This window comes from Bacillus rossius, chromosome 1, assembly GCF_032445375.1.
Source record: "Bacillus rossius redtenbacheri isolate Brsri chromosome 1, Brsri_v3, whole genome shotgun sequence".
Lineage (NCBI taxonomy): Eukaryota > Metazoa > Arthropoda > Insecta > Phasmatodea > Bacillidae > Bacillus > Bacillus rossius.
In genome coordinates, this window is record NC_086330.1 from 193,354,170 (window position 1) to 193,498,348 (window position 144,179).

At 38.8% G+C, this 144,179-nt stretch overlaps 2 long non-coding RNA genes across 3 annotated transcripts; one reads left to right on the forward strand and one right to left on the reverse strand.

Annotated features, from left to right (window-relative positions):
* Positions 1 to 19,354: 19,354 nt before the first annotated feature.
* Positions 19,355 to 23,519, reverse strand: LOC134529729 (uncharacterized). Its single transcript, XR_010074685.1, has 2 exons — positions 23,450 to 23,519; positions 19,355 to 19,614 (listed from the first exon to the last, which is right to left on the reverse strand). It is a non-coding gene; the product is annotated as an uncharacterized LOC134529729 (long non-coding RNA).
* A 16,717-nt stretch (positions 23,520 to 40,236) lies between these two features.
* LOC134529736 (uncharacterized) lies at positions 40,237 to 116,323 on the forward strand. Of its 2 annotated transcripts, none has more exons than XR_010074688.1 (2): positions 40,237 to 40,325; positions 115,898 to 116,323. It is a non-coding gene; the product is annotated as an uncharacterized LOC134529736 (long non-coding RNA). The 2 variants fall into 2 exon arrangements; XR_010074690.1 differs by lacking the exon at positions 40,237 to 40,325 and adding an exon at positions 45,056 to 45,132.
* Positions 116,324 to 144,179: the final 27,856 nt, after the last annotated feature.

The window sequence follows — 144,179 nt, forward strand, 5'->3', positions numbered from 1 at the left end:
CAAGATGGCAGACATGACGACATACTAGCTGGTGATATTGAAAGCCTTGCGACGCCTACACAAGTCGGGTCCTGGACATGGCTCTCAACTTCTAGGACGAAATACCAAGCTGTATTCTAGTATACAGTGGACAGTGGAAGGGTGTGAATAAAAACTATAAAACTGAAAATCATATTTTACAAAGCGTGGATGGCTTTAATAAAGTGAGACCCACAAAGGACGTTAACAAAAATAAATCATCGAAATTTTATAAAAAACTGTCAAACAATGCATAAGTTAAATGATTAACTGCTTATAGCTTAACATAATTTAAGATTATAAGAGTTCGTCCCATTATACAATAACAAAAATTACCAAAAGGCCTAACACCTAATTTGCATCAAATATGTAGTATAATTGAAATATACAATCATAATAAAATGGGTTGCACGTGCACAAGCATTTAGATTATACATTTAAAGATACATATATATACCTATATATAACTTACTAACATGATTAAACTATCTTGTATAATGAGTTGCTAAGGTAAGAAGACCAAGGAATAGCTTGCAGTGGAAAAACACGCAGCGTATAAAGCTCTATTTATATTCATCGACTGGGGCTCGGCCCAAGGCTACGCAGATTACAAATGATGTACATTAAGATTCATACCAAAACCCTTTAATTAAAATGAAAAATAATGATAAACAGTGAAATTATCATCCAAGCCTACGGGGAACTCTGAATTTAGCATGAAACAAAATTGTCAAAAAAAAAAAAAAAAACAGTGATCGCGGACGCGCCAACCTCGCGGGACAGAACTACAAAGTTAAACTCCTACCTCAAACTACAAACACAATAATCCCCAAGACCGGGAAAATCGAGTCTTACCGCGGGAGGGGAGGGCGAGAACTGAGCGAACGACACATCAAGCGGGTGGAAGAGGGGTTGGAGGGGGGAGGGAGGACGTTAACGTTGCCGCCCCGGCGCGTGGTTCAAATCTTGCGGGACCTGATTGCTGCAATATATACCTTGATATTAGTGGTGGGATATCAGTCTTATGGCGGCTTCCATGGAGGAAGGATCCATCACCATTTTTTAAATATTTTTCATTCATCGGGTTCGAACCAAGGACACCATAATGTGTGTGTTTTATTAGAATTTTATAAAAATTTGTTTTATTAACTTTTTAAAAATTTAAAAATTTTTTTCCAAAATTTTTCTGATAAAAATTACGGATTTTCAAGATGGCGGCCGTAACGAAAATTGCAGGGTTATAGGATCCAATATGACGGCCGTTAGTAAACGTGCAACGACGATGTCATACATATTTAAGATTGCGGGCGTAAAAAACTTGCAATGTTTTTAGAATCCAAGACGATGGCCATAACTATATGACCAACAGTGATTTCTTAATTCGAGATTGCGGAATTTTTTATTTAAATTTTATTAAATTTTTTTATAAATTTTAAAATTCTTCCCAATTATCTAGCATAAAAATTACGGATTTTCAAGTTGGCAGCAGTAACGAAAATTGCAACGGTAACATCATAATTAAAAATGGAGGAAAGTTCTATAAAACAAAATGGTGGAAAGTTCTAGAAAACCAAATGACATATTTAAGATGTCCTCCGGAGTCAAGGTAAAGGCCGAAGGTCAAAATAATCCAGAATAGCCACAGTGACGTCGAAATCCAACTTGGTGGACACCGTCACCTCATGAGAATCTCTGCGCTCTGAGGAACTTTGATAATCCCAATCCACAGCCAGAAACCAGTCCTCGGAGTTACTATTATATTCTTCTAATAGTCCATTTTTTTAATTTTATTCATCACACAGAATGCTTATTTTTTTCTAATATTGGATTCAAAAATATGCATCCCTAGGTTGAAAATTATGCATTGACAAAAACAGTGAAAAATACTTTTCATTAGTGACATGTATAAGATAGTTATTTTTTGACCAAATAGTGATGCTGTTCCAAAAAAGCCCACACATTCCATAATCGCTTATTACATGATTGAAAATTTTGGAGAAATACGACTTAAAATATTTTAATATGTCTAGTGTGGAGAGTTTACTTTTTTATACCAGATAAAAAGGTCCTGAAACCGGTGTTAGGCAAAGTTACTTCCATGGCTTATGTAAAACCATGTGCTATGAGTTCTTTCATAAGGTTAACATGACTTGTCCACGTTTGAACGGCATTGTTTGAGTTTAAAATCGGTAATGCTATGAAATATGGGAATTCTTAAGTAATTTTTTAATACAATTTTTTTTACCATGCTCTATCCATCAATGAAGTTTATTTTCCGGTCACTGTGAAGTGTTATCTTGGTCTGACTACTATAAAATATTCTAAATTTTTGTACTTTAAATTTTTTTTGTGATTTCGCAGAACATTTTACGGAAATGTACCATAATTCGAGGAAAAATGGTCTCTGCGGTCATTACACTGTTCTGATTTCTATAATTATGTAATAATAACTTTTCGTATTTCCTTTCGTGCATTGATTTTGTAGTATAAAATGTGGCAGAAACAAACTAAATAGAAGAACACACATAAAGACCCTATAAACAGTTTAAATTTTCATAACAGCCAACTTTTCACATTACTCTACTCGCGAGAATCCTAGGATAAATGTTTGGTAGACTTACTCGTAACTACCTTTTTGGGGTCACAATAACGAAAATAAAACTAAAATCTATTTACTTATTTTTTAACCACAATAACACACAACAGTTAATAAACCTGAAATGAATGCACCGCCTTCGCTTCAAGACGCTGCGGCCTGGTCGTCACCTTCCTCCCCCTTCCACTTCTTGACAAACGTGTCATCATCCCCTCCCCTATCCAGCTTCTGACCTCTCTCCTGGGCTCATGCGCATGCGCAGAGCGCTCTAGGCGCTAGTATGTAAGCCTCGTAGAGCCCCACCTCTTATGATTGGGGTCATTTCATTTACTTCAGTTCTTGAGTCACGATATTGTCTGGTCCTTAAATGTAGATTCAAGCAATTGGGACTTAGTGTTGGTGCGACGTGAAGGCCCGGCGAGACATGGCAATAAGTTTGAATTTCTGCTATTTTATTTGGCGACAGACGGTGGCTCTGTCTCGTAATGTAAAGTAAATTGATTTCATTCCCGTTTATTATAAATAAATGTTTTCTGGTGCCACCACTTAAATTTATGTTTCGAACAACTAATTTTTCTTGGTACATTGCTGTTGTGTAGCACCGTCTTTCTCCCTTGTGTAGAGTGCCACGCCCCAGCGAGGCGGGTCACGTTCGCAGGTGTGCCCTGATTTCTGGGCCTCCACATTTCTTTGAAGGAGATGTTTGGCTCTGAATCTGTGCCATATTTGCCTGAAGTGTGTGCAGGTTGCCTTCGACTGTACCGCCTGCCGTGCTCGGCCTCGCGGGGCTTGCATTGCCTGTAATCTAGTCAAATATTTAGTATGTGTCAGTTGTGTAAGTCCCTGGGATTTCATATCCGTGTAATCGTTTTGTGTAATCTTTTGATATTAGTCTTATATTTATATTGCTAGACGTTACGCGTGAACGCGCTCTTCCCTTAAGTTCGTGCTAATTACATTTGTTGTTGTACTCATTGTACCCTGTCTTTTTGCATACGTATATATTGTTTCTTTGGTATATTGAAATTTTGTAACTGCAGATTAATGTCTAGGATGTACCGTCGTTATTTTGTATGAGACTTTAGATGGTCTCCAAGAATACGCCTCTAATAATCGTAATTCTATTTAAAGTTTACACGCTTGCTACCACGTACCTATGTTATTTGCACACGTAATCTTATGGTTAAAAATGAAATTTTGATCTGGGATCTTATGAATATATATATATATTTTTTTACCCTGTTTGATGACGTGGTAATCGTGACGTTAATTATTTGCTCTTGTAAATCTACCACTTGTGAAAGCATAATAATGAAATACAATAAAATAATTGTATTTTTCCTGTTATAAAAATTTTCTTAACTTTATTTTTGCAATTTATCGAGGTAGTCAGGAGTCAGTTCAATATGTTTTCATTTTTAAGAAACACGCCCAACAGACTGTCTCCATAACACCATAAAGGAAATTGCGCCTGTTTGATAACTATATTGTGTACTTGAGTGCTGCACTGGAGGTTGTTTGCGGGGGTTAGAACTCGGCACCCTTCAAACTAATTACCATAATGTTCCTGGAATTATTTTTTTTTTCATTTTAAAAGTTACATAAGTATTTTTACAATATTTGTTCCCATATTATTTTTCAGAATTTTTTTTCTAACGGAGTGTGCTGATTTCAAATATTTGAGTTAGAGCCTTTAACTTCGTGCATTGATTTCTGATGGGAAGGGTTCAGCTACGCTCGCCTACTCTGGGTCCTCGGTGGCGGTAATCGGTGACGCGCAGCGCTCGAGTGGCAAAGGTCGTGTGTTGGATTCCAACTCCCCGGTATGACCCATGTCTATGCACCAATTTTGTAATCTAGTGGTTTGAAGTCCATTAGAACCTATAAGGTTGTAGTCCACTTGTGACGCCTGCAGATATGCAACCAGTCGCTCCATCTTTTCCTTAGTTGCCTGAGAGTCGGCAACCCGCGATGCAGCTCATCTCAGCGCATTGTCTACAATGCGCCCTGGTAGCATCTCCAACGGCGACTACGAAAGCCGTGGATAGACATGACACTCAGGTCGTGCCAAGGAGCTAAAGGCCTCGGGGTTACCTCGGTACCTCCCCCGACTACTGAACTGGGAGCAACGTGTCGAACCCAGTCGAGCAGTTTACAGCCCTTTGTTAAGTCCGGGCGCTCCCGCACACGCCGGCATCATTCTCGGTCCTAACCATTACCATAGGCCTAAACCTCATTCACTATGAGAGGCCCTTGGGACAAGACACCGAGGCTCGGCAGTCGAACTTCTCAGAATGGTTTCAATCGCATCTGCTGTTGCCCGCAGATTCAGCCAATTCACCATTTCTGGTCCCATACATGCAATTGAGGATGCACTGCGGCAGGGTTATACCCGGCATTGTCCTCTTCAGTTAAGGCGAGGCTATGACCAGAGGCTGAGGAAACCCGTCCCAGCTTAGTCACCACCATTCGCCCCCAGCAGCGGTGCCACGCGGAGGCAGAGAATTGCCATTTGGTGCGGAGAGGCTATGTATTCGTATCCTTGCACTCATTCCGTGAACCTGTTGGATCATGTTTCGGATACTAGAGCCGGCAACAGCTCCGACACTTCAGGCGGCGATCACCTCAGGTCCACTCCCGCCCGCCCTGGTGGCAGATGCATTCCGACCTTGTGGCCGGCGTTCTCACGTTCCCCTTCCAATATGCGCCCTTAAAGGGTAGTGTGGGAGTATCTTCCAGTTCTCTTTTAAAGCATTCCAGAGCTTTTTAATATACATAACTGTTGGGGATAGCTCCCTATTGTTGATTGGGAGGGTATTAGAGCTTCGGAGACGACCAGGGGCTGGGCCACCAACCCAGCATAGTCGTCTCCTCAGCCCCTCTACCACACTCAGCTACCAGACAGTTGGCTGTGTCCTGTGCCCTAAGACTTTATCAGCACTGCTGGTGCCTTACCCAATCTCCCACAGTGGGCTGCGATCAACTGCCGTCAACTGCGATCGTAAATTAGAGCTGTGTCGATTACCGGTATCGAACCCGCCATATGAGCGGCCGCTGAGCATACAGGCTGTTTATTCTTACTCTCTGTGTTATGGACAACTCTGTGCTCGCCTGACGTGGTTTGTGAAACAATGAGAACGTGTTCAAAGCTTCAATATACAAAGCACTTTATTAAAATTGTAATAAACATGCTTTTTTATCAATTATTATTACTCAAAAAACGGTATAGTGTGGTTTGAAATAACTTAGGTGGCTAAAAGGTCCAAATCTAAGCGTATATTCACTTGCAGTGTTTTGCTTGGTATTTTATTTTTCTCTCAAGAAGCACGAATATTTTCCACCAGAATCATTCGTTAGCATATTTATCATCCAAAGCTCGTTCAAAGTTAATTCAATGTATACTTCATGCAAAACATTGCCAAAATTGCATTCTAAATTACTAACGATAATAGTAGTATACAAATGGGGCTCCGGGGACTGGGTTCTGGGTGTGGAGCCGGAGCCGGTGTCCACCATGTTGAATTCTGAAGTCACGGCGGCCATCTTGGATGAGCGTAACGGGATACAGCGTAACGGGACAAGTAGGACATTGACCTTTGACCCTCAAAATCCGCCAAAATTGGGCAAAATTTGCCCAAAATTCCTCAAAAATCGCCAAAATTTCAATTTTTTGAAAAAAAAATTCCGCCAAAAATTCTCAAAAAATTACACAAACCAAAAATTTCTCTTTTCGAGGGAAACATTTCCCGTTTCGAGGGAAAATTTCCCGTTTTATTCCTTAAAAATACCAGCAGCTAGAAATGTCCATATGTAGGCTTAAGACGATTGGTGCATGGAAAATATTACGACAAAACTAATTTAACTGTACATATTTATTTTTGATGCTTCTTTTTAAGACATAATATACCTAGGATATTTTTAATAAACTTTTTTTTACTGAGTTATGTCATTTTAAATGCATTAATTTTTATTCCAAGCCAGAATTATTTAGAAAACACATAATTATGTTAAACTTAAGTATAGTTGAAGAAACGAGTGTACGAATAGGTTTCTGCACATATAAAAGTAAGAAGAAAAAATTTTCATCGTCAAAATTACAGTTTAATATTGACAATTTCCATTGATCACTGCTGGACTACTTCAGGAGCGATTTAAAGAATAAATTCAAATGAAAATGAAAACATAATTGGCAGAACACTATTGAGTTATGTATATATTTTCATATCATTTTGTTTTTGATACGATCCGACTCAAAACATGCCCTCTGGAGTGCCAGTTCTAGTGCTGCGTGTAAAACTCTCGCCGCCGGGAAGAATGTCCCCGCGACGTGGCGCTGAGGGCGGCGCTTGTCGGAACCAGGTAGTCCGGCGGAGCTCTGGCCGGCGGGCCGCAGCCTGCGGGTGGGGAGGGGGAAGAATGGGGTGTAGAGGGATGACGAGAGAGGAGGCTCTGTCAAGGTCGCGCTCATGGAGCTAATATACAGTAATACATCTGGAGAGCACAAGGGAAGACCAGCAGAGGATGCAAGGTGAAGCCGGGTATCGGCTTCCTACGCTGAAAGAAAATGAAAAAGATCCAAACTCGCCTCGCGCGGCCGAGAATCCTCCAAACTAAACTCGCAACAGCTCCGAAACTATCAAAACAATCAAACTGAAAATTTTACTGGAGTATCTATAAACATTTTTCCCCACATCGCTTTAATATTTTTTTCGAAACATGAATGCTTTCATTTTTAAAAATTAAATACTTATTTACTGCCAACATTTTTTGTGATTACGCAGAGTAAATTACAACATCGAGGAAAATTTTTTGTTTGCAATTGTAAAAGGGGGACACTAGCGTATGAAATAAGGAAGAAGCCTCAAATTTTATTTATATACCCCTTTTGACGCATTCAACCCCATACTTTTATTTTTACAGAGAGTTGAAGTGGGAATAATGTTTCAGTGGGTAACACTACCGACATATGTCTTTGGAACGCACTTCTTTTTGTTATTATACATCTCAAAATTTATAATTTCATACACATCGTTTATAAAAACGAATTCTTACTTACCTCATTTAATCTATTACAAACCTCTTGTAATATACGTGTATTAGTAGAAGAACCAACCTAACATGCAAACCTTAGATAAACACTAGTAGAGAATTGTTTGGAATAACTGTAATGCTATGCATATACTGACAATGTAAGAAACTTCCAATTTTATTAATTGTTTGCATAAGAATTAATAATTTAAAAAAAAATCATAGAATAGGCCTTTATAGACTGAAAACATTTCACGTAGTTTCAAGTCGCGTACATAAAAGTTTTTTAATATATATAATTACCAAATATTGTTGAATATATTTAACATTTTTATACATGTTACAACACACATATAATAACAAACCTATATAGTATATAAAAAGACAAACGCCAAATTTTAGCATTTTGTATTTCTTTTCTCTGTGTGAATAAAATAACAGTTCTTAACGTAGTTGCTAATACTGTACTATATTTCTAAAAAAAAATTACGAAAACCCCTGACATCGTCACCATAACAATGATAAATTTGCAAAATAATTAAGGCACATTTTTTAATGCTACGAAGCACACTCTTAAGAGAAATGTTTTAAACTTATGTTGGGATGTAACTTATATCTTAAAAGCATTCTGAAACCGTTACTTTGAGGAAAACCTTAATATACCGAACCCAATACCATCCTTTAATCGAGTACGATTTTCGCTTCTTAAGACCCATTTGTCTTCAAAATGCACTGTACTGTGTAAGTAATAAATCAGTCTTAAAATCAGTTAATTATTTTATCTTCCTATTTTGTATTCTAATTGAGATAAATATCAGATAAGCATGTGTTACTTGTATCACGACATCAAGGTATTATTTATCAGTAATTAATATTTCATTTTATTTTTTTGTTAACTAATGTGCATAGGGCAGTGCACTAGACATCACTACCTGTGTGTAGTGTTGCGTTACACTTTTTAACGCATTAGAGTTTACATAAAATGATAAATCCAAAATTTCGTTTAAAAGTATAAATATCAGCTATCAATTTAATTAATGTCCAGTATAACTCAGTCAGTAAAACATTCGGAAATATGTATAGGACCTGTTAACCTAAATATTTGTTAACAGTTAAACTCAACTAAGATGTGTTAGAGTGGTTTTTTCTCTGTCCGTATATTAGAGGTATGGAACATCAATAAATATAGTTTAAAAAACTAAAGAAACATGCTTTTAAAGATTATCAAACTAAAAAGTTAAAAATAGTTTTAAAATTAAATTTATGACAATAGTATATAAGCAATACTAGTATAAATGAGAAAAAAAGCTTGAGGCGCTTTGTACCATATTTTTTGTATATTAAGCGCCCCATGCTTTTTTCTCATTTATACTAGTATTGCTTATATACTATTGTCATAAATTAAATTTTAAAATTTTATTTAACTTTTTAGTTTGATAATCTTTAAAAGCACGTTTCTTTAGTTTTTTAAACTATATTTATTTTTAACTTTTTAGTTTGATATTCCTTAAAAGCATGTTTTTTTAGTTTTTTAAACTATATTTATGTATAATTATCATAGGTAAATGAGTTACCGACCCTACCTATTTCCATCTGAGATAACTATTTGGAGTTGCAACGTCACAAAGAAATGGTAAAGTCTCTCCGAATCATTTACAGTTAGATGTATGGATATAATCTTAGAATTTACCAGAAAAAAAAAAATTTTTTTTCCGGCGTGGCCGGGAGTAGAACCCACAATCGCTAATTCCGACGTCTCAGATGTCGCGCGCCTTAGACCGCTCGGCTAACGAACATGATGAAATGGATGGGACATTTTACAGTGATAAGCCACTCACACTTAGTCGAAAGAGTTACAGACGGACAGACAAACAAACATACAGGTGAAGCTAATATAAAGCATGTAATAAAATACGCATCTGCCGCCCATTTACTTTAAATACAGAATTATAAACTACATATTGTGGAAACATTCTGCAGCAGTTTTTGCTGAACGGAAAAACACGGATGAGAAGACAGACGAAATGTGTTTCGTAAGTGATTTTTCGTCAAATGAAATGGAACAGGACAGTGCTTATCAGAATGAAATTACAGAACTACTTTTGTGATCTTGCTGACATGGAAGAAATAGACTTAGATTTAGAGGCCAGGCCCCTTTCAAATGACGAAATTTCTCTTGAAGGGCTGAAATATGTTTCTGGCTATATAGCTCACCGTTTCAGAAATAAATATCCTGACCTTGGCACTACGGATTTCAATTCGGAGGACGATAGCTGGATACATGTACAATCAAAGGGTAACTTAAAATGTCCCACTAACGAATTTTTTTAATTAATAAAGATCGCTGAAATGTGTTTTGATAATATTCATGGCATTAATTTGTGCAAAAAAGAGCGGATTTTTGAATCACTGACTAAAATTATTTGCGGAACTACTGAAAATAAATATACAGAAGCAGTTATATACTTTTTTGTCAGGACAAGAACGTATATGCGTATCAAGTATTTGAACATGAAATATTTTAACGAACAAGACCAAAAACGCAAAGAAAGAAATAAGATGAGGAAAACTACCCTCTAAGATTTTTCAGTGTGATAGTGTCCACTTTCCTTCACCATTATATGTATGTTCATAAATTATTTACGATGTTTTTAATTACTATATTTAAGAAAAGCATTTATTGTGAATATCACAGCAATTATGTAGGGCTTAAGGTATTTATTGTATTCCAAATATTGAGTATGTCATTTTTATTGCCTTTATTAAAAATAATATATATATATTAACAATGTAACAAAATTGCGATATTTTTGTATTGCTATTGCAATTTCGTTTCTTGTAAACATTATTGTAGACTTTTTCATATTGAAATTATATTTGCTATAGGGTTGTTTGTATTTTAATTTTACAGTTATAAGATTTTTTATATGTTGTTTACTGTTTACAAACATTTGAAAAATATTTCCTTAACCATATTTCAATTTCCATGGCAATAGTCTTGTTAGCTTTTCGGGTAAGTCTTCTACATGGATGATAAGATGGTGCGACATCTAAAACATATCACACCACCTTTACATAACTATAAAACTAAGAGGTGTTTTCTTTACATAATATTAAAGCACAATGTTTCCTTGTGGCGTAGGTGATTTAGAATTTCCATTTATCTAGAAAAATGGGCTTTCAGAATGTTTTTTAACACACAGTGTTTGGGAAGGTTTTTGAAGAAAAAAAATTGACTACGCGTTTTATTTTTTTGCAGCTGAATTCGGGCACTTGCATGAAATATAATTAATCCGTAGGAAGCGCAATGGTTTAAAGTATTGATGTTGAAGATTTGAAAAGATTTATTGAAATAGTGTGAGAGAATGAGCGAGTTGAGTGAGAAGAGTGCGGGAGTGGCCACATGACGTCTGCGCAGTTGCGGACAAATAATCCATTCTGCCTCCCCATGGCGAAGGATGAGTGAAACAGAACCCTGATAAACCTTTCCCTCCTCCGGGCACAATAGAACCTTATCGGCTGTGTGTTAGAGGGAGAGCGAGATACAACCTTCGAGGTTTTGTTAGTTCCCGCTAGATGGCAGGCCGCAGAGCGACCACCAGCGACACCCTTCCCGTATGAAGGCCATCTCGCCACTGACGAGATGGAACTAAGCTCCTGACCTCCCTACATAGTAACGGTCACCCACATAGGCATGTAGACTCTTTAGTGGTCATATGATACAAAATTCATTGTTTTCGGGCCTGTGACCGTTTTTTACCGTGCACCAATCGCCTTAAGCATCCATGTCTACAGCCTCCGATAAGCCTCTGACGTCATCAGGGATTATGACGTCACCGTTGAAATTTCCGTTACGACCGACACCTTTAATATCTTTATTATCCGATTTTAATTGGAAAAAAATTAAAATTTATAAAAAAATTCACTTAATATAATTTTAATAAAACTATTTTAAAAACATACTTTTAAGACACGGAGCTCGGAGTCGTCGGTTCGAACCCGACGAGGGCAAAAAAAATAAAAATGACGACCGATCCTTCCCCCCGTGGTGGCTGCTGGCATAATGACTCCCACCACTTATGTCAATGTATATATATCTTCACCTAGTAAGACGTCATGTCAGCCATCTTGAAAATCCGTAATTTTAATGCTAGGGATTCGGGAAAAAATTTAATAATCATTAAAAAAAGTAACTAATCAAATTAAATAATAAGAAAATCCTTAAATCACCATTTCACTTTTCGTGACGGCCGCCATCTTGAAATCACCCGCTGGAGATCACCATCTGGTTTTCGTCTGCTAGAGTGTGCTGATACCATGTTAGTATAATTATCTGGTCACCACACCTTTGACCTTGACCTTGAAATTTGACCTTGACTATGAAATTTGATATTGACCTTGAAATTTGACCTTGGCCTTGAAATTAGACCTTGACCTTGAAATTTGACTTTGTCCTTGAAATTTTCTTTGTCCTTGTCGTCCATCATGGATCCGACATTTTATGTTCAGTATATGCTACCAGGATGGCGGTCTGAGACCAAAACGATGGAAACGATGTAATAAAATAAATTATTCTGATCAAGTTTGTGATGCTGACATGATTGAAGACTGTGGTGACACATCAGAAGTTGGCATGAACGAAGACTGTAATGGTGGTTTGAGACCAAAACGATGGAAACGTCGTAATAAAATAAATTATCCTGATAAAGCTTGTGATAATCACTGGCACGATGACGAAAGTGACCTTGTGGTTGGTGTTAAAACGATAGACACCAGATATTAATAATATTTATTATAAACATGCAAGGATGATGAACGCAGCAGAAGAAATTAATTATACCTCATGGGAAGATCCTAACATATTGGTTGACAGGCTACGACTACTACATGGATCGCTTTGTGCAGGAAACTATTCGAACATTAAAGAAATATCCTTCATACTCAAAGAACTGAGGGAAGCTGGCTACATACAATAGTGGCTTAAATTAAATGTATGTTTATAAACTTGAAGATAAATTAATATATTTTATTTCCAAATGGTATCTACCATTTATCGAAATCTGATTTCTAAATAAAACTTATAACTTAAAGGTGCAAAATACGTTACCACTGCCAGTCAAAATGTATACTAATAAAGACATGTTAGTAATCATGCCAAGTTCGATAAGAAAAGTAATTGGAATCAGTTGGAACGAATTGAAGATTTATCTGTTGGAGCAATTGGAGCCTTTTGAAGAATATGGAGCCTTTTGGAGCTGTTGGATCCATTTGGAGCATTTGGAGCCTTTGTAGCATTTGGAGCCTTTTGGAAAATTTGGAGCTGTTGGAGCCATTTGGAGCATTTGGAGCTGTCTTAAGCATTTTGAGGCTGTTGGAGCATTGGAGGCTGTTGTAGCATTTGGAGCCTTTTGAAGCATTTGGAGCAGTGTTAAGCATTTGGATCCTTTTGAAGCATTTGGAGCCTTTTGGAGCATTTGGAGGCTGCTGTAGCATTTGGAGCCTTTTGTAGCATTTGGAGCCTTTTGTAGCATCTGGAGCTGTGTTAAGCATTTGGAGCCTTTTGCAGCATTTTGAGGCTGTTGTAGCATTTGGAGCCTTTTGTAGCATTTAAAGCCTTTTGTAGCATTTGGAGCTGTTGGAGAAATTTGGAGCATTTGGAGCTGTTGGAGCCATTTAGAGTATTTGGAGCATTTGGAGCCATTTGGTGCTGTTGGAGCCATTTTGAGGCCGTTTGGAGCATTTGGTGCCATTTGGAGCTGTTGGAGCCATTTGGAGCATTTGGAGCTGTTGGAGCTAAGAAGTAGTCGTTGCAAGTCTATGCAGGGCTAAATGTTTATAAGATTGCTGGCTTTCGCAAGTGATTCTGCGTTGGATAGAAATTGTGTTATAAATATTATGTTTGTAAAAGACTCTGTGGTGTTTTATTTCTCGAACCTTACTCTTTTCTAGTACTTTTTTTATAATTAAAGTGGTTTTGTATCGGCCAGGGATCGAACCAAGGACCTTAGTCGATCTAATCAATCAGTATATAGATTACAAATTTATTTAATGAATTTTGAACTTTTCCCCCGAATCTCTAGATTTACAATTACGAATTTCCAATATGGTGGTCTTGATGTCTGATAGGATGATGGTAGTAGAGGATTAATGTCTCTTTAAGAATTTTGAACATGGTTTATTAAATTTTTTTTTTTCCATAAAATTAAATATTATTGCATCGATCGAGTATCGAACCAAGGACTGGAGCGGATCGATTCAATCAGTATATTTATTGCCAATTTATTTAATGAATTTTGGATTTTTTCCCGCTTTTCTAGCTACATTATTACATGATTTCAAGATGGCGGCCGAATTTCAAGATGGCGGGGGCACCTCGGTAATAAATTATTACTGAACTGTAGCTGGTTAGAATAAAATTATCCAGATGGAAATGTACTCTATAAAACGAGTACACACACAAGATGGTGTACTCCAGCAGGTGGTAGCTCCTGGTAGCATGTACTGAACATAAAATGTCGCATCCATGATGGTCGACAAGGACAAAGTCAAATTTCAAGGACAAAGTCAAATTTCAAGGTCAAGGTCAAATTTCAAGGTCAAGGTTTAATTTCTAGGTCAAGGTAAAATTGCAAGGTCAAGGTCAAATTTAAAGGTCAAGGTAAAATTCCATAGTCAAGGTCAAAGTTCAAGGTCAAGGTCAAATATCAAAGGTCAAGGTCAAATTTCAAGGTCAAGGTCAAATTTCAAGGTAAGGTCAAAGGTGTGGTGACCAGATAATTATACTAACATGGTATCAGCACACTCTAGCAGACGAAAACAAGATGGTGATCTCCAGCGGGTGATTTCAAGATGGCGGCCGTCACGAAAAGTGCATCGGTGGTTTTAAGGATTTTTTTATTATTTATTTAGATTAGTTACATTTTTTAATGAGTTTTAAATTTTTTCCCGAATCCCTAGCATTAAAATTACGGATTTTCAAGATGGCGGACATGACGTCATACTTGGTGAAGATATATATACTTTGACATAAGTGGTGGGAGTCAGTATGTCAGCAGCCACCACGGGAGGAAGGATCGGTCGTCTTTTTTTTTTTTTTGCTGTCGTCAGGTTTGAACAGAGGACTCTGAGCTCCGTGTCGTAAATGTATGGTTTTAAAATAGTTTTATTAAAATTATATTAAGTGAATTTTTTTATTAATTTTTAATTTTTTTTTTCCATTAAAATCGGATAATAAAGATTTTAAAGATGTGCGGTTGTAACGGAAATTGCAACGGTGACGTCATAATCCATGATGACGTCAGAGGATTATCGGTGGCTGTAGACATGGATGCTTAAGCCTACATATGGACATTTCTAGCTGCTGGTATTTTTAAGGAATAAAACGGGAAACTTTCCCTCGAAACGGGAAATGTTTCCCTCGAAAAGAGAAATTTTTAGTTTGTGGAATTTTTTGAGAATTTTTGGCGGAATTTTTTTTTCAAAAAAATTGAAATTTTGGCGATTTTTGAGGAATTTTGGGCAAATTTTGCCCAATTTTGGCGGATTTTGAGGGTCAAAGGGCAATGTCCTACTTTTCCCGTTGCGCTGTGTCCCGTTACGCTCATCCAAGATGGCCGCCGTGACTTCAGAATTCAACATTGCGGACACCTGCTCCGGCTCCACACCCAGAACCCAGTCCCCGGAGCCCCATTTGTATACTACTGATAATTTTAATAAAATGCACTATATAAATGATCTTTCCACACAAATTAATTCCAAATGTATAAATATCAGCAAAATCCTACTGTTAGCTATGTGGGCTCTGATACATTTATTAATTATTGGCTTAGATTTTAAATTGGTGATATATTTTTTCTGGGATAATTTCATTACAATAATAGTCAGATGTTGTTGGATATTAACCTTATATTGACTCCATATGTGTAAAAATAGAAAACTCTATTTTTGAGACAAGTAACTGTTAAGCAGGCTCCAAAATTATTTATCTTAGAAACATTACGAAAGTTTTTATGGCTATATCAAATACACACACATATAGCAAGAAATAGTACTTATTTTGGATACTGGTCAGATAACAATCTTACGGGGACGCGCCAGTACAGGCTGCATGCGGACAGAGTGTAGGAGACGCGCGAGTCGCGGCCGGCATAGCCTCTGAACGGCGACGCGGGGAAATCACTCAGGCGCTGAGTTCCCACGGACAGCCTAAGATTCACCCGGTTAGATCGACATGCCCGAACAGTTCCGAAGTACGTCGCTCGATCAGGTAACTTGGTAATAGAAAAGCGCGGGCTATAGCTACAGCTTTTGAACGTGAACAATGACATCGTTTTTTGAGCTAGCAAGAGATAAATTGCAAAATTGTACCATAAGTGATAAAGATAACACTATTCCGGGATATGTAGACAGTGAAACCGGTTATAACAATTTATTTGATGCCTTAAAAAGTGCAGGTTACTCGTTCTCAGAAGTAGTGCAGCACAGGAGCAATTCAAAATATTAGATTTAATTTTCTATAAAAGACGAAGCAGGCAACATTAAAATGTTTATCTTGCTTGGTTCAAATCCTCAACCCTTATATCTGTCAATGAAGGAAATGAATTGAGCTTTCAGCTTGGTGATCGCTAGATCATTACAAAAAAATGAAGGGCTATAAAATGCTAATGATATAATGACAGAATGTATGGATGAAGTAACGTAAAAACTCTGAGAAAACCAACTAACCACTGCAATGTTTGCTATGTTCCCCACATCAAAAGATCCATTAATGACCCTGCTGAGAATCAAACCAAGATCACTTTGGTGACAGAAAAGTGAGCACTTAAACACAGAGACCTAATGTTTGCCTCTAATGATCACATTTATAAGACCACAAACCAAATGCTTTTTACCTTTTCCCCCATTAATTCAATTACCTTACCTTTACAGATCGTGAGTAGCAGGTAATGACTAGTATACTGAATGAAGTCTTTGAGATGAAGGGCTTCTTATGTGTAGGAATGTTTGCAATTTTTTAAACAGCCCTTTTCGGAATTTTATTATTCTACTACTGTTAAAAGTCTCTTCTCTACAAATTTGCTTTGTTCTCTGTTACTAATTATTATTAATGTAGGGCATCCTCCATTCATTGCATATCTTTAGTGAACATATTATATTTTATTATATTTTTATTCCCCTCACTGTTTCTGTATGTTCAACTACAGCTGATTCAGTTGTGTCTTTATATTTTTAATTATTTATTTGTTTATTTATTTCCATAGTTTTCCATGGCAAACAATGCAAAACTCCAATGGTGTTTATCCAAAAATTGGAAGTAAATCATATTTTGAAGGTTTGCTATGTAACAAATTAATTATTTAAAAATTTATTGTAATGTTTAAATTCAAGAAAAGATTTCTGATGTATGTTCTGAGAAAAAGAAACATTTACGGAAGCTTACTGTAACACCAAAAATGAAGTATGATGTTACTGATATCATTTGTGTTTGATATAATTATTAGTGTTAAATGTGCATTTGCAGTGCTTATATCTGATCCCGTTCACTACAAGCATAAGTGTGATAACTAAAATGAAGTATGACGATTTAAGAGTTAAATTTTATGTTTAATCTCTTTCCCTAACTGTTTGATGAATATTTTAAGTGCAAATGTACAGTTTGTAGTTCTTATGTTAGATCTAATTCATATTATACAGGCTAATGTGTATTATTTTATTAAGAATAGTGTTGTAACAAACTGTCAGATTAAATTGTTTTGTTCCAAAATAGAGCAATGCTCTTTGGAACATTGCAGAAAATAAAATTTTAAGTATTACAAAGTCTACCACAAATATTAATGTAAATAAGCTCCAAGACTTAGTTGTAAATGTGAAATTAGGCCTATGTGATTACAATCTTCTAGCATTAAAGTTCTAGTAAGGCTACCTACATTTGTATGTTAAATAATCCAAGTTCATGAACATTTAAACAAATTGCTGCGAATATTTGAGTTCAATGAACTGATTCAAATAATAAATTATAGGTTGAAAGATAATCTAGTAATAAAGCCAAAAGTATTATTAATTAAAATCTTGTCTGTAATCTCAGAAGTAAGAGAAGTTGAACCCTCATGCAAAACCCAGAGCTGGTTGGCAATAATTTTTTTTATTTATTAATCATTTTTGGGATTTTTTTTATCAATGATTGATTAATTTACATTTATTGATACCAAACATATACAAGAACTTCAGAATACAGATTTTCCTTCATATCGAAATATTGTTATTTTAAAAAAAATATTTTCTTTTGTTGATAATACACTTTACGTCGTCCGGGCCTGCGGCCCCCTTTCGAATCTGATATGCCACCGCCCAAACACCTCCATCCTCTGTTCATATTCAAACCTCCCGCCAACGAGTGCGTGCGTGTGTTGGTAGCCCGGCAAGAGGGCGCTGTAGAGCCAGTGCGCCGCACCCCTATTTATAATTAATATTATTGTAACCTTTTCTTTTCACCCCTAAAATAGTGTCACGACGATTCAGTAAGTGAGTGCCTTTTGTTTTATTAATATGCTATATTTTTGTAATAAAGTACGTGCAAGCACGGCCACGAACGCTCCCTAGCGGACGATGACGGAACCAACACATAACTTTATTTAAACTATATTTTATCACATAAGTAATTATTACAGACGGTCTGATCATGGATGTGTATCTGGTAATTTTATAAAGAGTGCCATGTTTCCTGCCGTAAGCCCTTGTCTCACCCCAGTCTCCTTCTACAGCCGGCCGAGAGCGGACGTCTCTGCAGACACCCCGACGACATCACCGTTGTCTCACCGATAAGTAGATCTGTTCAGTTAGTTAATTCAAATTGTTTTCTCTTCACCCTCGGGGTCTCTCTCGGTCGGTGGGGCTGTTTAATTAGTGATTTATATACTCTCCGGAGTTTTTAACCACCCGTGTTCTAAGTAAAGGTTTGAGGTGACCACAAGTGTGGTTCGTCTCCTCAACTAAACCGATTCGTGCCTCGGGCGTTTTTTTAACAGTATCACGGAAGGATTGTATGAGGGCGTGTAACGTGCAAGTAAATAAAACCAACTTAATTGAATCACGTGTCTTTGTGTTCGGAGGGGGCCACGTGGGTCCTTAACCCAGTCAGCGGCGTGTGGGACGCCCTAAGAGCCCACTGCGGTTAAGTATAAGCGTGCCCGACGCTGAGAGCGGGCTCGGGTAGGGACAGGTGCTGAATTAGGTATCAGGAGGGCTAATATCTCGCCGCACACGGGCCACGTAACGCCCTGAGCAAGAGTATCAAGCCGGGTCCACGTGCCCACTCACATGGTGGCGCCCACTATTTCCACCAATAATTCAAATTGTTAACACCGGTACGCCCTCACACTTATTGGAATTGGCTCTAGAATATAATAGTGAATAATCTGTACTTGTCTATGATTTTTTTAATGTAAGTCTATATAGTAGTGTTTTTTTTAATGGTTGTTGGCTAGTGTTATGTATGTATGTGCACTATATGCAAATGGTAGTTCTGATAGTATATGTTCATAATAACTAATATACTGATATCAGAATAGCTCAAAATTGGTCTATATTGTACATATATGAATACTTTATAAGATATGTATTGAAATATTATTTGAGTTAGAGAAAATTGTTACTGTAGAGTGTAGATGATTGATAGATTATTAAAAAAAAAAAATTCCTAGTGACAACCATTAATAATTTTTACTGCTTTTTATTAATCCTTCATAAAAATTCACAAGTCACCATGGTTACCATCTTCCAGCCACAAAACAAATATTATCAGCGATTTTAAAATACACCAATAAATATTATCAGTGATTTTAAAATACACCAATAAATATTATCAGTGATTTTAAAATACATCAAATAAACTCTCTCGCTGCATTCATGATATCATTGCTTATTTACATTGGCCAGCCAAAGAGTAGATAAAAAAAAAGCTGTTCTCCACAAGCCTGAAACAAAAAATAAATCAAAGTTAAATTATTTATATTGTACTAAGAGAAATGAAACTGATAAATAAATGTATCAAAGAAAAAAGTTATGCGTACCAGAATGATAAATTACCTTCAAAACCATTTTAGAATTTTGATACATTCACAAATACTTTTGGTAAATTCTTATTTATGTACTACAATTAACATTTTTCTTTGTCCTTTCAAACAGATATTTTTTTCCAAATACTTTTTGACAAAAACTCATTTATGTGGAAAAAAAATTATATGCAAAACATAATTCTATTTGATGCTTCAGCAACATTTAGTTGTAAAATTAAGCTCTTGTGCCCATTATCGCAGAAAAACTAGGTATTTAACAATCCAAGTAACTACACAATTTTAGAAGTATGTTTCTCAGGGCCTCGAGTGATGTATTTGCTTGTTATCAGCTTAAGCAAATCTAGGCTTTGATTCAAGCAAAATGTTTACAAGTTGAATTCATTTCATGTAATGCATGTCACATAAGCAGTTCTTTTTTTTTTTAAGTATCTAATCAAAGTCTTCGGGGAGAGTATTAGTAGGTAGGTTACCAAAATTTGTAAGATTCTATATGTATCCTATATGCTCATATTTTAGTCGTATCAACAAAATGCCTACACGAGAATAGATGTCAGCATGTTATTTTGCAGCAGTCGATGGCATTACTTCATAGTACAGTTGTGAAATCACTACAAAATGTGTCGGATGTATATTGCAATGTTTTACAATTATTATCGATAATCGCATAACTGCAGAGTTCAGAGGGAGTTAGAAAATTAAAATATACCACACATTGTATTTTTTGTTTCTAATAATATTAGTTAATATTCATACAAAGATGGATTCAGAAATTTCCTAGAGTAACAACTTTTCCACACAAACCAAATTTGATAAATAGAAATTCTTAGTACTACGTACTTCGCCAAATAAATTATTTTTAAAGTCTAGTTAAACTTACCTAAAGAATTGCTTACACCATTTTACAGTAGTTATGAAGAAGTTACCTCTCCCTAACCATTTTCGTGATTTAACAGCACTTATGTAACTAACCTAACCAAGTATTGCAACTGTGAACTACAGTATAACCCTGTAATATTATCAAGTGAGCATGAGGAAAAAACATAAGCAGTCGATGGAAATTGAGCCTATCCAGTGTTTTAACGTTTTACCAATGGACTCAAGTAAATATAATGTTAAAAACCATTTATCAGTACCCTTGATGATTGAATTTGCTTAACCAATCCAACAATTATACAACTTCGTTGCGCATCAATAAAGTAAATCAATCATCAATACAGTAAACGTCTTCGATTACACTGCGCTAATTCTCAAAGATATTTAAAAAAATTAAATAAATGGTTTAACAGTAGTTTAATGTTCAAGCAGGTAAGTATAAACAATACAAAATTTGTAAAATCATGTGAATTGTTGGTTAGCTAAATTTAACAAAAGGTAATTTTCTATTGTTGCTGCTTATCCATAAATTAAATTATAAAATTCTGAAAATACCTTTTCAGACACTAAAAACCTTCCTCTATTAAAACTGTAAACAGCTTTTCTTAATTCCTAGTGGTTTTCAAGAAATCACATTTTGCAGGTCACACTAGATATCCTATGCAGTGAAGCAGCTGTCGCCATTTTCTCCTCTAATTGCATTGCCAATCTTGTGGTTTTCCATATATATAAGAATGTATATACTTTTTATTTGAATATTATAACCCAATGAAACGTAAATAATAGTTTTCAAAAAGTTACGAGTCCCTAATGTGTATCCAAACACAAACGCCAACCCTTGACAGGGATTTTTTTATAGCAGTATGGAGGCGCAAAGCGCAGATTAGTTACCTGCAATAGCACGTAACCTGACGTAGGTATAAAAGGAATAATTTGTTACATAATGAAAATTTATTTTATGTCAGGTTATGTGTTGTCTCACGTAAAAAATCAGAATTTTGCACCTATAAACTGCTAAAAAAATATCGCTCGTTTGGAATGCACAATAAGGAGTCACATAACTTTTTTAATGTTATAATTTACGTTACTGCATTGCATTATCCAAATAAAAAATATACAATTTGTGTATGAAAAACAACAGGATCTGCAACTCAATTAAAGAACAACATGGTGACAGGCCCTTTACAGCACAGGTAATGTAATGTAACCTATAAACAGTGATTTCTCAAAAACCAGTCTGAATTTAGAAAAACTTTGTTCAGAGTAAATACAGGTACATATTAAGAGATTAAAAAAAATAATAAGAGTCCAAAGTTTATTTTGCATACAAAACGCAGCAACGTGAGATAATAACCTAAAAAATTACTGTAAAATGTATATTGATTGGTTAAATTAGGTTAGTAACATCCAACCGTTCAATTGATTTTACAGAATTTTTAATTGGCGCTATCCTAAGCTAACCAAATGTAAATTCCACTGTACTTAGAATCACTGTACGTATATTGTTACTAACCTAACAAATTTCACTGTATTTTTAATCCAGCTAACCCAAGGGCAGTATCTCAATATTACAGATTTGTAATAAATAATCCGAACCAATCCACATGTTAAACATGATAAACTACTTGCAGTATCAAACAACCCTCAAAGAGAATAATAATTTTAAACATGTCAGGAAGTAAAAAACGTTTTAGGAATTTATAATTTTTCCTGCAATACCCCAAATGATAAATTTGTAGTTGAGCGGTATTTGCGAAAATAAAATGTTAAAATTCCGAAAATACCTTTATTATATACTCTTCAACTTCCTCTTTTCATTAAAAGCGGCGGAGATAAGAAATTCCAAATACTTTAGGAGATATCGCCGTTCTTATTTTGCTATACAAGACCTGTGTCATCATTCGACCGTCTCAATTTTTTATTGCCATGAGTTTGTGAATGCCTAATTAATGAAAATGGTTGATTATGTCAGGTGAGTTACATTATAAATACTTTGAAACAAAGCGTACATTAAAAATAATATAAATTAATTTCAATGGTTCTTTAGTTTTAAAGTATTTATAGTGTAACTGACCTGACCTAACAAACCGGGTCAAAGGATGAACAGTTACAACTCAAGTAAAATTTTTTTGTTACTTATTACTTGCGCAACAATATCCAAATAAAAAATAAGACTTTAAAATTAGAAACGTCAAAAACTCACCTAAGTTGGAGGCGGTAATTAAACACCGTTTTAAACAATAAATGAACTAAATAATCACGTATTGGTTCATTTGAACTCTGGCCTATCACGAACAAGCACGTGACATCATTATCCAATAAAAAAATAGATGCTCGTAAACAAGAAACTATGGTCATCGCCACATGAATGCACTGGTATTGTAATGAAATTTAAAAATTCGATATCTCCTAAAGTATTTGGAATTTCTTATCTCCGCCGGGTTTAATGAAAATAGGAAGTTAAAGAGCATATAATAAAAACATTTTCGGATTTTTAACATTTTTTTTTCGCAAATACCGCCCAACTACATATTTACCCCCCAAATTATATTAAGTGCACTCACCTGAATGTAATTCAGCTCTGGTAACAATTTTTTCAAAATATTTTTACTTAAATGTGGTTAACTGCTACACACCACCAGAAAACATTTCTTATGATTTTATATGTTGTGCGCTCATGAACAAATAAGATGAAATCTCCACACACTACCTAAAATTTAAAAAAAAAAAATAAGCCTATAGTGTACAAACATTTGTATAAGAAATGATTACTTGCCAAGAATAACACAAGCAATGTTAACTTGTAAACGGACAAAACTAATCTCCTAACAAATCAAACAGAAATAGCTCAATAACTTACCTGAAAATCTCATAATTAGTAACAAGGCAATATTGGTGTACATGTGTTTTACTCTTTAAAAAAATAAAATAACATTAGTCTTCAATTCTTTGATCAATAATGCAATGTTTGTTTTGAACGTACAGATAAAAAAAATAAAAACAAACCCGAACATGTACGAACCAGCCCGAAGGTCATGTCGATCTAAGGGGGTGAATCTTCGGTTGTCCAGTTCCCACGCGCCCGCCGCCGCCAGCGCTTCGGGCGGCGCTCGAGATGACCAGCGGTGTCGGCGGGACGAAGAGACCCGGGTGTGACCGGAGCTCGAGAGCAGTCGACTGTGACGGGCCGTTCCCCACGGCGGGGCCCCGCCCGGTCGTGAGCTGACAGTGGCTCTGGCAGCGTGGTTCTGGTGCGTGGGCTGGAGTCCTGTCGGGGCTGCCGCCTGGCCAGTTCGTCCCTGATGGCATGAAGGTGCGACTCAGCTGGGGCCAGTCTGGCTGAGGCATGTTCCACTTGGCTCACCCTCTATACTGCGTCCTCGTGGCCTAAATGTGGTGACCAAACACACTGCGTTTTATTTTCATAATTTCCATTGTATATTTTTTCTACTCCAATGTTTTCAAAACATCAAATACACAAAAACCAAATTATCATCACATTTTTTTTAACCTCGAATGAGTGCTGAATACACGTATTAATAAATTTATTGGTACTGATAAATGAATAATGACGTGATAACAATAAAAGTTTTAGAATCCGATGTAAAAATATTTAATTTTTTTATATATTTAATTTTTAGTAGGTGTTACCAATTCAGTAATTTATGAAAATGTTAGTATGAAACTTGGTTTTTATCGTGAACTTGATCTGTGGCCTACTTCTCGGTCAGCAGGGCAACATGCTAACATGCGTCGTACGAAGCGTGCCAAACGGAAGCTCAACAGAATGAAGAACGGATTGACAACACTATTGTAACACTTACTACCGTTCTCTGACGGCTAGGCTGTTCGAGAACTGTCACAAAAAATGATGGCAGTGATCACTGAAAAAAACATTTTTTCTAGTCGTCCAACATGATTTTGTCAACATGAATGTGTAATCACAGATAAAAAACATTTATTAGTGACGTTAGAAATTTGGTATAACAAATGAACCACTTTGTAGGACACTAAAGAATTATTATGATGTCAAAGTAAAATATTTAGAAGAGTCTAAGTCAACCAAAAATTTAACGGTGTCTAAAGAACTTTTATCTTCAGCAACGCCTCCTACCGAGAAGACATGGGATCCATTCCAGGAATTTCCGTGAGAAGGATCAGGCATGCGCCGATTGAGTTTGTACCCGCCCGTCTCTCTGTCACTAGAGGCGATATGTCGCCAGGAACCCCGGTGCGGACGGCACGTCGACTCCCCGAGGCGAGGTCAGGCGCCCCCACCGCGGACCGGTTCAGACCCAGTGACCCGCGCGCCCACCGTAACGGTATTGGATGCCGGAGTGGCCAGTGCGAAGTGTGTGCCTCCCGCGCGTGGCCGGCGGCCCTGTGCGAGTCACGACCTGCCAGCAGCTACAAGGCGGGACCTTGTGGCCACCTGGCTCGGTCTCCCAATGGCGTGCAGAGATCCACCACTTACACCAGAGACAATATTAAAAAAGATTAATCAGATATACAATATTACTTGAAGTTGCTTTCGTTGTAGCAAACGTTTACGCGAAGAGTGAGCTTAAAAAGACATGACAGAACTTCTAACGCCAAGCCTACTTGCAAGCTAGAGGACAACGATGGAGCTACTTTTCTAAAGAAGAATGTTCTGAATTACGTCAATAATTTTCTTGTCTAAAACGAAATTATGTTCATAGCTCTTCTGGTCTCGACAAAGATTTGAAATTGAAGGACGTTGATGATTTATGGAATAATGAAGACAATGGAAGTATCCTTAATATGGAAAGTGAGAATACATTCAAGCCGAATTCAGATAGATCCTCTATACTTTGTATAAATGATGGACTCTTAATAACGAAACTTGAAGACGACGAAGAAGCTTCGACGTCAACGATTAAGAATTATTACAGTAATCTGGGTGAAGTCACTTACTTCTCCGATGATGGCGACATTGCCACTGATGCTGGTGACAAAACCAAAGACTGTGTTGAAGCACCTAAATCTGGCGAGATCGAAAGCTGAAGCACTGAGACCGGAACGATGGAAAGGTGTGAAAAAATTAATTATTCTGATCAAGCTTACGATGAACACTGGGAGAGTAGTGATCTTAAAATATTAATAAAAACATTCCAGGAATATAAGATAGCAGAAGAGATTGATTATATGTCATAGAAAAATTTTAACATATTGGTTGATCGCCGGAGACTTTTGGTGGCATCAGTTCGTGGAAGAAACTACTCGCACATCGTCGGTACCCTCCATACATACTTAAAGAACTGAGGGAAACTGGCTATATACAATAATCACATGTTTAACTTGCATGTGTATAATATTGAAAAATAAATGAATTATTTAGATATCAAAAATAAATTGTTTTATTTCTTGTAATCTGATATTTAACTAAGACTGATTTTTAACGTAATACAGCTTCCTTTTTCTGATTGAGCTTCCAATAATTGTGCTTCCTTTTCGTTGATTGTGCTTCCAAATACTCTTCTTTTTAAGTTATTTTGGATCGTAAAGTCTTATATAAACGCCTGGTATTGGACTTGGCCTGCTAAAAAATAGTTTTTCGAGTATCATCGAAAAATACCTTTTGGTTTGGATATTCTTGGTATATACACCTAACATTGTACAATACCTGGTTGGAAGGTATTCCAAGTATCGAAAAATTAGTCTTCCATGGTACACATCGCGACAACGTATTCATTTCGTTGGACAGGTATCGTGTTTATAGTAGTTTTTCGTAGAGAGAATTATTAATAAACTCCACAAAAGGTAATAGGATACAGAATTTAAAATTTATTTTAAGTTTTAGTTACTCGTACCACTGACTGTGTATGTAACCAAGTTCGGGTATCGTTCGAGAGAATCATTACTTTAATAATTAGTTTTTTGTGGGTTTTTGGAATTTTTCTTATATTTCTAGGTTAATTATTACGAATTTTCAAGATGGTGGTCAATATGTCATCATCAGCTTATTGGAGACTGGTAGTAGAATAATTTAAGCCTCCTTTATGACTTTTTACGATATTTTATCAAATAAGAGGTTTTTGACAATATTATAATTTTTGGGATGGAGCAAGGATCGAACCAAGCTTTGTAATCGATCGAATCAATCAATTAATTATTTTCTGATTTTTTTTATGAATTTTGTACTTTTCCCGAATTTATAGCCTAACAATTACGAATTTCCAAGATGGCGTCAAATGTAAATATGGCAGGCGTCACAGTAATAAATTATTACAACACTCCATCGGGTGAAAATTAATCTCATATGGCGGCAGCGCACTCTAGTAGACGAAAATCGTATGTCAGATTCAAGATGGCGATCTCCAGCAGACGAAAACAAGATGGCGGATGTAATTACATACTATAATGTGCTATATATACCTTTGGCATTAGTGGTGGTAGGTCAGTTTGTCTGTGACTTTCGTAGTGAAAGGATCTGTCATAATTTTTATTTTGTCCTCATCACGTTCTAACTGAAGACTCCATGACATAAGTGCGTTTTTTAATTAAAATTTTATTAAAATTTGAAATATATTTTTTTAATTTTTCAAATATTTCTGATAATATTTATGGATTTTTAATATGTCGGCCGTGACATCATAATACAAGATGGCAGAATGTTTTTATTGAAATTTTTATTAAATTAATATTTTATAAATTTTCAACTGTTTCCCGATTTTTAGCATAAAAAATACGGATGGTGGCCGTAACGAAAATTGCAACAGTTACATAACATTTCAAAATATTGGCCATGGAATCCTTATTGTCAAGGTCATGACCTCTTAGGCTTAGGGAGGCTTGTAGATGAGGACTTTATGCCTCTTTGCAGAGATTTCAAGCCACTGCATTTTTAAGGATTTTAACCGAAACATTTTCCCTCAAAACAGGAATTTTTTTCCTCGAAATAAAGAAATGATTTATTTTTCAAATTTTTCGAGATTGTTTTCCAAAAAAACTGTAAATTTTGTTGAATTTTGGAAAATGTTTACAACATTTTAGTCGTTTTTGGCAGATTTTGTCAAAATTTGAAGGTCAAGTTCAAAGCTCTAGGTCAAAGTCATCCAAGATGACCGCCGTGACGTCATAATCCAAGATGGTGGTCGGCTTCTCCGGCTTCTTACTGGCGATGTCTGTCCTCGGAACGGCCATTATATACTACTCTCTATTTATGATTTCTAAATAAGATGGAGTTCTCGCAACTGTGTGTTCAATTTGTGCATTGTGTGTTCGTTGTGTTACCTGTGTGTGTAATGTGTTTTCATTGCAAATGTAATATAAGTAGTATAGGAATGTATTTTCTGGCACAGGGTCCAGGGTCCGGAGCTGTGTGTCCGATCCGCCATCTTGGATTGTGACGTCACGGCGACCATCTTGGAGGAGTGTAACGGGACATAGCGTAACGGGACAAATTTGACCTTGACCTTTGACCCTCAAAATTCGCCAAAATTGGGCAAAAATTGCCCAAAATTCCACAAAATTCGTCAAAATTTACATTTCTGTGAAAAAAATTCCGCCAAAAATTCTCAAAAAATTCCACAATTTAAAAATCAGGATTTCGAAAATCCTCAAAAGTCGTTTTGTCCTAGAAAGAACCCAAATTCCTAAAAGCGGCTTAAAACTCCTAAGAGCTAGCCGCTCTAAGCCGCAGAGGTCATGACCTTGAAAATTAGGATGTCATGACAGCCATTTTGAGTGATGACGTCACCGTTGCATTTTTCGTTACGACCGCCATCTTTAAAATCTTGATTTATTATCCGATTTTAATGAAATTTTTTTTTAAATTTATAAAAAAATTCAATTAATAAAAATTTAATAAAAAATATTTAAAAATCATACATTAACGACACGGAACTCGGAGTCCTCAGTTCGAACCCGACGAGCGAAAAAAAAATAAAAACGGCGACCGATCCTTCCCCCCGTGGTGACTTTTGGCAGACTGACTCCCACCACTTTTTTTCAAAGCATATATATCGTCACCTAGTATGACATCATGTCCGCCATCTTGTCTTCGATGCTGGAGACCACCATCTTGTTTTCGGCCGCTAGAGTGCACCGACGCCATGTTAGTTTAGTTCTTATCCGCTAGAGTGCAGTAATCATTTATTACTGTGACACCCGCCATCTTGAAATTTGGCCGCCATCTTGAAAATCCGTAATTATTTAGCTAGAAATTCGGGAAAAGTTCCAAAATTCATTAAATAAATCACTCATTAACTTACATATCGATTCGATCCGCTCCTGTCCTTGGTTCGATACCCGATCGATACAAAACAACTTTAATTAAAAAAATACTAAAAAAAGTGTAAGGTTTGAGATAATAAAAACACAGCAAGTTCTTTTAAAAAATACTTTTATTACATACATACTACACTACTACAAGTACATAAAAAACACAGACAAATTACCAAAGCCTTTTGGATTCCTCGATTCAAACAGTCTTCTTATTGTACGGACTAAGCCTTTTACATGACTTTAAATGTCTATCCGATCCGTTCATCACCACAGCCAGAGACGGACTGAAATTCATAGCACTTATATATAGTCTTATTAGCCGGTACAACACATGAGTCCAATCAATAACCATGTTCATTATACGTCTCGGAGCATTTTTTATAATGACGATGTAAACTATCGAGACGTGAAATTAGTTTTTTGCACTTTGCACTGAAATTGTATTCTTTGAACATTATTAGAACAACCGCTTCTTTCATGTCTGCGAGCATTTGAGGTGATAGTAAATGATGCACCACAGTTTTTGCACTGATGCGAAGTACGCTCTTCATTAATTGAAGTATTCAATGCTGATGTAACTTCAGCTGATGGTGGAACAGCACATATCGAAGTCTCCTCCAGTGTTGTCAGAGGCGCTGCCAACGGGATCTGCTCCAACATCGTCGGCGCCGAGGTCATGATTCCCGTAGTCGATGGTACATCCTCCATCGAGTACGACGTTAAAGACGGTAAAGATGCCATCGAAGTCTCAAGAACAGGCAATTACGCGACTTATGCACCAGAAGAAACAAACTAGGTGATCCGTACACCGTCGACGACAGTAACAAACTGAGCGTCCTGCTGTCTAGGACTCGCTTATATACATGCACCGTATGGAATAATACGCTAGTCAAATCAAGAACCATTTACAATAATACTAAAGTCAAATCTACAAATTAAAAAAGAGGACCATTTGATCGAAAAAAATATCGATCTCTCCAATATACGCCAGGCTCCAAGAGCTACAATTCACGTCATCAGATCCATCTACATTTTGCTCCTATGCTTCAATTGACCATTAGCTGCAAGTGCTCCAACAGCTCCATCAGCTTCAACACGTAATGTACGCAATGTACGCGCAATACATGCAATTTACACGCAATAAATGTAATGATTACACAGTACACACAGGAAACGGAACGTACACACAGTACACACAGGAAACGGAACGTACACACAATACACACAGGAAACGGAACGTACACACAGTACACACAGGAAACGGAACGTACACACAGTACACACAGGAAACGGAACGTACACACAATACACACAGGAAACGGAACGTACACACAGTACACACAGGAAACGGAACGTACACACAGTACACACACAGGAAACGGAACGTACACACAGTACACACAGGAAACGGAACGTACACACAGTACACACACAGTAAACGGAACGTACACACAGTACACACAGGAAACGGAACATACACACAGTACACACAGGAAACTGAACGTACACACAGGAAACTAAACGTACACACAGTACACACAAGAAACTAAACGTACACACAGTACACACAGGAAACGGAACGTACACACAGTACACACAGTAAACGGAACGTACACACAGTACACACAGAAAACGGAACGTACACACAGTGCACACAGAAAACGGAACGTACACACAGTGCACACAGGAAACTGAACGTACACACAGTACACACAGGAAACTGAACGTACACACAGTACACACAGGAAACGGAACGTACACACAGTACACACAGGAAACGGAACGTACACACAGTACACACAGGAAAACGAAATGTACACTCATACAGAAGCGGAAACACACACAGGCTTAGTTGGAAAGCAGAATACAAGAAATAAAAACATTAAATTTTTACTTTCAATATTTTATTACTTCTCAACATTACACAAATACAAGTAAAAGAAGCCATTATTGTATGTAGCCAGCTTTCCTCAGTTCTTTGAGTATGAAGGATATTTCTTTGATGCACGGATAGTTTCCTGCACAAAGCGAGCCATGTAGAAGTCTTAGCCGGTCAACCAATATGTTTGGATCTTTCCATGATGTGTAATCAATCTCTTCTACCACCATCTTACTTGCTTGTTTATTATAAATACTTTTAATATCACAATCATCCCAGTGATCATAATAAGCATTATCAGATTTATTTATTATAACACGACGTTTCCATCGTTTCGGTCTCAGGACATCGCCACATTCTTCGATCTTGTCAGCTCTAGGTGCTTCATCACAGTCTATGCCTTTGTCAACAGCCTCAGAGTCACTGTAACAATCACTGTAGAAGACATCCTCTTCACCCAGATTACCGTATGAATTCGCTATCGATGATGTCGAAGTGTCTTCATCGTCTTCATGCTTCCTTTTTAGGAGTCCATCATTTTTACAAAGAATGGAGGATCTACTGAATATAGGCTTTAATGTATTCTCACTTTTCACGGTGTTGATACTTCCATTAGTTTCAGTCTTCCCGAAGCCATTAACATCCTTCAATTTATGTTCTTCCTCACGATCGGGTGAGCTAATACCATCACGCTCAGGACAAGGAAAATTATTGTCATAATGCAGATCACTCTTTTTTAGTCTAGTGGATCCATCGGTGTCCTCTATGCCGTAAGTAGTCTTGACTTTACATGTTCTACCATGTCTTTTTAAGCTGTCAATTCGTGTTAACAACCTGCTACAACGATTACAGCTTAACATGTTGCGTAGTGGGTTTCTAGCACAATCATTCTTCTCATGACGTCTAGCATTCCTTCTCATGACAAAATCCTTGCCACAGTATCTACAGCGGCTTCCTTCCGATTCAGCTATAGATAAAAAACCACGATCCATGGTAGCTTCTGTGACTAATGTTAGATACAAACTGTCAGTTTTCTCCAATTGGAACCATTTCTTAAATAGAGTTTTTGAAATATTTCATCAGCGAGAGTTAAGTTATCTAATGCAAAGAAAATTGATGCAAGTAGTTCCGGCTGTCGTCAACAGATGGCGCCACGTGTTGCTTGCAGGTAAATAATATATATATTTCATTAATGTGGGATGTGGAACGCTCACTATCGATCGCAAAGGGAGGTTGGCTTCGATAGTATCCAAGGAGAAAAAGTTCGTCCTTCCTGCTAGTGCTTCTCAGATTTCTCACGGTCCGCAATCTTGGATTGTGACGTCACGGCGGCCATCTTGGATGGTTGTGACCTTGACCTTTGACCTTGACCTTTGACCGAAACCGCAGGAATGATCGCAAGCACACGGATTAACCATCAAAATATTAATAAGAATAATCAGGAGCACACAGAGAAAACCATCAAAATATTGATAAGAATAATCAGGAGCACACGGAGAAAACCGTCACAAGTTTTCTTTGATATCATTAAAATACAAAAAAATAAAAATTAATAAAAAATAAAAAAAAAAAAATAAAAATTTCAAACATTCTGCTAGCTTGTGAACTTCTCATTGTTGAGCAAAGATAGAGTTCTGGTACAAGCCAGAATGTTTGAATTTTTTTTGTTTTTTTTTTATTTTTTATTAATTTTTATTTTTTTGTATTTTAATGATATCAAAGAAAACTTGTGACGGTTTTCTCCGTGTGCTCCTGATTATTCTTATCAATATTTTGATGGTTTTCTCTGTGTGCTCCTGATTATTCTTATTAATATTTTGATGGTTAATCCGTGTGCTTGCGATCATTCCTGCGGTTTCGGTCAAAGGTCAAGGTCAAAGGTCAAGGTCACAACCATCCAAGATGGCCGCCGTGACGTCACAATCCAAGATTGCGGACCGTGAGAAATCTGAGAAGCACTAGCAGGAAGGACGAACTTTTTTCTCCTTGGATACTATCGAAGCCAACCTCCCTTTGCGATCGATAGTGAGCGTTCCGCATCCCACATTAATGAAATATATATATTATTTACCTGCAAGCAACACGTGGCGCCATCTGTTGACGACAGCCGGAACTACTTGCATCAATTTTCTTTGCATTAGATAACTTAACTCTCGCTGATGAAATATTTCAAAAACTCTATTTAAGAAATGGTTCCAATTGGAGAAAACTGACAGTTTGTATCTAACATTAGTCACAGAAGCTACCATGGATCGTGGTTTTTTATCTATAGCTGAATCGGAAGGAAGCCGCTGTAGATACTGTGGCAAGGATTTTGTCATGAGAAGGAATGCTAGACGTCATGAGAAGAATGATTGTGCTAGAAACCCACTACGCAACATGTTAAGCTGTAATCGTTGTAGCAGGTTGTTAACACGAATTGACAGCTTAAAAAGACATGGTAGAACATGTAAAGTCAAGACTACTTACGGCATAGAGGACACCGATGGATCCACTAGACTAAAAAAGAGTGATCTGCATTATGACAATAATTTTCCTTGTCCTGAGCGTGATGGTATTAGCTCACCCGATCGTGAGGAAGAACATAAATTGAAGGATGTTAATGGCTTCGGGAAGACTGAAACTAATGGAAGTATCAACACCGTGAAAAGTGAGAATACATTCAAGCCTATATTCAGTAGATCCTCCATTCTTTGTAAAAATGATGGACTCCTAAAAAGGAAGCATGAAGACGATGAAGACACTTCGACATCATCGATAGCGAATTCATACGGTAATCTGGGTGAAGAGGATGTCTTCTACAGTGATTGTTACAGTGACTCTGAGGCTGTTGACAAAGGCATAGACTGTGATGAAGCACCTAGAGCTGACAAGATCGAAGAATGTGGCGATGTCCTGAGACCGAAACGATGGAAACGTCGTGTTATAATAAATAAATCTGATAATGCTTATTATGATCACTGGGATGATTGTGATATTAAAAGTATTTATAATAAACAAGCAAGTAAGATGGTGGTAGAAGAGATTGATTACACATCATGGAAAGATCCAAACATATTGGTTGACCGGCTAAGACTTCTACATGGCCCGCTTTGTGCAGGAAACTATCCGTGCATCAAAGAAATATCCTTCATACTCAAAGAACTGAGGAAAGCTGGCTACATACAATAATGGCTTCTTTTACTTGTATTTGTGTAATGTTGAGAAGTAATAAAATATTGAAAGTAAAAATTTAATGTTTTTATTTCTTGTATTCTGCTTTCCAACTAAGCCTGTGTGTGTTTCCGCTACTGTTTGAGTGTACATTTCGTTTTCCTGTGTGTACTGTGTGTACGTTCCGTTTCCTGTGTGTACTGTGTGTACGTTCCGTTTCCTGTGTGTACTGTGTGTACGTTCAGTTTCCTGTGTGTACTGTGTGTACGTTCAGTTTCCTGTGTGCACTGTGTGTACGTTCCGTTTTCTGTGTGCACTGTGTGTACGTTCCGTTTTCTGTGTGTACTGTGTGTACGTTCCGTTTACTGTGTGTACTGTGTGTACGTTCCGTTTCCTGTGTGTACTGTGTGTACGTTTAGTTTCTTGTGTGTACTGTGTGTACGTTTAGTTTCCTGTGTGTACGTTCAGTTTCCTGTGTGTACTGTGTGTATGTTCCGTTTCCTGTGTGTACTGTGTGTACGTTCCGTTTACTGTGTGTGTACTGTGTGTACGTTCCGTTTCCTGTGTGTACTGTGTGTACGTTCCGTTTCCTGTGTGTGTACTGTGTGTACGTTCCGTTTCCTGTGTGTACTGTGTGTACGTTTAGTTTCTTGTGTGTACTGTGTGTACGTTTAGTTTCCTGTGTGTACGTTCAGTTTCCTGTGTGTACTGTGTGTATGTTCCGTTTCCTGTGTGTACTGTGTGTACGTTCCGTTTACTGTGTGTGTACTGTGTGTACGTTCCGTTTCCTGTGTGTACTGTGTGTACGTTCCGTTTCCTGTGTGTGTACTGTGTGTACGTTCCGTTTCCTGTGTGTACTGTGTGTACGTTCCGTTTCCTGTGTGTACTGTGTGTACGTTCCGTTTCCTGTGTGTACTGTGTGTACGTTCCGTTTCCTGTGTGTACTGTGTAATCATTACATTTATTGCGTGTAAATTGCATGTATTGCGCGTACATTGCGTACATTACGTGTTGAAGCTGATGGAGCTGTTGGAGCACTTGCAGCTAATGGTCAATTGAAGCATAGGAGCAAAATGTAGATGGATCTGATGACGTGAATTGTAGCTCTTGGAGCCTGGCGTATATTGGAGAGATCGATATTTTTTTCGATCAAATGGTCCTCTTTTTTAATTTGTAGATTTGACTTTAGTATTATTGTAAATGGTTCTTGATTTGACTAGCGTATTATTCCATACGGTGCATGTATATAAGCGAGTCCTAGACAGCAGGACGCTCAGTTTGTTACTGTCGTCGACGGTGTACGGATCACCTAGTTTGTTTCTTCTGGTGCATAAGTCGCGTAATTGCCTGTTCTTGAGACTTCGATGGCATCTTTACCGTCTTTAACGTCGTACTCGATGGAGGATGTACCATCGACTACGGGAATCATGACCTCGGCGCCGACGATGTTGGAGCAGATCCCGTTGGCAACGCCTCTGACAACACTGGAGGAGACTTCGATATGTGCTGTTCCACCATCAGCTGAAGTTACATCAGCATTGAATACTTCAATTAATGAAGAGCGTACTTCGCATCAGTGCAAATACTGTGGTGCATCATTTACTATCACCTCAAATGCTCACAGACATGAAAGAAGCGGTTGTTCTAATAATGTTCAAAGAATACAATTTCAGTGCAAAGTGCAAAAAACTAATTTCACGTCTCGATAGTTTACATCGTCATTATAAAAAATGCTCCGAGACGTATAATGAACATGGTTATTGATTGGACTCATGTGTTGTACCGGCTAATAAGACTATATATAAGTGCTATGAATTTCAGTCCGTCTCTGGCTGTGGTGATGAACGGATCGGATAGACATTTAAAGTCATGTAAAAGGCTTAGTCCTTACAATAAGAAGACTGTTTGAATCGAGGAATCCAAAAGGCTTTGGTAATTTGTCTGTGTTTTTTATGTACTTGTAGTAGTGTAGTATGTATGTAATAAAAGTATTTTTTAAAAGAACTTGCTGTGTTTTTATTATCTCAAACCTTACACTTTTTTTAGTATTTTTTTAATTAAAGTTGTTTTGTATCGATCGGGTATCGAACCAAGGACAGGAGCGGATCGAATCGATATGTAAGTTAATGAGTGATTTATTTAATGAATTTTGGAACTTTTCCCGAATTTCTAGCTAAATAATTACGGATTTTCAAGATGGCGGCCAAATTTCAAGATGGCGGGTGTCACAGTAATAAATGATTACTGCACTCTAGCGGATAAGAACTAAACTAACATGGCGTCGGTGCACTCTAGCGGCCGAAAACAAGATGGTGGTCTCCAGCATCGAAGACAAGATGGTGGTCTCCAGCATCGAAGACAAGATGGCGGACATGATGTCATACTAGGTGACGATATATATGCTTTGAAAAAAAGTGGTGGGAGTCAGTCTGCCAAAAGTCACCACGGGGGGAAGGATCGGTCGCCATTTTTATTTTTTTTTGCGCTCGTCGGGTTCGAACTGAGGACTCCGAGTTCCGTGTCGTTAATGTATGATTTTTAAATATTTTTTATTAAATTTTTATTAATTGAATTTTTTTATAAATTTTAAAAAAAATTTCATTAAAATCGGATAATAAATCAAGATTTTAAAGATGGCGGCCGTAACTAAAAATGCAACGGTGACGTCATCACTCAAAATGGCTGTCATGACATCCTAATTTTGAAGGTCATGACCTCTGCGGCTTAGAGCGGCTAGCTCTTAGGAGTTTTAAGCCGCTTTTAGGAATTTGGGTTCTTTCTAGGACAAAACGACTTTTGAGGATTTTCGAAATCCTGATTTTTAAATTGTGGAATTTTTTGAGAATTTTTGGCGGAATTTTTTTCACAGAAATGTAAATTTTGACGAATTTTGTGGAATTTTGGGCAATTTTTGCCCAATTTTGGCGAATTTTGAGGGTCAAAGGTCAAGGTCAAACTTGTCCCGTTACGCTATGTCCCGTTACACTCCTCCAAGATGGTCGCCGTGACGTCACAATCCAAGATGGCGGATCGGACACACAGCTCCGGACCCTGGACCCTGTGCCAGAAAATACATTCCTATACTACTAATATATGTGTCCATTGTGTTTACTTTGTGTGTACTGTGCGTTCATTGCTTATGTACTGTGTATGAATTGTGCGTACTATGTGTGTGCTGTGTGTCCTGTGTGTGTACTGTGTGTTCATTTCGCATGTACTGTATGTTCATTGAGATTCATTGCGTGTTCATTGCGTTTTCATTGCGTGTATTGCGTGTCAAGTGTGTGTATTGCGTGTTACTTGCGTGTTCATTGATGTATTGTGTGTTCTTTTCTTTTGTTGAATGTGAGTCATTTCGTTAAATGTTGTGGTCAATACTGCAGTCAGGTCAAGAATGACTTCGTGGTTCGCTGATGCCTAGTCTATACGCCTGATATTGAACATTAACTGTTGAAAATGTTAGTCTATTATTATTGAAATACCTCTTGGTTAGGAAACACTTGATCTATACGTATAGCATTGTACATGAATTGTTTGGAAGGTATTTCATGCATCGAAAAATTAGACTTCCATGGTAGGCACAGCGCAAAAAAAAATATTTTATCGGCCAAGTATCTTGTACAAAGTCGTTTTACATACCTAAATATAATTATTAATAAATTCCACAAAAGATAATGGAAACAAAATTTAAAAATTTATTTTACGCTGTAGTTACTCTTATTACTAGTCAAGAATCAAACCAAGGACGGATATCGATCGAATCAATCATTATTTAAATAAGCTTTTTGATGGCTTTTGGAGTGTTTAACAAATTTATAGTTCAATAAATACGAACTTTCAAGATGCTGGCCATATCGACTTATTGAAGGCTGGTAGATTAGGAACTTAAACCATTTTAGGATTTTTCGTTATAATTTATTCAATAAATTACCTGTTTTACATCGACCAGGGATCGAAATAATGACAAGTATCAATTTAATCAATCAGTATGTTAATAGGCAATTTTTTTTATGAATTTTGGAGTTTTATCGGAATTTCAAGCTTAATAATTACAGATTTCAAGCATGGTGCTAAAATATCAAGATGTCGGATACCGTGACAGTTGTCTGTCCTGCACTCTAACAGGCAAAAAAAAGAAACTAATATGGCGGCAGCGCACTCTGGCTGACTTTGTGTATGCTTGTTCTCCTGGTATAGATTACTAAAAACAATATGGCGGAAGGGCTCTCTAGCAGTTAATAAGTGTTAACTAGCGCTCCTGGTAGAATTTATTTAAAATAAACATGGCGTCAACATCCTTTAGAAGGAGATGATATTATACCTTCAAATTAAAAATTACAAGTTTGAATATGAGTGTTTTTATGTACCTTATTTAATTCTCGGTCTGATGACAGCAAAAACCGGAAGAACAATCAAAAAAGGAAGTACAAATAGAAGGAAAATAGGCAAAAATGAAGCACAATCGTAAGCATAATCAAAACAGGAAGAAAATTTGGAAGCACATTAAGCAGTGGCGTCTCGTCAGGGCAAGCAAGGCAAGCAGTGCTTGCCCAGGCAGTTTCCAGACATTGTATTTTTTAAATCAATATTTTATTCAGAATAGTATTTTACTTTGGCTCGTGCAGTTAGGTGTATGTATTTTTTACACTATCTTCTTGGGACCCAATACTGTGCGCTATAAAAAAAGAACTCGTTGACAAAAAAACATGCTGTTTTAAAAGCGTTGCTAGGTTTAGAAGCGCTGGTAGGATCGCTTTCAGCAGGAAGGCTGCCGCAGTAGTTTCCTTTCGGAAGGGGGGTGGCATGGTACAAAGGTTCAGGGAGCGGATTGGCTGGAAAAATACGTGGTAGAAGCTACGAAGGTAACGCTTTCTTGCCGAACTGGAGCGAACATGGCCGAAGCAGACGGTGGAATTCTTCCGCCGACTGCTTCGGCTATGTCCGGTACAGTTCGGCACGGCAGGTGGCGATGTCGCGTTTCAGTCGGCGGTCGTCTCTCGGGGCGCGCGCATCTCTCCCGCGGGCTGTTGGCTGGCAGTGCGTGGGGGATTTGTGGGCGTACGATGATACTACACTCCCACTTAGTATATAAGTAATGTAGAGTAGGTATTTTACTATCAGAATAATGTAAGTCAATCATTATTTTTCAAAAATAATGTATTTAAAAAAATGTCAATTTTTCTACCTGTGGAATAGCCAATGTTCAGTTAAGAAAACTACTTAAATAGCACCATTTTGTACCTTGAAATCCATATTTTCCCGGCGGAGGGCCCCCAGACCCCTCCCCCCCCCCCCCCCAACCACATCATGTTTTGGTGTGAACGGAGTTATTGCTTCCCCTCATGTAAACCTCACGCCTCGCCACTGACATTAAGTAAAAGGAAGCACATATGTAATCACATTCAGAAAAAGGAAGTACATTTTTAAGCACATTATTAAATAAAAGGAGTTGTATTAAAAGAAATCTGTCTTAGTTAGAAGAAGAAGTCGAGGAATAAAACAACATTTTGAAAGTTAAAATATAATTTTTATTTATTTTTTATAAAATGTAGGTTAAACAAGTCATTATTGTTTGTAACCAGCTTCTTTCAGTTTTTTGAGTATGAAGGCTACTTCTTTGAGGTGCGAGCAGTTCCTTGCCCTAAGCGAAAACGTCAGTAGTCTCAGACGATTACCATTTTAGGATCACGTGCAATCAATCACTTATGATGCTGTCATCTTCCTGAAGTGTATGTTATTAATATTTTAATATCACTATCGTCTCAGTGATCATCGTATGCTTCATCAGAATAATAATAATTGTATCGCATCGTTTCCATCGTTTTGGTCTCAGGGCGTCATCACAGTCTTCGATCTTGACAGCTTTAGGTGCTTCATCACAGTGTTTGATCTTGTTACCAGCCTCAAAGTCACTCTCCCCATAATCGAAGTCAGCGTCTTCACACTGTTAGAAATTACAGTAAATTTACGGACATTCCAACGAAGAAACACCCGTAAATAAATGGAACGCTCTTCGTATTTCTGTAAAACGGAAACTCCGTAAAATTACGGTGGAATTAGAGAGAGAGAGATAGCTGTGCTATCGCCCCTCTCTCTCATTCACGGTTTAGTACCCTCTACGCATGCGCGTAATTTACTTCGGCGTTTTTCGGCCTGCTTCGTGAACTATCGTTTTTTTTTTTTTTTCATGCATTCCGTGTTTTGTTTTGTTGCTGTTTCGCAATTCGCATATATATGGAATTGTTCAAGAGATATTCCTAGTGATTTTATATTAATTATTGTTGAAATGAAGTTTACTGCTTCTAAGATTGATAAAATACCTGCTATTTGTAATGAAAAAATAGTTGAGTCTAGAAGTTGACCGACGTCAGCGGTCAGCCATGTGTGGAAGAAGTGAGAAAGCAAGGAAGTTTTCGAAGTTATAAAATCGGAAGAATTTTGTGAGTCCATGCGCAAGGTAAGTTCAATTAGAATATTTGTTTTTATTTAAATAAATTATATTATATATATAAGTTTTTTTATCCCAATAATAAAATAAATAGGTTAAGCGCATGGTGTTCAGACACGCCGCAAGTTTGTAAATATTTAGTGTGTGGACGGTTGTTTAGGAAAGTTTAGCTACATTGGTATAATAATGAAAAATAAGGGCACTTAGTTATGCTTAATTAGCCACCTTTAACTTGGTAATTCCTAACCAATCATTGAAATGTTTTTATAGAAATGTTTTTATAGTTTTTTTTATCGTAGCTAACCTAACCAAACACTAACTGCACAATTGTGATGTAACATCAAATTAATGATATTTAGTTGAATAAAACACAAAAATGCAACTTTTATTCAACTTACAATCTTTATTTATTGTTCTACCTGAAGTTTCAATTATGTTCAGGATCGAATGATATACTTAACTGGGTCAAAATGTACAGTTTAATGCCATCAAGATAAAGGGCTCAACTTAGATACGCGATACGGAACTTTTACCATTAAAATTGAACAACTTGAAGTATCAAATGTCAGCTTAGAAAATAATTTGAATACATATCAGGAAGTTAAAAAAAATATATATAGCTATTTGAAAGTTTTTTTCTTAGTAAAGTATTCTTCAGTATTATCTAAGCATGTCTTCTTTGCTTTAATTTATTATGCTTACACATATTCAAAACATTGTCAGTACCGGTATGCAATGAACATTAACAATGTACTTTCCGATGAACAAAATTTGTTTCTGGATTTATTAATGTAATTTTTATGTACTAATGGATTTTATTTTGGGACTATGAACTTTTTTTTATGCATGCACTTAAAAGCTTTTTTTCGTACTAATTTACCCAACCAAAATTGACAAATGGGGTTAAAATAATGTTTATTGTTTCCTGGCTACCCGCTGTACTCTGATGGCAATGTGCTAAAGCAGGTGCTCTTCAGAAAGTATAAAACTATAAATTTGAGATTTCTACTTTTGTGTTACTCTCATTATGTTTAGCATTATTAAAAATTGCAATTAAAAAGATGCTGTTGTAATTGGTATAGTGCATTCATAAGGCAAAAAGTTCATCATTCACTCATAAGAAAAATGTTCATCGTTCCAGAATAAAATCTAAAACACGTAAGTCACGAAAATAAATGCAGAAAAAGATTTGTCTTTCTTAAAGTATGTTGAAATGTTCATCACATTCTTTTAATTTTTTTGAAATGTTAATAAAATAAATTAAAGAAATAAATTGTATATCAGTAATTCTGAAGGAGAGATGCTTTCATTCCTGAAAACAAAAGTTTTAAAACTGCGTTTTTTTTAATTCTCGTGTTTTCGAAACAATTTCTACGAGGGTGAGGAATAGGTTATGTAAGCTACAATAAAAGTGGCTGTAAATTGGTGTGAATAGGGGTCACGTTAGTTTGTGAAAAACATTAAAAATAATTAACTGTGTTTTTCTGCACCTTCTTACCGGTAACCCTGCTGAGATCTGATTTTAAGGGGAAAGTGTTAATAATTCACTTTAATAGATTTTTTCGTTTAGGTCAGCTACATTATTAATGTAACCGAATGAACATAACCAACTTTTCATCCAAGATAATTTTTGCCTGGTTTCCCAAAATTCACTATACTTCATAATTACCTTGTTGTAAGAATTAATGTACAGCAATTTAAATATCTCAATCAATATTTGTTTCAATGTAATATATCAGAACTAGCCATTACCCTCGACTTCAAAGCCCTTAAAATTTAACAAGTTTTCAGAAATCAGGGAATAAAAAGGTAGCTCTTTTATAATAATTTTAATATTTACAATTTTACAGATTTAAAGTATGGCTGATTACATAAGAAACCTTTCACTTTTGATTTTGATTCCTAGACCTGTACACTGAGCATCAGTGCATCTAGTCCTCTCAAAAACACTTAACTTCCTCCAGAAAAAACAGTACTTTTACTGGAAAAACCTTTGCAATATTAAAACCATAACCAAATAGGACAGGGGTGCCTAGCACCCGAAGATAATTAAAATTAGGGCTGGTTCCCTACCTCAAAATGTGGGAGGTTAAAACTAAGTTTAAAGTCCCCACAAGTCAATGACTTACTACAGCTAAGTGAATTTAAGTGAGAAGTCAGATCTAGTCTGCCTGTACATCAAATTAATACAAAAAACTTTGAAGTGGATAGACTATGTTTTCAGGGAGCCTAGCTCCCTGCGGTCCTTAAATAAATTCAAACTCAACCTATGCACTTAAACTATAATTCGGTGAACCTGGGAAGTAGCCCCTTCCTAACTTTACTTAAATAATAATAATTTTTATAGGCAGGTTGCCTGTTCCGAAGATAACCCAGTCATAGCTGCCCTCCACCTGCTACTTTAAGGGCCTCAGAACTGCATCCGTAACAAAGCTATTAGGGTGAGCACATTTGACCAGCCTCGGAGAGACCAACTAAGCATGGACACCAGGATGTATTGAAGTTCCTACAAGCCCCAGACAGGGTACAGTCATGTACGCCGCGACCCCCTTCCCCCCAGCCAACTCCAGGAAGTGGTACGACAGGGGCGGGAGCATATTAGTTAACCTGACTGTTAAATCTTTCTGAATGCTGTCCTACAGTTAATGCACAAACCCTGTTGTATGCAGGGCTGAACCGGGTAGGGGTGTCTTTCCCACTCCTCATTTGGTTTTTAAATAATTAGGGGAGTGAAGTTAATTATTATGTTCAATTTGCCATTTTGGCCAGGCATTATTTCAAAAAGCAAACACCAGATAAAATTAAGATAAAAAAGGTGGCAGCCTTTGAGGGCACTAAAAGTCTGCTCATGGCAGACCCTACCACCCAGACACCTCAGGTCAGTCCAGTACACAAACCAAGTGATGCTAGATGTTAATTTGGCAGAGTAAACATGCCAAAGCAAGGAAAAATCTTGTGTACAAGCATTCAGTTATTGCAATGGAGAAATTGGAGTTAAAAGTTGAGAGCAGACAATGGCACTGGCCTTATCTTTTTGCAAATCTAAGCATGCCTTAAGTATCTCATGTAATACTTTGGAAAGAAAAATAAATCTAGTACATAGAACACTTGCCAAATATACATAAGGTCTAACCCTCACAAACTTAAAAAAATCCAGACCTGCAAAAGAAAAAACAAACAAAAAACAGAGCAAATAAAAACTTTGAAAAAAGAAAAGTATTGGTTTGCTTGAAGAGCTTGCATGATGCTTAAAGAATGGTGTATAATACCCTCAAAGCTTCAGATATTTCAAGTACAGATAGAAAATTTGGCCAATAGCTGATGGTTAAAATCATGAACAGCTAAACATTGTAAAACTAATTGATGGTAAACAAAGTGTCTAACACCCACAAGACTTTACCTCAGATTGAGGGGGCAAGCTACTTAATAATAAAGAAAATAAAACAATGAAAAAGGTGAAGTTGATTGCAATTATTATTTTATTTTATTTTAAGATGTCGTGGGGGGGGGGACACAAGTTTGGTTGGAATTGTGTAGGTTTTATTTTAACTGGGTGGAGTGTGGTTGGATTAAAATTTTGTGGTCATGTAGTTATTGTCTAGTTTTTATGAGCAGAAGGTAGCATGGGGTGTAAAAACTTTAGAATTTAACAGAAACAAAACATAAGGAAAGCACAAGAGTTAAAACAAAAGTAAAGCAAATTTAGGTAAATAATAATAATGCTGATTGGTCAGACTATTTAGTTGGGAGACTATAGCAGAACAGCAGGTAATCTTATATATTTATGTAGGTGGAACTGAATCATGGGTGGGGGAGAGGTAAAGTAATGGCTACGACGGGTGAAACTGGCAATTTTTTCTAATAACATTGGCAGGGTTGTTAAGGATTAAATTTACTATAAAATAAGGTTTGTGAAAAAAGTCTGCTTGTAAAAAAAAGCAATGATAAGGTTGAAAACAAAAATAAATTAAAAAGTTATGGGATGAACAAATCAGGTTGTTGTATATTATTTAACTCGGTTGTTATGGTTATGAAGATTATAATAAGTGGGAGGCAGCAGGGAAGGATAAAACAGTAGAATTTAGCAGAAACAGGAAGCAAATTCAACATAATTGGAAAAACAAATTATAGGAAAACAAAAAAAAAAATGTAAGTTGTTCAGGCCTCTTTAGTTGGCAGAAATTAACAAAGCTGCAGGTATTCAGTAAAGTTTATTTAGTTTAAAGTTAGGCTATCAGTGGAAAGTTATTCTAAGCCAGGGGTAGGTATTTTATGTTGTTAGAACTGGATCATGGGTGGGGGATGTAAAGTTATGACTACAATGGGTGAAACTGGAATTTTTTTAATAACATGGGCAGTGTTGTTTAGATGCAAATTTATTATAAAATAAAGTAAATGGGAAGGGCTTGAATGAATATAAGTAAAACAAAAGAAATAAAAATACAACAAAATGTAAAAAGAAGAGAAAAAATATTTGTTTATAATTATAAAATAAATAAACAAATAATGGGATAGGTAAATCAGTGATATTATATATAATTAAACTTGGTTGGTATGGTCAAGTATAGTGTTATGTAGGCCTATTATAGTTAAAGTTACTTTGAGTACATGATGTTTAGGGATCAGAATGTTTGTGGAGGTAAGTTACATTTTTTTATAAAGTAATGCCAAAATTTCAATGTATCTTTTCATTTGTAGGTTTTTTTTGTGTGTGTAGCCTACATACATACACAACTCACCACTTATTAATATATATACCTCATGTCTGAAGTCAAGATTTCATGGTTCAGTCTTTGAATGGTTACAGCATTGATGGGTAAGATTGATTAAAGATTTTTTTGGACATAAACCATAGCTGTATGACTGTATGTCTTAAGAAACCTGAAAATAACCGAGAAAACTTAAAATACAAAAAAATTGAATGTGCAAACACACAGAAAACAAAATAAAAGCAGGTAGAGCCAAGAAAACATCAACAGCACAAATATACAGTAGAATTCTGTGCTTTTTTTTACATTGGCTGATTTTAGCTTGTTTTCTGTGTTTGCATGTTTATCTTTTATTGCAAATGAATGTTTTTGTACAAATTTAAGGTTTCTTATGTACAGCAATGGGGTATGTCCCAAATTGTATCATGATTTCATGGTGATATTTTAAGAAAAATTATGGTGTTAAGAAAGCAGAATTTTGTGGCCTTAGTTTACTTGAAATACCCATAGCGAAATTGTCACAGTTACTATACACCTAGAAAACATTTTTTATAATTTTTGTTTCAATATTACAATTTCAAAATTGGTTTAATTTTTATTAGCTGTTACTTTATGAAGATGGTGAAGTATTAAATTTATAAGAATAACATGTTCTTAACTACTAGTTACAATAAACTTGATATAGTTAAACATATATGTTGGTACATATGAGACACACACCATTTGACCGATCATCATGTAAGTTTGCATATCAAAGTGTTTTTTCATGGAGAGGGTTTTTTATGCTATCCATTTTAGTAACTCTTCACCAGACAGCGCTGTAGCACATAAACTTCTTGACTTTTCAACCATCACCATGTGTGAATTCATTTTTATAACAGAAAATCATAGATCATAGACATACAAACAGTAATTGTATGTCATTTCTCAGTGTCCACCACACTTGTCATATAGCGCTATCCATTTTCATGTAACTCATGGATAATATATCACCCTCTTTTTGGGGTTACCCAGATACTGCAGCTAATTAATTTATATTATAGAAGTTGTATTTGTTTATTCCAAATAATTCTATATATTGTGTAGAACAAATTTTAAAAATGGGGGCAACCATTGATCGTAGTATGTACCTACCAGGATCAGTAATTTAATAAGTTCATGATAAAAGCATGATCAGTCAAATTAGGTAAATAATTTTTATAATCAAATTAGTGAATGTATTCAGATTGTTACCAACTACTCACAAAATCTCTGACATACATTGCATAAAAATTAAGGAATTAAATTTCAATATTATTGGTAAAGTTTTCTTAAAATATTATTTTATTTAAGTAATTGACTTGTATTTTTAAATCAAATGATGTATTGGCTCCACGTTGTGTTATGTTTAATTGCAATTCATCATATAACCTTGTTCCTTTGCATGCATACTTTTTGTTTTCTATTATTTCTATTTTGTTTCAATACAGCTTGTGTTCGCTTATAGTATTTTTTGGGACATGAGGCGAAATGCTTATTTTTCAGGAATGTGTGCTTAGTTTATACTTATTGCTACTAATTCTCAGTGAGATATTAAACTAGGTTTATTTTTCCTCTTATTCCAAGTCTCCTGCACAGATTTAGATAATAAATAATCAGCTTTTGGGGTTTTTAACATTGCTGAACTGTATACGAAATGGAAATTTAACAAACCATAAAATCATTTGAAGCCATTTAATTGAGGAAAAAGGCATGGCAGTAAATATATTACCTATGTTACAAAATACTATAGGTACACTGACGTCAGCCGGGGCTACGCCCCATGAGCCTAGTCAGTCTCCGTTTCCTCAACATTCCTCTCCCCTTCCCCGGCATTTGTACCGCCATGTACGTAGTCGTGTGTTTGAATTGCGCGCCACGAACTACCACAAGAGGGCGCTTAGAAGCAGTGCGGCGATCCCTAAAATTGCTATGTTAATATTAATTGTAAGCCTTTTTGTTGTTTTCATCCATCTTCGCCCCAGTGCTGTGTAGTTTACTTGTGTTTCTTTAATTTAAATAAGTTACCTTAAATAACTATAGACGTTGCCCGGGCGGACCCGAACAGGCACGGACTTGGACGAGGATAGGAATGCTTTTATATGAATTATCATTAAATAAGTAAATAGTAACAAACTTTCCATTGTCAGTAATTTTTATATATTTTTAATGTTTATCTGTAATTTACTCAACTTTCGCCGGGGCACGGAGTCGTAGAATACAGTAACGGTAATTGTGTTGGCGCGAAGGGCGCCATGTTGCCACCTGCGAGCGATGAGCTCAGCCCAGTCCATCTTCATCACTGACCGAGAGCAGACGCGCCAGCACCCCGGGGACCTCAACCTTTGTTCATCACTGACCAAGTAATTTCTGTATCGTTAATTCTTTTTAAATCGCTTTCGTTCATCATCCTCGGGGCAGCTCTCGGTCAGCGGGCTGTTTAATTAATTAATTGTCTCAGTCGAGTTTTTCATCACCGTGTAATAAGTATACTTTGCAGTATGGCCACGTGTGTGGACCATGCCCTCACCTAAACCGATTCGTGCCTCAGGCTTTTTAACCGTGTAATGTGTAACGTGTAACGGGCGTGTAGAGAGACGTGTTAGTGAAATTAAATCTGGAGAATAAATATAAAGTGAGTACTTATTTAATCACGTGGTGAGTGAGTCTAGGAGTGTGGCGTGCCCGACGCCTAGAGCGGGCCAGGTCTGGGTAGCTAGGATAGAAAGGGCTGGTAACTCGTCCCCACTTGGGCTACGTCACGCCCTGAGTGAGAGACTCCGCCGGGTCCACGTGCCCTTCCACGTGGTGGCGCCCATAGTTAACATCTCGAAATCACCGGCAATGCGCGATCAGCCCTCAAATGGCGCCCAAGAGCGTGGGGCGAGTTACATCTTCCGCGAAAACCAGACCTGTACGAGCGTGTGAGATAGGCGGTTGTTACGCGGAGCGCGCGGAACTAAAGTTCGCGCTGGAACTATTGTTCGCGCGGAGCGCATAGCGGGACTCTGGCGCGCCGGCCACGTGACCAGCCGGGCGCGCGCTTCCAGGAATTCGCTGCGAGCAGCCAGGTGGCCGCATTCCTCGCGACAACAGCAGCCGGGCCAGGTCAGTGTGTGTGTGTACCGCCATCCGCGTCGCGTCGCGTAGCGAAGGGAAGAGGGGCAATCGACCGGCCTCACCACCACACGACCATGTCGGACAACCACGGACTTGACAAAAATCCGGGCGCGATTAAGGCAAGTGAGTTGTTTCAAAAGAATAGCTTATATTGTGTTATGTGCGCGCGACCGCGCCAGGTGAGCGGGACGGCGATTTCTTCGTGGACGGACACGTGCGTGTGCGTAGGACAGTATGAAGCGCAGCCGAACCACGAGCAGGCAGAACGGGCGGATCAGTTTGAGGCGGGACACGGGAAGTGCACGGATGCGGAGTGTGAGGGCAAGACGCGGGAGGGAGGCTGGTGCCGGAACTGTCGCGCGTTCAAGCACACGGCGTGTCTCGCGAAGTCCGAAATAATCTCCTTTCAAGACGGGTGGTACACGTGCCAGTGGTGCCACCACGTGAGAATAGCGGGCCCGTCAGGCCGCAGCCCGGTGAGAGACGCCGCCGACACACCACGGAGCAGGGTACCTCTCATAGGACACGTGGAGCTACCGGAATTTGCGGGCAGAACCAGCGACGATCCGCGGAGATTTGTACACGCGTGTCGGGAACGCCTGAATCGCTACGGAGTGCCGGAGTGTGAGTGGGCGAACAGGGTGAGCACCGCGCTCAAAGGCGACGCCAAGACGTGGTGGCAGATCGTCCAGGAGTATGACATGCCGTGGACCGAGTTCGCGAGATTGTTCGAGGCCAGATTCGCGGACGTGAAGACAGAGATGAGAGTGCGGACGGAGCTGTATTGTCTCGAGCAAGGCGCGACGGAGGCGGCGGAGGCGTTTATCATGAAAAAAATACGTCTGTACAAGCGGCTGTTTCCCGGAGAAGAACCTACCGGAGTGCTGGAGCGGGTAGTTGAGCTGATGCGCCCGGAATTTCGCCCGTATTTACGCCCGATGACGCGGCGTCCGGCAGAGGAGTTCGTCCAACAGGCGCGCGTCTTAGAGCAGGACCTACGAGCTGTCAGACCGACCAGGATCCACGCCACCCTGAGCACCAAGCAGGAAGACACGACGCCCGCCGACACCAAGGCGCTGGTGCCCTACACGGCGCCCACCCGAGACCAAGCTAGGCGCGACGAACCCGGACCGAGCGGCCACGCGCAGCTGACATGGCGGAGACGGACTACCGGCGGCAGCCCACCACCTCAGTGCCACACGTGTCCACCAGGCACGTTCCATTGGCACGAGAACTGCCCGGTGAGGAACAAGTTCCGGCCTGACTTCGCGGCGCAGCAGCCGTCGGGAAACGGACGGCAGGGGGCGGCGCGCTAAGACAGCCCACCTCCCCCGCCTCACCTAACAACAACAGACCTACGGCGGCGGGGCCTCTCCTGGGTCACGTGGGAGCGGCGGAGGCCGACCTGTTGCGCATTCCGGTGGTTGTCAACGGGCGCGCAGTCCACGCGCTTGTTGACACCGCCGCCAGCCACAACTGTGTGGCGGCACGCGTGATTGGCCGTGACAACTTCGAGTACCACCCGGGCCAACTCCAGCTGGCTACCACGGGGGACGCCTGCTACACCCAGGGCGTCGCGACGCTGGAGGTGGACGTGCGGGACCAACGGTCCGTCACGACGGCGCTGGTGGTGGAGCAGTTACGTGATGACGTCATTCTGGGGCTACCCTGGCTCTACGAGCAGCACGCAGCCATCGACATCCGGGCCGGCTGCGTCCACGTCGGCACCCAGGGGCGGCGGACCATCCACGGGCTGGGTAAGCCTACTCCACCAGCAGTAAACCAGGTCAGTCTCGACGAGTTCCAGCACGGAGTTCCCCCCGAGTTTCGTGCTACCATCCAGCAGGTCCTCGATCATCAGTGTAATGTGTTTGCGTCCGCGGACCCGCTGAAACGTACCACCATAGCTGAGCATGCCATCCCGACCCATCCTCACGAGCCAATGTTTATCCCACCCGGTAGCTACGGCCACGTTGGTAAACAGACCATCCTAGACCAGGTTCAGGACATGTTGCATGACGGGATAATTGAGCCTAGCGAAAGTCCGTATAATTTCCAGGTCGTGTTGGCAGAAAAAAAAGACGGGAAACTACGCTTCTGTGTCAATTTCAAACCTATCAATAGAGTGACAATTAATGCCCCACCCCCCCTGCTGAACATGGCCGACACACTTTCAGGCCTGGGTAACGCCAAGATATTTTCTTCCCTCGACCTAAAATCTGGGTATTGGCAGGTGCCGATACGTCCGGCGGACCGACCCAAGACGGCGTTCACAGCCCCAGACGGGCGGAGATTTCAGTTTTGCGCGATGCCATTCGGCCTACAGGACGCCCCCGCTACCTTCCAAGGGATGATGACACGGGTCTTAGACAACTACTCGGGCAAGTTTGCGGCCGCGTATCTGGACGACATAATTGTTTGGTCTCAGACGTGGGAAGAACATGCGCATCATTTAGCATTAGTCTTGGAACGCCTGGCGAGCCATGGTCTGACATGCAATCGCGAAAAATGCCACCTGGGGACCACAGAACTAGATTTCCTGGGCTTAGTGGTTAACGCGGACGGAAACCGACCCACGGAAAAACAGCTGAGTGTAATTATCAACAAGGAGCCCCCACGCACGCGCAAGCAACTGCAAAAGTTCTTGGGGCTAGCTAACTGGCTGCGAGCCTTCGTCCCAGAGTTCTCGGTAGTAGCGGCGCCGATGACAGAACAGCTGTCACCCAAACGTCCGTTCAGGTGGACCGTGGAAGCCCAGAACGCTTTTGACGAGCTAAAACGCAGATTTCAACAGTGCCACTTACTCGCGCGGCTGGACCCAGGCAGACCCCTGATCGTACAAACAGACGCGAGCGAGAAGGGCATCGGGGCCATCCTGTTACAACTCGGCGACGACGGCGAGCCTCGGGTGATTGAATATGCAAGCGCCAAGTTCGGCGACGTCGAGCAGCGGTATAGCGTGAACGAGCGTGAGTGTCTAGGCGTAGTTTGGGCCCTCAGACGCTACCGCCCACACCTGGAGGGGCAGAAATTCGTACTGAGAACTGACAGCCAATGTCTCAAATGGCTGGCCACGATGCAGGGGCGACGTTCGAAGCTGACGCGTTGGGCCATGCTTCTACAGGCCTTAGATTTCGAAGTCGAGCATGTACCGGGAAAACAGAACGAACTAGCGGACGAGCTGTCGCGAGATCCGGACGTCACCGTCACAGCCTGTGACGATGCGGAGTGGGAGGAGCTTTTGCCACCACCCAGCGGGCGCATACCCAGGACCCCGCGCACCCCGACAACCCAAGCCGCATTGTGTGCCCTAAACCTTAACGTCACACCGACATTACCGCCAGGCACGGAGCTTGATGACTTAGACGCCTACGTGCGAGCGGCCCAACTCACGGACACAGACACACAGGAGATCGTGCGCCGTTGCGGGAGCGGAGAATGTGAAGGCTACCGTGTATTGGACGGGACACTGCAGGCGCGACCTAAGGGGACAGCTGGCCAATGGCGGACGTTCGCGCCAGCCGCCACCCGCCGGGAGGTGTTTGACATGTATCACGTGAACAGGCTAGCCGGACACCCCGGCGCAGACCAGACGCGACGCGATCTGCGGGAACAGTTCTACTGGCCAGGGGTAAACAAGTTTGTACGGGACTGCGTGAGGAGATGTAAACATTGCCAGAGGCACAAGGCGCGCCGCACCGACGGGACAGCCCAGCAGGTACCCAGGCAGCCCACCGAGCCATTCCATACAGTCGCCATAGACCTAATGGGACCATATCCCCGCACGCCCCGAGGGAAAAGATTTTTGTTGGTGGTGACAGACTGCTACACGCGTTGGGTGGAGGCCTACCCCCTGGCGAACATCCGCGCCGGCACCATTGCACGCAGCCTGGAAACGGAGTTTTTTCCTAGGTGGGGGTACCCCCGGGTCCTGTTGTCGGACAATGCCACCCAATTTGTCGGGCGCCGGTGGGCGCAGCTGGGGAGAAAATGGCGGGTAATCCTACACACCACCCCCGTGTACCACCCCCGCGCGAACCCCACGGAACGACGCAACCAAGAGGTGAAGGTTCAACTGCGGTTGAGGCTCGCGGATGACCACGCCCAATGGGACACGCACATCCCGGACGTTCTGTACTGCATCCGGCGACGGGTGAACGCGGCAACCGGCGAAACACCAGCCACCATGGTCCAGGGGCGGAACCTCACCCTCCCCGGGGAGTATCACGTGCGGCAACAACAAACGGACCCGGACGTAGAGAGCCCCGAAGGACGCCTGAGGCGATTGGCCGAGACGCACGATAGGGCGCGACGTAACCAGGCAGCTTACCAAGCACAACGCACACCCGAGACGACCCGCCCGCCCCCTGAACTGAAACCAGGCCAGCTGGTTTACGCGAGGCTCCACCCCCTCTCCTCCGGCCGACGCAACTTCTGCGCCGGCCTGGCGCCAAAGTGGTTTGGCCCGGTGGCGGTGGTCAAGGCGGGGCCCACGGCGGTCGTGATAAAGTTACCCTCAGGCCGGGCCGCGAAATATCACCGGGACGATGTGCGCTTGGCACAGGAAGAGACGGAGGCGGCGGACGAGGCGGAGACGGGGCAGGAAGAGACGGAGGCGGCGGACGAGGCGGAGACGGGGCAGGAAGAGACGGAGGCGGCGGACGGGGCGGAAGAGACGGAAACGAGACGTGACGGAGCAGGGACGCGGCAGGAAGAGACGGAGGCGGCGGACGAGGCGGAGACGGGGCAGGAAGAGACGGAGGCGGCGGGCGGGGCGGAAGAGACGGGAACGAGACGTGACGGAGCAGGGACGCGGCAGAGAGAGACGGAGGCGGCGGACGAGACAGACGGGAGGGCGGCCGCACAGCTGGTCACGTCCACCCCAACAGACGGGGACGGGTTCAGAGGCTTCCCGGACCTGGGGGCGGGACAGGCGACGCCCCTCGCAGTCACAGATGTCCGGCCGAGGCGGCTGTTCGAAGACTCGGGGAGTGACGTCTCGCCTTTCAGGGGATTTCTCAGGGACACGCCCGGAGTGACGGAGGGCCAGTCGACATCCCAACCACTGATAAGGTGGCCGGAGGAAGTAGAGAGTAGGCCGGGTTCGCCGGACGAGCCATTATGGCCGCTGCATTACTCGTTGGCAGACTCCACGTTCAGGGTGACAGTAACCGAACCGCAGGAAGACGAAACACCGCGGGAAGAGAGGGGAGACCGGGCGTCACAAGACCCAGTTCCGGCTCCGCGATACACGCTACGACCCCGAGGGATCGCGAGGAAGCACAGCTGTTGTTGATAAGGGGGCGACCACGCCCACAGGCGACCCAGCGGAAACGTCGACATGACCGGCTATTCGAGGGGGGGGGCAATTGACGTCAGCCGGGGCTACGCCCCATGAGCCTAGTCAGTCTCCGTTTCCTCAACATTCCTCTCCCCTTCCCCGGCATTTGTACCGCCATGTACGTAGTCGTGTGTTTGAATTGCGCGCCACGAACTACCACAAGAGGGCGCTTAGAAGCAGTGCGGCGATCCCTAAAATTGCTATGTTAATATTAATTGTAAGCCTTTTTGTTGTTTTCATCCATCTTCGCCCCAGTGCTGTGTAGTTTACTTGTGTTTCTTTAATTTAAATAAGTTACCTTAAATAACTATAGACGTTGCCCGGGCGGACCCGAACAGGCACGGACTTGGACGAGGATAGGAATGCTTTTATATGAATTATCATTAAATAAGTAAATAGTAACAAACTTTCCATTGTCAGTAATTTTTATATATTTTTAATGTTTATCTGTAATTTACTCAACTTTCGCCGGGGCACGGAGTCGTAGAATACAGTAACGGTAATTGTGTTGGCGCGAAGGGCGCCATGTTGCCACCTGCGAGCGATGAGCTCAGCCCAGTCCATCTTCATCACTGACCGAGAGCAGACGCGCCAGCACCCCGGGGACCTCAACCTTTGTTCATCACTGACCAAGTAATTTCTGTATCGTTAATTCTTTTTAAATCGCTTTCGTTCGTCATCCTCGGGGCAGCTCTCGGTCAGCGGGCTGTTTAATTAATTAATTGTCTCAGTCGAGTTTTTCATCACCGTGTAATAAGTATACTTTGCAGTATGGCCACGTGTGTGGACCATGCCCTCACCTAAACCGATTCGTGCCTCAGGCTTTTTAACCGTGTAATGTGTAACGTGTAACGGGCGTGTAGAGAGACGTGTTAGTGAAATTAAATCTGGAGAATAAATATAAAGTGAGTACTTATTTAATCACGTGGTGAGTGAGTCTAGGAGTGTGGCGTGCCCGACGCCTAGAGCGGGCCAGGTCTGGGTAGCTAGGATAGAAAGGGCTGGTAACTCGTCCCCACTTGGGCTACGTCACGCCCTGAGTGAGAGACTCCGCCGGGTCCACGTGCCCTTCCACGTGGTGGCGCCCATAGTTAACATCTCGAAATCACCGGCAATGCGCGATCAGCCCTCTACACATTACTGGTATTAATTAATTATAAATTTACTTTTTATTTTTCTGAATGTTAAATGATTCATTGTTAGAATATCTGATTTTATCATGCAATTGACAATGGTTAAAAAAGTTTTATTGTGTCTGAATTTCAATATAATTCTTTTGTCTTCCGGTTATCAAATTTACTTTCCTGTATGCGATGCCATTATGTTCCTCTGTGATGGAATCCATGGTGACTGTGGTCATCACTGAGAAAATTGTACTTATATGGCGAGGGTTGGGACAGAAGTGGTACCTAGTAGTTTGACTTTCATGATATGGTTGTAGCTTCCCATCGTAGCTAAGTTTATTTTTACTGCTAGACTTTTGAATTTTTTCTCCTCAATATATTTAAAGTATTTTGATCTTGTTTTCCTTGTGTGCCTTTAAGATTGCATAAATTTATATGTACTTTAAATAAGTTGCAAAAATTTTTTTTTTTAGAATTGAGATGTAAAACATTTACAAGGATTGGTGGAATACACGCATTAACTATTTGCCTAAAATGGCACTCTCTTTCGATACTCTTATTCAATGAATGTGAACTTGCCGGTTTTTTTTTGTAAGTTTTGTGGCTTTTAATGAGTTATATGGTATTATTTTTTTCCAGGGCCATCTCCCTACCTGTCTCGGAAGTTTATCTTGTTTGTGGACAAGAAAATGTCCCTAGAAACATCAGACATAATAAGTGCTGTCTGTAGTATTTGCTGCATTTTTTATTTTTAATATTCAATATCCTATTGCAGTGGCAAAAGCATTGGTATTCATTCAAAGGTACTGTATAAATACTAATTAGTATTATATTCAGGAGTTGTTTGTTAATGTGAAATATTATCACTGAAAATTTAAGAAATGATGTTACTGAGCATTAGGAAAACCAGGTATAAATTATTTATGGTTCTCAAATCTAAATACAAATTTAATTTAATTGCAGCTGGCTAATTTTAATGGATGTTGGCAATAATATTGATGAAATAAAATTATATTTTATAAACTAAAAAACATGCTTTCATTTAATATGAACTTAAAAGTAAAAATAATCTTTAAATGTTAGTTTGTTGTTTAACAGCTACAGAATTAATTGCAACGATGTATCACAAAATTTTTTAATAAGCTTAAAATAAGAATCACTAAATAAACAAAACAAAGAACTTTAATGAAAAAAAGTCTGGGTTACTCTCTTTTTATCATTTTATAAACCTTGCCGGAACGAATAAACACTAGAGGTTAACAATTTTTGACAACTGATATCAATCACCCTACGCCTTTTTTAAAATTAAAATTAATTGTTTTAGTTTATTTCTTGAATCTTATTTTTAACTTGTTTAAAAAATTTCGTAAAACAGAGTTGTAGTTCATTCTGTCGCTGTTAAACAACATAGGTACTACTTAAATTAAATTTTTTTATTAATTTTTGATTAATGTAAAAATGAAAGTGTTTCATTAATTTTTAAAACTTTAATTTTATTTGTTACTTTTAAGTTAAAATTGAATTAATTTTTTTTATAAATTCCTCGAAATGCTTACAAAAATGTTTTCAAAGTTCCGAAAATTTGGGGGGCAATCGACCCCTCACCCACCAAGGAGGTGCAATAGTGCCCGAAGGCCCCGGAAGCACATCAAAATTAATGTACTTTCATTGTCCCGACCTTAAAAAAATCGAGTTCTAATGGCATTTTCTCTGAGGGGGATATTCGATTGGGAAACTAAACACTCCGAATGGCTTGGAAACATTACAAATCAAAAAATAATCAATTTTTGTAATTTAAAATTTTTTTTGGTTTAGCCCCTCCCCCTCAACCCAATTGAGGGGGCACTCGACCTTGGACAAATTAATCTCCCACCATGCCCCGGACATATGGATATATAAAAAGCATGGTTATTTCTCATAGCACCAAAGTAGTGTTTTTGTTTGCATATATTACCTCACACTTCTGGTCATGAAAACAATTGTTGTATTGTCTTCTGAATTACATATACTTGCAAAGTTTCAAATCCATACGACAATTAGAATCAAAATTAACAACGTATCTTCATTGTCTAGACTTTTAAAAAATCGGGGGCAAATAACTTCTCTCCTGAGGGGGGGGGGGGGAGTTTGAGGACCATGAATGGCTTGGAAACACTCCAAATCGAAAGAGAATCCATTTTAAAAAATTTTGGGTTTTGACATCTCCCCCACCTTTTTTTCACAATTAAGGGGGGGGGGGGGGGCAGTTGACTTTGGATAAATTTCCCACCATGTCCCGGACTTACGGATATACAAAAAGCATGGTTATTGCCCATATAAAGAAAGTTGTTTTTTTTCCCTTGCCCCTCCCCACTTTTGATTTTTGTGTCAGTCATTAAATTATTGTATTGCCACCCAGATTACATATACTTGCAAAGTTTAAAAGTGACATTACAATTAGAAGTAGGTTGAATTCGACTTCCAAGTTTTAACTACACAGTTAGTTACAAGTGAAACTAATGTGTTAAAAAAAAACACTCTAAAGGATTGATTTTATCAAGAATATCTATTTCTTAATACATATAAATGTTGATGTGAAATTTTGGGCCAAGTATAAGTCCCCCACAGAAAAAAAATTGAAATAGCTCCTAAATATTTTATAAACTAAGCATCCCTGTTAAATTTTAAAGTTTTTAACGTATAATTAAGCACAATAAATCATCATATTTATGATTTAAAAGCTTACAATTCTCTGTACAAAATATGCACAAGATTTAATATAGTAAAAATTTAATAAACTTTTATTTACAAACTAGTCATTTAAAAATACTAGTCTAAGATCTAGTTTTCACTAACATATAGTTGCATGTATTTAATAAAGTTTTAAACACAATATTATATAAATATAAATATTAGTAATACTTTAATTCTGTTACAGTTATTGTGTTCCTATCATTGACAGTCATGCATGACACAATTAAATTGAACCAAGAAACCGTAACATATTATAATATTGTTCGATAAATTTTGATTCAAATCTGGGTAATTAAATTTAACCATTGATATATACATAATGAATGTATATTAAACTTGGAAGCTGTGATTTATAATTATAACTCTTCACTTATATGCGGTGAGTATCGTTGGGACAAACTCATACCTCGAAATGACCGACATTTGTGAGTACCAAGTTTCACTAAAGTAATCTGGAATTCATTATGAGATGGAAGATCCAGTAACGTTAAAAATATTATTTTATCATGAGATTTACCTTGCGTGCTTACATACCAAGTGTCCTTCTGTAGATAAAACACGTACATAAATTTTACCACTTTCAAATTTCAAGGTTTTACATTAAACATTTTTACAAACCTACATGACTTTCATATACTATCGTTAAGATACACAAAGTTAATAATCTAAAAATCTAAACAAAACATTATTTTCTAATGCCAATTTGTAAACAAATAAACAAGCTGAGGGCTGATCGCGCATTGCCGGTGATTTCGAGATGTTAACTATGGGCGCCACCACGTGGAAGGGCACGTGGACCCGGCGGAGTCTCTCACTCAGGGCGTGACGTAGCCCAAGTGGGGACGAGTTACCAGCCCTTTCTATCCTAGCTACCCAGACCTGGCCCGCTCTAGGCGTCGGGCACGCCACACTCCTAGACTCACTCACCACGTGATTAAATAAGTACTCACTTTATATTTATTCTCCAGATTTAATTTCACTAACACGTCTCTCTACACGCCCGTTACACGTTACACATTACACGGTTAAAAAGCCTGAGGCACGAATCGGTTTAGGTGAGGGCATGGTCCACACACGTGGCCATACTGCAAAGTATACTTATTACACGGTGATGAAAAACTCGACTGAGACAATTAATTAATTAAACAGCCCGCTGACCGAGAGCTGCCCCGAGGATGACGAACGAAAGCGATTTAAAAAGAATTAACGATACAGAAATTACTTGGTCAGTGATGAACAAAGGTTGAGGTCCCCGGGGTGCTGGCGCGTCTGCTCTCGGTCAGTGATGAAGATGGACTGGGCTGAGCTCATCGCTCGCAGGTGGCAACATGGCGCCCTTCGCGCCAACACAATTACCGTTACTGTATTCTACGACTCCGTGCCCCGGCGAAAGTTGAGTAAATTACAGATAAACATTAAAAATATATAAAAATTACTGACAATGGAAAGTTTGTTACTATTTACTTATTTAATGATAATTCATATAAAAGCATTCCTATCCTCGTCCAAGTCCGTGCCTGTTCGGGTCCGCCCGGGCAACGTCTATAGTTATTTAAGGTAACTTATTTAAATTAAAGAAACACAAGTAAACTACACAGCACTGGGGCGAAGATGGATGAAAACAACAAAAAGGCTTACAATTAATATTAACATAGCAATTTTAGGGATCGCCGCACTGCTTCTAAGCGCCCTCTTGTGGTAGTTCGTGGCGCGCAATTCAAACACACGACTACGTACATGGCGGTACAAATGCCGGGGAAGGGGAGAGGAATGTTGAGGAAACGGAGACTGACTAGGCTCATGGGGCGTAGCCCCGGCTGACGTCAATTGCCCCCCCCCTCGAATAGCCGGTCATGTCGACGTTTCCGCTGGGTCGCCTGTGGGCGTGGTCGCCCCCTTATCAACAACAGCTGTGCTTCCTCGCGATCCCTCGGGGTCGTAGCGTGTATCGCGGAGCCGGAACTGGGTCTTGTGACGCCCGGTCTCCCCTCTCTTCCCGCGGTGTTTCGTCTTCCTGCGGTTCGGTTACTGTCACCCTGAACGTGGAGTCTGCCAACGAGTAATGCAGCGGCCATAATGGCTCGTCCGGCGAACCCGGCCTACTCTCTACTTCCTCCGGCCACCTTATCAGTGGTTGGGATGTCGACTGGCCCTCCGTCACTCCGGGCGTGTCCCTGAGAAATCCCCTGAAAGGCGAGACGTCACTCCCCGAGTCTTCGAACAGCCGCCTCGGCCGGACATCTGTGACTGCGAGGGGCGTCGCCTGTCCCGCCCCCAGGTCCGGGAAGCCTCTGAACCCGTCCCCGTCTGTTGGGGTGGACGTGACCAGCTGTGCGGCCGCCCTCCCGTCTGTCTCGTCCGCCGCCTCCGTCTCTCTCTGCCGCGTCCCTGCTCCGTCACGTCTCGTTCCCGTCTCTTCCGCCCCGCCCGCCGCCTCCGTCTCTTCCTGCCCCGTCTCCGCCTCGTCCGCCGCCTCCGTCTCTTCCTGCCGCGTCCCTGCTCCGTCACGTCTCGTTTCCGTCTCTTCCGCCCCGTCCGCCGCCTCCGTCTCTTCCTGCCCCGTCTCCGCCTCGTCCGCCGCCTCCGTCTCTTCCTGCCCCGTCTCCGCCTCGTCCGCCGCCTCCGTCTCTTCCTGTGCCAAGCGCACATCGTCCCGGTGATATTTCGCGGGCCGGTCTGAGGGTAACTTTATCACGACCACCGTGGGCCCCGCCTTGACCACCGCCACCGGGCCAAACCACTTTGGCGCCAGGCCGGCGCAGAAGTTGCGTCGGCCGGAGGAGAGGGGGTGGAGCCTCGCGTAAACCAGCTGGCCTGGTTTCAGTTCAGGGGGCGGGCGGGTCGTCTCGGGTGTGCGTTGTGCTTGGTAAGCTGCCTGGTTACGTCGCGCCCTATCGTGCGTCTCGGCCAATCGCCTCAGGCGTCCTTCGGGGCTCTCTACGTCCGGGTCAGTTTGTTGTTGCCGCACGTGATACTCCCCGGGGAGGGTGAGGTTCCGCCCCTGGACCATGGTGGCTGGTGTTTCGCCGGTTGCCGCGTTCACCCGTCGCCGGATGCAGTACAGAACGTCCGGGATGTGCGTGTCCCATTGGGCGTGGTCATCCGCGAGCCTCAACCGCAGTTGAACCTTCACCTCTTGGTTGCGTCGTTCCGTGGGGTTCGCGCGGGGGTGGTACACGGGGGTGGTGTGTAGGATTACCCGCCATTTTCTCCCCAGCTGCGCCCACCGGCGCCCGACAAATTGGGTGGCATTGTCCGACAACAGGACCCGGGGGTACCCCCACCTAGGAAAAAACTCCGTTTCCAGGCTGCGTGCAATGGTGCCGGCGCGGATGTTCGCCAGGGGGTAGGCCTCCACCCAACGCGTGTAGCAGTCTGTCACCACCAACAAAAATCTTTTCCCTCGGGGCGTGCGGGGATATGGTCCCATTAGGTCTATGGCGACTGTATGGAATGGCTCGGTGGGCTGCCTGGGTACCTGCTGGGCTGTCCCGTCGGTGCGGCGCGCCTTGTGCCTCTGGCAATGTTTACATCTCCTCACGCAGTCCCGTACAAACTTGTTTACCCCTGGCCAGTAGAACTGTTCCCGCAGATCGCGTCGCGTCTGGTCTGCGCCGGGGTGTCCGGCTAGCCTGTTCACGTGATACATGTCAAACACCTCCCGGCGGGTGGCGGCTGGCGCGAACGTCCGCCATTGGCCAGCTGTCCCCTTAGGTCGCGCCTGCAGTGTCCCGTCCAATACACGGTAGCCTTCACATTCTCCGCTCCCGCAACGGCGCACGATCTCCTGTGTGTCTGTGTCCGTGAGTTGGGCCGCTCGCACGTAGGCGTCTAAGTCATCAAGCTCCGCGCCTGGCGGTAATGTCGGTGTGACGTTAAGGTTTAGGGCACACAATGCGGCTTGGGTTGTCGGGGTGCGCGGGGTCCTGGGTATGCGCCCGCTGGGTGGTGGCAAAAGCTCCTCCCACTCCGCATCGTCACAGGCTGTGACGGTGACGTCCGGATCTCGCGACAGCTCGTCCGCTAGTTCGTTCTGTTTTCCCGGTACATGCTCGACTTCGAAATCTAAGGCCTGTAGAAGCATGGCCCAACGCGTCAGCTTCGAACGTCGCCCCTGCATCGTGGCCAGCCATTTGAGACATTGGCTGTCAGTTCTCAGTACGAATTTCTGCCCCTCCAGGTGTGGGCGGTAGCGTCTGAGGGCCCAAACTACGCCTAGACACTCACGCTCGTTCACGCTATACCGCTGCTCGACGTCGCCGAACTTGGCGCTTGCATATTCAATCACCCGAGGCTCGCCGTCGTCGCCGAGTTGTAACAGGATGGCCCCGATGCCCTTCTCGCTCGCGTCTGTTTGTACGATCAGGGGTCTGCCTGGGTCCAGCCGCGCGAGTAAGTGGCACTGTTGAAATCTGCGTTTTAGCTCGTCAAAAGCGTTCTGGGCTTCCACGGTCCACCTGAACGGACGTTTGGGTGACAGCTGTTCTGTCATCGGCGCCGCTACTACCGAGAACTCTGGGACGAAGGCTCGCAGCCAGTTAGCTAGCCCCAAGAACTTTTGCAGTTGCTTGCGCGTGCGTGGGGGCTCCTTGTTGATAATTACACTCAGCTGTTTTTCCGTGGGTCGGTTTCCGTCCGCGTTAACCACTAAGCCCAGGAAATCTAGTTCTGTGGTCCCCAGGTGGCATTTTTCGCGATTGCATGTCAGACCATGGCTCGCCAGGCGTTCCAAGACTAATGCTAAATGATGCGCATGTTCTTCCCACGTCTGAGACCAAACAATTATGTCGTCCAGATACGCGGCCGCAAACTTGCCCGAGTAGTTGTCTAAGACCCGTGTCATCATCCCTTGGAAGGTAGCGGGGGCGTCCTGTAGGCCGAATGGCATCGCGCAAAACTGAAATCTCCGCCCGTCTGGGGCTGTGAACGCCGTCTTGGGTCGGTCCGCCGGACGTATCGGCACCTGCCAATACCCAGATTTTAGGTCGAGGGAAGAAAATATCTTGGCGTTACCCAGGCCTGAAAGTGTGTCGGCCATGTTCAGCAGGGGGGGTGGGGCATTAATTGTCACTCTATTGATAGGTTTGAAATTGACACAGAAGCGTAGTTTCCCGTCTTTTTTTTCTGCCAACACGACCTGGAAATTATACGGACTTTCGCTAGGCTCAATTATCCCGTCATGCAACATGTCCTGAACCTGGTCTAGGATGGTCTGTTTACCAACGTGGCCGTAGCTACCGGGTGGGATAAACATTGGCTCGTGAGGATGGGTCGGGATGGCATGCTCAGCTATGGTGGTACGTTTCAGCGGGTCCGCGGACGCAAACACATTACACTGATGATCGAGGACCTGCTGGATGGTAGCACGAAACTCGGGGGGAACTCCGTGCTGGAACTCGTCGAGACTGACCTGGTTTACTGCTGGTGGAGTAGGCTTACCCAGCCCGTGGATGGTCCGCCGCCCCTGGGTGCCGACGTGGACGCAGCCGGCCCGGATGTCGATGGCTGCGTGCTGCTCGTAGAGCCAGGGTAGCCCCAGAATGACGTCATCACGTAACTGCTCCACCACCAGCGCCGTCGTGACGGACCGTTGGTCCCGCACGTCCACCTCCAGCGTCGCGACGCCCTGGGTGTAGCAGGCGTCCCCCGTGGTAGCCAGCTGGAGTTGGCCCGGGTGGTACTCGAAGTTGTCACGGCCAATCACGCGTGCCGCCACACAGTTGTGGCTGGCGGCGGTGTCAACAAGCGCGTGGACTGCGCGCCCGTTGACAACCACCGGAATGCGCAACAGGTCGGCCTCCGCCGCTCCCACGTGACCCAGGAGAGGCCCCGCCGCCGTAGGTCTGTTGTTGTTAGGTGAGGCGGGGGAGGTGGGCTGTCTTAGCGCGCCGCCCCCTGCCGTCCGTTTCCCGACGGCTGCTGCGCCGCGAAGTCAGGCCGGAACTTGTTCCTCACCGGGCAGTTCTCGTGCCAATGGAACGTGCCTGGTGGACACGTGTGGCACTGAGGTGGTGGGCTGCCGCCGGTAGTCCGTCTCCGCCATGTCAGCTGCGCGTGGCCGCTCGGTCCGGGTTCGTCGCGCCTAGCTTGGTCTCGGGTGGGCGCCGTGTAGGGCACCAGCGCCTTGGTGTCGGCGGGCGTCGTGTCTTCCTGCTTGGTGCTCAGGGTGGCGTGGATCCTGGTCGGTCTGACAGCTCGTAGGTCCTGCTCTAAGACGCGCGCCTGTTGGACGAACTCCTCTGCCGGACGCCGCGTCATCGGGCGTAAATACGGGCGAAATTCCGGGCGCATCAGCTCAACTACCCGCTCCAGCACTCCGGTAGGTTCTTCTCCGGGAAACAGCCGCTTGTACAGACGTATTTTTTTCATGATAAACGCCTCCGCCGCCTCCGTCGCGCCTTGCTCGAGACAATACAGCTCCGTCCGCACTCTCATCTCTGTCTTCACGTCCGCGAATCTGGCCTCGAACAATCTCGCGAACTCGGTCCACGGCATGTCATACTCCTGGACGATCTGCCACCACGTCTTGGCGTCGCCTTTGAGCGCGGTGCTCACCCTGTTCGCCCACTCACACTCCGGCACTCCGTAGCGATTCAGGCGTTCCCGACACGCGTGTACAAATCTCCGCGGATCGTCGCTGGTTCTGCCCGCAAATTCCGGTAGCTCCACGTGTCCTATGAGAGGTACCCTGCTCCGTGGTGTGTCGGCGGCGTCTCTCACCGGGCTGCGGCCTGACGGGCCCGCTATTCTCACGTGGTGGCACCACTGGCACGTGTACCACCCGTCTTGAAAGGAGATTATTTCGGACTTCGCGAGACACGCCGTGTGCTTGAACGCGCGACAGTTCCGGCACCAGCCTCCCTCCCGCGTCTTGCCCTCACACTCCGCATCCGTGCACTTCCCGTGTCCCGCCTCAAACTGATCCGCCCGTTCTGCCTGCTCGTGGTTCGGCTGCGCTTCATACTGTCCTACGCACACGCACGTGTCCGTCCACGAAGAAATCGCCGTCCCGCTCACCTGGCGCGGTCGCGCGCACATAACACAATATAAGCTATTCTTTTGAAACAACTCACTTGCCTTAATCGCGCCCGGATTTTTGTCAAGTCCGTGGTTGTCCGACATGGTCGTGTGGTGGTGAGGCCGGTCGATTGCCCCTCTTCCCTTCGCTACGCGACGCGACGCGGATGGCGGTACACACACACACTGACCTGGCCCGGCTGCTGTTGTCGCGAGGAATGCGGCCACCTGGCTGCTCGCAGCGAATTCCTGGAAGCGCGCGCCCGGCTGGTCACGTGGCCGGCGCGCCAGAGTCCCGCTATGCGCTCCGCGCGAACAATAGTTCCAGCGCGAACTTTAGTTCCGCGCGCTCCGCGTAACAACCGCCTATCTCACACGCTCGTACAGGTCTGGTTTTCGCGGAAGATGTAACTCGCCCCACGCTCTTGGGCGCCATTTGAGGGCTGATCGCGCATTGCCGGTGATTTCGAGATGTTAACTATGGGCGCCACCACGTGGAAGGGCACGTGGACCCGGCGGAGTCTCTCACTCAGGGCGTGACGTAGCCCAAGTGGGGACGAGTTACCAGCCCTTTCTATCCTAGCTACCCAGACCTGGCCCGCTCTAGGCGTCGGGCACGCCACACTCCTAGACTCACTCACCACGTGATTAAATAAGTACTCACTTTATATTTATTCTCCAGATTTAATTTCACTAACACGTCTCTCTACACGCCCGTTACACGTTACACATTACACGGTTAAAAAGCCTGAGGCACGAATCGGTTTAGGTGAGGGCATGGTCCACACACGTGGCCATACTGCAAAGTATACTTATTACACGGTGATGAAAAACTCGACTGAGACAATTAATTAATTAAACAGCCCGCTGACCGAGAGCTGCCCCGAGGATGACGAACGAAAGCGATTTAAAAAGAATTAACGATACAGAAATTACTTGGTCAGTGATGAACAAAGGTTGAGGTCCCCGGGGTGCTGGCGCGTCTGCTCTCGGTCAGTGATGAAGATGGACTGGGCTGAGCTCATCGCTCGCAGGTGGCAACATGGCGCCCTTCGCGCCAACACAATTACCGTTACTGTATTCTACGACTCCGTGCCCCGGCGAAAGTTGAGTAAATTACAGATAAACATTAAAAATATATAAAAATTACTGACAATGGAAAGTTTGTTACTATTTACTTATTTAATGATAATTCATATAAAAGCATTCCTATCCTCGTCCAAGTCCGTGCCTGTTCGGGTCCGCCCGGGCAACGTCTATAGTTATTTAAGGTAACTTATTTAAATTAAAGAAACACAAGTAAACTACACAGCACTGGGGCGAAGATGGATGAAAACAACAAAAAGGCTTACAATTAATATTAACATAGCAATTTTAGGGATCGCCGCACTGCTTCTAAGCGCCCTCTTGTGGTAGTTCGTGGCGCGCAATTCAAACACACGACTACGTACATGGCGGTACAAATGCCGGGGAAGGGGAGAGGAATGTTGAGGAAACGGAGACTGACTAGGCTCATGGGGCGTAGCCCCGGCTGACGTCAAAGCTATATTTTAATAAAAATTACCCCATAAAAATTTATTAATATTACATTTTGGACATGGATTTACAAGTGAAAAACATAGTAAAGATATTTTATTTTATAACTAATGCTGATTTATTTTTAACACAGCCAGTAACACACAATTTCCATTACATTATTGTAATCAACTAAAGTTGTGTTATAATAGGCAACTTTGATATTTTTTCAGAAGGAACTAAATAGTGTAGAGTAGCAACTCACAGTACAATATTTGGTTGTTTTTTTATGATTCTGGAGGAATTGCACAAATCGTTGTATATCTCACATTGCTGATCTGGTCTCAGACAACATGCAAAATAAAGCCATACAACATTTAGCCCCAATTGCCTGTTGTATATTTCAGAGTCTGAAGATGGTGTCGTTGCAACTATCACTCGAAAGTAGTAGGTGCAATTGGATTTCTTCAAAGTAATTGTTCTGGGGAGATTGTGCAGTGCGTTTTGGAAAGGAAATGCTATGTCTGAAGGATTTTTCACAACAGAAGAATTAACAACTTCAATCACTAAATGTTGCTCAGAATCAGTGACTGTAATTGTCTTCAGGCCACCACAGTTTTCTGAACACTCTACCTCTATATCGGTTAGTAATTGATCAACATAAAATTGTCAGGTTATTTACAGAGTGGGTCTCCATAGCTATATAAATTACTGCTTTTTCAATTATTCTATTTGCCATGCATTTGGTGTTTGTTTATACAAATGTTTCAGTGAATAAAGGAAATTTTGCTAAAAGTCTAAATTGCAGTTGAAATTGAGTTAATTTCTATTAACTTTTTTGACAGAGAAGAAGATGAGCAGAGAGATTGTAAAACATGAGCTCTACATTTGTAAGACCCAGACGGGATAGTATTATGTGATAGGTTTTCAACAATGTTAACAAGAGGGATATTCTTATTTCCTGCTATGAACTCTTTAAAACGTGCACTGTCGGTGTAAGATGTAGCTAACACCTGAAGAAAAGAATCGAACGCGCATGTGTTAGTTAAAACAACTTTATTTCCATGCAGGGATATGGCTTTCAGGCTGTTGGCTCTGTTGCCATTTTTAAGTAAGCCTACTGGAAGCGCAGCATAGAATGTCGTGGACGTACCTGGCTCTGTAAATTCATTGCTAGGTTCCAAATACGAAAATCGTCGTCTCTTTTTCAGTGGAAGTGAAACCAGCCCTCTCCAATTTTCTTTTGCAGTGTCTTCGTGAATATCTATATTAGAAGTGGAGCTATTTTCTTTAGTGTATAATGAATGGACACTACCATTCTTTACACAATTCACGCATATATGTTTATCACCATACCCTTCTTCAGAACTTTTATATGGGAGTAAACATTCAGTAAATGCAACATGGACAGGAATGCCGTAGACATAACAAGTGTGAGCACCTGTTGGCAAATCACCTCTGGCACATGCAAAGCTTTTATTGGGTTCATTGATGAGCGTATCTATGTTATGCATCAATCTCCAATGTGTTTTCAGTACTTAATTTTTTTTTTATTTCCAACTATCTTTGTTTTGTTTTTCTTTACATCGGATGATAAAAGGAGTTGGTCAATATAATCATGAGATGCTTGTTTCTCTATATGCTTGAACATGTTTTTGCATGGTATATTCGCTGCGACTAACTTCATTTCACCATCAACAGATTTCAGATGTATTTCCAGAAATTAATCCCCAGTCGTTGGCACGTTCTGAAAATTACGGTGCTTAATGTCGTTGAATATGCTTTCTACTGAAGCACTTGAAGCTGTCAAAGAACCTTACCCAAAAATTGGCACCATTAAGGCAGACCACAAAGGTAGAAACTTTAACATTTTTATAATGACTGTTACAATTTCTGGTAAGAAATATAAATTGTCATGGTCACCTTCATTATTAACCTTACCATGAACTTCTGCTGCAATTTTAAGTGGCCATTTGGTGAAATAAGTGGTAATTCCTTGTGTATTTGAAACAATTAAAAAAACTGCTTTCTCTTGGTTCACTTTCGTCAAATTAAATAATTTATATTGTTGCTTGTAATGCTGGGATTGATCCTGTTAGAAATATATTTTTTAAAGCATCGTTTGCGTTTTCACTCTTTTCAAATGTGATTGCACTCGTTCCTTCTGTTTCGCTAAGTGCTACTGTAAAAATGTTCTCCAGTAAAATTTTAACATCATTAATATTCGCGCTTTGAACCATCAGGGCTGAACTTCGTATATAGAAATGTCTAACCCTTTTTGGCTTGCCGTGAAGGGGAGGTAAATTTGCTATTATTTTTCATGTGTGCGCTACATCACAACGTACGAAACAGTCAGGAATTTCATAATAGCCGGAACAAAAAATGCTGTTAAAACAGTTTTCCACGTATTTTGCAAGAGAACCAAAATGAGTGAAGCTTTTTACTAGTCCAGGCAGAAGGGCTAGTGAGTGATCACTGATAGTTTCTTTTGGAGTCGGAGCACCACTTAGTAGCCAAGTTTGTAGGAAACTCAAATTGTGATGACTTTCTGAAAGCGTGTTTGCAACTGTGTACTGCAAACCAGCTGTATAGTCATGAACTGCAACAGAATACAGGTACACTACACCTGAAACATTTCCAAACGGGCGCTGAAGTTTACTAACTAACCCCCTGTTGCATCTGTCATAATTGATGGGTTTGAACTAATTTTGCAGTACTCTTGGTAAACAAAAAGTTGTGCTGGTGTCCAGTAATAAACATGAAATGGGTCTAGACCTATTTCCACTATACTGCTGTGATACTCGGCTGAATATTTAAGTTTACCAATAGCCAATCAAAGGTTATCATCAATGCGCCTTGATGGCACTGAAGCATATGATTTCATATATTTTAAAATACTTTTGTAAACGTTTAGGTACATACTTTCTCATATATATGCATACTTTTATCTTATTTATCATAATTTCGCAACTCGTAATTCGCAACTCTAAAGCTGGGTCCGTATGTTAACATTAAAATTGTGACAGTATGTACAGACATTTCCAATTGAAGTAGGGAGAGCGTGCCGACTCTGGAACATAGTCGAGGGGGGAGCGGGGTAATCCGGGGATTATCCCATTTTTTATGGTTTTTTTACGCATTTTTTATGGTTTTTTATGCATTTTTTATGGTTTTTTATGTGCAAATCTAGTTTTTTATGCGCTAATCCAGTGGCTAATCCGGAGATCCGCAAATCCGCAAATCGCAAATTCGCAAATCCGCCATTTTGTATTTCTAGAAATTTCCACCAACTTCGAATCGTGACGTCATGATTCTGTGTCGTCTGCTGGAGGCCGCCATCTTGTTTCGTCTGCTGGAGGCCGCCATCTTGATTTTTCCTGGCCACCATCTTGTTTCGTCTGCTGGAGGCCGCCAACTTGTGTGACGTCATATAGTTCTGTTGGTCGCCACCAGGTAGCAGCAGGTATTATTTTTCCTTTAACTAAAATATTTTCAGTGCCGAGGCTGGGATTCGATCCATGGGACGTGAAAACAATGATGATGTCGAGGTTAGAAAGCAGAGACGCTAACCACAGGACCACGAGACCAGTTGGGATATAGTGGAATAAATAATCTATATATGCTACGTACTGATGTCAAGTTTATGATAAAAGGGGGGAGGGTATTTATGCCTTCCTTAATGCATACCTAAGGCACCACATTTGAAATTAAAATCATTATACAGCCGCCATCTTTAATTACAGCACAGACTACCAGATGGTGCCAAAATCAAAAATTAGTTGCCAGAGGCGCCACCATCTTGATTCTCAAGTTGGCTACCAGAGTGTCCCACCGTCGCCATCTTTTAGTTCATATAATCGATACCAGATGACGCCACCGTCGCCATCTTTATTTCATATTTCAGCTGCCAGGGTGCAGCACCATTCGATAGGTCGAATGCTAATCGATATATTTAGTAACAAGTGTTGCTACCAGAGGGCGCGATATTTAAATTAAAAAAATATTACAACCTTTAAACAATTCTCCGCCATCTTGGATTCAACAGCCCCACCATCTTGGAAGCACATGATACACCCAAGGACTCGTTCCAATACATGCACAGAGTGCACCGAAAAGATTGTTCCCTTACATGCACAGAGTGCACCATATTGATTGATCATGATATGTGTTCCTTTATATGCATCAGAAGCAGGCATAAGAAATTTTTTCTTATAGGCATACTTTAGTGTTAGCTTTCCTGTAATGCATTTAATAATAGTGTAAGCTCATTATTATTATTTAGTGATAGTGAATTTATAACTATGATGTGTAGTCTCATTCTCTTCGTCTCGACGTGGCGGAAGATTCTCTGGAGTGTAAGCTGAAAATAAAAAAAAAATAAAAAACTTGTGTTTGAATTTATAGTGGTATGCTGCTTTCCACATCACCTTAGAGACTATGTCTCAGGAGGCACAGCATTAGATGCGTGAGGCGTTTGCCACGCCTCCATTAACTTTACTTTTATTATTTGTTTGTTTTAACGTCCTTTTAATTTGGTAATTAATTATATAATATGTTATGATAGATTGTTTGGCACTTCATTTTCGTCCTGAAGATTGATTAAAACAAAAGCATTACGGACATTCGCGGCGCTGCGCTTGTGTGTGTTTTCGCGATCCAACACCGCGCGGCGCGCTGAGCCTTATGACGTCATGGTGACGCGTTAACCTGCGACGGTCTGCGGCTGGCGAGGGGAGAGACGGTGCTGGCGGCTGGTGGAGTCGACTTCGGCTCGCGGGTGCAGGCGTGTTGCGCCGCTGCTAAAATGGAAAGGCTGTTCCATTCACCTACGCATCGACGAGTGCCCAGCCCGGGTTATCGTCCACCATGCTGCGCAACTAAAAGTAAGCCTCGACGCAACCGCTATTAACAGCCGGACACCGGGTTGGTTTTTCAAGGAAAAACAATGAGCAGAGAGACGTGACTGATCATAAACTCAAATTCATTATCTTGCTAGTTTCTTGAATCGTAATGTGGCGAAATAAACTCTACTTCTCCTTTTTACGCTACGTGAGAATTTACGTAAACTGCAAGCCAGACTTAACACATTGCTGTGGTGCGGGATGTGAGACTCGCATAATTACGTCGAAACGAGAGTCCGGTTTGACCAAAACATTGGGAATTGTGCCTAAACAACAGTTATAGACAATTACGTCATCCAGGATTGTAATCAACGGACCTGTTAGGGAAAAACTAATGCTTTCTAAATATTTGTATAATTACCCGTAATATAGTGTTTATAATATGTGATTACTTTAGATGTCCTTTTCTTTAATGCGAGATCTAGATCTTCTGCAGATTTGTGTAAATGGTTCTGTATTTCAATGTACCAAGCCGATGCCAAGCGGAAATATTAAATAGTAAACAGGCAGTGATGTTTTCAATTATTATCCAGGTCATTCTTTTTTGCCTAGGGACCGTACTTCTCACTGCATTTAGTTGGTACTCCCTTCTGCGATCTCCGACTTTAAACTCGAGCGCCTTAAGTAAGGCCTCATGCGTTAACTCCTTTTTTTTATACATGGTGAGTTTCCCCGAGAGGCCTATTTTCCATGTTTAACAAGGGCGCAAGCATTATGCTTCAACGTCACTCTCTCCGAAGCCGCTGTCCACTCCATCATCTGGCTCCACTTGCTCTTGAGCCTCCATTACAGCTTCAAGGCATGCTATAATACCGTTGTAAAGGTATGTTAGAAACTCGTATTCCTCTGGAAATGCAGCGAACAAATTGATCGTGGAGACCTCTAGATGGTGTACTATGGCATCTATATTCATGCCGATGCAAGCATGAAGCGCATATTCAATGCAATGGCGAATTTCCTCAAAAGCAGCCATGTTCATTATGGAATTGTCAGAGACAGAATGAAGACTATAGTTGCCCGGGTCTTGACGGAAAGATGACAACAACCCCGATGTCGCGCTACACATTCCAATGAGGCGCCCAGCGCGGGCTGACGTCACAGCTTGTTGATCCCAAGCTGCAGAGTGCTGGGTCGTGTTCAGGAAGTAGTCCACACATTATAAATACATTGCAGGAATAGAATCTCAACAACAGCCCACACAAACGATTCCATAGAATATGCTTCGATTGAGAACAAGCAATAAGGTAAAATAAAATGTGTATATGTAATCTTAAACTCCCATATCGTTTCTCTTTACCCATGTCCTCACGGTATCGGGAAACCCCTTCCAAGACACCTGGAATCTTTCACCATGCTTTCGATGAATTTTATTTACCAAGTATGTATCGGGGTATTTTGTAATTTGAATTTCTGAAGCATAAAAAACACCTTGTATTTCATTTCCATCCATATCACTCAAGTTATACACACGCGGAAAGCTGGACCTCATAGCTGTTACTTTAAACACTTCGTGAGACCAATTCGGTGTAAACCCCTTTTCAAAAACTTTCTTGTTTCGTGACACGCGTACATGATCCCCCACACGAGCCTTAGGTTTTCTAGGGTCAATTGTCTTTACATATTTGTAAACACTTTGTAGCAAAGAGTTATCCTTCACTTGATTCGGAGCCATGCCAATGGTGCGGTGGAATCTGTTATTGTAGACATGTAGAACTTGTGGTAAAATTTTAAGCCACTTATAATTTCCTTGAGCTGAAAACTCGCGAAAAAGCAGCGATTTTAGAGATCTATTTAACCGCTCTACCACACTTGCTTTAATCTCACTGTGAGTGGGATAATGATTAATATTTTTTCTTTTCATAAGAGCTCTGAAAGTTGAGTTATAAAATTCTGTTCCCGCATCACTTTGAATACTTTTAAAACTTCCTGCTTCTTTCAAAATACTTCTCATGGCAGCAGTAACCATCACACCTGTCTTTTGTTTAACTGGAACTGCATAAGCACGTTTGCTGTAGTACACATCTATGGCAGTCAGGATGTACTTGTAACCACTGTTCACTTTACTGTATGGTATCATTTCTACCAAATCAATCTGTAGTAAATCATGGAGTCCATATGTTAAAACCTTTTTGCGAGGAAATATAATACGTTTGCCTCGGTGAAGCTCGTATGCAATCCCACGCTGAGCGTCGCTCATTTTGCAATGTATCCTGATTCTTGTAACTCTTCAAGTATCGAAAGGATTTCGTTATTGTGTCCGGTGTGGCCAGAAGCCTGCGAGGCCATTAACAACCTGAGTGGATCTACTATCTCATTCGGATAATTCCAATAAATGAACTCTCGTTTACGACCTAAATCAAATGTTTTATGTAACAATCCACTTCCTCGTTGCTGCGAACCAATATGTGGAAACAGTTGCTTAATGATATCAAATTTCGCATGTGACGTGCTTTTATAGAGATTTGTTGCAGGATCATTCTTTTTAAAATAAGCATTTGTAAGCTCTAGTAGATTACCATATTGTTTAAGGGCCGATTCCGAGTACGTATGCGGCTCTCTGCGAAATAAAAGTTCAAATAAACCAGGAGCAGGTTGTATTAGTTCATCTTTAACGCGAATCATATTGTTATCGTGAAAAAATACTTCCGTGTCCCCTAAAAACCAGCGGTTATGTCGTTTAGATACACCATAGGTTCCATCACCAGAGCGAAGGCTGTAGCTCTGCAAATAAGACTGCACTCCACCTAAAGAATCATCATATGGAACACCGTGATGTTTTAAAGGAATAGCGTTCGAGTCATCACTGTCGCTTGATTCTAAACATTGTTTCACAGTAGCTTCTTCCGCAGAATCCTGCTTCACAGTATCGATAGACTGTGCGAGCGATGTAGTAGGTCCAAGTTTATCCAAACGTGAATTAACAGACTTGAATATTTCTTCATTAATTGCATCCCTCTCCAAACGAGCTCGTTTGGCAAGTAGATACTTTGCACGAACATTTTCTATGACGCGCTCCAACTTACTAGCCTCAAGAGCCATGACTGCAGAGTTAGCGATAGCATATCACCCTTTAATATACCACTAGCATCAATACGTGAGTGATCTAGGCATGTTTAGAGCTTGATGGTTTTGGAGGTGCTGGTTTTGGAGGTGCTGGTTTTGGAGGTGTTGGTTTTGGAGGTGCTGGTTTTGAAGATGCTGTTTTTGCAGGTGCTGGTTTTGGAGGTGAAGGTTTCTTAGACAACACACCGCGAGAATATTCATCAGGAGTAATCGTCAAAACACCAACACTACGATTCATTTGTGAAAGCTGTTGTACAATTCCAGCATTAATTTTCAATACCATCTCAACCATGTTAGCATTTAGTGCATCATTTAGTTCCTCTATAAATGTTTGTGCGAATAAATCTAACCTGCTCTCCAACGAGGTGCACATATCACACAACTTTGTCGACACACCTGAAAGACTTTCATTTAATTGAGCAATTAAATGCTGTTCTTTAGCCTCCATATTGCGCAAAAACTCCATAATCCCCACTTGCACATCTCTTGTTACAGTAAGTGATCTGTTGATATCTGTAACTTGTCGTGTCATACCATCAGTCATCGAATGCAAAGCATGTGTAAAAGCCCCGCTTACTGCGTCAACATACTTCTTATTAGCAGCATCACCATCTTGTTTAGGATCACCAACTCTCTTCAAATGTTTCCAGCTTAAGTCGCAGTCCCCTTCACGAGTAAACGTTATGCATGAGTCGTGCGATCGTTTAAGTCCACCACCACCGAACTTTGACATCATGATTCATGAACCTATCACAATAAACTGATCAAAACCACATCTGTAACGCCCTTTATGTAGAGGAAAATCTTTAGCTATCACAATGAAACCATGCTCATTAGGACTGTTCCAACAGTGACCGCAAAGAGTTTTAAATCTCTCAAAGCTCATATCTGTACCGACATGGTCGGAAAACACATGTTTTAGATTAAGATCGTCCATTTTAAACAAAATTATTAGATTACAATTATCTCGCACTAATTGCTTTCGGGTTTGGGTATAAGTTTGTACCAAGTAGAAACAGTCGATCTTGTGGTGTCGCCCCATAGAATAATACTTTTGAACAATGCTTTGTTTATCACAAGCAACATCATCGAAGATTAGCACAGAGTTGGGGAGGGCTTGACTGGGGTCTAAAACATCAGCATTTTCTCGAAATTTAAAAAATTTCACTCCCCCGACATTTTCCAGCACATGGGCTACACGTTCATATTTTGGTTGTTCTAGGGACTTGCTATATAAATACACATTCTCAAAACGTATCCCATTGGGGTGTTCTAGAAGTGAAAGAATAAGACAAGTTTTGCCAGAATTCGAAGGACCTGACACTATACACCGTATGGTATTTGGTAACAGAGATCCATGACGTTCTTCAGTTTTACTAAACACATCATCATCAATTAGTGAAATTGGTAAAGCGAGCTGTTGTTGAACAACCTCCATTCTTAATACTAAACCTAAACACTATAAAACAGTCATCCTTATAGTGAAACCACTCAGTGTCTTGATATGTCTTGTATGAGACGGAAGAGAGGTTCAGGCTTAGTTAATTCTGTTATAAATAAGCTACCATTCGAGGCACATCTTCCGGGCTACAATTTCTGTGGACCTGGCATGAGACTAGCCGAGAGACTAGCAAGAGGTGATCGTGGTGTGAATGCACTAGACGAGGCGTGTCGTCTTCACGATATTGCGTATGCGAATAGTAATAACTTGGCTGAAAGACATAAAGCGGATAAAATATTAGCTGACACGGCCAAGAAGATTAGAAAGTCTCCCGAAACTAAATTTGGACAGAGAGTATCCGCGTGGACCGTTAACAAGATTATGAGAGTGAAACGTAAGCTTGGTGCAGGTTTAAGATTTTCATCATCAAAGAAGAGAAACCGTAAATCTGTCATGAAAGCCCTGGGGAAGAAGGGTGGTCTATTACCATTTATATTTCCAGCACTCGCTGCATTAGGCAGCTTAATTGGTGGAGCTGCGGGTGTTGCTAAAACTGTTTCCGATGTCCGGAGTCAGGCACGTATGCAAGCGATAGCACGTGCAGCAAAAAACGGTTCAGGACTTTATCTACGCCCCTATCCACAGTCGGGTGGTGGGGGAAAGCGAAGAGGAAGAAGAAGAAAGAAAAATCGCGGGAGCAGGAAGCGATAATCAAAAACTTACCAAAGCGAGCTCTTACAAACCTCGAGTTAATGAAGGCGATAAAAGAATTGAAAATACCATACTTTAGACAAATATACATGCGCGATTCGATACCTAAGAAACCATTGCGTAATGAAAGTGCTATTTTGAATCTAGACTCATCCAAAGGACCGGGAACGCATTGGACTGCTTATGTCAAGACCGGTCCTAACGTTGAATATTACGATAGCTTCGGAGACTTGCCTCCACCAGTGGAACTGATACGATATTTTAACAAGTGCAACATAACCTATAATTATGACAGGCAACAAAAGTTGCATTCATGGAATTGCGGTCACTTATGCTTAAGATTTTTAGTATCAACATATAAGAAGCATTAGTGTTATCATAAGCCACGTATGCGACAGAGTGTTTATAGAGATACCACACACAACGCGAGACGCAGTGTAAACTAGACAAAATGTCAATAACATTAATTTTAACTGGGAAGAGCTCGATTATGAGAACCTACTACTTCCCTCCCTTGCAATTGGATGGAGAGTGGACAATGGCATTGATCGATCTGACAACATATAACTCGATACCGAACATTGATGAAAATAATCAAGTTTTTCGATACATCGCAAACAATGAACATCATGAAATGAAATTACCAACAGGTGCATATGAAATAAGTGACATGGAAGCTTACATAAAACAGAACCTACCTGCAGATTCAACATTTCTATTACGAGGCAACCCCAACACCTTACAGTGCATTATGTTCAGCAACAATATACATGTGGATTTTAGTGGAAAAAATACATTAGGTGAAATGCTTGGATTTTCTTCTCAAGTATACAAAGCAGGTGAGCTGCATGAATCGACAAATCCTGTAAATATATTCTCCGTGAATGTTATACGAATTACAAGAAATGCTGTGGGACACACATACTTGAATGGTAAATTAAACAATACTATTCATGAATTTTCCCCCATAGTACCTCCGGGATATAAGATAAATGAACGACCTACCACGCTCATTTATGTCCCAGTTACCGTTCAATCGATATCGGAGCTCGACATTCAAATAGTCGATCAGGAAGGATGCTTAGTTAACCTAAGAAAGGAAGAAATAACTCTAAGACTGCATTTGAAAAAACAATGGGAGTGAAATATTTTTCTAAGCATAAATGGAGCGGTTCAGGTGTGTCCTTATCCAGTAGACGACGAGACATCAAGCGGCTAACATCTGTTAACGTGAGATTCCTTAAAAAACTTGGATTTAGAGTTTATCCTCATGGAGAACACCGTTCTTGAAGTCGAGCAAGCACCACAATTTGAGGATTCTATTTCAAAAACTGAACTGCATATTTACAAACCATACTTAAATGGACCCTATGCCCCCAACTCTGAAATCCGTATAGTGATTCAAAATCATGATGCATACACAAACATCTCAAAATCCTTTTTGCGTATACGTGGAAAACTCGTAAAGGCAGACGGACGGAAACCGGACCATGCAAAGATTATAAACAATGGTGTATTACATATGATCAATCGGATAAGATTTGAACTGAACGGCGTTCTTATAGACCAGACCAGATCACTAGGAGTGGTATCTACAGTGATGAATTATCTTTCACGAACTCGTGATGAATACGCCATCAGCAAAATGGAGGGATGGTGTCTCGAGGAAAACTATAGCTTGTCTCTAACAGCCGATGGTGTTTTCGAAATCTGTGTTCCGCTAAGCCATCTCCTCGGCTTTGCTGAGGATTATCACCGTATACTTCTAAACTCCAAACAAGAGTTAATTATAGTTTTAGAAAATACGTACATTAACTCGATCGTAGATGCGAGTGCGCAGCCTCAAGCAGTTAATTTAACCATAAACTCTATCGATTGGGCCGTACCACACATCCAAGTGTCTCCAGCGGAACGCACGCGACTGCTTAAGCTTGTGGAGAAAGGCAGAAATATAGATATAGCATTTAGATCTTGGTCTGTTGAAACATATCCCAGCATGCCACAAGCACAAAATGTCAGCTGGTCAGTAAAGACAAGCTTCTCGATGGAAAAACCACGATACATAATAGTCGGCTTTCAATCGGCTAAACATAATGTAATGGCTGCCGATAAATCGAGGTTTGACCACTGCAACATAAAGAATATAAAACTATTCTTGAATTCAGAAAGTTATCCGTACACGGATTTGGACATAAACTTCGACAATGGATTTTACTTAATCGCATATGATATGAATTCAAATTTTCAAGAGTCTTACTATGGAAAGCAGAATGCACCTTTGCTTGACCCTCATCAGTTTAAGGAACTGGCTACGTTATTCATGTTTGATGTAAGCCGTCAAGCTGAGAAAATACCTTCGAATATCATAGATTGCAAGTTGGAGATCACAAGCTCAGCCAACCTACCGATCTTAACACAAGCATTTGCAATAATATTGCACGACAGACTTGTCTCCTATAATCCACGAGACAAAGCTGTTAAAATACTGAGTTAAGCATAGTAGAGGCTCAGTCGTGTCTCAGCCACCATGAAGTATGTTAATCTGCAAGGATTTTTCTCTCAGTATGGCTTTATTACCAAGGAACTTAGCATTGCTGACTCTGAGGGGAACATAATTACGCGAACATTCAAACCGCCGTTTGAGTGGAGAGACATTAGTCGTAAATACCGGAGAAGTAATGCGTGGCTCACTAAAAATTTTCATAGTTTAAAATGGGAACACGGATTGTTTCCCTACAACAGTCTTTCCACCATCTTGACAACTCACTTGAGTGGAACTGTAATAGTTGCTGGAAGCGAACAGAAAAGATGGTTGGGTAAACACTGTCTCAAACACATGCACATAGTGGATGCACAAGAGGAATATGGCTGCCCGGCTTTCAAAAAATTAGACATAATGTATGCTCAAAATCGTGACAGCATAAGACCTGTATCGTCTCGCCGTAACGTCGCATTGCTTAGGGCTTGGATGCTAGAACACAGCGATCCTGGAATGTTGGATGACGCGCTCGAAATGGAAACAACAACAAGCGAAGCAACGGTAAACATGTCTGGACTGGAGGCGCTATAAATTGAGGTCATCGTCCCGGGGTACGACAGTCAGCGTACAGTTCGCGGTCGTGCGGGCGTAGACTCACTATATATTCAAGAAAAATGACGTTCGATCCATCGGCACGCTACGCAGACGTGTCACCCGGCTTTCGTCGTGTGGCATACCTTACCGGAGATGGAGAGTTCCACCTCATAGTCTGCAACTTCAATCATCACTGGAGCACCGATTGCGATCTGGAGGCTCCGGACTTTATTGAGACGCCCTGCAATCAGGTAGATTGTGTTGTGCACTACTTGAGACCCGACAGTAAATTTCCTACTACCTTAGAAGAACTTAAGGCAGCAGCCGCTACTGAAACTATAACCTCAGAACCAGATTATTCTGCAGTAAGGTGTGATTTGAGACGCAGCACGAACCCAGAGACAGTTGTGCATTGGGAGGAGCAGTGTGACGGTTATGTTCACTACACAACTTATGAAAACAGTGTTTGCTACGAGACATGTAGTTTCCTTCAGTGTAAACTTTATCAATTCACCCCATTCGCTTTAGTTTGAGAGCTAAGACAATACCTATGTCAGTCATGTTATCACCGCGATTCCATGATATAACTCAAAGCCAAGAAGATGCCGTAATAGATGAATTGTGGGCACCGAGCATCTTAACATGGGATAAAGCGACAAGATATTTTAATTATCCTCCTGATCCACGATCTAAAGAAGTGAAGCCTTCGACTTTGTTTGACAATACCGAAAATAGATATCTTTACAAACGTGCAAGTCTGAACTGTGTTGAATTTCATGTAGAGTTCTATTAATTTTATATTGGATTGAGTAGTCTTCGATACGTTTATTTCGAACTTTGTCGCAAAAATACTCATTTCCGACTGAGGTGGCACGCTGATAGACCATACAAGTCCGTGACTCTCTTGACTGTTTTCGACTGTCAGCATAAAGACTGTGTAATAAATCTTAGTCATCCAATGGCAAAGTTTCCCTGTACTATTGATGAGCTCAAGACATCCCGTGACAGATACTATGAAAGTACTTTCTCCGAATGGTGTACCGGAATTAAACACTATCGGCATAATCCCGCTACATGCATGTGGAACCCACCTCACGACACGCCTTGCAGTACTCATTTGTGTTCCTTGTCGAGAGGTCGTTTATTACGAGAAAACAAATTCTCGGTGTCGACGCATCTAAGCAAGCAACTATGGGGATATAGATAATGGACTGTTCTACGAGATGCTCTACTCTATGGAATTTCGTAATCAATTTATTCATTCGGATGGGCAATATATTTTTTAATAGGATCGCCGCTTCCTGGGTCGACAGTCGAGCTGAAACTGTGTCGGTGTGAGGATCTGTGCCAAGCAAGATGTCTAACTTTCATTCAAGCAAGAAATACGTGAGTGTAAATCCTGGTCTAGGCAGTGTTGATTACAGCGAGTGGAGTCAAGACAATTTAAAACACATATCGGAAAGCTGTGACGGCATGTTTCACTCGAAACAAATACTCGACCCAGGACCTCAAGACATACCATTTGAATTAATTAACTGCTCGGGTTATGGACAATGTATTGTTAACATGCTTCGACACGATACAGTGCTGCCTGCCACGAGTGAAGACGTCTACGCGCACGCATTCAACCAGACAGCTACCCAATCGGTTCAGGTTATCCCTGAATGCATTCAAATCAGCCCTGATTCGCCAACATCCATCATACCTGTAGCTGAGCCAATCACCGAGGCGACACCGAAGCCCACCAGACGACAGCGAAAGCCTGCTGCCTCTCGCAAGAGTCGAACCAGAGATCTCAGTCATTTAGGACCGGTGAGTCAATATGTCGGAGTTCAAACAGAGTCTAGTGCTTCCATACAAAGAACTGACGAGATGGCCCGGGTAGCAGTGCGCTCATTACTTCTAGAATTATTAAGCAAAGTATAATTGAATTTTTGTCACTTTGTGTATGTAAATGTTTCAGCTGAATACGTAAATATAATATTCTTTGTGTGTAAGGAAATGTTCAAGTTAGCATTCAAATCTTTTTTTATCGTCACTTTAATATTCTTTGTATGTAAATGTTCAGGTTTGTATGCAAACATTATGTGTGATTTTCTTGTAATATTTCAGTTTTGCATAAAGTTTTAAAATAAATTGTTAAAAGCATAATGCATATTTTATTATCGAAACTGTTTGTAACTTAAGTAAAGAACGTGTAGGTTACTGTATTTTTTATTAATGCTCTTTTCAATTATATAATTTTCTGGTTTAGTATAATTTAAAATAAAATGTATTCAAATTATCCATCAGTCTCTGCGCCTGCACGTTCACGAAATGTATGTTGACTACAATAAAACTAATGTGTAACCTCTGATTTATTGTTATGATTTAAGTATTCCTCTGATATAAAATAAAAGCTAGCATTGAAACGTCCTGCCTTCCTGGGCCGACCAGCGGGTTGATGTGCGCGAGCCCGTGGATGAAGCTCTCTATTTTCAGAGAAAGGAATTTGTTTTTCCAGACAACTGTCGTCGCACCTAAGAGGTGTCTATATGCTGTCACAGACTTGGTTGACAGTTTCTGCAATCGTTGTAATGCATTACAACGATTGCAGAAATATGTTTTCAGTAAGCTATAATAGAAAAATTAATTAAATTTTAATTCTGAAAAAAGTGAATGGTAGAAAATCTACTTTCTAAAACAAAAAAACATATAGTTTAACTAGTTTTCCATGATCACCATATTATTAAATGATTTTACCAAATATAATCTACTCAACTTTCTTAAATTAATAATTTTCAGTTTATAACTGTCATCTAAAGCCGACACACAGAGTAGGCGATTCCGCGAGAATTCAGGTCATCGCCCGACGCAGATTTATATATATATATATATACACCTGCCACAGAGGTCGGAAACGTCATTTGATCGCAGCCAGCCCTCGCCAGCCCTCGATACCTCCTCCGCAGAGAGACGTTCTTCTCCAGATAAGGTATGTGTCCTGTCAGTTCTGACTGACAACACGAGATGGAGTACATTCGTTTCGTTAAAACACGTTCGCGCACTGTGTTTACAGTTCTTATTTAACAATATGTCCACTATTTTAAATAAATAAACACGTTAAAACGGTCGAATTAAGCAATAACTAAATCCATGTATTTATATTACTTAAATTGTGTATTATCACGGAAAAATTACTAAACTCTATTTTTTTTGTTGCGATTATATCACTTTGAATATTATTCCTGTTTTCGCTTATTTATTAATGATTGAGAATCAACTTGTTTTCATAATTATTTTAACAACGGGATGCGTGTATTTAATATTTCTTTAATACATCTTTCATTCTGTTACTGAACGCTATGCGCGATTTATAAAAAAACAACCATTCAGAGCTCGTTCTTTGCTTGCAAACAGTTAAATAAATTTTGTCAAACTTTAAACAATATTAAGCGTGATATGAAGTTGATATACATTTGTTTTCAATACAGTATGTTCCATGTAAATAATAATTCTCTACATTCTCAGAATTATACCGACATATAATTAATTTCTTGCACATTGTTTACATGTCTTTAACATTTTATATTTCTACATTATTTACAACTTGAAATACTTCACAAATAAATATTACAAGAAGTTTTCTCATGACATACAATTATTTCATATTTACACTTATTTTTTCAATACAAATTTTTACACATATTATGGAAAATAATAAGTGATGATACAGCTGTTGGTTTCAGTATATTAGAGCAAGCATCTTTTATTTATTTTTCAGGTTCTAACTTGTTGAGCGTATCCTTCTTTATTTTTTTTTTAATTCTTTTTATAATAATGTCTTCTCCATACTCTAATAAGCGTGCTAGATTTGAGGAAAGCGAGCCTTCGATGTCTGAGCTCGATGAATCATCTATTGATTCATTGATTTCATCTTCATCATCATTTGAGTCAGTGATTTTATCGTCGGCTGATGATTCATCCAACCTAGAGATCGAAGACACGCCACCTCCCTCTTTGCCTAGCCTGAAGCCCGTCACTTTAGATTCCGCATTCCAGGGTCGACTTGTTGATTCCAGAATCGCGAATGATATTCCCCAGCCCGACCCCAACATTAATAGATTTCTCTCCAGGTGCAGGGAACCCTTTCTGGACGTAGTGGGTGGCGTTCTCCGCCCATTCAAAATTTATCTTACATTGGCCGCGGTATTTATTAAGGAGGATCCTGTGCAGGGGCCCATCAGTGATAGCTTCCACTTCGCCTCCAAAAGTATCCCTGTTTTGTTAAGTGAGGACCTAGCAGAAATTTTCAGTTTCACATTAGTTTCTGTGCTTATGGAGCATGTAAGTGAGTTTGCTTTGCGCGGGTCTGGATGGATGTTGAGTCATGTAAAACATCTCGACTTGCATGTCTCTGCATACCGACCATTCACGGTGGGGGCCGCGCATACAAAGTTGCCTGCATTTTTGTCTAACCGCAAAGCTTGTGTAAACATCGAGACTGACCGTGAGATGTGCTTTCTGTATGCCGTTATGGCAGGTGTGACGCCGGCGGCTGGGATGGTTACTCGTACTGGATCGTATCCTAATCCTCTCGAGGTTTTTGATACGACCGGTATGACGTTCCCCATGACACTGCATCAGGTTAAGATCTTTGAGAGTCTCAATAATATTTCCGTGAACATTTATTCTTGCGTGAGTGATCAGGGAACAATTATTGACGAGGATTTTAACAAACCCACTGATGCAAGTATCCAGCCGATTTGCATTACCTCTATGCGATGTGATCGCCATGTGAATATTTTGGCTATTCGTGCGTCTGGTGCTCCCGCTCATCTCCATTTCGTGACTATTAAGAATTTGTCCCGCTTGCTTTCTTCTCAACTCTCGCGTGATCAACATACAAAGTGGGTTTGCGACCGCTGTCTTCAGTATTTCCATACTGCGGACAAGTTGAACTCCCACACTGATTTGTGCAGCCAACACACGGCCGTTCGGTCAGTATTCCCGACTGAGGAGACCAAATGGCTCGAGTTCACAAATGTATCCAAGAAGGAACGTATGAGCTTTGTCGCTTATTGCGATACAGAGACCTACTTGAAACCGATGTCCACCTGTTTACCGGAGGCCGATGCCTCCAGCACCACGACGGTGAACGAGCACGTGCCTTATGCATGTAGCATTTTATTAGTTTGTTCGTACGATGCTTCGCTTACCAGATATGCGCACTTTGAAGGGGAGAATTGTGTTGCCGACATGGTCTCTACCTTGATTGATATGACTAAGTGGGTGTGCGCGATTTATGCTAAGACCGTTCCCATGAAAGCCCAGACTCCTGCTGTTGCTGCGCGGTTGGCGAGTCAGACACATTGCCATATATGTAATAAGACACTAGGTGACAAGTCAGTGTTGGACCATGACCACCTGACCGGTGAGATTCGTGGCTATGCGCATTCTAAGTGTAATCTTGCATTTAGACTGCAGAAGAACCAACTGGTGGCTATTTTCCACAATCTTCAGAATTATGACGCCCACTTTTTGATGAGACCATTAGTCTCACGTCATATTGCACAACCTGACGGTTCCTCCATTTTGGAGAACCCCGGGAAGGTCAGGGTTATAGGCACGTCTCTTGAAAGTTACAAGAGCATAACAAAGTACATACCGATTACCGGTAATGATGCGAGAGGAGGTACTCGAACAGTGCGTTTAAGATTCATTGACTCCCTTAACTTCCTAACTTCATCTCTGGATACTTTGGCAGGTAATCTCTCGCCTGCTCAGCTGAGCCTCACTCGTGTTCAGTTTCCAGAAGACGCACAGTTTGATCTAGCTCGTAGGAAAGGGGTGTTCCCATACGATTTCGTCACTAGTATGGCAGAACTGCAGACGACCTCACTACCCCCTAGGGAAGCATTTCATAATGCTCTTAGTGGGACTGACGTGAGTGACAGGGACTATGCTCACGCTAGATCTGCGTGGAATGTTTTCCGCTGTAAGACTTTGAACGATTATGCGTTGCAGTATTTGAAGGTGGATACGTGTTTGTTGGCTGACGTGTTCGAGAATTTCCGTTCAGTTTGTTGCCAGTCCTATGGTTTAGATCCGACGCACTACATTACGGCCCCATCACTTGCGTGGGACGGTTTGTTGAGCAAGTCTGAGGTGTGTCTGGAATTAGTCACCGATCCAGATATCTATCTTTTCTTGGAGAATGCTGTTCGGGGTGGGATCACCAATGTTAGTCGGCGCTATGCGAAGGCTAATAATGTTTACATGAGCGATTATGACTCCAGCCTGCCATCTTCCTACATCTGTTATTTCGATGTAAATTCTCTCTATGGTCATACGATGCTTGGTAAGCTTCCGGTGGGCAACTTCCAGTGGGTGCAGGAACTCGAATATGCAAACTGGAACTTTAGCACCATGGACACCGATGGTGACTGCTCATGTTTTATAGAGGTGGATCTATCCTTTCCGCGTGAATATCATGACCGGCTATCAGACCTGCCGCTTGCACCCGTGAATGGCGTACCGGTGAACGGCAATATTTCAAAGCTCTTATTGACACTTGAACCGCGAAAGAACTATGTTTTACATGCAAAAACACTGCAGCACTACCTTATGTACGGGGCCGTTCTTGACAATGTTCATCGTGTTTTGCGCTTTGAACAAAAATCCTGGATGGCGTCGTACGTACGGTATAATCTGAATTGCCGTGCTCAGGCAGCGAACCCCTTTGAGAAATCCTTCTATAAAGTAATGAATAATTCCGTTTTTGGCAAATCTTTGCAGTCGCCGCGTAGGGAGCGTGACATACGTGTGGTTTCGCGGTACGATTCCATATATGGTGCGCCAGAGTTGATAGGTCGTCCGTCATTTAAGGCAAGGCGGATCGTCGATGAGAATCTGGTCCTCATTGAGTTAGCCAAAGGTTCGGTAACCTTCAACAAACCCCTTTACACTGGTGTGGCCATCTTAGATTTATCCAAATTGCATCTCTATGATTTCCACTATAACTATATGCAGGTTAAGTTTCCCTTTCCATCTCTGCACCTGCTGTACTCAGATACCGATTCTCTTCTGTACCACATCGAGTGTCGCGATGTGTATTCTTCGATTCTCCCCGATTTGGCTTCTCGATTCGACACTTCGAATTATGCTCCAGATAATGCTCAAAGTTTTCCATCAGTCAACCACGGCATGACTGGTGTCATGAAGGATGAAGCCGCTGGACGCATCATTACTGAGTATGTTGGTCTTCGCCCCAAACTTTATGCATACAAGATGGACGATGGTGCTTTTACGCTTAAAGCCAAGGGTGTGAAGGCCAGTGTACTCAGCTCGCTACTTTTTGAGCAATATCTGGATTGCTTGCAAACAAATTCACGGGTTTAGGGGCTCAATATCAATTTCGTTCACGAAATCACATTGTTTGTACTGAACGCGTGACTAAGGTGGCGTTGTCATCAGGTGACGACAAGCAGAGCATTTCCGATGATGGAATTAGCACGCTTCCATGGGGACATTACCGTCTAGATCCCTGAACCTGAGTTCCCCACATAATAAGAGATTCTAACTTTTTTTTTATTTTATAATTTTCCAGTTTATATTTTTTTTTGTACTATCCTCATACCTTGGTACGCTCAATAAGCATTGCTGCTCCGAGTCGAGTTGTAGGAAAACAACAGCGCTCCAAACTCCTCCTCCGCTCGGAGTGGCCAACTGGGTAGATGGCAACCAACTTCGATTCATTGCCTCCCCCTTCACCCATAAAACATTAAGAATGTTGGACAGAACTCATGCACTACTGTACTGCGCATGTGGAGATAAAACCATCGGTATGTTTAACATGTAGAGATTGCACTCATCTTATTTACACGGTTCAGGTAGTAAATCTGATAGTTTTCTTTAAATGCTAGTCTGTTTAATAATTTAAAGTAAATTTCAGTCTATCCTGATTTTAAATGCTGATGTGGTTAAACTTTGTTGCATGTCATCTTTCCATCAAGACAGGGACAAACTGTGAAATTTGGGGCACAAACTGAGCAAAAATCACTGAAAAAATTCTATATTGATAGCTTATTAACCAGACTAGCAAAAACACTTGAATTTGCGGCACAAACTAGCACAAACTGAGAACAAACCACTGACAAAAATAATCGAGATCTACGTGGGGGGGGGCTATAATGTCGGCTGCCCCTCCCCCCCACTTTAATTAATAGCTCATTAACCAGACTAGCACAAACTCTAATATTTGCGGGACAAACTGAGCACTAACCACTGACAAAATTTAATCGTGATCGGCGGAGTTGGGGGGGGGCTGGCGACATGCACCTTTGGGATCTTCCATTGGTGATCCCTTCTCCCTGAGTACTCCCCTCATTTCTAACATTAATTATTTCTTAACAACTTTTCCTAAAAATACAGTAAATTTTTATTGAATTTAATCCCTTGAATTATAAATCATTGCTAGATACAATATTTTATGGTTTTATTTTTAAGACGATTTAGATTTTGAAACAGGAGTCTTTGATGTCATTGTTAATTAATTTTATACATAAAGGTGGTATGTTTTACAACAATTAATACATAATAAATACATACTTCAATATTTATTAATCCTATTTTGACTAATATAGGATGCACTTTTATATTTAAAAAAATTATTTAATAAGTATGCCTTAAACAGAACTGTTCTGAATAAAAATAAATTTACAAGGGATTGTGTGTTTTGTAAATGTACAAACATCAGGAGTTTAAAAATGAGTTACTAATAAGAGATGATAGCACAAATAAAGTAAAATTAAATTTTTGCGATGTATTTTGAGGCTATATTTTGCAACAAGCTTTACGCTGACAAAATGATATTAATTGAATGAATATATTTACATTTTTGTGATTTACTGAAGTTTGCCGTCACCCAACCTATGTGAAAGGCCCGGGGGGTACCTGACGGGCGCTACGGGCGTCGCGATGCTCTTGTTGTCCGGAGGGGCGCCAGGCTAGCGGGCTGCTAGGCCGTTGGTGTTGGGTCGTGGGTACTCTGCCCCCGCGTGCCCCGCCAGGTACACGGCTTGAATTCACCCTGAATGGCTCTCCCTTGACTGTGAAGGCCGCTCGGCCGTGTGGAGGACGGGAGACTCCGGAAAATTAGTGTACACGAGTTGGTGAGAATTACCTTAATCTAGTCCCGCTACAAAACACTCTCACCAACACTTGGCGACGTCTAGCCGTTACACAATTAACACAGAAAAAACATAACACTATGCGACACTAATGGTTACCGTGGCAGTCTCACGGGACGCGGGTCGATGCTCGCTGGAGACGGCCAGCGCCGAACATTAACGGGTGCAGGGGGGGCTCTATGAGCGGGCTCCTAAATTCGGCGAAACACTTACGTGAGTGATACGATCTGCAGCGTGGTATCACGATGAAGACGGTCGGGATAGGCCCGGTTCCGTAAAATACGCGCCGAGTCGACGTGGGCAGCTATGAATTAATAAGAGGTTTGAATTTATATATTTAGTATAGAATAAAATAACCACAGAAAGAAAACTTGGATGCTGCCCACGGACACACGTCTGTTCCCGGCGCGGAGTGGTTCGAGACTGCCGGACATGGCCGCCTCGCAAGGAAGTGAAACTTTCTCTTCTTTGTGAGTCGGCGTCAAAAAACTTATATTAACTTAATTTGCTCTATTATAAGCTAAAAACACGTTCCAGGTGCTCAATTAAAAGGTAGCACCTGGTAATTGTGTGCTTAAGGCTTAACAACTGTTTTATAGTAGTATTTAATTATTTGAATTGTGGCATCAAGTTGGCGACTGTAAATTTATCAACATATTGTCTCACTGTGAGCTGTTTTAGTTGGATTTCTTCTAATCTGACACGATCATAGTCACGGGCATTTTAATTAAGGCCAGTGGCCGCGGTGACTGTTAATGAGGTTTGTTGTCTATTGGGGTCACGCCCGAGGCGCTCGCCTGACTCAATCCGGCTGGGCAAGGGGCGCGCTCCGAAAACGGGATACGGTACTGGCGGTGCGGAGCACGGGCTTAAGAGTCAGTAATACCCCTGGAAAAGAAGTTATGCGAGAGGTGATGTAACTTCCATAATAACAGAAAAACGAAGCTACCTGAAATTGTATAATTTTTTGTGTGTGTGCATGCATGTCCAATAAACGCTTCCAATTTGAAAAAATATATAATTTTTTTGAATTGTGCTTTTAAAAAATTAATAAAGTTCCCTTAAATCGCCAATTTTGAGTACAATAATTTTGCACTTCTACAAATGGTAAATAAATTTTGCGAAACAATGCACAAAGTCAGTGAATTTTAAATAATTAATTACTTAACTGGAACTCTTAATTTTTTTTTGTTAAGTCGTAATTATGGAAGGAGTAAAGTACAACACCACCACTAGTGTCTTGCCAATGTGCGTGGGCTTCTCCTGTCCGCATTCCTGAGCGTTGGTCCGACAGGGAGGATGAGGGGTGGGGGCGGGGGAAAGAGGAAGAGGGCACAGAGACAGGACAATAATAGCTGTCAGCTTTGAAGAGGAGGGAGGCTAGAGGTCTTTCCAGGTAGCAGTAAAGGGCGAAATCATTGGTGTTAGATGTGTCAGTGTCTTGGTACACTTACAAGTTTTCAAGGTGTTCAACTAGCGTAAAGATACTTTCATCATGGTACGCAAAAATACCACTTGTAATAAAAAGCATCACCCCTTTAGATTCAGATCAGCGTGCTGACCACTTGACTCCGTGATGCGAAAGATTTTGTTAATTCTAATTACTAGGCAGAGTTATAAAGCAAATTTGGGAAAGGGATGAATTTGGGGAGAGGAGATTTATTAGATCATTAACAAATAATAATTTGCGGAGAAATGTACCACTTTTTATAATACAGTACCTGTATGCTTCATCATAAAAAAATAAAAAATAAAAACTAATTCCAATTTCATTTGCAATATTTTTACATGACTGTAAGTATTCTGAATTATTTATAAAATCATTAACAAATAATAATTAGCGGAGAAATGTACCCCTTTTTATAATACAGTACCTGTACGCTTCATAATAAAAAAAAATTGGTTGTCTGTAAAGTCGGTTTACGGACGATAGTTTAACGTGACAACGTCATAACAAAACATTGATGAAATGATTGATCCAGAAGAAAAGGAAATATCATATTCGGCCTGAGACTGAGCCGTAATAGGTTTTTGCAACCAAACCATTTAGGCATTAAAAATATTATATTCTTTGAGGAAGAATTTTTTTTTTAATTTTTCTATCTTTTGTATGATAAAATCTACCTCTGCATACTTTTATGAATAAAATTGAATCATTTTTACTGAATTATCACTATTTTGTATGGATACAAAGGAGTGAAATGAAATGTACAATTTAATTAATAAATTTACTTTTATTTGCAATCTTTATTCAAATATATTTATTACTTTGGAAATGTTACGTGCGCCGTATTTATTTTTACAAGTTGAAAAAAAAACTTCGCACCTGCCGGGATTCGAACCAACAACCTTACATTTAAATAGTAGCGCCGCTGACCGCTCAGCCACGAGGCCATTTAAACAACTTATCGTTTCAGATGATATATATATATCTTTATAAAAATTTTGTTCATGATAGGGGAATAATATTATTTCGTTTTAATAACTCGTTTTTATAACAAATACGCATCCCAAATACACCAACCTTATTTATAAGGTGTTACAAATTTTTTTAAAACATTGTGCAAAAGATCCCGGTTGTAATTTGAATTATTATGTGCAACTGTAAAACACCATTGTTGGTTCAAAACGTATTTGCATATTCAACATTACTTTTAAATAACCGTACCAATTGTGCTGAAAATCGGTGGACGATCGCTAAATTACATAATATTAATAATTCAAACGACGAAAATATGATTGAAAAGTCAAATCGATGGTCGTTCCAATCGAGTGGAAGAGAGATGCCACGCATGCGTACAATGAGCAAACAGGAACATCCGTAGTGGGACATCCGTAGTGGGACACTTTTTCGTGCGTGGAGCCGGCGTTCATCGATTTATTAGACGTTGTCACGTCAAAAATACTAGAAATAAAAAATAAAAACTAATTCCAATTTCATTTGCAATATTTTCCTCTTAAATGACTATTAGTACTTTATTTTTACATGACTGTAAGTATTGTGAATTATTTATAAAATAAAATTGGTATTGTGAAATTATAACACACAAAATTCTAACTTGGATTTGTTTGTCGTGTGATGTTCTCATGGCATACCAGTTTTTCGTCCAAAGTAGGTACAAGTTTTTTTGCGAGGTCAGTACCGGGACTTCGGGGTTGCCATGTAACAGTGTAGTGATCGAGAATAAACGCACAGCTTGGAAACTTGTAGAGACATACGGAGAAGTGGAAAAACACGTTTATACTTGAGCAAGTGCCGATATAAACGAAAATAATTTAAAAAATGGAGAATTACAAGAGCTGACTTGCTGAACATGCCTGGGACAATAGCCATAGAATTCTCTGGGACAACGCTGCACCACTCTAACAGGAAGAACACCCAATTAAAAGGAAACTTAAGGAATCATCGTTTATTGTCAGCAATAGCAATATTATCAGTAAACAAAGCATTGAATTAAAGATTATATGGATACCTTTGATTAAAAATGAAACCAATTTACTACAGAAATCAGTTACAAACCAGTCAACCTCACAGTAATTAATCAGCCAATAATATCACTCATTTTGTGCGCGACCAATCATGATAGCTCTCGCCTCCCATTGACTGTGCAAGGAGAGGAGCCCAAACACATAAAAACCCATATTTTTCCAGTCGTCGCAACTGCTCTCATTGGAAACTTCTGTGTTCGCCAGTGCTGTCGTCCTTGTACTCGTTTATTGTTCATCGTTGTGTTTGTGTGTTTGCTGCGTTGTCCAAGTTTGCTAACTGCTTGCATCCAGTCTGTCTCGTCGTTGTTAGCTCACTGTGTTCGTCTGTGTTGTTATATTATTTTTCTTGACTAAGTTCCTTCCGTGGAATTCTTTTGCGGTTTGGTTTTTAAAGGTTAAATATTTTTGTCTGTTCTGTCGTCGTTGTGTTGTCCATAATACTTGTTCATTTTCCTCGCTGTTTCATTTTTTCCCCCGACTAAAAATGATTTAGTCTTGTTTTCTGTGGAAATTATTTTTCTGTATTCATATTTTTATTTTATTTCGTTTCGTAATTCTTTCCATGACAATCAGTGCAAAACTGGAATGGCGTATGTCCAAAAGACTTCACTGAATCAAAATTCCCCATTGCATCAAACATTCAAAGAACAGATCATAAATAATTAACCAATTTGTAAACCTTCGAAGCATTTTTTCCTTGTGTGTTTATTATATAACATGCACACTACTTTTGTGTTCCAGCACAAGTTTTGTACTTTAATTGTGATACTTTTAAGTTCCTTTATGTAGCGTTTTTAAGCATGTAGCAGCGACTCGTCACTTAATCTAATTTGACAGCACTGTGAAACTTCGTGACTGATTCTAAGTCACTCGCAGTTTAAGCGGAGTTATGAAAATTAAAAGGATCTTGCATTGTTGAACAATGTAGTATATTACAACCAACGTGCTTGACGTGAGCTATTTCAACTAGCCTATCGCATTGTCTGGAACATACCTAACTTGACCGCCGGGAGACAAATGTAATAACATCAATGAGCCACTTTTAATACATGGACGGTTCACCTCATATTTTCTTCCCACAAGTCGGGAAGAGGAAATTTATTAAGAGATGTACTGCGCGCCTGTAGTCAAAAATGTATTATCAGAAACATTCGTTAGTGGCGAGTGCGAAATTGAAAGCGCATGTGCTGCTAATCTGGAAATTCCAGGAGTTCCAGAAAATCTTGATGTTGATGTTTCACAAGATCATTATACTGTGTAATACATGATCAGTAATACAACAGATGCTTCACTGACTAGCGCAGAAACCAAAAAAGAAGACAGTCATGAGATTTGTGGACGGAGGATAATAGACGTTAGTTACTTCCTTCAACAGATCGTGGATATAGATGAGCACCCTATTACACAGTGTTCCTTTAAGCACATGTGCCTTTTATCGGAAAGGCGGCGAGGTTTGCAATCTCTACTTACCTTTAAATGTTCAATGTACAATATTGCTAAAGTTGTGAAAACAAATGACTACACGAAATTGACAATGGATGTAAATACTTCAGCAGTGGTTGGCACAATTTGCACTGGTGGTGGCTATAATCAGCTGGAAGAAATATGTTCTGCGATGAAAATACCAATCATGTCATATATAACCTATCAAAAGTACGATGACACTATTGCAGATGGTTGGGAAAAGAAGCTGCCAAGCTAGAAATACAAGAAGCCATCAAAAGTGTACATGTTGATGAAAATGGAATTCCACTGTTGACGGTGGTTGTTGACGGTAGTTGGCCCAAACGTTCATATCGCACTAACTACAACTCTCTTTCAGGAATGGTTAGTTATATCAAATTACGTCTTTGCATTCTCATTTCAGTATTTTAGTCTCGACTACAGTATATTTCAGACGACGCCGCTGATTGGCGTGTTTTCTTGGAGATTTTCGCATACATTTTTCCCCCTTCATTTATTAACACCTCATTTCACCTATATGAGTTTTCAAGACCTTAGATATCAAAACATACCCAAACATCTTCACTCTAGAGTATTATGACAAAACTACGAAGTTCTTATTGAACCTATGTATTAAAGTTATGATAAAGCTATATGTAGTATGGTTGTTGCGGTACCAACTTTAGATACGTTTTCTGCAAAGTTCATTGTTGAAACTATACATTTAATAAAAACATAATGTAAGTAATTGGATACCGGTGTGAAATGCACACTGAGAGAAAGGTTTCATTAAGCGTACTAAATATGCGTTTGTATATGATGAAACGAATACATACATTGTTGCTCTAATAAAATATTTAATTGAGCACTACAATTACCAACTCAATGCTCAGCACTCATATGCTCTTGCCTCAGAATACATGTTAAATGTTTATGGTCTCGTATCAATGAAATATAATATGCAAATAATATATTTTGTTTCAGTATTCTTATGCATTTGATATTTTTTATTTAAAAAATATATTCGTATTATAGTTTCCGGCAATTATTTCATATATATATATATATATATATATATATATATATATATATATATATATATATTCACATAATAGTTATATCATGCGTTTTATGATTTTCTTATGTACTTAACAGACTACAAGTATATTTCTGGTTTCATTTTTGAAGATACTTTGATTACCATTCGAGATAACATCATGTTTCGTAAATCCTAATTATTATTATCAAGTACAGGGCATTCTGCTAAAAATAAACCTAACTATTTTTCTTCGTTTGGTTTTTCAGGCAGCTATCGTGGGGTTTTACACCAAAAAAGTAATATTTATAAGTGTCAAAATAAATATTACTCATTCTGTCACCGTGCAGAGGTGCGCAGTGAAACACCAAAGGAACATACCTGTTTCAAAAACTGGAATTCTGACCAGAGTTCTAGTAGTATGGAGGCAGCAATTATCGCCGAGGGGTTCCTTTCTAGTATGGACATGTACGGATGCATATATGCTAAAGTAATTGCAGATGTAGACTGTAGTGTCTACAAGAAGATCTTGGAGAGTAGACCTTATACGAACCACACCGTAGAAAAAATAGTGTCGCAATCATCTTCTCAGAAATTATTGCAACAAAATTCGCAGCAGCGTTGGAATTACTGGGAAAACTTGTTGCCCTCATTCATTACGACAAGTGGTGGACAGAAATGTAGGTCGCCTCAGAGGAGCTGTAAAGAAAGCCATACTTTACAGGAAGAATTCGAACTGTCCTAACAATACCGACGAACTTAGGAAAGACATATTAATAGCCCTGACCATGTGTTTGGACATCATGAAAATTGCAAAGAAAGGGGATATTTCTGTGATGGAACATAAAAGCTGAAAAATATGCATGATCAAACAGAAGATTGAAACAGCATGGCCTATACCAACAAATTCAACATTACAATCGATCTAAGTCTACACTCTCGTAGTTTGATTGAAAATGTTGACAGCAACCCTGCAGAGCATTTCAACAGTGCCATAGCAAAGCTACTGGGAGGTAAACGCATAAATTTTGCTTGCCGCAGAAGTTACCAAGCAAGATGTTCTGGTGCTGTCGTGCAACACAACACCAGCCGTATACGGTACAAACTGCAAAAGACTATGTACGGCAACAGTCCTGGAAAATATGCAAAACTATCTGAAGAGAGACGCAAGAAAAAAGTTGAAAGGGAGATGAAAAATCGAAATGAGAAGGCAAAATGTGTGAAATCTCTACTAAACAAAACCTCACAGTTTCGTGGCGATTATGGCACAAATTCTGCAAAACCAGACTTGAACGAAAATGTTTTCAAACATGAATGCCAAACAAACATTCTTGAAAGACCTACGTCTGACACCAAAAGAACGCCATTCTTTGGAAAGGGGGACATTATTACAACAAGGGAGCTCTTTGTGGCTTGAAGAAAGGAGGAAGCGGCTGACAGCTTCTAATTTCAAAGTGATATGCAAGAGTCGGCCTCACACAAGTTGTGAGCGTCTAGTGAAACAAATGTTGTATGGCCATTCACCCAATTCACCTCCTATACAGCGTTAACGAAGAACGTGCACTCAGGGAGGTAGAAAATGAAACCGGGCTGAAAATAAGTCAGAGTGGACTTATTGTACATGCTGATATTCCGTTCCTAGGAGCCACACCCGACGGATTCGTGGATGACAGTTCAGGAATAGTGTCCGTATGGTATAATGTCTGCGCACCCTACCGATGTTATAATGGCGGGAAAATTTCAAGCTGTGAAATTTTTGGAAGGAAATTACATTATGAACCAAAAACATAACTATTGCTATAAAGTTCAAGGACAACTTCAGATCACAAAAAAATATTATTGCATTTTTTCCATTTGGACTCCTTTCGGCCTGCACACCATTCACGTAGAACGTGACGACAATTTCTGGGAGAATGAAATGAAAGAAAAACTTTGTACATTTTACATGGAAAGCCTTCTCCCCGAGATCGTTGATCCCCGCTTTCCACGCTCAATGCCAATTAGGAATCTCAAGAGTATCGAGGAAGCACAGAGAAATCGTTTGGCCAAAACTGCAAAAAAAAAAAAAATAATGGAAATCAAATGTATTTGTAGAAGCCACGTGATTTTGTTTCATTGAATTTTAAATATGTTATTAGCTTACTTTAATTAAAAATAATAATAAATAAAATAAGCTCATCAAACACTACTGTATTCTGCATATCTTTTTAATGCATTATATGAACAACGACTTGTGTGTATAGCCACACAAACGCATTTAAGTTTTTTTTTATGTCAGTTATTGTTAATATGCACCAGGAATGAATAATTATTATTAGTAGTTGTAGTATTGTTGCGGTTAACTGATGTGGAATAGCATTTGTTTTCTCATTGTGTGTTATATGCCTGTAAAATTGACATAGCTTAATACTTTTAATTTAAACTTTTGCCAAGTGCTTAAGCAAAGCGACCAATTTATTTGTCTATTAATATATTAATTATGTGGTTATGGCACTCAAAATTACCTGTTTCATATAACATAAAATTTGCTATTTTCGTCTACGAGAACGTTCATTATGCTGAAAACTAACAGTACTCGTATTGGACATATTTTATTTGTGTTTTGTTTGTGACATTGCTTTTTATGACTCCTACATTTATAAGATTTTTTCCCATTTATTTTGGTTGTGCCGTACACATTTCTTACTCCTAGTATCTAACTTACAAAGGATTTACGAATTTGCCAACTTTACTACAAGATTTGGTTATTCTAACAATGACATGTCTTTGTTTTACTGTGTACCATTTAAATATTTGATCTATGAATTAACTATATCATGACTTCAAGATTTGTTTACTGTCAAAATAGGGTATGTAATGTTTGGCAAATTTTTTGGGAATTTATATGAAAATGGTTTTTTATTGTTAGGCTAAATTAATTTAAAGTGGTAATTACATTATTTAAAGTATACTTTATATCAATGGAGAAAATAAAATTTTTGCGAATGTGTTAACATGGTTTATGTATAGGCTACTTAGATAGCCAATTCCTACCCTTTTTTTAAAATGGTATTCTTAGTCCGTACTCTCTATCCAAATAATTCTTTATAAAATAATTAATGATACAATTAAATGACGAATGTGACGCAAAAAAAGGCAGTCAATGAAGTAAAATTTATTGGCGTAAAGCTGGAAATAAATAAATTTAAAAAAATGTGTCCAAGTAAGCTAATGAGGGCTACAAGTTTTTAGAATTCTCCCAGAGATCCTTTCGATAAGATAAGGTGCATACGCTCGTGGCGTGAACTGGGTTAAAAGCTGGTTTTCAAAAGCTCAAAGAACACTTACTATAATAAAGCATTGCTACACTTAAAATCAATATAGTCTTACAATCTATCAAGGTTTTCTTTTGCACACACTGCTTTGTTATTGAAAAACACATACCTCAACGACGAAGTTATTCAGACGTTTGTTAATAACAACAAATACCACACTAAACTCAAAGAACTCTGATTTGCATACATGTAAGCTACAATGAAAAATATTAAAACAAAATCATTATAATAAGAAAATAGCATTGCTTAAGGCTAAGATCCTCAGTTTTGCAGCCTCCAAGAAAATTATTTCTCCCATGAATATCGTAGTAGATAAAAAATACATACTAGACAGAATTGTAAATAAAACTTTGAATTTTGTAAATATGACGATAAATTTTTTTTAAAAAAATGCATTCTTATTTAATTTTAATTTTGAAATTTTCAAAACTAAATATTAGGTATATATTTAAACGGTACACGGCTGTTACTTTGCACACAACTTAAAGAAGGTACAATGAACAATTCTGTCTAGTAATTTTTTTAATACAACGTACAGAATTTAAATAATCTGTGTATTAAATACTGTGATTTAACTGTCACTTGCCGCTGATGAAAGGAACGAGTTCAACAGTTTGCCGCTAGAGCTCCGATTAGTTCCGAGTTTACTCTCTAGATGGCTCTAATATCGCAGGAGTTCAGGCGGGAATATTATCGCTTCGAAACGGTCAAAACACAACACTAGTATCAGCAATAGTAATCAATGAATTGAAAACCGTCTCACGTTGTCGACAATTTCTATAGATATATTTGTCAGCTTTTCAGTGATGTAAATTATTATTAATATGCTTCACTTGTCGTGACAAATTTATTCATAGAATATTTTTTATTTAAAATCATCTAACTACAATTACTGAATTGTTTTAGTAGATAGAGATTTATTATAATAGTTGGGCGTCTTAAAAAAGAACTTATTTTGGAAATACTAAAGTGCTAAATATGATTATAATATCTAACCTGTTTCGTTTATGGGCATCTACGTAAACGTCGCACATTACATTTTATTACAACATTATTTCACATATTATCTTAGTGACTTCATTATGTATTTTGATATGACTCTTTACCTTAACACATGAATGAATCCTCCAATCACGGTGTATTACAATAATAGCAAAATGGTTTCATATAATAATATGGTGTATTACAATAATAGCAAAATGGTTTCATATAATAATATAACTTCCAAAATCAATTTAAATTATTAAATTATTATTTATACTTCTATTCAAGAATCGTACATTCAAGACAAATAAATAAAGTTTAAGATTTTATTAGAATATTTCAATTATTGTAAAAAAAAAATATTTGCAAAATGACAATGATTTTCTATAAATTTATTTAATTATATTTCTTTAGTTATATTTATTTAATTGTGTTTCTTTAATTATATTTGTACCTCGACTTTAGCTCTGGTAGAATGGGCTATACCTCTGGGTGTAATGTACATAAATGAGTTATGATCAAAATATTAATAGTTACTATTGCAACTCTATAGAGATGTTTAAAAAAAAATAGTAACTGAAGGACCAGCCGGCTATGGCAACTTCCTCCCGTAATGATTTAGTTATGTATATAACGATACAAAAATAAGGGCCAATCTCTCGATGCTGTCGTTGAACAATGGTTAACTAAAAGTCGTTTAAAATTACCTTTGGTTTTTAACAATAGATTTTTCACTACCCAAGCATTTATTGTATCACTAACCTTGAGCAGTTAAACATTTTCGTTAGTTACACAAGTTCGTTAGAAACACAATTACAAAGCAGTGGCGATTCTTTTTTTTTTCTTTTTCTTCTGGGGTCATGTAAAATTATGTTTGTAAACAAATATTGGCCAGAAAGAATGATATATTTTCCAATTTAACTTCCGCTACATTATTTGCAACTATAAATGATCAAAGAAACATAAGTTCCAAGTGCGCGCACACACGCACGCATATGTATACATGTAAATACTTTTGAACAAGTGAAATGAGGAGTTTTAGCAAATAAACATTCAGGTAATTTTCCAAAATACAATTTTAAATACCTTTATATTGTGTTCTTACATTTTCAGTTAGATTTTTTTAAATTATTTGGCAAATATTACAATCTAAAAACTTTTGTAAGTATGTCCAGTAATTTTTTTAGGTAATTTTATTTGTGTTACAAGAAACCGAAGACCTTGCTGAAGTAAAATTATTATGTATATAAAATGTGTTTAAATGGGTGTGTTATACTTAGATGAAATTGATCTAGAATTATATGAAATAAAATTCTATTGTTTTACCAGTCTTTGAGCTTTCTAGCTTACGTGAAATTGTTATAATTAAACTTTTTTGCCTAAGTTTTGAATTGCTCGAATATGCAAAAAGTAATTCACTCGCTCACACACTGGCCTATAAAAATTCCAACCCACTACCAAAAGGGCTGGAAACTTGAAATTTGGGTCGCAGCCTCAATGAGTAAATTCGGAAAAGTACCAATTTTTATTTTCTAATTACTAAAAAAATAAAATTAAGAAATAGGGACGCACCTTTAAAATCGGTTTATACCTTCTTTCGGAAGAACGTTGTTGCAGAAATTATTGTTTACTTCTCATGCTTGTACAAATTGAACAGTACTGTAAATGTATTTGATGACATAAGCAGCAGTAAGTTATTAGCTGATATTGAATACAAACAATTTTTTTCGTGACTACAAAAAATAAGGTTCTCTGCTTGGCGAGTGATTAAATTATACTAATGTCAAAAAGATGTTATCGGGAAAAAATAAATGAAGTTATTTTATACCATTGATTCACTACCCATAAAATCAAACTGCAAAGTCTTTGCAACTGGTATCTCACACAAGAAATATAAAACATATTCGTGCTTCATTTTGTATAAAAATAAAACACATTTCATATAATATCGGGAGACTGCCTTGAAAATCGTGCCTATCACCAATATGGCAAATCAGACTCATAGTCATGTTTACGATGGCAAGACAGCTAGCAAACCAGTTCAGTTTATATGCAGCTTAACTGAAAAATTTATTCAATATTTTCGGGGTAGTTTTACGCTCAAAATTAATACAAAACCAAATCAGCAATCCTTGTATGCTCATTTATAATACTACAAAAAATCTTCCATTTCCTTCGAATTGTATTGAGCACTAAAATATTGATTTACTTTTGGCCCAGGTTTTATTTGACGATACTCTGTAGAGTTTCGCTTGTTTGCATTGTTTATTTATCAGGTTTAATTCATGGCCAAATTAATTGAAGTGAAACACAAATTATTAAATATGTGTGTCTGGTTAGGAATCAGTATGATGTACTAGAAAAAATATGTCCTATCAGTGTAATGTATGGTTGTACCCTTACAAGCGTTGAATATTTATGAAACATTTTATTTCTTTGATATTTAAAGCCGTAGACTTGTACATATTTTATTTATTTCATTTAGACAACAACATGCGTCCGTGTTTTCTACATGGCACGCTCTGTAATATTTTGAATGTTATAGTAAATTTGGTTTTTTAAAATCTGTGATTTATGTGCAGTAGACTAATATGTAATTTTTTATAATTTATTTTCACATTTTTAATGATTAATTTGCTAATAGTATATACACTTCTCCATTAATTATAATAAACACATATTCCATTATTGGAATTCTTTCAGAATGGATATCACAAGACTACAAAAACTATTCTCCTGCCAAATACCAGTAAAGAAAATTATCGCCAGAGAGCAATTACGTCTTATATCTAGGGAAACCTGAATTTCGCGAATACATTTCGTGTCAAGGTATTTTACAAAACACTGTAGATTTTTCTTGTAATTATTGGCTGTGGTCGGTGAAGGCTGTTTTCCCGCACTTGACGGGGCCAATGAGGACGTAGTTACCGTACTGCTTCACGCCCGCAATTCGCCAAACCTCTAAGAAAAAAGCTCCCTCCGAAATATTATTATACAACCTATGACGTGTAGCCTACTCCTTAGATATTTTACTTCCAACACGTTTGATTGCGTAGAGAAGGCGATTCTTCGAGTATGTGGCCCTTTCAGAATTAAATTATTATTATTATTAGTTACAACTGATGTTTATTTCGAGCCTCTTTGACTTCCAGTTCATACATAAAAGACGAACTACCAGTGATGCTTGACGTCACCAGTAGGGATAGCGTGAAGGAGCTCCTCATTTCGCCAGACGCGACTGGCATACACACGTATTTATATTGCAATAATAAATTACTAAATGATAGCTTATTTTTCGAAAATATGATTATGTTTTTTTACAAGAAGTACGAATGCCAGGACATTTACAAATAACATCGTTTTTAAACATCACATATAAAAAAAGGAAGTGTAATCAAAAGCCATAAGCTGCAGTTCAGCTAAAAACGGAAACCAAACATTTTTCTAGCTCTAGCCTCACGTATACATGCTTAAAAACATAATACATTTAAAACACTTAAATTAATGCAATAACCTGCAATATTTTGAAGACATATATTCAACTACAAAATATTCTCCGATTGTATAAAAAGTTCACCTGTATATATAGTTGCAAAGAATAATACAGTCCTAATGAGATATCAAATATAGCAAATAATACCGCTTTGCAACATAACGTCATGCTATTAGATGGTCAACGTTCAACTGTTTGTGTAATACACATAAGCACACACCTGTGACAAAATGTGTAAAGAAATAAAATTTGTAGGAGCGCAAAACCTTTGTAGTACACAGTTAAAAATTATTATTATTATATTTTTTACGGGGGCAGGAAAACTACATTACTGGCCAACTTATTTGAATGTAGCGGTTAGCTGTGAACGAGCGTTCTGGGAAAAGAGACCAAATCTTGATAGTTTTGGCCACGTAATCACCGCAGTAAAACATACAATTTGTATATCGTATATGTGTAGTGCACCAAATTAATATTTATTATAATTACCTTGGGTTGCACTCGGTTACGTACGGGTTTCTAACTGAAATGTACCAAAAATAGTAATATTTATTCTCTTGTGCTTTGTTGAGGATCGAGTAGTCTTTGGTGGGTGTATGGGAATGGGACAGAGAGGCAAAGGGATTGGAAATCTAAATGCTCGCCGAGGAAGAGTACACCCTTCCCCCACCCCCCTATTCCAGAACTGTCGTAAACATGACACCCCGCTGGGCGATAAGAATTCTGAGAACAGCGTCCTCTTGCCCACCCCCCTCCTTTTTCCGCGCGTCGCTACATCGTTCAACAGTACTGCTAATGCGCTCTGTTGAGGACAAAGATAACTACGCGTGTCTTTGCCCGCTCGCGAGAAACTCAGGATCTTAGCCTTAAGGCCGTTGACTGGTTGCCAAGAACTCCAGTAAAATATGAAAAATTGCCTATCTAAATGCACGGATGTATGACAAGTAGCATCTTCTGAATTTTCAGGCGAATTTGGCCGTACAATCCACCTTTGTCCCTCCAGGCTAATGACACGCCTTGTCGACCCTCGTCAACACAGCTGGGTGCTTCACTAATGGGGATTATCGTAATCCCTTGTTTGAAAAGAGGAAAGGAAGCATCTCATGCTGCTTGTTCTGGGGCGAGTCGAGGTGTTATGGGAAGCTCAGGAAAAACAAATGGTGGAATTTGTGAATTCAATAATTTAATTAAATAAGTTATTGATATAAAAATGCTACACAGAATTTAAAAATAAATACTTTGATATTGCGAACTCTGCAAAGTGGTACATATAATTAAGTTTTCACAGTGCCATATGTGTTTATTTTTCCTTGCTTGTTTGATAAACATCTCCGTTGAACATGCCTGTAAAAGGCGTCGTACACATTCTATGTGCGACATCATTTGAAACTAGAAGGTCTTTTCCAAAGAACACCGAAAGTTCGCGCAGCGACATTTAGGCCCTACATAGTCTGCCTGCCGATGTTGCAGTAAAAGAAATCATAAATAGTAATGGAAGTCAACACATACGTGTATTAATTTATGTAGGGCCTATATCTACGCGTATCTACAATTCACCTTCGATATTTCTAGAATTACTGAGTATGTCTCCGTGTATATCTCTGACAAAAACAAGTTATTGTTTGAACGCAGAATCAAGGCTTGATCCCTGTGCGTAGTCGGGAAGCTTTCAAAGTCACGTGGAGTACACATTTGTACCACAAAAAAAAAAATTAAAGAATGGGGTTGGGATTTCTAATTTATAAATGCATCACAGTTGCTTATAATAAAAACGTCATTTTTAAGGCCACGCTAATTGAACTTTTTAATTAGCAGTTTTTTCGTTTATGCAAAATCTAAAGAAAATTGCCTACACGAAATGTTTATTCAATTAGTGGGGTTTTTCTTTCGGTCACCATTCGATTTATATGGATAATGTAGTTGCCTTGAGTAAGATATACCTAGGTATTTGTTTTCTTTTTGCTTTGTGGCATAATTAATTTTGTATATCTTGCTATGATGTGTGATATCCACTTTATCAGTTTTTATGCCACGCAGGTGGCATGGATTTATCACCTAATTTCCTTCTGGTTTCTTAGCATCTTTCGCATTTGACCAATCATACTGCAGTTCTCTATCTAAGGCGCTTCCGTGATCACTATAATACTGTACTCGTACTTTTAACAAAATGCAATACATGTCAAATTTCCAGCGTCTGTGAGATTGAAAGTAATTAATGTGGCATTAAGGTATGTCAATACTAAATTACCACATATAATTATGTAATATTTGGTGTAATACACAACAAAAAATTATTGAAAATAATTTTAAATTTTATTTGACTTTAATTGTAAATATGTCACACGACTGTGGTATTACAGTTGTTTATAGGTGCCGCAATGTAACCTCAACTTTTTTGTAAGATATACTGGCTTAGATCTACTTTAATGCGTATTTTGCATCTTCCGATTGAAAATATTTTCTTGTGGTAGTCACATGGCATTTCCTGCATGGCAATACTATTGTTAACGTTTGGCGGAATTATACATCATTGGCCTGAAAAAATATCTAAACCAGAAGCAGATATACCACAAAGGCTGAAATTGCCATATGGTATGTAAAGCGTGAGTGAATATTGCACCACTGATTTTTATTAGTTATTACTGGTGAAATAATTGTGTGTGTAAATAAATATTCAAACACTTCCCCTATTTGTTTAGTCCGTAGGCTGACTTTGTAGAGGGAATGAGGATGGCTAAGAATCAAGCAACATCAACCTGACATTAAACACTCCCACCATGCTCATGCATGTCTCACGAGAAACTCGCACCCATGACCCCACCCTCCGCCAGCTGGTGAGTCTTCTACAGCGAAACGTATTTCAGCACTGAAATGATCCTTCTGACACTAGCAGAGATGACTAAAAGATCCGTAATTTTCTGTACCTGAACCAAAATCTACTTCGTACAAATTCCCACCAAACGTCACTTTAGATGAGCACGTACGTACTGTGCTGTAAATGTTATATTATTTACTATATTTTTTCATAACTGGTCATCCAGATATTTTTCGTAAGCCTACCTGTAAATAATAAGCGTGTGTAAGTATCGTTTAAGAATAAAAGTAAAGATCAGTACTTAACTAGTCCCTATATATATATATATATATATATATATATATATATATGTAGGGACTAGTTGAATAGTTGAAGTCGTTTACCTTTTATTGCACATTATAGGCAATTAACTTCCGAAATTTCGAATTGAATTCGAAGTGAAGACATTGAACAATGAAGACTTCCTTTAATCCACAGTCAAGTGAATGGCAACGTAGTTGGTTTGGTTACATCTTGTTGTTGTATGTACTTGAACGTGGGGAAGGATACAAATGGGCAGGGACGCACTAACTTTCTTGAAGACTTACTACGAGCGAGCTACCTATCAATATCCTACTATTAAAACGGCATTGTTCATGTTATAATTTGCTATTTGAATTTGTAAAAACGCTGTTTTCTAACTTTACGTGACAAATGAGACTTCTGTTAATCCAATAATGAGTGTATTAAATTAGTGAAAATACACAAATTAAGTGAGTATTTTTTTTTATCTCGTGAAAAACAGTTTTAAATATTAATTACAATAATTTATTCAGAAATGAGCTGCCCTAAAATTTTATACGGACGGAATTGCGATTATGCAATAGCACGGTGCATTTCAAAACCACATATAATAAATATGGGCAACTGTGTTATCATCGTATGGTTCAGGAGAGTAAAAAAATAATTTGCAAGCTGAATAAAATGTATAGTATGCAGCATACATATAATCATTGCATATTATTTTAACCTTTTATCATAATTATAATTTCACAAATATATATAAATATATATATATATAATTATGTAATTCTAATAAATTTGCATTTGTACTGATATTGTAGATACACACATTTATTATACGAGCATACTTCAAAACGGTTTCGAAGGTCACCATAATGAGCAAGAAATTTCTTCGCTAGTAAATTTCCATTTCGGTGAAAATCTTATGCCTTCGAAACAAAGTTAAATACGCCAACGTATTACAAAGTGTGTTAAAGTAATTTTTAATTTTTTTTTCATTAATTTTTCTGTTAAAAAAATTACTGTTCATTCCTGCAAGAATCTTAAATCCTTTCTCTTACCACAGACATAATCTGAAACACTTGCACGACCTAAGACAAATCTTTGTACCTAGTAATCGTTATTCCGAAGTCGGCAAAGCCTGAAGAAATCTACTTATAATTTATATAAGCAAATAAATTATTATTTTATATGTGATTTAGAAGTCATTACGTTAGTGTGTGGTTATTATTAAATCAGCAACAAGCCACAACATGTTGAAAATTGTTTTTCACAGAAATTTTTTTACAGAAGCTGATCAGAGAATGTGCGATGTAAAAAGGAGAGGGAGAGAGAAACACGTAGGCTTTTAAATTGCGTTATTAGTTACTTTATCTATTGATAACCTTTTTTAGGCATTCAAAAACAAACATACCTACAATATCTACAATAGGCCTACATATCTGTACATACAGTACACGCATATATAAGCTACACATTACCTCCCAAATCACATCAAATACTTTTTGTTCTTGTTTTATGTTTGTCAAGCTGCAGTTTCTTCTTTGCATCTTGAATGTATGGCGGATCTTTGATGCTCAGCCCTCGAGCTCTCCGCGAATCTATTATTTCAGGCAGAAGACACTCCTTGTAAAATTTCTGAAGTTTTGGAAGCATTTTACTCAACCAAAATTCTCTACTTATTCTGACTTCGTCGATCAGTAAACCTGTAAAATAATCCATATTTTTAATATGAAGATGACTTGTGTTATGAGTGCAACTGAAACATACACGGGACTTGCAATTTATCAGAATAATAGCTGTTAATTGTGATTAACCAAAAAAATTCAAATATAATAATTTCATACTATATATTGGCCTACTATAAATTGGGTAAGCACTATTACTTTTAGATTAAGAAATATAAATTAAAGTTTAAGTGAGTTGTATATATATATATTTTTTTTTCAGATATTGAACATTTTGTTTACCATATAATATTATTGATACATGTTTTCAATCATATTTAAGTCCACGACGTGTAGATAAAGCAGTTAACGAATGTTATGCTGAAGTTGTAATAACTTTGGCTATTCATTATAATTGGTTTATAATCAGTGTCACACAAATTGCACACATAGTAAATGACATAATTTTATTTGCATCGTCAGTAACATGGTACTATACACTTATAATTTGGTTGCCCACACTGAGGTGATATGGTATACCAGTTTGCAAAATCTGTTTTAGGGTCTAGGATTCAAACTGAGTATTTGTCAAGAACGAAGGGGGAAAATAGGGGCGACTGAATTGCGCCCCATTGGAAAGGGCGCCTTTCAGATTTTTTCGAGCACACACACAATTATTTAAATCCTGATCGGCTGCCTTTCCAGAGTTGGCTGTTCGCTTTGCTTTAAGCGAAAGAAAACCCTGAATTGTGCCCCATCGGAAAGGCCGCCTTTCAGGTTTTTTCCTTGTACGCATACAGTCCGTAAAATCCTGATGGGCTGCCTTTCCAGAGTTGGCTGTTCGCCTTGTTTTAAGCGAAAGAAAACCCTGAATTGTGCCCCATCGGAAAGGCCGCCTTTCAGGTTTTTTCCTTGTACGCATACAGTCCGTAAAATCCTGATGGGCTGCATTTCCAGAGTTGGCTGTTCGCCTTGTTTTAAGCGAAAGAACATCCTGAATTGTGCCCCATCGGAAAGGCTCCCTTTCAGAAATTTTTAGTTTTCGTTAGATCGTTGTGGGCACTGAATTTCGCCCCATCGGAAAGGCCGCCTTTCAGGTTTTTTCCTTGTACGCATACAGTTTGTATAATCCTGATGGGCTGCCTTTCCAGAGTTGGCTGTTCGCTCTGTTTTAAGCGAAAGAAAACCCTGAATTTCGCCCCATCGGAAAGGCCGCCTTTCAGGTTTTTCCTTGTACGCATACAGTTCGTAAAATCATGATGGGCTGCCTTTCCAGAGTTGGCTGTTCGCTCTGTTTTAAGCGAAAGAAAACCCTGAATTTCGCCCCATCGGAAAGGCCGCCTTTCAGGTTTTTCCTTGTACGCATACAGTTCGTAAAATCCTGATGGGCTGCCTTTCCAGAGTTGGCTGTTCGCTCTGTTTTAAGCGAAAGAAAACCCTGAATTTCGCCCCATCGGAAAGGCCGCCTTTCAGGTTTTTCCTTGTACGCATACAGTTCGTAAAATCCTGATGGGCTGCCTTTCCAGAGTTGGCTGTTCGCTCTGTTTTAAGCGAAAGAAAACCCTGAATTTCGCCCCATCGGAAAGGCCGCCTTTCAGGTTTTTCCTTGTACGCATACAGTTCGTAAAATCCTGATGGGCTGCCTTTCCAGAGTTGGCTCTTCGCTCTGTTTTAAGCGAAAGAAAACCCTGAATTGTGCCCCATCGGAAAGGCCGCCTTTCAGGTTTTTTCTTTGTACGCATACAGTTCGTAAAATCCTGATGGGCTGCCTTTCCAGAGTTGGCTGTTCGCTCTGTTTTAAGCGAAAGAAAACCCTGAATTTCGCCCCATCGGAAAGGCCGCCTTTCAGGTTTTTCCTTGTACGCATACAGTTCGTAAAATCCTGATGGGCTGCCTTTCCAGAGTTGGCTGTTCGCTCTGTTTTAAGCGAAAGAAAACCCTGAATTTCGCCCCATCGGAAAGGCCGCCTTTCAGGTTTTTCCTTGTACGCATACAGTTCGCAAAATCCTGATGGGCTGCCTTTCCAGAGTTGGCTGTTCGCTCTGTTTTAAGCGAAAGAAAACCCTGAATTGTGCCCCATCGGAAAGGCCGCCTTTCAGGTTTTTTTCTTGTACGCAATCAGCTCGTAAACTCCTGATGGGCTACTCAGACAGTTTATACTCTTTATTTTATTCCAAGACAATTTTGAATTGTCCCCTATTGTTGAATGATCGGCGCAGATAAAACCCTTTTACGCTCAAAATGCAATCAATGTATGTCTATACAAATTAATATTCAACTTATGGTGTACGACAAAACGAACAATTTTAGTTTCCTTGTAATATTTTATTTAAACATTATAGTTATCTGCTGACTGATGTCTACCATCAGAAACAAAATCGATGCTTATACAATCGCCCAAGAGATCATAAAGCTATACGTGAAGGAAATGCAACGTAAATAAAATTATAATACAACTCGTTGCTAGGTACTATTACAGAATAAGACCACGGGGCGTGAGGACATCCAGTGGGCATTACAGTGACTTGTACGGCCGTAGATGTACACACAGGCACAAGACAGCTTTGTTTTTGACATTCGGTGAGGGATAGTAGAGAGCTTTTATAAAGATTGCCGTGACAACTTGTCTATGTTCTTGCGGGTTTGTGGAAGTAGTGTTGCATTTAGTGGGATTTAAACTGTGTAACGCAGAAGGCCTACTGACCATAGTTCTAATCTACGTTTTTTGCACCCATGAATGTGAAGCCATGTAAAGTTAATGTTATAGAAAAAAGTTTTAAATAATCAAAATGAAAAAGTCTATGTGAAAGCGTCTGAGTGTCTGATTATGGCCAGTAATTATAACATACAAAATGAAGTGTACTCACCGATAAACTAAGTTCTAAGCTCTCTTTTTATGTGTATTATTTATATATATATATATATATATATATATATATATATACACACACACACAAACACACTCACACTCCACGGTACCAGGTTTTCGTAAAAGCTGCTGCGTGGACTACTGTAGCTGCTCCCATAACACCTTATATCATAGAAATCGTCAGACCAAGAGCAGATTTCGCAGCGGGTTTGACGATATAGCATGCTTTATTTTCTCCAGGAGGTGAACAGGGTTGAAAAATGTTTACACCATTTTATTTTTAACTCCCTAACCTGTGCAGATATGGTACTGCTATTTGGTTCAAAAACATTGCTAAATTAAAGTACCTATATAATGGTATAGGATTTAGGAAATTATAAAAATAAGGGAGTGAAAAGGGGCGCAAACTGTCTTTGCAATTTCCTTAAAATCTCCCTCTAAATCCCCATAACTTGGGCAGAAATCGCTATGCTTTTTGGTTTCAAACATTGTTGATTTAAATACCTAAAAAAAAAGTATTTTCAGGATTTTTCGAAGTTAAAAATTTAAGGGGTAGAAAAGTGGTGAAAACTGTTTTCGCCATATACTTAATAGCTCCCTAATCTGAACAAATATACAAATATATTTATACTATTTGGTTTCAAATCACTGCTTACTTAAATACCTACAAACTAATTATTTATTTTTTAGACATTTGGAAATGTAGGGACTGAAATTGGGGTAAACCTGTTTTCGCAATAAACTGGACATATATCTTTATCCTCTCTGGTATAAATCTCAACTGGACATGTATCGTTTTTCCCTTAGTATATTAAACTCAGAGTAAAACATAGACTAAACAATTTTAATGCGGGTAAAGTCGCGTCAGGACAGCGTCAGGACCATTATAATAATGGCGAAAGTTTATATTTTTGTTATTCAATCACGCCTGAACAGGTTTGTATAATATTTGGCATAGAGAAACATTATGTCCAGGAATAGAACATACGCTATTTTTATCCCGAAAAATGGGTTTCTAAGGGAACTAATCAGACATGATCTTTGTTAAGGCTTTACTGTACTTTTTGCTAGGTGATATGATATTGTGACCATACATAGGCCTACATAAATAATTTATGCAAAGTTCGTTTGCCTTCCGTTACATAAATGTACGTATATGTTCATCATTTCTTATGGCCGTAGCAGGTAGTGTTAACATTTTTACAAGCTTTTATTTAACTTGCAATGTTTGTATGTATGTATGTCTGTGTGTTCGACACTAATCTTGGAAGCAGAATTAGAACCACTTCCCTATGTCCGATTAAGCTCAAATTTGGTGCACATATGTATCTTCGGTGACAATACAACAATATGGTACCATGAAGTTCTGATAATGAAGCCGGAAGATGGCCATAGTAATTTCTGAACTAAATAAGATAAACCCATCGAGTTTGGGCTCGATAGAATCGTTTTGAGGAGTATGTTTTTAAACCTCAAATCTACACTGAAATAAAACTTAGTTTGTAAAAACAAATTTGAAATATAGCAAATGAATTAGGCGCAATGATTAGGTTTATACTATCTCAACAATAAGCCAAATTGTTTTATTAATAACAAAAAAAACTAAACATCTATATTATAGTGTTTACATAGAGAAATAATATACACCAAATTTTAGAGTACCACAGGGCAAAAAACACAAAATCTGCTTTCTGTAAAAAAGTTGAAGGTCAAGATGCGAAAGTTGAAGACTTTCATCTACCTTAAGAACTTCAGAGGCTCAGCAGCATATTGGCGTACTGCATTAAACGAACCGTTGGCACAAATTCGGTGTTTAGGACCGCAGACTTACTTTTTGACATTCAGTTGCAATGACATCAATTGGCTAGATATGTTAAAAGCTCTCCTCATCGTCGTTGGACAACCTATGGAATATCCGGATGATTTGGATATGGTAACAACACAGCGGTTAATTGAACAGTATCCCGTAATTGTTCGCAGACATTTCATGTATCGCCACAACGCCCTTATGAAATTTATGTTAAGCAAACATACAATTTTAAATGGTCGTATTAAATATTTCTGGCGGAGAATCGAATTTCATAACCGCGGAAGCCCCCATATTCACAAGGTAGTTTGGGTGTTCACATTATTCAACCTAAATCTGTGCAATTCCCGATAAATTTTTGTCACGGCACTGCAAAACGAAATTATGAATTATATTACGCTAGGCTTGCGCAGTACTCAAAATGCAAGGTAGCACTGTCGACCACGCCGTCGTGTACCTACTAAGGTTCAAAGCTCTTCGCAGCTGGTCAAGCCATATGTGGCCCTAAGTAGAGTAAATTCGTAAGAAGGTCTACTTATTGATGAATTAGACTGCACCAAAATTGACTGACAAACAAACAGTCAATATCGACGCTCTAAATGAAATGAACAGCTTAAGAAACATTTCGATATTTACAATGATAAATAAAAATTATGAAATAAATTAATTCTAAAAAAATAAAAAAAACTTTTATTTAAATGCTCTAAAAACAAGAAAATAAATTAAATTGATTCAAAATCATCTTTTTATAACATTACACAACACCACTATTTTTATGAAACTAGCGACGGGTCGCCCCCAGAAGACCGTAGCGACACTAGACCGTACGCTACCTACCTGGCCAATGGTAGTGGGGAGGCGGGTCATGCGGGTGGGGGAAGGCTTTCCTCACGCCAGTTAGCAAGTCATTTAGCTGTTCCTTCAACACGCCTGCGTTCACAGTCCTGACAGAACAACCACGCAAGTCAAAGTTTATGTTTTTAATGAAATTATTGATAGTTTATTATAATTTTTAATTAACTGTTGAAACGCATTTGTTTAGTCACTTAAGCTAATAGTTTAGTTAAAGGTTACGGTAAGTGATGGTTTTTTAATATATCGAAATGCGATATAATTTTTATAGCTTAATAGCCCATGAATTTTAGTGTTCTACCTGAAAAAAAATAATGCAGTTTAGAAATTTGGCACAGATGTTCCTTTGGGTGTTAAAAATTGATCCTAAAAAGTCGCCATCTCTCAGATGCTGGCTTCATACATTTTTAAGGCAATAAGGGCGTAAGTGCCGAAATATGCATATCACGACTGTTGCGTGAAAAAAACTCATTCTAATATATCAAAATTTGGTCAAAATTTTAAAGTTAAGGGCCCTTAGTCCTTAATCATTCGTTTTTATTACTTTATACATTGCAAAAATTATCTTATAACCTAATTTATACTCAACTAATGGAAGTAAAATATATCACTGCTCTATACAATCACCAGTTACATCAAATTCACCACTGATAGGCAAAAATATACCTATATAAAAAAAATTCCGTTATTTTATTATCTTTAAATCGGTTGGTCAAACATGTATATGCGATAATAATTGACTGACGTATTAAGGATTACAATGAACTACTGTACAACAATGGGTTTTTGAGCAATTTAGGTCAATATTGACTATAGCATATTACCTGAAAAATAATAATGTAGTCTTGAAATTTGGCACAGATGCTCCTTTGGGTATTAAAAATTGATCCTAAAAAGTCCCCATCTCTCAGATGCCGACTTCATACTTTTTTAAGGCAATAAGGTTGTAAGTGCCGAAATATGCATGTCACGACTGTTGCGCGAAAAATTTTCATTCAGTTGTATCGTAACTTGTATAAGATGTGAAGTAAAAGGCACTTAGTTATTTAACATCCATTATTGTTGCATAATACACAGCAAAAATAAGAAACCTGATCTAAAATCAATTAATGGAACTACAAAATAAAAAAAATAACCAGTCCATTAAAGTCCTCTTCATCAGAACGATCATTGATAAACAACATTATTGCATGTTGCCCCACGACATTTGGTGCACATAATACCACACTGCAATCCACACTTCATCCGCACACACTCGCATTTGTGGCTGCATTCACTTTTACAGTTACATGATATCAAATTCAGGAGCTGTTCTGGAGCTGTAGGAAGGGATGTTGTTATAGGAACAAGTGTGCCACTCACACTTTTCCATCCCCACTCAACAGGATCTAATGAATGGCCCAGCCACTCTTGCACCTGTAGGTAAACCCGAAGAGAATGCTGTTCACATGCGGCACTGGTTGGTGGAAGAGAGGCTAGCTGGAAAGAAGCACTAACAGGCATCTTTGCTATCTTGCAGGTATACATATATACTCTCATTTCATCCAAAGTGGAATACTTATCATGTCCCTGATACATTGCAATTGCAAACTTTTCTCCAGCTGCAATAACTATCTTCTTGTCCGCATGTGGACATGTAAAAACATGTACTGTTCTCCGAATGGAAACATCGTTCTTGATGATGTTCCATGCTTGCTTCTTTCCCTTACCGAAGAAATAACTGGTTGTATCTGATCCGGTCATAGCAAAGATCTTAAAAAGGTGTGAGGTAACCAATGAGAGCATTAGTGTAGACTGCAAAGTAGTTATCGATGGAGGATACCTCTTGCATGTACTTGTGTGGCCAAGACCTACTACATTTGGTCAAATATGTGAGGTTTATGTTACATTCGTCCAAAAACATTTTTCTGTGACAGCAACTGTAGTGTTTGATGGTTATGACAAGTTAACCACTAAAGAGGAAGAGCGAAGGCGGCGTTCTGCAGGGAGGTCTTCCACCGATATTTCAATAGCTGCTAACAATGTTGTTACATCGACGCAAATGGACTTTCTGAGGAATGGCCATAACAAAAATGGGCTCATCAGATTATTAGTAACTTATTTTCTAACTTCAGGTCATCACGCAATTCAGTGCTCAGGAGATGCTGATACCACTATAGCAGCTATTGCTCTTCAGTATTCAACAAGCTGTTGTGTAAAAGTAATAGCTACTGATACAGACATCCTTGCGATGTTGACTGCGAGGTTAGAAGATGCACACATTGAAATTGTCCATCCACCCTCAAGCAAGACAACAGGAAAGATTTACATTATATCAGCTATTCAGCAGGACATTGGTGAAATGAAAAACTATGTTTTGTTTTGTCATGTTATGTCAAGTTACGATACAACTGAATTAATTTTCATTTCACCGTTACACCGCGGGTGAAACCGCGGGGCGCAGTTAGTAGTATATACGGATTGATAACTTGTATAGTGAGTTTTGTCCGTATTGTCTGAAACTAAGGTACATATATTTATACGGGAACCAATATAATGTATATTTTTATGCAGACTTAAAATGATTCTTATTTTTTTCCACAATTAAATTTATTCATATCACTATAAATGCTCATTCTGTATACCAACACCTACATGTTTTTTACCTCTGGTCCGCCGTACGTAAACAAATTGCCCCTTATTCGTCCAGTAATTATGCATATAACATACAGTATCTATAACTTATGATTGATAGGCAATGAGCAATAGGAACTCTCATAGATTAAACAGCGCCATTTTTGTTGGTATAATTAACATTTAAACTCGGTTCTCAAATTTGTCTAGATTGCTTGATTAAGAACCATATATAAACTAATATAAATAAATTTAGGTACAAAAATTATCTTTACGAAAATTAAGTTACTTGAAATTTCAGAAGAATTTTATTGTGGCGCCAACTAAAGGTCAAAATAATAGCCTAGCAAAGTTTATTTAAACTGTAAGCATAAATGACCCTTCTTATTCATACCGTGTTTATTAACTATAGCTTCCTTGTCTGTCCGTTTGTCGATTTTGACGGATTTTAAACATACTTCCCGATGAGCTAGAGACTTGAAGTTTAAACATATCTCAAAACTAGATAACAGTGCAAAAATTAACTTTTCAATTACAAACTTTTTAATGACCACAAATTAAAAAAAAAATATGTTGAAAATATTTATAAAGCTAGGAGATTTTTTAAATTCGTACTACGTATTTAAAACGGAATAATAAGTATAAAGTAATTTCTCCGATACCCATAGAGATTTAAAACGCGGGGCGCATGCAATAGATGGGTGATGCTTGAGTAGTTTACCTGGGTCACTTGCAATGTTAATGCACTGCAAATGAAATTAACTGTTGTGAAAAAAATTTCAACGAAAATTACTCTCTACGACATTGTATAATATCCCCAAAAGGCCACTATATTATTTTATCTGCTTAAAAATACCCTGATACAAGCAAATCACTCTGAAGATAATGACACGTAATTAAAAAAAGTGTACATTATCTGTAAAATTTTGGAAAATGTACAATGGTTGGCTTTTTAGTTTTATGTACTATTTTTTTTTTCAGAGTCAGATGACAATTACTATTTGAACTACAGAATGACTCCGATTGAGGCTCGAGATCTGTTGCCGCAAGCGGTAATAGAGCGTCAACTCTCTGAGCTGCAAAGCTCCTTAAGGCCCACAGAGGAGCCAAGGGAGCCTAGGGATGGAGAGCCAACCTGCGTTGTCTGCTTAACGAGCAAAGCAACGTGGTTGTGTTCGCCCTGTGGGCACACAATTTTGTGTGCAGGTTGTGTTGGTAGGTTTGTCAACACTCCACTTTATCACACAGTGATAACGCTAAGTGGTACAACCTATGCAACCAACAAAAGACTGTCATTGTCCTGCACTACTTGTAGGGCAATTATTGGTCAAATAATTTATGTATTTTAAAATAATTAAGATTATGAACAGTGGTCACTGGTATTAAAGAGTTCAGAGATTAACGAAATCTTGTTTAATTTCATTTCCTTTGCAGTTTTCTTGGATTTTCAATAAAATATGATAACTTATTACATATTTTTATTGTGTATTTGTTTTGGTAATAGAGAAAGAGAATTTTGAATTCCTTTTGGCAAGTGCGCAGATGTGTTTGCAGTACAATATGTGTAGCTTATTTTAAGATCTTTCATTGTATTTAAGTGTGACCTAATTTTCTTGGTAAGTTTTGGTTCTGATATGCCTTATTATGGTCTGGTCACTGAGTACATTCTGCATAGTAATTTTCACGCCACATTATACCACTACTAGCCTGGTAAGAACACACAATATAATTGAGATTCAGGATACATGTTTGTTTTAAATGGTGTGACACTCACAGCTAAGATTAAGGTGACTCCCATTACCCTTACCAACCTCACTTGCATTAACAGTACGGCAAAGGTGCCATGAAAATTTAACATGTATACTTGATAGTTCAATGGTTTCATTACACGTACAAAATTTTACTTCAACCATTTGTTATTTGTAAGTAAATCATGTAGAGTTTGTGAGGCCAATGAAAATGAGAAAAAATAATCTTAGCGACATAGTTTTGTACACTTCAAACCGATTGTTGAATAGAGTTTGATCGTGTATTGGATTATCAAGAAAACAATGGCAAAAACACGTACAAAGTTTATGAGTTGTGTTTCGAAATTATATTTGATACGGCTGTAGCGACCAGCCATCCTATCTTATTTTAACTCAATAACGTTCATTGTTTAAGAGAGTCGTTATTTTAAGAACTAATTTTATAACCTTACATCAATTATACTGTTCCTGAGCTTACTTTTACTCTCCATAATTTATTTGTGTTAACGCTTAATAGCCCCCTACTTTAAGAATTTTATTTTAAAACTATTTCTCTAGACTCATAAAAAATTAAAAACTTTGTTTTAAATTTTATATGAAAAAATTAGCCTGAAAACAAATTTAAGTATTTTTTTTTTCGTCACCATACAAAATATTGCCTGAATTTATTTTTCGGTGGACTGATTCATACTGCTGTATTTTTTAAGTGTACTTGTGTTTGGTTGCCAAAATATTTAGTGTAACTTCTGCAATCACAAACATTGTGTCGTTATTTTTACCAGTTACAAAATTACTTTAAATTAAATAAATAAGGAAAGTAGCATTTTAACAAATATTTTCGTGTTGGTTAACTTGAATATTTTAACATTAAAAGAGAACAAAATTACATAACATTTTCATGGACTAACAAATTTCTGAATTCTTGCAAGTAGTAAGGTCTGGCGAGTCGAAAACATAATTTAGAGTTCTTATTGTTGTTAAAGTTGGGTTCTACCCGACTTTGACGTATTACTTTGACAGAAAAATAACATATATAATGAAGTTCCATAACTCAGGTAGAATTTGATGCTTAGAGTGAAATTTGAATCCTAGATTCCAATTTTACCTAGAAACTGAAAGATTCAAATTCAAAAAAATGAAATACATTACAAAAATTGTGAATTCTTTTTTCATTCTCTTGTCTTAAGACAAATGTTTATAAATAAAACTTATATCAATACGTATTTGAAACCAGTCACATGAAAAAAAATTATTAGTGTCAATTAATTCAATTACGGTATTTGAACCTCGGGAAGACAACAAAAAATCCACCGCTGTCTTTAAAATTCCAAGCCCATTAGGTGACTGATCTCCTCCGCAGCAAGCAGTAAGTCTTTTATGTTCAAATACTATTTCTATTCTTTAACTTTTCAATCTCACTGAACATGTCATAACAAAATACAGAATGCTGGCATGTAAATCTTCATACAATTAAAAAAATGACAATTATTACACAAGTGTTATGAAATGTAACATCATTAAAAAAAACAGTTCTAACCAAGAAGACGCAATTTTTTGTTTATACAAATCAATAATTTATAAACGACTTATTTGTACATATAATTGGATTCACTTACAACATACTAAAGTGTGTGCATGTTATTAGATTTAAAGGCGTAAAATGCACACGCCGTCCATTTCACACTTGTTTTATTCGTCATGACTAGAGACCTGCAAAATTCGCGGATTCATTTGGTGATAGACTAGAATACAAACACATATACCTCTTAGATAATTTTTCTATTGGCTTACTGTTCATCTGGACAAATGTCAACGAATTATAAACCCTGAACCAAAGAAGGATCGAGTCACAGACAAACCAGCTGAGACGACTTACAAGTTGGTAGCCAATGAACTTGCGTTATTTGCCCGAGTGCACAGGGGTATGTACAGTCTATCCTGAAGGCCATCGAAACCGCGAATTTTGCAGGTCTCTAGTCATGACGGGTGAGCCGCACTTAATGTTTACAAATACAAATACAAATAGGATTATTTATTTTATTGTATTGAATGAAACCTTACATATGTAAGAAATTAATTCCTCTTTCGCTAGACGTGATTTTAACTTTCTCGTTGGAAGCCTCCGATTTGATTTACTTCGCGGGAAAATTACTTGAAATGTTGTGAGACACTCTGTGCTTAGTTTTCGTTTGGCGAAAACAAGGCTTTGAAAATAACGGTTTGCGGTAATATTTTGTTCAGAAAACATTTGTATGAAAAATTGTGTTTATGTTTTAATATTGTAGTAAGAAGCCACATCGAATTTTCTTATATCAAATATCCGTCTGATAGTTTTAATTTTCTTTTTGAGTATTTATTCTTCAATGTCTTCATTTTTTAACATGGATGCTTTGGTATCTGTATTTATAAATGGAAGTAACTGACCTATTTCTAAGCATTGCTTTGTTTTAAGTGGGTTCTTAAGCCAGTGATATAACGTTGACTGATGTTCAAAAATTGAGAACACATTAGGCCTTCAGACGTATTTAATTAATGCCATTAACCTTAAACATTACTGTCACCAAAATTCTTCTGATGTGGTTTTGAAATAGCCATACTTTACTAGTACCCGCAATTAAAAATAATAGATTAGGTTTTGTACATGAATTAATGTAATACACCTTACGTGAATAGCTAATAAAATTGTTCTAAAAAGTTACCACAATTCAATGGGATTATCTTGAATCAAGGTAAAGGCAGAAATTATACAAATGAACGTAAACAAAAATATACTTTACTAACACGACGACGGATTGTTCGCGAAACCACCCATGTTTTTTGCGCGAGTCAAATGCCAACTGGCGAGTGAGACGGCGGCGCGGCGGCGCGGCTATGTCCGAGTGCATGCGAGATTCAGAGCGACGGAGCGGCAACGTCGCGCTAGGCGATTCAAAGAACGGCAAATTGGACTGAATTTTGCGCGATTTGTCAACAAATTCACGATGTGGATCCACAAGCCAGTGCGGGATATCCCAGGCCTTTAGATGATGCTGGATCCCGCGGGATTGCGGAATTCCGCTTAGCTGTATTGCAATCCCTAGGCGGGTTACACACATATGCATCTCGCACGGTGCGACTAGCATTTTTGATGCCAGTAGCACTGTGCGAGATGCATGCAGGCTGCATGGTCGTGGCACGTGCTAGTGGCATGGTGAGAGAGGTGGGGACGTTCTGGCACTCAGTTCATTGGAAAATGTCGTCGTCGTCGGATGATGAAATGCTGCTGTTACTTACCGTCATTAGAAGAAGACGACGTCGAAGAAGAATAAATATTCAACGTGAATATTGGGTACACCCTTATTGGCGCGAAAATGTTGAAAGTAGCCAATACATAATCAGTAAACAGCTCTTGGAACACCCAGAGAAATTCCAGAAGTTGTACCGCATGAATCCAGACACATATATAAAATTACGTGAACTTCTGAGAGACCATTGTGACATAAAGAATAGTAGATGGCGTGATTCTGTCGGTGTTGAGGAACGACTCTCTATTTTCTTAAGGTATGTAGTATATGAAAGAATGCATTAGAGTTTTTGCAATATATAATACATAGGAATGTTAAACGCCTGTCGCTAAGTATTAACATTATACGTAATGGAATCAGCTGATTATTTTAGCGATAATATTAATAAGAGTCTGTTTCTTTAGTTATTTAAGCAAAAACATTTTAGTGAATTTCACAACAATAAAAAAAACTTAAATCAATGAATAATTGTGATTTGTACAGTCATAAATTGAATGTACAATTAACAATGGTGAATCCATTTCATTTAAAACATTGTAAATAGAGTTAATTGGTAGGCCTACGGTAGTCCCATGTCAAGTAGGAAGCAGTAGCTCCATCTGCATCCGAAGCATCGTAAACTTGCATGTTGTTGAAGTTCTGAGAAGAGGTCATGGGAAATTCATTTGACATCGTTACTGGAACTGGTGGTGTGGTCGCTGAACGGTTGAAGTTTCTAGGAGAGTTCATAGATGCACTGGGAATATTTCCTCCAACCCTTTCTGATGGTGTATTTGCTGAAGATGAGCGGCTTGATGATGCAAGATCTTCTTCTACCAGCTCATCTATAAGATCCAACACTTTACGTTTAAACTGTCTTTTGGTTGGAGGTGTAAAACCCTTTATGTCCGGTAAAATACTTTTGAAGAAGTCGAGGTCGGCTGATGATGTATCTTCTCTTTCATACCTGGTTGATTTCTTGTCTAAGTATGTGGAGACAGCCTTCTCTAATGAGTCTTCTTTTTTTGTGCTTTTCTTAACTTCGAGCTCCGCCATGCTGATAAAGACGAGGAAGGCGTAGTTGAAGGAGGGGTTTTGTGAAGAATTCCTCGTAGAAAATGTTGTTGTGGCCGTTTCAGTAGGCTGGTTCTGTTGTTGTTCCTCAACATCGTCCCCTAACTCTTCTATCCCATCTTCTGTTTCCTCCTTTTGAGATAATTGACTTAAGCCGAGGTTCCCCGACTGAGATTTAGACTTGGTATAGGGTCGTAAATATTGCAACTGGTCCCACAAGTAGTAAGGTTTCTTCGCACCGCTTCCAGTATCGCTCATACTCTTCGAGTACCTTGTGAATCCACCACGGATGTTTTTCCATCGCAATCAGCATTCCGCCTCTGAAAAAATAATAACACCTATAGACATTTTAGCCCTATAATATTTAACTCAAAACTTTAGAGTAGCTACATTGAAATTTTCTCAGATTTTTTAGTAGCAGCAGCAGAAGTCTTTTTGCTACTCAATACCTTTTCATACTCAGCAAAATAATTGTTAAAAGTTACTTTATATGTTTGTATTTTCAGGTATTTATCTACGGGTTTGACATTTACTGCGCTTGCCTACGAATTTTACCGTGGAGTGTCAACTGTAAGCGAAATTGTGGAACACATTGCTGAGTGTTTGTGGGAGACTCTTCAAACAGACTATATGCCAATGCCTTCAAAAAACGATTGGAAAGTGATAAGTGACAGGTTCTACAAACAATGGAATATCCCGAATTGTTTGGGAAGCATAGACGGGAAACATGTGCGTTTGAAGTGCCCGCAGAACTCGGGATCGGCTTATTACAATTATCATGGATTTTTCTCCTTGGTATTGTTGGCCTGCGTTGATGCGGACTCCCTGTTCACATGGATAAGTGTTGGAGGTTATGGTAGGAACAGCGACGGAAGAGTAATACAATATAGTGGCTTCCTCCAAGCTATAGAGATGAATGATCTGCGTATCCCGGATCCGAAGGCCATTACCAAACACTACAGACCCACCATTCCCTTACTTTTTCATCGGAGACCAAGGTTTTCCTTTGAAAGAGTTTCTATTTCGGCCGTACCCAAGAAAAGGAGACAATGATGTTAAGAGGGCATTTAACTATCAGTTGTCCCGTGCAGGAAAGAGTGTAGAATGTGCATTCGGAATGTTGGCACATAAGTTTCGAATTTTTGTTGGGCCAAATAGAATGTGAGCCAACAAAAGCAATTAAAATAGTAAAATCTGCATGCGTTTTGCACAATTTCATTAAAGTTCATGATGGGAGGATCGGCAAACCTCAGTACGAGAATGAAGTTGAAGAAGCATACAACAACTTGACACCACTACAACAAACTCGCCCAATAGGACAGTCGTCTCGTGCCAAGGACCTTCGTACCATGCTGAGTGATTATTTTACAAGACCAGAAAACGCGTTGCATTTTCAAAATATGTATAACTTTGTATGAATTTGTTATTTTAAAGAAGAAAATAACAAACAGCTTTCATTATGTAATAAATTATTCCTTATCTAATCTCATCAAATCTATATTACAAACATTCGAATCAGTTGTCCTAGTTTTTGCTATCGTTATATTGCCTAATTTAAAAATCTAAATATGTGCGGGCAAATCTGAAAATAAAAAAGCCTTATCAATTACAAAGTTTCCATGTATTGTATTACTAATATAGCTGTTGATAGCGTGGTATGTAATTTATCATTAATAATTATTATTATCTATGTACTTTATTTTAATAAAATATATAAATAACACTAACCTGAAGCGTTGAACTTCGATGCAAGAAGTCTACATGCCTTGTCTTGCTCATTTCTGTTACTGTAATCTTTCAACTTAAAATCATACAGTATTGGAGTCTCCTCCACAGCTAACACAAATTCAATATTTGTTTTTTCGTCCTCCGGAAAAGGCATTTCTAATTATTACAACAAACTATTCACACAATTTTATTCACTATTTAATTACAAATTAGTAATAACAAACTCAAGCTATTCAAAAAGTGACTTTCCGCACTTGTCAACGCAGTACACGTGGGAACGAGAGCGTCAGGGCTGTCTGCGTATGGCCATGCGACTTGGAAATGTGTTCTGCGCATGCGCCAACTCAAGACGCACGCTGCATGCAGCGCAAAAACACCGACCGATCGGTTCCTGTGGTGCTGCACGCTGCATGCGACCAGTACTCGAGCTGCACGATGCCAGTAGCACCGTGCCAGTCGCATATGTGTGTAAGATCCACGTGATTAACACAGCTGCATGCTAGTAGCAAGAAAAATGCTAGTCGCACCGTGCGAGATGCATATGTGTGTAACCCGCCCTAGTCTCAGTGCCTTGCTCCTGTCAAGCTTATACGCCTATAGCGTTACAGTCTTTCATTTACATGTACCTTATTAAGTAATGCGATTGTAGTCTCGTCTTTATTTGCTGTTAGCCACGCACACGGATCTCAGAAGGGAGACGCTAGCCATCAGTGTGTACCTAACTACGTTTTGCTAACTAATCAAACCATCTTTCTTTACAATAAATATATTTTAAGTTACTCCACTTTTAAGAGCAATGTATAAATTTTAAACCATGGCTATGCATTTTTTTTATTTTTTCTGTCTATTACAATAATAAATTAGCGTTTTTCTGTCTGTCCTTGACGTTGCTCGGATACGTTTATTTGTTGCATAGATTCTTCTGGAAGAGAGGAAAGGGAAGGGGTCAATTTTCCCTTAAAATAAATATTACCAGAATTTAATGAAGTTTCCTTTATTTCATGTCAAACGATCTTTACGCCATTATATACACCTCGACAACGCGACAAATCCCGTGTTTCATAAATAGTAAAACTATTATTTTAAACATACTCCCCTCACATGCCTCTTCTGCATATATTAAGTTTACTTGATATTATATTAGTATTTTTTTCTTCATATGAACTTTTTTCTATTCAGAAATTCCTTACAAAACACTTAAAAGGTTTTGTTTTTATTAACAGCATACTTATTTCGTAGCATGACTTTTAATTTGACAGTTTCTTAGTAAAGTCTCTATTCCGTGTTATTCATACTGACTGCAGTTATTGCATTGTCCATGCGTTCTTCACTGCAGTCGGGAAAGGCCCTTGGTGTATTTGCACACATTGCTCTTTAGAAACTGCCAATAAGTTTTAATTATTAAAATGGCTACTTGGTTCAAACCTTTGCGTTTTAATTAAATTTGTTTTAAAACAAATATTTAAGTAGATTTAAATTTTTTTATGTTTGTATTTGTACGATTATGTGTGGTGTTCACATTTCAGTTTCGATTTAAGTTCGGAATAAAATAATATGTATTTCAATACTTTCTTGGTGATATTTTTGTGTAGAATCAATGATGACTATTTAATGTGTTAAAAAAAACAGGAATAATTAATTGATTCACTTACTATTTTATTACTGCATTGTTGTACCGGAACGTGGCGCACACGTGCTTTTCAAATATGATATATTATAAATATTACAGTTAACATCACTTTTGAATGTTAACCCAGTCCATCTGTTATTATTACCACATTTCTACAGCAATAATTAAATAAAGTTGAATTAAAAAACTAAATATAAGAAATTGTTCGAATTTTACATTCATTTTGATATCAGTTATTTGTAGGGACCGGAAAAATTCGCGGTTTCAATGGCCTTTAGGATAGACTGCACATTCTCCTGTACACTCGGGTAAATAACGCAAGTTCATTGGCTGCTGACTTGTAAGTCGTCTCAGCTGGTTTGTCTGATTTGCTGTTAAAGTTTTCTTTTAGTTTATTAAACTAATTTATTTTTTGATGGAATATATCCTATGTCCTTTCTGTACCCCTGACAACGTGTATGCAAAATTTAATGATTGGTTGAGTAGTTAAGGCGTGAAAGCGTAACAAACAAACAATCAAAAACAAATTCGCATTTATAATATTAGTAGGATGAATAAATAAAAGTGCTAATTGAACGGAACAGGCCGGTGTTTATTTTTCATAGTCGTTTACCTATATTTGTTAAGTCATTGACATTTCTGTCAATGAAATTAGATATGTGCCTCCTAAAATCAGATACTAAAATAAAAAAAGTTAATTTAGTTTTGTTTATGAATAGGTTGAACGAATATTTATGCTTGTGTACACGAGCACAGCGACTGCTTGTTGTCGACGGAAATGTTTGCAGGTTGTACTGTATGGCTTGTCATTGTGATGCCTCAGTGGGGCGCCTGAGATCCCGGACTCAAGGTCGTAGGGTCTTTGGAGAAGAATACCTGAAAAGTGCTGGGGTGGGGTGTGGCAGGAAACCCGTGCGTCACTGGAGAAGGGGAGAGAAGTTGCCAAGTGGTGGGGGAATAATTTAAGGGCAAACGGATTCTCAAGACAAAGGACAGAATGAAACTTGCGCAGATTTTCGTGCTGGTTTGTATGAAATATAATTCGAGTATTCACAAACACAAAATATTTAAAAAAACGCAATACATTCTCCTTGAGTTCTATGGGGAAATAAATTCTTGTTTAGTTAAAGTGTTCCAAGTTACTTCCAAAATTAAACCTTCACATTAAATAATGTTATAAAAATCTGCAGTTTTTCACTTTTTACTATCGTATTCTAACACATAAAATTTTTTCACCCGTTCAGATAGTACAACAAGCTTTGAGAGACGTACGTGTACTCTTACAAGGAGGGGCCATCCATAAATTATGTCACACGAATCATGATTTTTTGCCCCCACCCCCACCCGGGACTCGTCACAGATGGTGTGACGTCACAAATTTTCCAACTTTACATATTGAACTAATTTAATTAAAACAGCAGTTTTAAAATTATTTTTAAATTCATTAAAAATGTTTTAAACAAAATATCATTAAATCAAACATTTCTTAAAATTGACAAAACAAAAAACTACTTACAGAATGAATAACTAATAATTATATCAATGAAAGATACAAAAGTCAATCATCTTGTGTCCATGGACTCTGAACCCACTCCTCTATATTGCTTATCACTGGCATAGCAGGCATTTCGTTCTCATTTTGGTTGTTAATGTCAGGAACTCAGAGGCCATTTGTCGTTCAACTCTGTTGAATGCACTTCTTCCCGGAGCGTTTGTGGCGGGAGTGCGTCGTTTTCCCTACAGGCGTTTGCCCTAAACGCATTCCTTTTTATAATTACTCTCCATACAGTAACCCAGGGCAGTGACGTGCTAGCTGGACTATCAGTCTGGGCAGACCATCCAGCAGTAGCGGTCCTGGTATTTGCTGCAACGAGGGTAGGCGCCAAGAAACCCATGAGAACATATACTATATAATATAGAACAAGGAGATTTATTACATTGGCTACCACAAGCTAGGAGTAGCAGCATAAACAGAGATTTGTTTCAGTGGCACCCATTGTCGTGGGGCCTGTAGTAGCAAGCATTTAGTTGTTTCAGTGGCGAGCCAACTTAGGCGCATCGACGAGGGTCTACGCTCACTGGACCGTCTACCAAAGTGCAATTGTGTAGATTTGCTGTAGAGTATAATAACAGTACGTCGGAACCACAACAAGATGGCCGACGAAGGTATGTATTTCCTGAGGCACAAAAAGACCAGCTCTGACAAGGAGGAAACGTCAGTCGAGGGCCAGAAAGAAATGCTAGGCATTGTGGAAAGCGAAAACAAAGAGGACACACCCACACTAAGCGTTGAGGCAGGTCAAGAAGTTAGCTTTGCTCCCGAACCCGCGCGCATAGAGGAAAGTAACGCTTCCGAACCAGTTATGCAGGCAGCTAAAGAAAACACGAATAATATTTCCATGGAGGATTTGATGCGAGCATTGAATGTGGTTACTATACAAATTAATACTGCGTTAGAATCCCAGCGTGTAGAAGTAACCGAACATATATCTAACGAAATGACAAGACAGAAACTCGAACAGGCAAAAACATTATCTAACGAAATGGCTAGACAAATTAATACTGCGTTAGAATCCCAGAGGTCGGAAGCGGCAGAACAGAACAGGTTACAACATCTTGAATTGATAGACAAAGTAGAAGCTAAAATTGGTGACGTAACCAGACAACTAGCGACACAAATTCGTGACACGCAGGAGGAAGTTCATAACATTTGCGAAATGGTAATGAACAGATTTGAGGAAATTGATGCGCAGGTAACCGAGCTACAACAACACGTAATTAACACAGAAACTACGTGCATAGAGGTTGCGAAACGTACTGCCGAGGAGCAGTTCAACAGTTACGTTCAACTTAGCGAAACACAATTCGCTAACGTAAACACCGCGCTACAACGACATGAAGCGACTAGTGCAGACGACATTCGAACCGTGAATAGAAAATTGATCCAGCTCGAGAACTGCGTGCAGCATTTGTCATTGTCTGGAGCGGCAGCGCATACACCGATAAACGTTGACACAACAAGCGCGTCTGCGGCGGAAACGATGACGTCAGCGCAGCGAGACTCGTCCGCGTCGTCACACCAGGCTACGCCTACTTACCGTTCACAAGACGTGATTACCAACACTGCAACCGGACAACAAGTAATATTAGTGGATACAGCAGCCTTAAACCACCCTGCTAGGCATTGGTCAGAGGAAATGCCTGTATTTTCCTCAAAATCCACGGAAAATCCACGTAAATTTATAAAATTATTTGAAGAATACGCGGAGAGATTCAATCTTTCGGACACAGAAAAATTGCGATGTTTGAACAACTGCTTGAAAAGTACCGCATATTATTGGTCGGAAGTTCACCAAACTTCCATATCGTTATTTGGACAGTTTAAAAAAGCTTTCCTACAACAACACTGGAGCTTAAAAATTCAGGGGAATTTACGCGCTCAGTTACACGGAGAAAAGTATGATCCTAAGAAAAACAAAACACTCGAGGCTCATTTAAGCGACATGTTTGAGCGTACCCGCTATCTAGACGTCATGAGCGACGATGAATTCGTGGCAATGATTCTAGGCCAACTTCCGATGCGTTACCAATTACATCTGACAGGTAGAAGCTTTGACGGGATAGCAGATTTCAGGGAACAGCTACTCGCGTACGACAGGCTCGACCGTCAGAATAGAAATAGCCAGCGAGAGGAATCGGAAAAATCATCGGTAAACAGACAACCACCGTTGTATCAGCCTTGGAATCAGCGGCGTAATGAAAATTATCCGGACAATAACCAACGTAAACAGCCGCACGTGAACAGTCTAATTTGGGGCAAGAATAAGCCGGCCCATAGACGAAACACTTGGTATTCAGGCCATGACAACAACGATGTTTACCATAGAGGTTCGAAGTCACGCGAGTTTGAACGCTCAAAACACAACCGCTCGTGGCGTAACAGCGAGGAACGCGGAGAATACAGACGCGGAGGAATTAATAATGATTCAACGCCTAGGCGAGAAGGCAGGGGCGAACAGTCTAGAACCCCGCCTACCTCACCGAGACGGCCACCCAGGTCGCCGCGCTATAAGGACGACAGACATTCGCCCAAATATTCGAGTAAGAACTACGACAACTCGAAACATTATTACGAAAATCGAGGAGAAGCGAAGTCATCCGGTAGTCCGCGGAACCGACAGCCACACAAATCAAACTCCCCTAGCAAGTTATCGGTTAACCAACTGAGAAGTGAAGCCGCCGGTAATGAAGCTATTCAATTCTCACAGAATACATTCCAGAATCAACCTTCATCGTCATCACAGTACGCAGGGTATTTTGCGAGACAAGAACCCGTCAACCCTATCACCTACTATGCAAATCCACAAGGCATACAACCGATACTGGCTTAGTCTACGTCCAGTACCGTGACGTTTAACGCCGGTAATCGACATGATTAACACCCCATGAGATTATTACTGCGGAACGATCAGAGGCGTTACCGATTACCATATTACCCGACCACGATAAGAACACGAAAGAACCAGAAACGATAAGCGAAGATATGAGGGAACAAATAGAGAAGTTTGTTACAGCTCGTCTACATCTAGCTGCAGAACGTCGAAGTAAGCTACAGAAGCCGAAACGAATAACGAAGTTAAATATAGGAGACCTAGTGCTTAAACGAACTAATCCTGTTAGTGACATGTGGAAACAGGTGACGAAGAAGTTGTTTTTATTATACGAAGGACCATTTCAAGTTTGTGAACGAATAAATGAGAACTGTTACACTCTCAAGGAAACTGACAGTGACAAGGTCATCGGAAGATTTAATCTAACACAGCTAAGGCTTTATAAGCAACCTAAGGCATAGATACGCTGATCTATAACATATATGTAATGGTTGATGTTTGGTCAAGTCATCAGTGACATTCGACATGAAGTAGATTTATTGTTTGGCTTTAATTAATGTTTATCCCAACAGTAAGGAAACAATATGTTGCATCGCTAAAACAAGCACGCATGCTTGAGGCTAATTTAGTGTCCACTGTGTCGGAGTACCAGTGAGGACATTTCTGTGCGTAGAGCACTTATCGACGATTTCTGTTGTCCACTGAGCATGTAGGCCAGTGCGGACATTTGTCGCGGATATGCGATTTTCGTCGTCGATGTTTGTCACACCTATAGGTGGTGTGAATTTTTATTAGCCAGTGTGTAAGATTTGAGCCATGCCACATAATTATTTTATCTTTGAAATTATTGAAGATTTGATATCTACTGAATGTCTACGTCATGGAAGATTTGAAGATCATGAAGATAACTCGTTAAGATCCAGTAGCGTTCGTCGAGAGGCGTCATCTAAGAGAGAAGAGCCAGCTGTTAGTCAGGCGAAACACGTCACTGTCACATACACAATCATTAATACCTGAGATTCTTTTGAGATATAGTTCACGTTACCGTTCGTCCTTCAACTTACTTACATATCTGAACACCGTTCTGTCACTATTGCACATACACATACACTACTTCGTTTCATTTCTCCTAGCTTCGACATTCATATTATTTTCTATTTAGGAATTGTTCCTACCCTACACGCTAAGTTAAACAAAGAGATAGTATTTCATTACTCTTGTTATAAATATTTGAATCTGATGAGATTTCAGTTAATTGAATTTGTCATTTGGCACATGCTTCTTACAAAAGAAAAAACTTACCTTATGAGCTAATTTTGAGAATCATTACACTCAACCATTAGTATTGAGCTTGTAATAAAGACATTTCAATACTATTATAAACAATTTTGCCTAAGCAGAGAACAACCATTTATTTAAAATATTTTTGTCAGACAAACTAAAGAAAGTGAACACTAGCGAGTGCATTTCCGTCGACAACGAGAAAGTGTTCAAGAACACGAGTGTGTATACGTGATAACTACGTAATGTTTTATTTGTGATTCATAACTCCGTGCATTATCTGAACTGAAAACATTGTCAGATATTTTATCAACGATCTACGAATTTGTCAATAACATTTCTACGTACTTGTGTCTATTGTACATGTTTATTCTATTATTTTATTAATCTTTATCTACAAAAGGAAAAAAAAACTAAGTCACTTTATTCAGGACTAGATACTGATGATATGTGATATTGTGTATATATAATATGAGAATTTGATTTGTTTTAAATAATTAATTGATGTTGATTGAAAAGATAACAACATGTTACCTATAAGTTTAAAACAAGGGATATGTTTAATTTTATTATCTTGAATATTATGATAATAATTATTACTTTTATGATATGCTGAATGTAACGTCATGAAATTTATCTCACACAGACTCTGATAGACTTTCAACGAACAGAAGTGAGAAATTTATGTATTGTTATTCAAGAAAAACATAGTCATGTTAACTCAATGTATATTTAGAAAGTTATTTTGATTTTTCTGGAAGAAAAGATCACAACAAACATTGAAGCGGCTCTGTAACCAGTACAACTGTTTACAGTTATATATAATTATTTTTATTATGATTGTAATGTTAATTATATATTCCAAGAGCGAATATTATGTATTTAATTGTTTTGATTGTAAAGAGGACAACCAAGGCATAACAAATATGACACATATTATTACCATAGACGACACACTTTCAACTTCAGGGTCTTCTAAGCATTATTCCTTGGAAACTTTCTTCATTTGGTCTTAGTTCGATTCTTTTACACTCCAACATCCTCGTTTTTATTTCACTATGCAGCTTATTCTGTTTGCTGATATCGATAGCTCCTTGGTTGCTAGGGACTGCCAGTAAATAGATATTAGGAGGAAGAAGGGAGACGCCATCGCCATCTTGCGGAAAGAAGACGTTTCTCGGGCTGGGGCAAACCAAAGCCTTGGTTGCCGCCCGAGAAATAGAAGATTTCGCGTCATCCGCGATCGTGTCCTGCTTAGAATTCTCCTCTCTACGAGTTGAGAGAATTGTATCTGGATTAAATAAATCCTAGATAGGGAGTATCGGCGACTACGAGTGCCAACTTCCGCGTCGGTCCCGGTTTCGTCTCGTAGTGGTTCCAGACATCTGAGGGCAGCGCCAGCTGAGATTCGACCACGAAGATTGGTGAGACCAATCCAGAATTAGACCAGACTTTACAGGACGAGAGGGATGTCGAGTCTTCAGCTGATACCCGGCGACCTCAGCCCCTCTGTAGTTCGCTAATTACAGAATTACAGCATCCAGAGTTCCAGTGTAGCAGCAGACCACCTGGAGGTCCTGTGAAGAGAGCCTCAAGCCTCCGACAACGTATAGCTAGACCCGGCAGGATATTCAACGTGTTCTAGTGACGTCATTTGCATCTAATTTCCGACACCTAGATTTGACACCTTGGTTGTTTCTCACTTAATCTCATTTTAAACGTAACTTCATACCAATAATTAAGAACCATTAAAATCATATTTTTTTCAATTATTATTATTTCATTTATATGCAAATTTCCACTATTCACGTAACACCACTAAATTTCCTTTTTATAATTACTCTCCATACAGTAACCCAGGGCAGTGACGTGCTAGCTGGACTATCAGTCTGGGCAGACCATCCAGCAGTAGCGGTCCTGGTATTTGCTGCAACGAGGGTAGGCGCCAAGAAACCCATGAGAACATATACTATATAATATAGAACAAGGAGATTTATTACATTGGCTACCACAAGCTAGGAGTAGCAGCATAAACAGAGATTTGTTTCAGTGGCACCCATTGTCGTGGGGCCTGTAGTAGCAAGCATTTAGTTGTTTCAATGGGAAAATTAAGAATGATAAGGCATCTAGTGCGTGGCAACAATGTTAATAGGCAATAGGAAATAAACTTCTAGCGCCTGCGGCATTGTCAACACACACTTCGTACGTGTACTGCATGTAGTATCTCCAACGCATTTGATTCTAAATTGGACTTTTAGTAAGGATCCCTAATGTTATTGATAATATAGCCTATAGCCTTCCTCGATAAATGTACTATCCAACACTGAAAGAAATTTTCAAATCGGATCAGTGGTTCCTGAGATTAGCGCGTTCAAACAAACAAACAAACAAACAAACTCTTCAGCTTTATAATATTAGTGTATGTATATATATATATATATATATATATATATCGCCAGCTATATGACGTCACGCCCACCATCTTGGATTACGACATCACAGTTTTCATCTTGTTTACGTTTGCTAGAGTGCGCTATCGCCATTTAGTTTAATTTTTACACACACGATGATTGCAACAGTTACGAGATAATTCAAAATTTCGGTGATGTCATCCTAATTGTCAAGGTCATGACCTCGACGGCTTAGAACGGCTTGACGCTAGGAATTTAAGTCACTTTTGGGAATTTTAAAGCCGTTGACAGTTTTCATAACTAAAACGAGAAATTTTCCCTCAAAACGGGAATTTTTCCCTCGAAATATGAATTTTTTTTGGGAATTTTGACACCAAACATTGCCGCCGAAACGCCAGATCAATAGGTCATTGACCCCTATCCTCAATCCACAACATGAAGCCAGGGCTCGGAGCAACCAAACTATAATACTACTACTAACATGTTTAATTATGCCGATCCGAATTCAAGTTATGTAGTTATGAGCTTGCAACCTTGCGTACTTCACTTGCCCTTGACGAATCTGGACAGGTTTAATGTTTGGCCTCTTTACATGGTAATATCTAGCCAAAAAGGATGTTTACATTTTATTTTTGCACACAATTTTTATTGAGAAAATTTTTTTTAGCCGAAAATAGTCATTTAACACTTAATTACTGTCCCGCGAATTTATGGCAATTTAATTTATTATTTTACCTACGTTTTGTAGTTACCAACGGAAGGCTGTGCATGAGCATGTAATTGGTTAAACTTATTTGTAAACGTGTATAAATTAATAAACGTGTATAAATTATTAATTTATAATACAAATTATTTATGTTTTTAAGAGTTCTTAAATTTTTAAAATCAAATATAACCTAAAATCGTTTTTCAAAATGGTGACGTTTTCAACTGGAAGTACGTGAGAAGTACACAGATTTATTTTTGACTTGCGTACTTGAATATACTTCACTTTCAGTTATGCAGCCCTTGTGATGTCACTTCCAGGGACAAGTACCTACGTATAGTATTATGTACTTCAGGCGAATACGGACACGGCCTTACAAACTTCAATTTATCTATAAGAATTAATTTAAATTTAATAGAGTTTAAAATTGATTTTATGAAACACGAAAGCTATTATAAGTTTAAATTCACTGCGGAAACACTTGCTAAGGCAGTATTTTTTTGTGGTTCTCTGGAAGTTTATTTTTTGGTTGTTTCTGGATCGATAATGAAGTTTTTTTTTCATGTTGTTTTGATTTATAAAATGGATACAAAGATAAAAATACAAGGAACAGGATGAATCTTAACGATTTAAATAGTTTTCGGTAGTGACTGAGGTGGTTTATTCATTAAAATAGTGTTCATTTTTTTTTGTTTAAGTTGGATTTGTTTATAACTCTAAAAATTAATGCCGCAACTAATAGAGTGACTATAAAAAATGCAGTTCGTATGCAATTGTATTGGCATGAATTTGCTTGCCTTTAAATCATTGAAATGAAAGTTATCTTTTTTTATATATAGTTAGGTAGATTTCGGAGAAAGACTTCCTATTGTAGCAGTTACCACTGTGTGACTTCCGGAAAATTTCTACAAAGTTTTTCGTTACATAGTTTAGTGTCCCCAAAATCATCATCACAAAACATTATATATGCATATACATAACATACATACATTTTTATGAACACGACAACTACGTAATATTGCACAAAATATTTCCAAATTAATGAAAAGAAAAAAAAATGAGAAATCTTGGTGGAGTTTGTTAATGGAAAATATCTGACCAATGGGGCAGAAATGCGGAAGGTTTATTTTTTTTAAACAGGACAATTGCTATAACCCCCGCATCCGTATGAAGAGTTATTATATATCTCGTTTATTTTATACCAAAAACCTTTTGTAAAAATAACTGCACGGTTAAATAAAAATGGCTCAGAGGACAAAACAATTTCTTAACTACCTTAGCAGGCACGTTATCAAATCAGTTCAAATTGTTTGTAAACTTTAGATATGTTCTAAAAAATGTTTATAAAACGATTTTTGATAAGTCTAAACATTGTTGCAGGGAGTTCAAACGATTAGAATTGAAAAACAAACAAAAATTATAACATTATTAACACATAAAATATAAAATATATTCTTATTTTCTGCAAACTTAATAAATAGTATCTACAAATTTAGTCTGAAATAATACTTTATACAACCAACCAATACTGTAAGGGATTGTAAAAAAAAAAGTAGCTAAAGTATAGAACATTTCTTAACTACCATTCACTACCAAATATGATATAATTTATCGAAAATCTTCTAAATAGTATCTAAAACGTTTCTCTGAAACAAACTTTCGTACATTTGAGAATTTTTTTTTTTTTAAAGGAATTATGTTGGCGTCATCTGCAAAGCTAATGAGATACACATTTGTACTGATTCTTCCGCAACATTCACGTATTAAATAATAGGATTGGACAAAGCTTTCTTGGGCAACCTCGATATTAATTTGTTGTTTGGATATCAGAATTGACAATGTGGACATAATCATTCAGGCTGAGCAGAATTGGTACTATATGCTTTATGTCATTAAGATAAACCTGAAATAATTTGTGTGTTTTTTTAACTATTCCCAGTATGTTTTTATTCAACTTTATTTTTTGATAATTCGTGTCAAATCGTGTTATATGCTTTACATAAAATTCCTATTGATTCATCATCAATTGCCTGTATCGGTATCTTTTATTTAAAAAATCAGAAAAAGCTGTTTCAGTGCTTCTAGCCGTTGTAAATTTGATAGTATTTTGTAATTTTCATACATATAATTTTAACACATTGTTCAAATATTATTGCAAAACAAGACATAACTGCTATCAGACGTTAATTTTATATATTTGATTTATTACCTTACTTATGCAGAGAAATAGTTATTGCAATTTGAAGATATTATAGCACCAATTGTTGACATGCCACCTAAAGGTGACACATAATTCTATTTTTTAAATAATAAGATTTCAAATAACAATTGGAGGGAAAATAACTTTCCTCCACTTAAGGTGGACTTACTATTATGAAACTGGTACTTTAGAACAAGGCCACATATTAATGACAGTTTAGTAATGATTGAAGTAAGGCGATAGTGTTCAATAGTGAGTGATACTTCAAGTTTTGTTAATCAAATCATAAGGTAAGTAACCTGCCAAATAGTGAATAAAGTTTTAAAATTAAAGTTTTTATGTGTACATTTAATTTTCACATGTTATTCAAAGTTTATTTTAACTGTATAAAGAAAAAACCATAACCTAACATCACTCAATGGTGCTAGAGGGGGGGTGTCAACTTTAAGTTCCAAATAAAAGCATGTTTCCAAAAGATGACAGTACTGTCAACTTTTGGTTAGAAGCAAATTATTAACACATGAAGTGAATGAAACTTCTCAATGAATAATGTGAAGTTTCATTTAGGAAACAGTGGAAAATATGCATGGGAACTTTAAGGTGACATACCTGTTACCCTAAGGTCCTGATGTGTCAACTTTAGGCCACCTGTGCAAGCTAACAATGTAACAATAATATACCTTAGGGTTTTGTTTCTTTCTTTCACCACATAGTAGGTATTTTATCATAAATTTTAAATTCGATGAAGAATATGCAGTGATGTCCAGAGAAAAAATTAACCCAACAGTATTACAAACAAGCAAAGAATTGGAAAATCATGTGACATGGTTAAGATCCATTATTTGTCATCACGAAGTTGAGTTATTAGAAAAGTGAGAAAACATTGATGGTTAAAAGCCTTCGTGAGCTGTCGTTGAAAGTAAAAAATCTTCCAGGTGACTCAACAAAACTTACAATTTAACTAGCGGGTGGAGTGCTCGAAACAGAGGCTACAAGAAATGTACGAGAATAGGAAAAAACTGTGGAGGAAAAAATAAAAGAATTTCAGCAAGAAAACCTGATACAGCGTCAAAATAATCCAGAAGAGTTACAAGTTGAGATGATGGGTGAAGAAACAGCTGTTGAGTCTAGAAGCTCAGTGTTGCCTGATGAGTCTAGGCTTAGAGATGAAAATATAGATAAACTTCAAGAGGTTGTCAATGCTTGTGCCACAAAAATTGAAACAGTAACAAAAGAAACTGGAAGTGATGATATAGTAGGAAAGACATGTTTGCAAGAAGTTCCATCACCATTCAAGAGAGCACTTTTCTGGCTAAGAGAAAAGAAAGTAACCACTTGTGTGAGACATTGGGAAAAAATTCCTAGTGTATTACTTCTGCACAGTGGCAAATTTATCAAGAAAAAAAGTATTCAGAAAAGAAGAGAAAAGAGGCTGAAAAACTTGCCAGAAAGAAGGCAAGAGTTAAAAAAAAAACTCAATGTGATTAAATCCAAGCAATCTCTAACGGCCATATCTAAGAGAGATGAACAAATGTCTTCTTCAGATTGCTCAGACGTGATCTCACTTCATGAAAGTGAAGATAACTTCTCTGATATGTCTATTGAAGAGGAAGAACAAGAAAGCACTCTACTGCATCTCCAAGATTTTTCAGTGATTAAATTATACGGGAAAAGTTCATTTCGACTTTATGTTGTACAAGTTAGAGAAAATGAAGAAAATTAACATTACTTGGGGATTTTTTTAAAAGAAATCCACAAAGTATGAGATTCTCAAAGACCGAAGAAGAAGCCTATTTCAGCCAAGAGGACGTAGACCGCAAATTGTCCAAGTAGTTCTAGTTGTTTTAAGAATATGGTATCATATTCTACTGATTTGAGTGACTAAACAATTTTCTAACTACATTATTGTATTAATAAGGACAAGATAGCTTGCTAGTACTGAATAATTAGTGTCTTTGAAAAACATGAAGACAGATTGAGTTTTAGAAGAATATTTATTTTAATAATCCTAACAAAATATAAGTTATGTTATAATGTCAACTTATTGTACCCAAGATGTCAACCTAAGGTTCTGGCTGTGTTTTACATGTCAACTTTAGGTGCCAAGGTAAGACTCAAATAAAAAAGATAAAATAAATTATGACAAAGGTTTTTCGGGAAAATATATAGCAAATCAGTAAATCAAAAAAATAGTGCTTCCAACAATAACAACATTTGACTAATATGTCTTGTAGTTTCAATAACAAGGAATAATTCGTTCAAAACCACCCCTTAACATGTCACCTATTGGTGCCATTACCTTATGGAAAGATTCCAGTAGTAAAATATGAGTTTATTATAGGAAATAAAGGAACGTATATTCCATTAGAAAACCAACCAACTATAAAAAAAATAATTATAAAAATTAAAAATACTTTACTACACATAAATCACAAATTACAATAATTACAATAACATTTAAAATATTGCATGACCTGATACACAGCGGACCATGGGGCGAAAGAGGACGCGTTTTGCTGTAAAAAGTAAAATAAAGAAAATACATTTATGCGGTTTTGAAACCAAATAATTCAAATGTGTAAGCAAACACTGCACGCTTGTAAGCGCACAACTGCTACGTTGGTATGACAGTTTTGCTAGCACTTCTTTCAGATTTACTTAGTTTTAATACGTATAATATATTTAGAGTGTAAGTATATTATATAATAGGTCACGTTTGATTCACGCAATATTACTATTGTCATACACACAATAAATCTTGTCTGATAGAGAATAAAAGGTTTACAATTAAAGTTCTACAGAGTTTCGTTAAATCATATCTGTTGAATATTAGGATATAGATGTTTCATTGCTCAATATTGTTCGAAGGAAATGGAAGAGTTTTCATCAATTGGCTTTTATATCTTCAAAACACAAAGACTTACTGTCACCGAAACAAGTTTTGAAGTCGAACGTTTAAAATAAATTTTATTCCCTACAGAAATCCTCAGCGATAGTTGGGACATCTAGCGGGCAAACTCTAAACTCATCGTGCCTGACGTCTAGCGGCGTAAAGCTGAACTAACACATCATTCGTCCATTTCACGAGCTACACGCTTCCGTTACATGACAAGTTTTAAACTAAAATTATTTAAATTCTGTACGTAATGTTTCAGTTTTGGCCTACAGGAATTGTAAAGGATACTCAATTTGATTTGTATGTAAAATAAAGACCGTGTACAGTTCTTATAAATATGAAATACTTCGTTTTAAAAATTTCTTAATTACAATTTAGTAACAAATAATTTTTTGAAAAAAAATTTTCTACCACAATTGCAAAAATCAAAGCTTGATTTTATAATACTGTAATTTACATTTTTTTTACCGACAGTGCTATTCGTGGGATAAATAATTTCCCTCGTGCCTGCAAAACTATGGATCTTGGCCTTAAACACTAATTGTTAACAGTTTTGATTTTCAAGATTTTGAATACTTAATTTCCTTCAAAAATGCTTGTTGAAACATATATATATATATATATATTTTTCTATTTTGAATTTATCTACCTCTTAAAATATAATGAATATTTTTGTATCATGAAACTCATCCTGCAAGCAATGAAATGATTTTAAGCTTTCTTATCATAATAAAATAAATGGCAACCTAACTGAGTGTACCCCAAAAAAATTGAAAGAAAGAAATGTAACATTATCAAAAAGTGCTTGAGCATTTGCGAGATTGCATGTGATTTTGATTGAAATCATGAGCATTTAAGTCTGAAACATACTATCTAACAGGTGTTATTTGCCTTACTTTATTAATTAGCAAAACTAATTATGAAGTGGGCTGTTATTTGTAATATTTACATAGGTACGTGTAGTCAGCAAACTTATTTGACTAAATTATATGTTTCTTGATAGAAATCTGACATATAGAGGATGAGTCTGAATGTGACTGAAAACTTGGGCTTTATTTTCCACATACTTTTGTGATTTGTTGCTACCCCTAATTATTTCAGGAAATATTTACAACAGTGACACAATTCATGGTTGTTGTTTAACCCATACCCAGTGTTTCATCTTCAATACTTTCACTATTATTTACAATAAAAATATTGTTCAGCCCCAACCACAATGACGTATACAAGCCTTGAAGCAAGTCAGAACATATTTCGCACAAAGGTTATTTTGTCGTGATGAACCTGCAGCTGATATTTGTTGGTCAGATACAGACACATCCTGTACAAAAACTTGTTTTTATTTATGTATAATCATAGTACGTTATATGACAATCTGCCTTGTACATAAATACATATGACACTTTTAATCACGTGCCAATGTGGTGAATAAACAGGTGTGTGCTTCCTCTGCCAGCTATGAAAACACATTTTTTGTCTTTCAGTATCATTAATTGCAAGTCTTATTTGACAAACACTTTTCTGTACAACACACATTTTATTTGGACAGATAATTTTATATTTATTTTTATCAGTTTATACAACCTTCCACTGATAGTTATAAATTATGTTTTTATTATTTTTCAGGTCCATTGTGAAGATGAATCCTACTGTATAAAAAAAGCATCAAGGAAACCCCAGAGTTGGAACTTTGAAGAAAGTGACAGATACAATTACTAAAATTGTTGAGTTGTCAAAGCTGTTGGATGATTTGTACATGCAGATTTGTGTGGTGTTTCAAGATTATTATTTTTTAATTATTGTGACTAAACAATTCTAATATGAATATTTTACATTTACATTTATTTAAAATGTTGGCTTATATTAACAATGCATTTTGTAAATAAATATTTATAAAGGTATAGCTCATTTATTTATTTTAATTTTTGAAAAATTTACCAGCACATAAACAAAGGAACTATGTGCTACGATTATGGTTCTTATGTCTTACAATGGCATATTCTTTACGTTAATCAACTAGCAGTGCTGCTAAATATTATGTTTTTTTGTTGTTTAATGTTTCAATTTTGTAACAGAAACTATGTCTTCTAAGCAAAACTTATTGTGGGAATTTTTAGCAAAAAACTTCGGGATTTACATATCATTAAATGCTCTATTGGTGTGTTTTTGCACTAAAATAATAATAAATACAGTAAATGGATATTTATTCAAAACTAGATGAGTAGCTTAGGAATGATGGTCCGAGATCAGGCTTCAGGCTGTGGATTGCGATTGTTGGTCCGCCATCTTGGATTTGTGACGTCACGGCGGCCAAAATTCCTCAAAAATGACTCAAAATGACTCAAAAATTCCCGTTTTGAGGAAAAATTTCCCGTTTTAGTCCTTAAAAATCCCAGCGGCTAGGAATGTCCTTAAAGAGGCTTAAGCATCCTTAACTCAAGCCTCAGTTAAGCCTCTATCAGGATGTGACCTTGACCTTTGACCTTTACCCCGACGGCCATTTTGGATCCGCCATCTTGGATGACGTAATTTTGTTTTCTCGAACATTCCGGCATTGTGTTATCCGCCATATTGTATGATGACGTCACCGTTGCAATTTTCGTTACGGTCGCCATCTTTAACTTTTTTATATATTATCCGATTTTAATGAAAAAAATTTAAAATTTTATAAAAAAATCCATTTAATAAAATTTTTATAAAAATATTTAAAAAAAAAACTTTTACGACACGGAGTTTGGAGTCCTCGGTTCGAACCCGGTGAGGGCAGAAAAATAAAAATGACGACCGATCCTTCCCCCGCGGTGGCTGCTGGCATACTGACTCCCACCACTTTTTTTCAAAGCATATATATATCGTCACCTAGTATGTCGTCATGTTCGCCATCTTGTCTTCGATGCTGGAAGCCATCATCATTGTATCGTCGGCGAGAGTGCGCTGATGACATGTTAGTTAAATTCTTATCCGCTAGAGTGCAGTAATCAATTATTGCTGTGACTCCCGCCATCTTGAAATTTTAAATCTTAAACATTAAGTATTAAAGATTTCCTTTATAGAACTATTATTAGTTTGTAAGCTTTCAACATGTGTTTCTGGTTAATTTATTTTTGACATTTGACGGTGGATTATTCTTCTGAGTTTTACACTATCATATTTTTACATATTTCATACATGCTTAAAACAACACTTACTTTTTCTAACGTGTCACTGATTTGTGAACCTTTCTCTACATGTGTCAGTCAATGAATGTGTATCAGTCGTTTGTTTGAGTTTGACAAAGGAATATTTTACAATTGTCAATGTTCAAAAAAGAGTACCTAATAACAAGATGATTATATTGAATGTATAAAATACCTCAGAATAAACGACTATGTTTGCAATGCAGTACTATTATAAAATTGTTGGTAATAAAGTTTATATTTAATTTTATAACAAAATCAGTTACAAGCCCACACCCAGATAGCAAAATAAGCTTGATTCAAGCTTGAATCAAGCTTGCCATGTCAAGCCTGCAAGCTTGAATCAAGCTTGTCACGACAAGTGTGTTAGCTTGAATCAAGCTTGATTCAAGCTAACCTAGTTTACACATGACAAGCTTGCAGCAAGCTTGCCATATCAAGCTTGCAACAAGCTTGCCGCGACAAGCCTACAAGCTTGCCGCAAGCTTGTCATGGCAAGCTTGATTCAAGATTGCAGCAAGCTAGTCGCATTAAGCTTGCATAATGCTTGCCGCGACAAGCTTGCAGCAGGCTTGCCGCGACAAGCTTGCGGCAGGCTTGCCGCGACAAGCTTGCATAATGCTTGCTGCGTCAAGCTTGTGGCAGGCTTGCCACGACAAGCTTGCATAATGCTTGCTGCGACTAGCTTGCGCCAGGCTTGTCGCGACAAACTTAGGCTTGTCGCGACAAACTTGTGCCAGTCTTGCCATGATATCCTTAAGGCTCGGTCTCATAGCAGATATACAATGGGAAAAAGTGTTCATTTTGCTGCACTCTTAGCACAGCTTAGAAACATCAGAAAGCATAAAATTAATTATCTACAGCAAGTAGACATTGTTGACATTGGCTGCATAGTAAAAGTTAGCGGCTTAACGGTTTTTAATAAGTTTTAAAAAATATTATACTTGTTCATTTTTTAATTATAAAAAAAATGGTTTTATTTTACAATACAGCTAAAGGAAATTTTACGACGATGTTGAATATATATACATTGGTGTACATTCGATAGATAGTTTGCTTATAAACAGTATTTCAAATATTTATATTTAGTTCTGGCTTTTGCCTCAAGCATGCGCGACCCCGAGATCTGTTCCCCCACCACCTGCAGTCTCCTTCCCCTCCGCGCTCCGGCAGAGCGAGAGCTTGGACTTTCGCAAGGGGGGTTTAGGGGGTGGGGTACCACCCGCTGTGGCCACAACTTACCCGCGACCCTTTTTTTTTTGCTTCAGACAATACACGAAGATGCATGTAGTGGTCGGTCGGGCGGATGTCGTCTTTCCCGCGTTCCAGTTATTTGTTTTATTGTTTTAGCTTCGTCGGCGCGGGAGCGGGCCCTGTTTAGCTCGACAAAGCACCACCGAGTTTCATTCTATGTTCAACAGAGTATCTCATAATGAATGTTTCCAAGTCGGTAAAATCCAAAAATAGAGTGCATAGCCGATTTTCAACTAAGGGGAAAAATCATTTGAAACTGTCTGCAAAACGGATAAAACGCCGGGCACCTCAAAATTTACTGGACAACGTAAAGAGAAGAAGGTAAGTGCTACGACACATCAGTTTGTTATAATACATCCTCTTACAGAAAATAAATAAATGAAACCTTAATCTTAAATTAAATGTTCAATGTTGACACCTGGTGACCCATGTTGTACCAGCGACAGAATATATTCACCTGCGCCGGACCTCTGTTTACCTGAGGTAACACAAGAAGACTGCATAAGAAATAGGTATGTATAATGCACATTAAAACTTGAAGGTCTAATAGTCATTATTAAAAACTGGAAAAATTCGCGAGTTCAATGACCTTCAGGATAGACTCCATGATCCTCTACCTACTTAGGCAAACGGCGCCTGTTAGTTGGGTGCTGAAATTTGAGGTGCCTCAAGTGGGTAACTTGTGATTGGATACTTCTTTGACTGACGGTCTCTAATTGGCCAAGAGTCCTACATATTAATAGTGAACCAATATCAGAAGCAGCACAATGGTATGATTATTTGAAATTTAACGTATCACGAAATGAATCCGCGAATTTTTCCGGTCTCTAGTCATTATCTGCAACTTACTACCAAAGTATTTTTCCGTGTTTCTTAATATTTACTTTATTTATTTGATTCAATTACCTTAATACGTAGCGCATACTAAGGCTATAATAATACCCAGAGGACGGAAAAACATTTCGTGTACAGCATGCAAATATGAGCCTACAGAAAATGGACAGAATAATATAACTTGCCGTGCAGTAACTTTATTCGTTTCGAAAGGTCTTCTTACAGCTATGTGATCTATTTTAAAACCAATAATATCCTTCCGCCATTCACACGTCATATACGCACGGGAAATGCCATGTGACTACCACATGACAGTGTTTACAATACAAAGATGTTAAATGTAAACATTGATATTACCGAATATAATAAATAAAATTGTTTTAAGTAACCTAATTATTTTTAATGCCTATGTTTCGTAACTGGCATTTCTTCAATTTCTTAAATTGGTATATATTTGTTTCCTGAGAATAAATTGTAAGTACATATTAAAATTCACAATGTTCATAAAATTCTTTTAATTTCTATAAAACAAAAAACATTTCATTCGTCAATAGATCGCAATAGTCTTCCATTTTACCAACGAAATAACAATATCATATTTATCTTTTACTGCACATACGCGTTCGTAACTTAGTTTACCTGTTTCGCGGTGATTATTACGCATACAAGAC